The following is a 133,690-nucleotide window of genomic DNA, read 5'->3' as shown; positions in this document are numbered from 1 at the left end:
TGACATTCTGAAGAGGGAGAGGAAGACAACAGATAAGTTAACATATAATTGAACAAGGTGATTTCAGGCAGTGATATCTATTGTGAAGAATATAAAACAAGGCTATGGACAATGAGAAGGTGAGGGAAGGAAAGCTACCTATCTTTGGATAGTTAGAACAGGTCTCTCTGAGAAGGTGACCACATTTGAACTGAGACCCGAAGGATATCAAGAAGCTATGTGCAAAGATGTGCGACAGACATTTAGAGTGAATAATAAGTGCAAATGCCCTGAGGTGGGAGCAAACTTGGCCTGCTCAAGGAATAAAAAGAAGGTCAGTGTGCCTATAGTGTAGTGAGCTAGGAGGGAAAAAATTGGATGCAATTATTTGCTTAGAATTTCAAAAAGTGATCATTGATATTAACATGTTTCTGGTGGGAAAGTTTTGGTGTTTCATTGGTTGTGGTTAATATCTTTCAAAGTTGTTTCCTGTTCAGGATAAAAAGCTGGAAGTACCATTTGGAAAGTCCCAAGGTTCACCCGGGTCCTTAGGATTAACTGTTTCCAAAACTCTGTCAGTAACAAGAAAATCGTTGATATTCTTGACTAGTTTAGACAATGGACAGATAATTCTCAAACAAGATTTGTTTTAAGAAGACATTTTCCATAGCAATCAGACAATAGTCCTCAGTGACTAATATGGTAAGACAAAGGGTGTTAGCTGTTTCCCCCAACCTCTTGGCTTGCTGTATCTTACTTTTCCACCCTTTGTTCCTGAAATTGTCAAATCCATAAACTTACCAAGGGTTGACTAGCCTCTGGGGAACTGCTGTACATTCAGCAAACTGACAATGGACAGATTTATACACCATGGATAACTAATAGGAAATAGCTTGAATGGAAAATAAAGAGTTTTTCATTTGCAAATGGGTTCCTTTTCTAAGAGCAACTACTGGAGAAACTGTCATGCAAGCAAAATTAATCTTTGGAGCCCCCTTTCCCTTTTTTTGTGTGTGTCTTCTCTTTCTATAGGCGTCAGAAGTATTGTGGTCACTGAACCTCACCTTTACAGAAAAAAAAGTGATTTGATAAAATAATTTACATGAAAGTATTATTGTTCTAATGTAATTGTATTTTCAAAGGGATCCCAAGGAGAGAGCCAATCTAAATGTCCATCAATAGATGAATGGATAAAGAAAATGTGGTACACACGTGCACGCATGTGCACGCGCGCGCGCACACACACACACTCTTACACTGGAATACTACACAGCCATGAAAAAGAAAGGAAATCCTGCCATTTGAGACAACATAGATAAACTAGGAAGGAATTTTACTAAGTAAAGTAAGTCAGGCAGAGAGAGAAAAATACTGTATGATCTCACTTATATGTGGAGTCTTAAAAAAAAATCTCATAGAAAAAGAGATCAGATTTGTGGTTGCCAGAGGCAGGGGTGGTGGGGCGGGTGGGAGAACTGGATGAAGGTGGTCAAAAGTTACGAACTTCCAGTTTATACCTACCTGGGAGATAAGATAAATAAGTACTGGGGATGTAATGTAGGACATGATGTTTATAGTTAACACCGCTCTATGGGATATTGAAAAGTTGCTAAGAGAGCAAATCCTAAAAGTTCTCACCACAAGGAAAAAAAATGCTTTTTTCTTTCTTTTTTTTCATATTTATATGAGATGATGGATGTTAACTAAACTTGTGGTAATCCTTTCCAAAAGTATGTAAGTCAAGTCATTATGCTGTACACCTTAAACTTATACTGTGCTGTACGTTAATTATATCTCAATGAAACTGAATGAAAACATAAAATTTTTATAAAAAGAGAGAGAAGGAAGCCCAGGTAGTCATAATGGGGTAAGTAACCTTTGATAATGAAAGATTGCTTTATGAGGAATAGTTATAGCAGTGTTCTAGAGACACGATGCAAATGGTAGTTTTGGCTAAATGAAGGAGAGTCTTGAATGTAGACTAAGAGATTTGAACTTCACCCTTGAGATAATAAAGAGTTACTGCAAGTTTTTGAGTAAAGGAGTGATGTAATAAAATACTGACCCATTTCTCAGGCACTTAGGCCTTTCTCCAGAAGTCTGGTAGGGGGAGGTTGCCCTTGGAATAATCAGGGCTACCAAAGTAAGTTCTCAAAATTTCCCCCAGAAAGTCTTCTATGGTGACCCCAATTTTACCACTTCTTTATGAAGACATCCTGAGTCCTCTTTTCCATACACTTGGTCCTTATGGTTCTGAGACAATGTAAACAAAGACAGAAACAGTTATGTTGACAGAGGATTACGAGATTATGGTGAACTCCTGGTGTGTTTTATGCCATAGGAGATAAATCAAGAATTAATTTCTTTCTTATGTTTTAGATTTTTAAAAAATGAATGCAAATGTATGGTCTAATATTTTCTTCCTGTCTCCTTACAATGAGGGGTCTTATGTACCCACTTTGGAGACCACAGTCTTTGAAAATGGGAACCTGTTAAAGATTTTAATGAGGGGAGAGACGAGAAGATTTTAATCAGGTGTGCTATGAAAACTATTATCTGGTGGTACGGGTTGAATGGATTAGGATTGGTCAAATTAGCATTGGGTGAATGGGGGAAATCCTTGATTAGAGAAAAACAAAGGAAACAATTAACTAAATAATGGCCGTGGCAGCTCTAGAAAGTTTGTTTTAGCCAAATATGGGTATGAAAATGAAACATGAATCAAGAACAGTGGTTTCAAATAAGACTAATGTCACATGTTTATAGGAAACTTTAGTGTACAATATTACATTTGAAACTCAGAGCTCAGTGGGGATAAACAGAACAAATACCCACCATTTTACTGAAGAGGAGATATTAGAGAGGTCTTGGTCATTTGCTGAAGGGCATGTTCACAGTTACTCAGGGCAAGGGTCAGGTCCAGGACTCAGGTCTGTCTGACTTCTATTCCAGTGGCCTTCCCACAACACCATGCTACCTGCTGCTTCCTTGGATGTGTGTCTTTGCTGTGTGCTCCTGGCTCCGAGATGTGCTTAGTGATTAAGAAACAACAGAAAGTCACAACGCTCTGGTATGAAGATGCCCCCAAGAAATATTCAGGCCTGTAAGGTTTCTATTGCTTTCCCTGAGAATTTTATGGATGTTTGAATGAAATAAACACATCTTCACAGATTGATCATTATGTGTGGTAAGAAGAATCCAAGGGCTTATGCTCAGAGGTCTATTACAGGCTTAACAGATAGGAAGGGCGACATTTTCCTTGAATCTTGGGTGTAGGATTTTTTAAAAAAACCCACTCTCTAAAATATTTTTTTCTCAACACAATTTAAAACTAAAGTACTAAACTGTATTAGCTTATTTTAAAAGAATGCCAATTTGTAATGTGCCCATAGAACATGTAATTTAGATTGGTAAAATGAAGTTTTGAAGAAATATAATTGATGGCAAATTTTAACAGGAAAAGCATTGAATTTAAAAGCTTTTACCTGGGGCTTCCCTGGTGGTGCAGTGGTTAAGAATCTGCTTGCCAGTGCAGGGAGCACCGGTTCGAGCCCTGGTCCAGGAAGATCCCACATGCCACGGAGCAACTAAGCCTGTGCGCCACAACTACTGAGCCTGTGATCTAGAGCCTGCGAGCCACAACTACTGAGCCCGTGTGCCACAAATACTGAAGCCTGTGTCCCTAGAGCCTGTGCTCCGCAACAAGAGAAGCCACCACAATGAGAAGCCCGCACACCGTAACGAAGAGTAGCCCCTGCTCGCCCCAACGAGAGAAAGCCCGTGCGCAGCAATGAAGACACGACGCAGCCAAAAATAAATTAATTAAAAACAAAACAAGAAGAAGCTTTTACCTGTTACCATGAGTCAGCTTCACATCTGACTGAGGTCATGTAGCGCCATGATTTGGAGCTTTGCTTCCTATGGTGCCAGCCATAGTCTAGCAGCAACAGCGCCTGAGCTTGTTAGAAATCCAGAATCTCCCCCCGCCCACCTCCCGCAGCACCTAGAAATGTGCTTGCCAGATAGTAGGTGCTCAGTAATTATTCAATGAGTCAAGGAATTAACATATTCTCAGCGTTCAGTGCTTTTTCATGGACCAGTCCTTCTGCCCTCCCAACCCCACTCCTCTAGCCATCTGATAAAAATCTACTTACATTTGAGTCTGAGATCAAGTGTTGTCTCTTCTGAGAAGTCTTCCCTCACAGGCCCAAAGGAATTTCTCCTGTGTGTTAGCCCTGGCTCAAGGGTGACTGCCAGTATTGCTTTCTCCTCTTGCATGTTAATTGTTTGTTTGCATGTCTATGTAAGGAAACTAGTAACCTCCTCTAATGAAGTAAAACCCCTATCCTTTAGGATTGGCAATGGGGAAACTCTTAATTAAGAAGCGAGGTAGTACTCACCCCACATTCCCCTTATGAGATCTAGCTTACTCGTCTTTAGCCTATGGTCCTCCTTTTCTTTTTCTTTTTCTTTTTCTTTTTTTTTTTTCCTGCGGTACGCGGGCCTCTCACTGTTGTGGCCCCTCCCGTTGCGGAGCACAGGCTCCGGACGCGCAGGCTCAGCGGCCATGGCCCACGGGCCCAGCCGCTCCGCGGCATGTGGGATCTTCCCGGACCGGGGCCCGAACCCGTGTCCCCTGCATCGGCAGGCGGACTCTCAACCACTGCGCCACCAGGGAAACCCCAAGGTCCCCCTTTTCTTGCCTCCACTTGGAAGAGGCTATCTGTCCCTGCAGGACTGTCTCAATTTTTGAAGGTAAGATTTAAAAAAAGAAAGGCAGAATTTCCTAGCTCTGTGACCAATCTTGCAACTTCTGCTTCTATCTGAAAATCTACTAAGTCACTATCAGATGATTGACACTAGGAAATATCCACCTGTCCTCTTCCCCATCCACTTTCTCCCTTATACACCCCATTACAGGCATATGGTCTTAATCTAGAGCTTGAAAGGACAACCCTGTCAGAAACCCACACAGTATGTGTGACATTCACACAAGAGGTTCCCTAATTGTGTCACTATTTCTACCACAGATTGGAAGCTCCCTAAAAACACAGAATGTATCATTTTATCTTTACATCCCGTTGTCAAGCTCAGTGTCTGACATATGATAGGAAGAGGGGCATTTTTCTTGATTCTTGGGTATAGGTTTTTTAAAAGACTGAACTTGGAAGTTAATACTGATTTATTGAGTGATTTTTTTTCGATTGTGACTTATTCCACAAAATTATAAGGTTAAGGATAGTGCTACCGAATTGGTATAAATGGCTAACCATACAATTATCATCCAAATCAGCAGACTTTTGAGAATGCTAGAATGTTAAACCAGATGGGACACTGGGACAACAGGTATGGACCTGGGACTGCCTCAGGTAAACTAGGACGTATGGTTATTCTAGGTTTGAAGCTTAGCAGTGTTGCCCCATAAACCAAATCTCTACCTGGGATGAAATGCTAGGGGTACAGCCAGGTCACTTGGGCTGCCATAAAATGCTTCTCCTTGTCCTCTTACCTTGGTCACGTGACCCTGTTCCTTCAGTGTCTTCTCCGCTGTGAGTCACCAGCAGTTCCACTTCTAGTCACTTGTTTAAAGGTTCAACTCTTGTGCAAATTCCAGGAAATCTCTTGACTCCCTGATTGGTCTTTTTCCTTGGGCTGCAACATCTTACCTTTCCCCAGACTCTTTCTAGTGCTCTAAATTTTAATTGATATAATTCCATATATGTCTCTCTATCATTCTTCATTGCTCTCCTTTCCCTCTTACCTTCCCAGCTTTGTTTGTTTTGCTTTCATACATCTCTCTTCTTCTGAGGCTTGAATCCTATCAATTATCTATGTTCTGTTTCCCATTAGTTAATCTCTGACCCTTCATAAATTAAATTTGACAAAGTCTCTTGATTAACAAAGGAAATGCACAAGTCACAGTAAAGGGGGCATGCAGAAGTCAAATATAACTGGGGACTTGTTTATTCATCACACCATTTCTATAAAGATCCAGGAGAAAAGGGGGGTAACTGGAAGTGTGTTTGGTTACCAGAGAACCCAAGAGTAAACTTTTCTTAGAAGTATTACGTGTCTTTGAGAGAAATTATTAAAGATGGAAATAGTCTTTTCGACATACAATAAGTACTTGATGAATTCTTGTTGGCAAGAGAATGCATTTGGGCTTTAGCATAGTACAGAATTCCGTTTGATTTGTTAAGTATTGGACAAGATTAAACATGAATGGACTGGCACCTAGAAGTGGCTCCTAGCAGGGGGCTCAATTCTTCCTCTTACTACAATACTCCTGAGAGGTAAAAACTTCCCATGCATGTTTATGTGTGACCAAACAGTGGGACCATACAAGATATCTTTATTTTTTAATTGAAATATAACTGACATACAACATTATATTAGTTCCAGATGTAAAACATAATGACTCAATATATGTATATATTTTGAAATGATCACCACAGTAAGTTTAGCTACTATCTGTCACCATACAAGGTTATAAAAAGTTTTGCTTGGGATGAGAACTTATAAGATTTATTTTCTTAGCAACTTTCAAATTTGAAATGCAATATTATTGACTATAGACACCATGCTGTATATTACCTCCCCATGACTTATTTATTTTATAACTGGAAGTTTGTACCTCTTAATCCCCTTCCCCCACTTCACCCCAACCCCCTTCCCCTCTGGCAATTTTGTTCTCTGTATCTATGAGTTTTGTTTTGTTTATTTGTTTGTCTTTTTTAGATTAACAGTGAACTATCAGAAAGAGAAATTAATAAAACAATCCCACTCACAATTGCATCAAAAAGAATAACATATCTAGGAATAAATTTAACTAAGATGCCTCTTTAGACCAATTATGGGTAGAGCAATTTACATTCAGCCTCTGACATCTGGTTTTGTCCTTTATTATTAAGGAATTGGATAAAATGTCAATATGATAGTAATAGAAGTTAGGAAACTAAAATTATCAGAGACATAAAAATATCTAATGATTTTGACTCTAAAGTTATTTCTCTTTATGCTGAATTATAGGATTATAGGAGACAGGACAGAAGAGTTTCTGAAGTGTTTTGGGAAGAGAATTAGATATTAATTACAGAATAAGATATTTTTCCTACTCTGAGAAAATGAAAAATATTTAAAATAAATTAAACATTTAATGTTTAAAATAAAGGCCGGAACACATTTCCTGTTAAAGGTACTAAAATGTCTCCACATTAGAAACATGTGGGCCACTCTTCCAAGAAAATGTTTCTCTGAGGTATTTTCCTTAGAAGAGAGAATCTTTTTGGTTCTTATTGTAAAAATCTTGGAGAAGCTTGAAAACAGCAAAGCAAACAGGAAACAGAATTCAATTTGTGGAAAGCTCAGAGAAGAAAAGCAAATCACTGAAAATGTAGCTCCCTCTGAAGATTCTTTAAACACAGAAGGTAGGAAAGCAATGATAATAAAAAAGCTGGCATAGAGATAAGTTAATGAGAATATGGTGTGCCAGTGACTGACTGGTGTTTTTCTAGGGCTTTATTCTACCCTTTTACACAAAGTCTCCTCTAAAAAATGCACCCCAAACACTCTTTTTCATGCTATCTAAAACAAGTTCAGAGTCAAGTTTATAAAAATTCACCAGAAATAATTTAGCCCAGAACAGCAAAGATCTAGAAGAATTTTGAGTTCTAGGACATTATAGACACACATAAAGAATGTGGTCAAGTCTTGACCTTTCCTACCTCAGATTTCCATTAATAGAATGAGGATGATAAATTTTTCTATCTACCTCTTTGACTAAATAATTTTCTTAGGGTGGGTGGGTTTGTTGTCGACAGGTTCTGAGGCACTGAGTTCTCTGTCGCCTCGGATCTGAAAGATGACTGGGCTGGTTGAATGATTGTTGTTCATTACATTGGGACCAGGAGTTGAACCTCACTGACCTGTTGAATTTCAGAATAAGCTGAGAAAATTGCTAGAGCTATCCTCGTGCTATGTGGCTAACTGGATATGTTAGGAGGCTTTCAGAACTGTGCAGCTGCTGCGGTGCAGCTAGGACAGCCAAAGGCCTCTGAGACTCCTGGATGGGGTGCTAGGGACAGGTCTCAGTAGCCATCTGCTTCCAGTTATCATGTTGATAACCTCCATGGCAGTGTCCAGTGTGCAGGGGGAGGTTACGTGGGAATTCTTGTCTCTGTAGCTCATACCGCAGTTCAAACATTCCTTCTGAGTTCACCTGCTGTAAAATAAGATCCCTAAGACCTTACTCCATAGAATTGTGCTGGTTGCTCCTGACAGAGAGACTGTAAATCACTGTGAGAAGAGAGAAGAAAAGCACCGTCTCTGACAGCCTCCACTTCCTGGATTTAGTGGATGTTACATGATCCTCTGGTGTTCATCAGTTTACTGCCCATTTTCCAATATTTTATCAGTCAGAAAGTTGTGGAAGGTTGTAAGGCTAAAGCACAGGGCTACTAAGAAGTGCTGAGGGAGCAAATGGAGCGGAAAACAGCCCTGTTCTGCCTGCCCCACCCTGTTCTCTAACCTGAAGCTGGGTCTGCCTGGAGGGCAGAGTGTCTTTTTCTTTGCACCAAGCCACCACAGTCCAGCAGCAGCATGGCCGAGGCACTGGGGGTTCTGTGACAATGAGTACATCTGATTCTACTGCAAAAGCTTATGGTACATACTGCCAAAAGCAAACCTTCACATCGACTTTTTCCATCCCATCAGTGTACACCACAAAAAAGAGATAGCAGCAGCATTCCCTTCATTGTATTTTTAAAGATCATAACCTCCTCGGCCACTTATCCTGTTGTGTAAGGGGTAAGAGTTGTCCTTTTTGGGTGTTTTGGCATTGCAGAGCGTTAAGGATCAAGAAGAATGCATCTTGTAAATTTGTTGCTAAAATTCAGTCACATGCAGGCTATGTTCTGCCTTTAAACTTTCCGTTTCTCAGATGTGCCTGTACACTTAGTTCCATTTCCCTTGCCCCACAGAGGCTCTCTGCCCATAGCTCATAAACTGGGGAGGGTGACGGTGGAGGATGTCTCCATGCAGAACAGCAGCTGACACACTTCCTTTACAATACTTTCTTTAGTAATATTTAGCTTACTAAGTTGTTTGTTATTATTGTAATTTTTACTGTTTCTTTCAAACAGAGTATTAATCCTTCTCCTGAAAACGCACTTTGACAACTTCCTGTATAGATGATGAAGCTATTTTTAAGGGTTATCTGAGTTCACTTTTAATTCCTTAAGAAAACAGCAATTGGAATTGTGAGATACTACCTAATGGTGATAAGGGTTCTGTAGCTTCCGCCAACCAACCTGGTTGACTAGAAGCTGCATCCCAGGGCTGCAAGAAAGTATTCTTTTATGGCACAGAGAGTTTCCTCTGCTGGGCTGCACCCAAGTTATGATGGTGATTTTGAATGTGTATTTTAACCCAAAGAAAAGACTTAATATCAGCAAGCTCAGTGCCACCATAACACAGTATGAGAAGTTAAGGAAATTCTAGCTGAGGTGTAGGCAAAGAATCAAGTTTACATTGTCACATAGTTTACTTGCTATTTCTTTTTTTCAAATAGCTATGTATTAAGCTATAATAAAACCTGAATAAAACACTATGGAGGGTACTGAAGAGTGAAGGCATATTTTCTCCTCTAGATGAGCAGCTGACCCCATCAGACCCCATCTCCCCTGAGGACAGTACAGCACATGTGTCATTGGCAACTGCATTTGACAAGGAAGTGTGTCAGCTCCTGGTCTGCATGGAGACATCCCCTGTTTCTGAGCTTCAGGCAGAGAGCCTCTGTGGGGCAGTGGAAATGGAACTAAGGGTACAGGCACATCTGACAAACGGGGAGTTTAAAGGCAGAACACAGGCTACATGTGAATGAGTTTTTAGAAAAAAATTTACAAGATGCATTCTTCTTCATCCTTAATGCTCTGCAATGCCAAAGCATCCAAAAAAGACAACTTGGAAACTGCAAGGTGAAGTTTGGGGAGGGTTGTGGAGGGAGAGAATGGGGTTGGTCTTGGGCAGTGAAAGTTCTGGAATCTATTTCTTTCTCCAAGTTCTGAACTGGGATTTGTAAACTGTAAAGTCACAAACCCAATTTTTAAGAAAAGTGAACAAGGCTTCCTATTTGATTGTGAAACAGGATGACAGGATGAAAAATATTATGAGAATTCATGAACATAATAATTTCCATTTATACATAGGAACCATGTGGAAGGAAGCATGGTAAGTGCTCAATACTACTTCTTTTTTTTTTTTTTTTTTTTTTTGTAGTGAAGGAAGGTGAAGCATTTATTGTAAGGCACCAGTGCAAGGAGAATGCGTGACTCATGCTCTAAAACTCCAAACTCCCTGAAAGGTTTCCAATATTAACTATTATTCCTTAAAAGAATTCTGTTAGGGAGATACTACTATAAACCCCATTTTGCAGTTGGGGAAACTGAATTTTAACCCAAGTATTGGACTCCAAAGCTCATTGTCTTAACATATATGCCTCTTTAAATAATTAAGCTATTTACATGAGAAAGTGCACTATGCATCCTTCTCCTGGATTTATATCCATAATTTTATCTCAAGTCTCTTTTGCTGCCAGCTATCTTGGGTAGATGTGTCCCTGTTCGGCTGTCATCTCCAGAATTATCTTTAATGCCCAGGATTATCTAGTTCCTAGGACTGGGCTTCTGCTTTGACTCCTGCTGTTTTCACTGGAGCCCCCTCCCGTTGAGGGCCGGTGTCTCTTCTACTCCTGGAGAGGCCTCCTAGATGACACCTCTTTGGGTATCTAATTTGTCATGGAGAACTGAGAGATACCTATTTGTCTCAAAATTATTGATGCTGACTATTGTTATTGGACTCTATCTAATGCTTTGTACCTCCTCAATTAGCTAAAACTGCTGTCAGGGCCTATTCTACCTTATCTAGTAGGTGGGTCTGGAATTGTAGCTGTGATACTTGCAGTAACAGTATCCTAGGTAAAAGCATCTGACTACTACATGTCCTCTCAGTAGCTACACCTGTGCATTTACCTGATGGAATACAAATTATTTGATTATAAATGACTTTCTTCATATTATAGTTTTATTTATATATATATATATATACATACATACATACACACATATATGATATATATGCATTAGGGATTTATGTATAATACATATAATTTTTAATGATGTGTGTAAATAAGTTTCTTTAACAATGACTTTCATTTTGGAATAATAAAAGGGTGCTAAGAAATATATGTGATGAAAAATAGGCATTTTAAGACTACTGGGGTGGTGAAGAGTGAAGCTTTTAAAAAGACTTCAGATTCTGATTCTGAATGTGAGGAATGTGATTGGGATCAAATTACTTACTTTCTTGAGTCTCAATTTTTTTGTTGTTGTTGTTCATTAATTTATTTTCGGCTGCATTGGGTCTTCGTTGTTGTATGTGGTCTAGTTGTGGCAAGCGGGGGCTTCTCTTGTTGCGGAGCATGGGCTCTAGGCATGTGGGCTTCAGTAGTTGTGGTGCACGGGCTCTGTAATTGTGGTTCGCGGGCTCTAGAGCACAGGCTCAGTAGTTGTGGTGCATGGGCTTAGTTGCTCCGCGGCATGTGGGATCTTCCTGGACCAGGGCTCAAACCCATGCCCCCTGCATTGGCAGCTGGATTTTTAAACACTGCACCACCAGGGAAGTCCCTCAATTTCTTTATAAAATCTAGATAGTAATTATAACCTAATTCAGGGCTGTTACAAATATTATATGTTAGTGTATGTAAATCTCTTCTACCCTGCATATAGTAAATGCTGAAAACTGTTAGCTATTATGATCATTATTAAAATGGGGATGATATATACTTTATGAGGTTATAAATATTAAGCAAGATATATACAAAGTGCCTAGTTAACAGATGTCCAGTAAATATCACATTTCATTGAATCCAAGTCGTACCATTATTTTAGGTACCTTCAAGAAGGAAAAAAATACTGCCAGTTGTACAATAATTATTAGACAGTAAGGTAGACCCCAATTTTAGATATGTTAAGTGTGAACATTTTTGCATTAGAATCAAAATACTTTTTCTCCCCTTCTTTGCCCTACTTAACTAGTGAAGAGTCTTTACTCCCCAGAATCTGGAATTCTGTTTCCTATTCTTTTTCCTCCTACCAAGACCCTAGGGTCTCCTTCTTCCTTGGCTAAAAAGGGCTACAAGCACTGTAAGTTTTCTGTACCATCTTTATATTCTCTATCATGATTCCCCTTATTTCTTCCATCTTAATGTTGAATTCAACTGCTCAGCATTCTAATTCTTATTATACAAGATAAATGAATATAAAAATAAAGCAAAACAAAAACTTCTTCCTAGTTACCCAAGGCCTTCAATCTAATATTTAGATTCAGAATCATTTAGTGATGCATATGTATGCCTTTAGAATTAACAGCATGGTGATCGATCAGGCACTTCATGTGAACAGAAACTGACAAAGACTGGGAAGAAATTCAAACTTGAGGTAAAAAATGGCAGATTTTCCTGGGAACAAATTTATATGCTAAAGGTGGTAGAAAGGTGAAATTGAATGAAAGTTGAGAACAGAAAACTTTCCCACAAAATGATTTCCTAGGAGCTCTTTTCAAATGCTGAGGAGCACTATTTTTTCAGTCTCACTTAGCAAGTACAATGTCGCTAATATAGTTGGTCTCTTATCTGGATAAACAAAACTAAATATCATAATTTCAGAAAAAAATAACAGCAAAGCAGAAATCGAACATTCAAGTTTTGGTTATTTTGTTTATTTCACTTAGGACACTCAGTGGGCATTAACTGGGGTACTTAAAATTCATCTCAATTAGGAATCTCTTTAGTCCTTCATCAATTATTTCGAGTGTTCTCATCTCAAATACATTCCTGTCTTCAACAAACTTCTGAAAGAGATGAGTACCTCCACCCACACCAAAATAATGTGCTTTGCTGGCCAAAAGCACCCGTCCATTTTTATCTAACAATCTAAGGAATGTTTGGTGCAGAGGACCATAATAACCTGGATTGTAAATGGTTTCTGAGGTAAGAATGAGATCATATTTTTCAAAACGTTCTTCACTGCTTAGTAAAAGCTTACAAAACTCAGACCACTCCCCAGAAAAGAACCGGAATTTACATAGTTCTTGTGCTACTTTTGATTTCCTGAACCTTTTCACATCTGCTTCGTTTACATCATTTTCTTCATCTTCCAAAGTGGAGTTAGCCACTACATTAGGTAAGGTTACTTCATCAATCACCACACTGTTATAATCTTGAAAATGAATTTCTTTGGCGCCTCCCTTGAATGCCATTATACCCAGCAACCCTGATCCACAACCAAGATCCAACACTTTTTTCCCAGCAAATTTCACTTTGGCCTTTGTAAAATATGCCAGGAGGTCAAAAGTACATTCCCAGATTTTTAAACCTCCTTCATAAACACCTGTAATCAGATCAGAGTGAGCAGAAAAGCTTTTTGAAATGATGTTTTCTCCAGGGAAGTTCTCTTTCAACAAGATGGTTTTCACTACTGATATGTTCGTATGCTGGAGACCTGGTAATGTTTCTATGACTTTATTTTCTAACACTTTCTTTAAATCTTTAGGCATAGCATGCTCTTTGGCAACTCTAAAGCAGGGCTGTTTTTCACGTGGCTCCAAGCTACTTGAACTGTTAGCTGCATTGAGTGAGCTGTCTGTGTCTTGAGAGGGACCTGCATTTCCTGCTGACTTATGCTCCCACAAATGATCCTGAAGCAGGTCAAACTGTTCTGTAGAACGTTTTTTGTCTCTATGTGTACCTTTTTGTCTTTCTGAGACTGAAGACTCTTCTGAGGAATCTAGGGCCAAAGCTCCATCTCCAAGGGATGTTAATTCATCTTCCAGATGGTCTTCTATAGTGAAATTAAATTGAAAAGTCATTCTCTCAGAAAATGCACGCAATCGTTAAACTCAAAGGAAGATTCTTCAACTTCTGGATAGAACTGATGACACACACGTAAACCTGCTTCAATTATTCTGTTAGTTTTGCTGGAGATCCATTTCTCTTTAGCTGCTTATAAACAGTTACAATATTCAGAGATATTTCCAAATGACTTTTAAGAGGTCTTTGCTCTTTTTTCAATGTAGCTCTGGAGAAAAAAAAAAAGAAAATTGTTATTAAAAAGCAAAATGACACATTTTACGTAAATGTAATATTAAACAGTCCCCTGCTCCACCCCCAGCAGCTGCCTTTTCTATGAAAGCGGTGGAGGGACAGGGAGATAAAGAGACTTGGAAACACACACAAACCCTTCAGGTTTCAAAAGCTGCAGAAGAGGGCTTCCCTGGTGGCACAGAGCTTGAGAATCTGCCTGCTAATGCAGGGGACACGGGTTTGAGCCCTGGTCTGGGGGGATCCCACGTGCCGCGGAGCAACTAGGCCCGTGAGCCACAAGTACTGAGCCTGCGCTCCGCAACAGGAGAAGCCACGATAGTGAGAGGCCCGCGTACCGCGATGAAGAGTGGCCCCCGCTTGCCACAACTAGAGAAAGCCCTCGCACAGAAACGAAGACCCAACACAGCAAAAATAAATTAATTAATTAATAAACTCCTACCCCCGACATCTTAAAAAAAAAAGCTGGAGAAGAGAATAAACCGTAAAAACAAACAAAATAACAGCAGCAGCAACAACTAGAAATAAGGTAAAGTCCAAAATTCTCAGGCAGGAAATGACAAGCCTAGCTATTTAGTGTGTTTCATCTGTCACGACCCTGCTCAAACATATTAACCTCCTAAACTGCCAGAATCTCTTCAATCTGTTACCGTTTCAAGTAACAGGACTTCAAGATTGTATTTTGATAAATGAACATCCCTTTAAAAACAGGAACAGGTATGCTCTGATGTGTGTAAATTCATTCAGATGACCTCACTGCAAACATTTCGTGGAGACCTGCAGCTCTAAGTGTACTGGGAGTGAGGTAACTGTGGAGTAATTAGTAAAGATTAGCTTGACACAGAATAAGGGCACTGAACTGTGCGGGGAGATCCGTAGAAAATGGAAGCAACTTAATAAAGAGACTCTTCTCTGTATCTACTGGCTAGACACTTAAAATATACCGTCTACTTCAATTTGCACAACAGTTCTGGCAGGTGGGTCTTTATCCCCATTACATAGGATGTACAGAGTAGGGTCAACACATTAAATGGGTAGGAAGGCGCCTGTTTCTATCCCACTTCACAGCGGGGCTTGGAGTCATTTCTGGCTGTAAGTCCCAGGTCAAACCCGACACCAGATGTGCAACCTCAAAGCCCCAAGGGACGGAGTGTAGCAAATCTGTGGACTCCCGGCCCTCACCTCCCCCAAAGCGTCTCAAAAGCAACGTTACAGCGATCCAGACCTGTGGACGCTAGCTCCCCGGCAGCTTCCCAGCTCCAGAGTAATCCGGCCAGAGCCTCCCGACTGAAAGCGCGCACCAGTGAGTCGAGGCCTCCGCGGGCCAGACAAGCCCGGCTTTATTCCCAGTGGTGTGGGGCCCAGGCTCACTAAGGAAAGCGGCGCCCTTCCTCTCTATGGTTTTGGCTCGCAAGGCCTGCCGGGACGGTGGGAGTTTCCGGTCTTGGCTCCGGCGGGAGTGTTTCGAAGCTTTGGTCTTGGGCGAAAGCATGTCTCAGGAACGCGCTGTTCCGGCGAGCGCGGTTCCCCTGGAAGAATTAAGTAGCTGGCCGGAGGAGCTGTGCCGCCGGGAACTGCCATCTGTCCTGCCTCGGCTCCTTATATCCTTCATTGTCACTTCCACCTAGAGAGGGGTGTGGGGCCTGTCTCCAACCTTCTCTCCTGTCTCATCACACCCGCTGCAGGGCCGTGTTGGGTTCCTGCGGCTTCAACCCTCTCCTTTCTCTGTTGATGAGCGAGATGAGTAAGCGAGGGAAGGAAGGGCGAGCGAGAGCCGTGGGTGCCGAGACCGAAGGCATGCCTGGCTTTGGCATCCGAAGGGCTTGCAGAGGTGTTCTGCCAGTGGTTTTGGCAGTGGATGTGGTGTTTTCTGCCATTTCTCTGGGCCTCTGAGTTGCTCTGTACGTGCAGTTAAGCGTGAGTACTTTTCCATGGGGCGGCGGGAGCGGGGAGAGGCAAGGACTCAGACTTGAGCTGTAAGGTGAGCTGACTGGATGAAGTAGAGAGAGCGAGGTACTCTGAGCTCTCATCTCTAAAATGGGTGGTGAAAATGAATACCTTCCTCACTATTTTGAGAATCTAAAGGACGTAGTTCTGACATGGTGCCAAGTCTGTAAAAGATGTTCAGTAAATACAAATGTTCTTCCCCTCCCCTTTTTGAACCTCTTTCGGTTTATTGCTGGTGAGAAGGAGTTGCTAATTGGCTTTCATCTGCTGGGTGTGAGGTACTTAACGTCTCCGTTGTCCAGATGCAGGTCATTTAGTAGTCGAATCTTTTTTTGGTTGTAAATGTACCTGGAGTCCTAGCCCTTCATGTTAAAGGGTAATTTTTTTTTTTAACAGCTTTGAGCACATAAAACTACACTCGAAAGAAAAAAAAGACCTTCACTTGAGAGAGTCTGAACACTGCAAAAATAATTTTTTACAGCTAAAGCCAAATATAAATATTATGGTCACATAGAAATCATTCACCTGGCCATTGGCAGGTGGTCCCACTTAGGTACCAAAGCGCTTTCTTAGTTATCGTGTAGACATGGAACTGCTGTCCTCAAGGATTTTTGTTTTTGGTAACAAAAAGCCATCCTCCTCCTCAAAAAATTTTACTAGGTACAGAATATTATATGTACCAGGCAGTGTTAGGCTTCGGGGGAACAAAGATAAGAAACACGGTTCCTCTTTTTCTTCTCAAGCTTATAGGGGGATTTCAATAATTGAAAGTCAAGCTTGTTTATTTATTTATTTTTATTATTATTATTATTTTTTGCGGTACGCGGGCCTCTCACTGTTGTGGTCTCTCCCGTTGCGGAGCACGGGCTCCGGACGCGCAGGCTCAGCGGCCATGGCTCACAGGCCCAGCCGCTCCGCGGCATGTGGGATCTTCCCGGACCAGGGCACGAACCCGTGTCCCCTGCATCATCAGGCGGACTCTCAACCACTGCGCCACCAGGGAAGCCCTATTTTTTTTATTTTTTATAAATTTATTTATGTTTGGCTGCGTTTGGTCTTCGTTGCACATGGGCTTTCTCTAGTTGCCGCGAGTGGGCGCTACTCTTTTTTTTTTTTATAAATTTATTTATTTTTGGCTGTGTTGGGTCTTTGTTGCTGCGCACGGGCTTTCTCTACTTGTGGCAAGTGGGGGCTGCTCTTCATTGCGGTGCACGGGCTTCTCATTGCGGTGGCTTCTCGTTGCGGAGCACGGGCTCTAGGCGCACGGGCTTCAGTAGTTGTGGCACGTGGGCTCAGCAGTTGTGGCTCGCGGGCTCTAGAGCGCAGACTCAGTAGTTGTGGCACACGGGCTTAGTTGCTCCGTGGCGTGTGGGATCTTCCCGGACCAGGGCTCGAACCTGTGTCCCCTGCATTGGCAGGTGGATTCTTAACCACTGCACCACCAGGGAATTCCCAAGCTTGTTTATTTACATTTAAAAAAAAATCAACATTCTCACCTGGTTTTGCATCTCAAACTTAAAATTCAAAAGAACCCAAACCTGTTCTTCCCGCCAGTCTTCTTCATCTAAATAAACGGTTTTACAAGCCAAAACCTTCAGTCCTCTCTCTCTCACATCCAATCAGCAAGTCCTTTTGTTTCTGACCTAGACTATATCTTGAATCCAAATGCTTATCTCCATCCTGGTTGCTACCACTCTTTCAAACCCCCATAACCTCTCACCTGAACTATATTGTTAATAGCTCCCTTGCTTCTACTCACGTCCTCTTATAATCCATTCTCCAAAAAAAGTTCACAAAAAAGTGAAAAACATGTTGTTTACTTTTTAAAGCACTCCCTCCACCCCAGTGGCTTCTTAACAAATTAGGAATAAAATCTAAACTTTTACCTTCAAGGCTCCTCATGTTCTAAGCCTTTTCCTCGCTTACCTAGCTCACTACACTCTGTCCACATATACATGAAGCTCACCTACCTCAGGATCTTCATTTTTGCTGATCCTTCAGCGTAGTTTGTTCTTCTCTCAGCCTTTTGTCTATCTCATTATTCAGATCTCAGCTCAGATGTCACGCCAGCAAGCCATTTTCAGTGTCCTCAGTCTTAGGTGGTTCTCCCAAACCCAGTCTGTAATACTTATCTCATTGCCCTGTTCAGTTTTCTAAAGAGCAGAAGCAACCTTAATGGAAATTATCTTGTTTACTTTGGTTTCTTTTTACTTTTCCTCACTGTACTGTAAAGTTCATAAAGGCAGGAATTTTGTTTTCTCCAGCACCTAGAATAGTACCTGGCACATAGTAAGCATTCAGTGAAGGGCTAAAAGATATTGTCATGTTTTAAAACTGCCTGAAAATCTCATTAGATAAATTTTTTTTCAGCTTTTGATTTTACTTCAGCACTTTTTCTACAAATGAGAGAAATTTTCAGTAACTCCATCACCCAAACATAATTATTTTCATGTTTTGCATTTCACACGTTATTTTCCAGTCTTTCTTTTTTTCGGGGGGGGGGGGGGGCGTGCCGCTCGGCCTGCGGGATCTTAGTCCCCCGACCAGGGATCAAACTTGTGCCCCCTGCAGTGGAAGCGCGGAGTCTTAACCACTGGACCGCCAGGGAAGTCCCTTATTTTCCAGTCTTTACCTGCATGTCTGCATAATTATAACTTATGTTTAATTTTGGAAGAGGCTAGAATTTTTTTGACCTTTACTGAAATTGATCCACGATGCAAATTCTACCCTACTGAACTAAAATGAGTTAATGACTATATTTCATTTTGATTGCTGCTGTAAGATGTATATGCAAAGTAAGATTTCAGAAAAAGAATCAATTCCTGTATTACTGTGACAGAGTTATGGCTTATTCATTTTTCTTATTGACACATACTTTAATAATTTGTATATTATTTTTACAGGAAAACATTTCTAACAATTATTCTGAATGGTAGAAAAGTGTATAGTTTATAATGTGATTACCATTAACGTTTGTAATGAACATAGCATAATTTATTATGACGTATTTGTAAGCTTCTATGTGCAGAAGAGTTTCTGTCTGATAAGGTGGTAAGATAGATATGCTAGTAACATGAAAAGATAAAAGTTGATCAGTGACTTAAGACAGGTGCAAATAAAGTACTATAGAAGTGCTGAGGAGGAAGAAATTTCTGTTTCAGAAACCAGAAACCCATGGATCATTATAGACTGTTTCTCATCTGTCAGAAATAAGTCATAACTACACATAATTTGAAAAGATAAGTTTATCCCTGAGCGATTTTGAAAACATTTCCTTAAAGTATTTTCATTATACCTAGTAAGCATTACATTTTTTACAGCAAAATTAAGCCAGTAATTTGAGTCTAATTTCAATCTCTTACTGATCATTGCTTAAACTTCAAGAAGGGTCCTTTTAAAATCTGTTCTCAGTAGTGAATATCTTACTACTGATACTAGTATCTTCCTTAATTTTTTTACTCTATGTATCAGCATTCTGACAGTTGGCTTGAGCATATTCGTAAGTAAAATTATCTTAATTGTACGATTACTTTGATGTCTTTAAGGCCTGAGTCCCACATATCCCAGTTTCGTATTCCCTTTAAATTTAAATATAGTTTTGTATACCCTTTAAGTTTATTCTTCCTATTGTAGCATTACAGCCTTTGTAATCTTCAGTTACTTAAAATGACCAAATTACTTCAAATTACAGTACTTAAAGTTTTAAATTCCATTTTGGATAGATACCAAAAGTGTTCTGTTTGATAATGTGTGTATAAGCACATTGTAAATTTTATTTTATTTTATTATTATTATTTTTTTGCGGTATGCGGGCCTCTCACTGTTGTGGCCTCTCCCATTGCAGAGTACAGGCTCGGGACGCGCAGGCTCAGCGGCCATGGCTCACGGGCCTAGCCGCTCCGCGGCATGTGGGATCTTCCCGGACCGGGGCACGAACCTGTGTCCCCTGCATCATCAGGCGGACTCTCAACCACTGTGCCACCAGGGAAGCCCCACATTGTAAATTTTAAATGTTAGTTGTTAAACTGGTTAGACCAATATAAAACATAATTTGCAGTCTACTTAATAACTTTCAGCCTCTTAACACGTTTAGTGTCAATTAGAAAATACTTTCTAAGTTACAAAAGGCTGATTGTTTAGGCATGACAAATTTGTCATTTGGAAAAGTTGACTTTCTTCATCTGTCTTCATTAATCTTACTTGACGTAATTTATTTATTTAGTTAGGAGGAGAGGCAGAGTTTACTCATATATTTTGAGTTTTCTATTTACATTTCACTTGATTGTGGAATATTTGTTTATAATCTTGGATCTGTGTGCTGCCTGTGGGGGTCTGATTTTTTTAAGGAACAGTTACTTTTTATCCTGTGTATGAGAGTTGTATATATTCATTATAGAAAATTTGTAACATGCAGAAAAACATAAAAGATAATAAAACAATCATTAATCTGAAATGTTTAAGATTTTGGCATAGGATATTCTCATCTTGATTCTATATATTCCTGCCAGCCTATCGGTTATTCTTTGTATATACATGTTTATATATATATTAAGATCGGAATTACACTATTTGGAAGTTTTTTCATTTTAGCTTAATGTATTGTGGACATTTTATCATGGTTTTAAACGATCTCTAACAATCATTTTAATGATAGCAGATCCTATTCAGTAGATGTACCCAAATCCATTAACTGATCTTCAGTTGCTGTACACATACATTGTTTTGTTTTGTTTTTTAAAATTTTTCTATTATTTCAGGTTGTTTAACTGTTAATAGTTTCTCTACGTAGAATATGGCATTTTGAAACTGTACAAAGCTTTTGATTGCTAGTACTTACATATTCTCAAATCTGGGAAAGGGTAGTGACCTTTGTTGGCTGACATGACTTAATATTGCTACAAAATATGTTACTATTTTCCTTTATAGAAATTCTGAAAATTATTGTAGAAATGTTTTTACCTCATATGAACCACCTGACATTGGAACAGACTTTATTTTCACAAGTGCTGCCAAAGGTATAGTACTATTATTATCTTAATCAATTTACTTGTTATAAAGGCTGTTAAGATCTGGCCTCAGTTTTAGACCATTTATTCTTAATTTCTTAATGTATCACTTTTTTTGTGTTTGGTTGTGCCGCGAGGCTTATGGGATCTTAGTTCCCTGACCAGAGATTGAACCCGGGCCCACAGCAGTGAAAGTGCCAAGTCCTAACGACTGGACTGCCAGGGAATTCCCAATGTATCACATATTTGAAATACAAATAAAATAGTTAAAAATAGATCTTATGTGAGAATATGATGGTGTCAGTATGATCATTAGGTGATTAAAAAACATATTTTCAGAGACTATGGATCCTTTACTAATTGAATTTACATTATTTGTAGTTGGTTTTAAATACTCTTGTATTTTAAAGCTATTCATTGAAAATTGGGATGGATGATGAAGTTAGTTAAGTCTCTTTCTTTATCTTCTCTGTAGAATTTATTAATAATTGTTAAATTTCATTTTCTGGAAAAATGGAGCCAAAATTTATTAAAGAAGCCTAAGAATAAAAATGGCTGGAATATTGGTAAAATCAAGTAACTTAAAAGAAAATATCAGATTCACCAGCTGCATTGTTACCTTTTAGATATATGTGGTATACCTTTTCTCTGAAAAGCAGAGTCATAACTTCTTTTTTTAATTGTGGGAACTAAACATACTTTGGTGACAAAATGAAACATTTTTTTATGATAACTTATCTCTTACTGGAATGGATTTCTAAGTTTAGCTTTGAAACAAATAATTATCAGAACTCCTTTTACTCATATTCACTCGATTGTTCTCTATCTAAAAAGTTTCTTAAAACTTGTTCTTGACTGCCAAAAAAAGGTCCAGCTAGTATATAGATGAAAACGAGATGTTGAGTGTTAACAGGCTTATGGGAAGCAGTACCCTCTTTAGTTACAGTGTGTTGCTGACTATGGTTATTCTTGTAGTGTAGTGTTTAGGCCATTTAACTTGTTGAGAGTATTAAGATCTTAGGTTGGCTAATGTTTCACAGACAAAAACGCTTCGTTCTGAGGTCACGTACTATGTCTCTAACTCAGGAACAGTATTTTGAGTTGGTCAGAAAGGGGAACTGGTTAGAAAACAAGTGAATAGGTAATTCAGCACAAATTCATTACCACTACCAGAAAATATCCTTGTAAATGTTCACATGGATGTTGATTGGTTAAGATATCATCTTTTATTTATTTAAGTGTAAGAGTAGCACTTTTGTTACATCACCAAAAAATGAACTTTGAGTGATATTTTTTTATGGATGTTATTAAGTAGATTCAAATCACAGAAATGGAAGACAAATCAATTTTTGTTGGAGGCTTTTTTTTTTAAGGAGATTCTATTGTAGAAAAATAGTATACAAAAAACAGAAATACTATAGAAACACTATACAAAATATATATTTTATTAACTTTATTAGGTGCAGTTGTTACACTAGACAATATCCCGTAGCTGTTAATAATGCAAAATCAAATCTAATTTATTTCTTTAAAGATATGCCTTTCCTTTTTTAATGACTTCTGTTACTACTGTTTATGACCTGCTTTGTTTTCACAGACTGTGAGATTATTTGATGACATGATGTATGAGTTAACCAGTCAAGCCAGAGGACTATCAAGCCAAAATTTAGAAATCCAGACCACTATAAGAAATATTTTACAGGTATGTCAAATATATTAGAAAGGGGGGTGGGAGAGCTTAAAGAGTGTGAAATATTAATTAACTTTATATTCTCTATATAATGCCCCAATGCTAGAATTAAATTTATAGACTTAAAGATATAAAGATATTGCAAAAAACATAAATTCTGAATTTCTTATACAATTTCATGCTTAGTAAATACCTAAACTCGTATAAGAAGCCAAGTAATCAAGATAGCATGCCCTGCCTGTAATTCTAAAGCGTACGTGTAGAACACCTGCCATATACTTTGAGGTTGTGGGTTAGGATTCCAACTTCTTCTTTTTTTCTTTTTTTTTTAACCAAATGGCTAGCCGGGTTTTTTGGGGGGTTTTTCCCTAAGATTTTTTTTGATGTGGACCATTTTTAAAGTTCTTATTGAATTTGTTACAATATTGCTTCTGTTTTTTCATTTTTGGTTTTTTGGCTACGAGGCATGTGAGATCTTAGCTCCCCGACCAGGGATCGAACCTGTACCCCCTGCGTTGGAAGGCGAAGTCTTAACCACTGGACTGCCAGGGAAGTCCCTAGCCACTTTTAACATTTGTAGTTCTGACAGACTGTAGTTATGTGTAAGGAGGAACAGAGAGAGGGTCCATTTTGCTCACTGCTGTATCCCTAGCACTCAGCATATTGTCTGACACCTTTTAGGTACACAGAAAACATATTCTGAATGAAACTTCTTTCCATATATCCAGACAATGGTACAGCTATTAGGAGCTCTTACAGGATGTGTTCAGCATGTCTGTGCCACTCAGGAATCCATCATTCTAGAAAATATTCACAGTCTTCCCTCCTCAGTCCTACATGTAATCAAAAGTACATTTGTACATTGTAAGGTAAGTGATGGGTCTAAGTACACTTTATTTTTTTTTAACATTTAAAAAAAAATTTTATTTTTTTCTGGCTGAGTTGGGTCTTTGTTGCTGTGCGCGGGCTTTCTCTAGTTGCGGTGAGCGGGGGCTACTCTTTGTTGTGGTGCGCAGGCTTCTCATTGCAGTGGCTTCTCTCATTGCAGAGCACAGGCTCTAGGCACCCGGGCTTCAGGAGTTGTGGCTTGCAGGCTCTGGAGCGCAGGCTTAGTAGTTGTGGTGCATGGGCTTAGTTGCTCCGTGGCATGTGGGATCTTCCTGGACCAGGGCTCAAACTCGAGTCCCCTGCATGGGCAGGTGGATTCTTAACCACTGCGCCACCAGGGAAGCCCTAAGTACACTTTAAATGGCCTAAAATCCATGGGCAAAGGGGCTGAGTTTGTGGTGCTTATAGTATTTGTTCATAAGTTTACATTTTAACCTATATTATTGCAGTGCATTTTTCCATAGAACAAAGACCATGTATGTAAATATTTGTTTCAAAATAAGTAGTTATAAAGAAATCTTAAAAAGGGGGCCCTTGCAGTTTTGTTGTTCTTATTCTATTTCCTCTTGATAAGGAAAGAAGTGATACAGATTTGTGTCAAGTCGCAGGGATCCTCAAATATTTCTGTCATGGCATTGGTGGCTCAGATGAATTGCTTAACAATTAGGTGCCTGTAAAGGGCCACTGACCCTTATTTAGTCCTGAGACAGCTTTAAAGCACAAAAGCTGGCCTAGGATTTGTGGGTCACAGGAAGTTTTGATAATGCTGTTTGTTGGATGAATGAAAATTGCTAGTTAACTAATGCTTCTCTTTGGTGACAGGGTACTGAAATGTCATGCACTGGACCTAATGTTATTTAGCTCCCTTTTAGTTCTATATTTGTAAGATCTTGGAAGTCAGAAATCATATTTTATACATACCTGCATCTCTCAAAGTACACTATGTATAATGGAGGTTCACTAAACGTTTGTTTAATGAATGAATATGTCATTCACTAAGAATCATTAAATTTTTTTTTTTTTTGCTGGTGAGAATTCTTTTCTTTAATTGAAGTACAGTTGATTTACAGTGTTGTGTTAATTACTGCTGTACAGCAAAGTGATTCAGTTATATACATATGTACCTTACTCTTTTTTACTATTCTTTTTCATTATGATTTATCATAGGATACTGAATATAGTTCTCTGTGCTATACAGTAGGACCTTGTTGTTTATCCATTCTATATATGAAAGCTTGCATCTGCTAACCCCAACCTCCCACTCCGTCCTTCCCACAACCCCCTCCCCCTTGGCAACCACCAGTCTGTTCTCTGTGATTCTGTTTCTGTCATAGACAGGTTCATTTGTGTCATATATATATATTTTTTATTTTATAAATTTATTTATTTATTTTTAGCTGCATTGGGTCTTTGTTGCTGTGCGTGGGCTCTATCTAGCTGCTGCGAGTGGGAGCCACTCTTCATTGCGGTGTGTGAGCTTCTCATTGCAGTGGCTTCTCCTGTTTCAGAGCACGGGCTCTAGGTGCGCGGGGCTTCAGTAGTTGTGGCTCGCGGGCTCTAGAGCACAGGCTCAGTAGTTGTGGCGCACGGGCTTAGTTGCTCTGCGGCATGTGGGAGCTTCCCAGACCAGGGATCAAACCCACATCCCCTGCATTGGCAGGCGGACTCTTAACCACTGCGCCACCAGGGAAGTCCCTGTGTCATATTTTAGATTCCACATATAAGTGATATCATATTGTATTTGTCTTTCTCTTTCTGACTTCACTTAGTCTGATAATTTCTAGTTGCATCCATGTTGCTGCAAATGGCATTACTTTGTTCTTTTTTTATGCCTGAGTAGTATTCCATTGTATATATGTACCACATCTTCTTTATCCATTCATCTGTCGATGGACATTTAGGTTGTTTCCATGTATTGGCTATTATGAATAGTGCTGCTATGAACATAGGCATGCATGTATCTTTTTGAATTATAGTTTTGTCCGGATATATGCCCGGGAGTGGGATTGCTAAATCATGGTAATTCTATTTTTAGTTTCCTGAGGAACCTCTGTACTGATCTCCGCAGTGGCTGCACCAACTTACATTCTGATGCTATTCTGCACCCCATGTTTTGCATATGCTCCCCACCCACCGACTCTCTAAAAGCATTACATTTATGAGCTCTGATAGAATGAATTAAAATAAATTTGGCTCTTGAGTTTTTTATGATTTGCTTTTTCTCTCGGTTTTATTCCTTTGTGATCAGAATAGCGAATCTGTTTATTCTGGGCGTTTACACCTAGTCTCAGACCTTCTGCAGGCTCTTTTCAAGGAGGCCTATTCTCTTCAAAAGCAGCTAATGGAACTGCTGGATATGGTTTGCACGGATACTTTAATAGATGAGAATGATGACATTTTGAATATGGTAGTAGGTGAGTGAAAAAAACTTACTACTTAGTATATGCTGTATATTGACTATAAACTGTACATCAGTTAAATTATTGAACCCAATGTTTCTAATGATTCATGATATTATGTGTAAAAAAATTTAAATCCTACCCAATAAACTTTTAATCTCTTAAATTTTAGATTTTGTAAAATTGATATTTGATGCATTAACATAGATTTATATATTTAGTCAATGTTCAAAGTAGGTTGTTACTCCACAGTGATTAACAAAGAAAGTTATGCAATTTTATACCCTCTAAAGTAGTCCACGTTCTGAAGCAGTAGCTTTCAGTGTTTTTAAACCATAACTTCATAGTAAGAAATGAAGTTTGCATTTCTTCCCGGAACACATATAATTACATACTTGTATGTATGTTTGTGAATGTGTATGTATATACTACATTTATTTATTGTACTTGAAATAACATACTCTATTATAGTCTATTTCATTTTTAAAGAATTGCTGATTGCTACTTTATTAATTTCATCACTTACCAATGGATCATGGCCCAGAGTTTGAAAAGCAGTACTCTAATAAAAAGATTGCATTCATAGCTTCAGCATAAAGAGAGTAAGGTGGTTTTGTGCAGTATTATCAGGTATCTTTTGCTCTGTAACAAACCAACCCAAAAATCTATTACATTAAAGTAACTACTAGGGAGTTCCCAGGCTGCCCAGTGGTTAAGACTCGGTGCTTTCACTGCTGGGGCCTGGGTTCAATCCCTGGTCAGGGAACTAAGATCCTGCAAGCCGCGTGGCATGGCAAGAAGGAAAGAAAGAAAGGAAAAAAGAAAGGAGGGAGGGAGGGAGGAAGCAGAGATGGAGGGAAAGAGAGGGAGGGGGGGAGAGAGGAAGGAAGAAAGAAATCAAGCAACTACTGTTTCATTTATTCATGATTCTGACTTAGTGTTTTAGGCTGGGCTCAGGTAGAACAGCTTTCTCTGCTTCACATGGCGTAACTGGCTCACTCAGTTTGTGGTCACTGACCTCACTCATGGTCGTTTGTCGGCAGAGGGAGAGATAATGTCCTGAGCCAGTCCCATGTAGCTCATCATGCAGCAGGTTAGCCCAGGCTCAGCTACCTGCTGATGGCCTCAAGGGTCCTAAGAGCAGCAAGAGAGGGCAGGCCCCAGCGTGCAGGCACGTTTAAAGTCTCTGCTTGGTTTATGTTTATTTTTGTCCTGTTGACCAAGTTATGTCGCGAAGCCCAGGGTCTGTGGAAGCAAACTGACTAAGAGCAGTTCTGGACACAGAAAGGGGGTTTATTGTGCCCATTTTAACAAATAATCTACCTCAGGCAAAGTACAAGCCTTAATGAGTACTGTGCAAATTCATTTGATTCTTCCTTGTTAGGTTTTCTTTCCTTAGCAGTATGTTTTGTCATTTTTGATTTGAATATCTGTAGAATGTTTCAGTTACAATAGGGCATAATTTTTAGTCCACTGAACATTTTTAGTTTTATTTAGGTCATAGAGTAGGTGTAAACATCAAACTTAATTTTCTATAATTTATAAAAACCCTAAATCAAAAGCGTGACACTTACTTTCACTAATTATTTTGAGATAATTTTTTTCAAATTGTATTGCCTATTTTAGCAAATGTCAAAATTGTTCAGTAGGTATTTTTAAATATAGAAGAAACTCACCCCATATGACCTTTGAATGTCCTAAGAGTTCTGTTATCTTTCTTTGTAGTTATTCATTCATTGCTGGATATCTGCTCTGTTATTTCCAGTATGGACCATGCATTTCATGCCAATACTTGGAAATTTATAATTAAGTAAGTTTCTGTTTTGTTTTGTTTTTACTTTTTGTAATATATTTTCCGTATCCAAAAGTCTTAATTATTTGTAAGTTTTCTTAGATTGCATTTAAAACATTTTGTATGGGTGTGTACAATGTTTACTGACACTGCTCTCTTATAATCCAAATGTTGTACATGTAGCTCCCAAACTAAATCATACTTCTTTATCCTGCTCTCTCTAAAATTAAAAAAAGTTCTACTCAGTTAGCTAGTACATCTGAAATAATGGGCCATGGGTCTTAACCATGTGCCTACTGCTACTGTTGTTTAACTGACTATCAAGTATCCTACTTCCAGGCTTAGATAAATTAATAATCATAATTAGAGTTGAATATAATCCCCTCATTATATACTTTTGAGTTGTTCAATTTTAATTCCATATATAATTTTAACTAGAGCGTTATGAAGGATTGCTAGGGAGAGTGTCCACAGCATTCATCAGATTCTTGGGGGTGGGAGGAAATATAGTTGAGATGTAAAAATGGTTAAGAACCTCTACTTTATACATATGCATAAAACATTAAAGGTAGTGTAATACTTTCAGGTCTTAGGTGTTTTTCTTGCACCACCAGGTCATTACGTTGCCAACAAGTAATAATGCAGTGATTCAAAGTGTCAACTCAGAGCCATACCGCATATGCTTGAGTCCATTCTGAAATCACTTACCCCTCTGGAACTCTTAGGCAATTTGGTTAATTTCTCTGAGTCTTAGTTTGCTCATCTGAAAGTGGGAGTTATAACAATAGCACCTTCTTTGTGGGGTTATAGTGAGAATTGAGTTTATCAGTGTGAAATGCTTGCAACTCTGCAAGTCACACAGTGAGTGCCCAGTGAATTAGCCACACCACACCACACCACGCCATCGCCATCGCCATCGCCATCGCCATCACCATCACCATTGAATATCTTCCAGTCTTGCCCCGCTCTGATTCATTTTCTATCCAGCATTCATACTGATCTTCTAAAAATGTAAATCAGATCATGTCACTCTACTGCTTAAAATCCATCCCAGTTTACTAAGAGTAACAACCTAATCCTCTCTGGCTCCCGCCTTCTTCACCAGCCCATCTCCATTGCGCTCTCCCTGTTCTCAGCTCCTCAAACATAACAAACTCTCCTGTCCCAGAGCCTTTTCACAGCTTTTCCCTCTGCCTGGGATGCTTCTCTCTTGTACTCTACACCTTGCTAATTCCTGCTTATCTTTCAGTTCTCAGTTTAAGTGTTACGTCTTGATGGTAGCATTCTTTTCATCCTCACCCTGAGAATCAGTTAGATTAGATCTCTCTATTGTAGCATCCTGGACTCTTCCATCTTAACATTCATCACAGCTGTAATCAATTAACTATTCTTACACTATTTAATGTTCTCTTTTGTGCTAGACCACAAATTCCATGCAGACAGGGCAGAGATTGTGTCTTTTCATTCACCCCTCTATCTCCAGGGCTTCACAGTGTCTGGCATATAGGTAAGAGTTCAATTAATATTTTATAAGGAGAAATAAAAAATTATCAACTTACTCAAACTAACATGACAGCTTCAGAGGCAACGTCAGTACATCTTAATTATGCCGTGTCTGTTATATATGATGCATTTTGATTTTTTACATGTTCTTTCAAGTCATATTTTTATGGTCCTAAGTTACTTGATATGTTACTTGTGGTGATTATATTCTTTTCTTTTTATTCATTTAGGCAGAGCCTTAAGCACCAGTCGGTTATAAAGAGTCAGCTGAAACACAAAGATATAATTACTAGCTTGTGCGAAGACATTCTTTTCTCCTTCCGTTCTTGTTTACAGTTAGCTGAGCAGATGACACAATCAGATGCCCAGGTAAAAATATGGTCTAACAACACTGTGAACTGCGGCTCTTTTTCTTTTGGCAGTTACTAAATCTCATTTAGATCTATGGATCAGTTTACCTAAAAGGGTTTTAATTTGTTTTGTTTTTGTTTTCAATCTGTGGGATTATTTACAGCCCATAATTACTTTTCACTCAGAGCATTGCATTAGACCCCTATCTGCTTTCGTTCCATCTATAGTCTATCTGTCCCTGCCTTTTTATATACTCACTGGTTGGTCAAGGCATTCTCCTCAGAATCTTTTCTACCCTTGGACAAAAATCTAATTCCTTAGTCCTGTATTTATTTAAGGTTGTCTTGATGATATAGCCACAGTCAACCTTTTCTTCACCAATCCATTACAACCTGTAGAGATGCAGTATACAGCTGTGTGTATACTTGGTGTATACTTACATTTGTATTGATTTCAAAAAGTTATAGTGTTGAATTGGCACCCCTTTTATAAAACAGATTGTATTCTAAAAATTTTTAATATGCTTATTGGGAATTGCAGTATATTTTCCTATAAGAGTGTTTATACATAGTGCCTTCTGTTCTCACACTAGCTCTTTTAAGTTTGTTTAACTCGTAATAGTCCTAAATTATAGGATTAATAGTAGTCAGGACCTCACAGTTATAAGCAATAATTTCAGTGGGAAAATGAGTTAAATATTTCTCCGTAGAATAACAGTAACATCCCTTCCTGTTGTAGACCTGCAAACTGATACAGGGTATTCCTCTGTACCTGTGCTCTTCCCTGCCCAGCAGCTATGGGGGTGGACATGTAAGGATTCATCCAGTTCCTAAACACTGATCACAACTCATGGGGCGGGGATGATCTGGAAAGACAAACCCGAGAGGAGGGTGGAAGTTTGAAAAGGGGCCCTGAAGTTGGTAAGAGGGAGTGAGGAGTAACTTTAGGAAGGGGCACACCCTTTCCTTCTTGCTTCTCTTCTTTTTCTCTTTATCTATCCTTCCCTTACATCCTTTTTTCCTTTTCTTTTCTGTCCCCGCTTCCTTCATATACCCTTTCTGATTCCCCTCACCTTCCCGAAAGGAGAAGGCATTTTGTTGGGTATCCTGTGTCAATGGCAGGAAGGATGTTCCCTTATCCACCTTTATCCTATACCTCTGTATCCTCAACCTCAACCTTCTCTTTTTCCAATTTCCATCTTGCTTATCTTGACACCACAGATCCCCCAGTTAGAGTTACTTGGAGAGTGAGATTAGACAGAGATTCCTGGACAGGAGTGAGATGGGGAAAGCCCAAGCCACAGTATAGTCTATAATGGAAGAAGAAAGAGAGATCCCAAGGGTACCTGACCAGGATGGCTATTTGTACATGAAGTACTGAATACACAAGTTCAGTGTATATAAACTGCTTGTATATGAAAATCAGAGAATTTAAATAGTAAACTTTCCAAGCAAATTTTCATGTTTTGCCTTACTTGTTTTTCTTTACTTATTTGGTACTGATAAATGTAACTAGCACTACTTACTGTCCATTGCCTGAAATGGAGCTTTGAGAAGGTCTGTGTAGTTTCTCCATTCTTAACTCTAAATTTTGATTAGCATCGCCCTCTGCTGTTCACTGTTGATATTTATTGAAGAATCAAACTATTTCATTAAATTCTTCCAAGCAGTTTTTTCACCTTGTTTTTAAAAACGTCAGAATAAAACCTCTAGATTTCATAGGTAATATGCTATTTATGGAAGCATGTAGATGTATCAGTCCCTAAATTAGGTTCCTGAGGCTGCTATAACAAATTACCACAAATCAGGTGGCAAATTTGTTTGCTCACACTTCTAGAGGATAGAAGTCTGAAATGTGTCAGCAGGGCCCTGTTCTCTTGAAGGCTCTAGGGGAGAGTCTGCTCCATGCCTTTCTTAGTTTCTGCTATCACTGGCATTCCTTGGCTTGCAGCTGTATAACTTCAGTCTCCGCCACCATCATCACGTGGTGTCCTCTCCCTGTCTCTTCTTATCATCTTCCTAATAGGGACACCAGTCATGTTAGATTAAGGGCACATCCTACTCCAGTATGACCTCATCTGAACTAATTGCGCCTACAATGTCCCTACTTCCAAATAAAGGTACTGGGGGTTAGGGCTTCACTCTGTCTTTTTAGGGGACACAGTTCAACCTGTGACAGCCTCTAAAATTGATATTTATTCTCTCTTAAGTCTTGAACATGGTTTCAAAATGAGATTGTTATATTAGACTTTGTAACAAGCTTTTTAGCCACAAATAATTTAGTTTTTCTATAAAGATAGGGAAATTTATTTGTAACACTCTTAGATATAAATTTAATTTGCACTGTAATTCCTACTTTTGTTCGTAGAATGCTTACTGAAAGTTATATTCAGAAAATAAACTCATATTTTTATATGTATTGCCTACACTTAGATTCATTGCTCACTACATTCAGATTTTATCGGTATTTTTCTTGTTTTATTTAAAAAAAGGAAGACTGAATACTCAGTATTTTGAAACATTAAAAATGGTTTTCCTTGTTTATATCCCCACCCCCCCTTTTTTACTGGCATTGAGATGCAAACTTTCTGACTTAAACAGTTGAGTAAATCAAGGTGGGATAGTATTTGTGTTGTACACTTGCTTTTTGAAAATGTGAAAATCAGCTCTAGATTTAATTGGTATGCTATTTAGTGATGAAGTAAAACCAGAGTCTTCAACCAAATCTTATACAATTTCCTCTTGAATGAGAAAGAAAAATTTAAAGTAGGCGAACATGATAAGTTGTGTGTCACCATTTATTCATTTAATTCATTTACCAGCTGTCTCTAGAGTCCTTACTGTGTGCCAGAAAATGTGCTGGGTACTAAATCAGCCATATCTTTCTGCCTCCAATAACTTATAGTCTAGGTTGGGAGATAGTAAAAGCAGGTAATTAGACTAGTGTGATCTTCGGAGAATTGCGGGTTTGCCTATGTGAGTAAAGGTAGAAACCCAATCATGAAGTCAATAACAGTTTCTTGTAATGTGACATCTAAGCTGAATAAAATTTCTTATTGAGTATCTTATAAGTATCTTAAATTCATTTTTAATCTCTGTCCTTTTAAACTTCCATAGCAGTGTATGAGAGAGTTCATAATTATCAAAGAAGTGAATTTTCACCTAACTTACTCTTGCTGAGGAAAATTGACTATTTCCAAATATTTTTATAAAAGGTAAAAATGAAGGGTCATACTCAATTAGTGGATCATTCAATTCCACTTTGATTGGTTTAATTAAGGTTTTGATATATTTTTGTAAAGAGATTGAACATACACAGTTAATAAAGTTATTTCATTTGAAATTATTCTCCAAATTAAAGATAATAATGTATCTGTTTGACTTAATTTTAAGGTACTAATTTAAAGCTCTTTGGCGTATAGTGTGTATTACACATTTGGATGACATGACAACCAATATTTATTAAGCTAAGTTGCCTAAGTGTCAGACACTATTTAAACCTCACAGTAACCTTAGTGTAAGCCACATTGCACCCTCATAGAGAGGCTTGGTAACTTTCCCACGATCATGCAGATGTAGTGGTAAGGCCAGGATTTCAATCCAGTTAGGGTGACTCCACTGTCCTCTACATCCCCTGTATACACATAGATATCTTGGCATTACCCAGTGTTTTATCAACTTACAAATGTAATACATGCTCAGAAAACGCTCACACATTACACAAATACCTAACATGGACAGTGAAATCCTACTTTAATCTGCTACAGAGAACCACAGGTAAGATTTCGATTTATTTTGGGAGGGTTAGGGAGGAAATATTAACACATAACACACATTTAAAAATAATAATAGGGGGCTTCCCTGGTGGCGCAGTGGTTGAGAGTCCGCCTGCCGATGCAGGGGACACGGGTTCGTGCCCCGGTCCGGGAAGATCCCACATGCCGCGGAGCGGCTGGGCTCGTGAGCCATGGCCGCTGAGCCTGCGCGTCCGGAGCCTGTGCTCCGCAACGGGAGAGGCCACAACAGTGAGAGGCCCACGTACCACCAAAAAAAAAAAAAAAAAAATAATAATAATAATAATAATAGGATGATATTATACATATTGTTTTGCAGCATGATTTTTTACTTAATCTGTCTTAGGGCTTTCTGTATTCCTGAAGGTATATCTACCCAATTCCTTTTAATAGCTCTATGCTACTACATTTTGTGAATATACCTTGAATTTTTTTTTTTTTAATAATGAATCTCTATGTATTCATCATCCAATTTCATACCTTGAATTTATTTAACCATTCTCCAGCTGATGGATACTGGATTTATTTCCATTTTCATTATATAAGAAAGACTGCATTGCATACCTGTGCTGGTATTTCTATAGGATATATTTCCCAAAGTGGGATTGCTACTGGGTCAAGGAATTTATAACACTCTAGCTTTTAATAATAATGCAAAGAGTGTATTATTTTATGCTCCCATGACTGTTAAAATAAAGTGCTTGCTACTCCACTTCCTCAACTCTGGGATATTATCAGTCTTAAATCTTTGCTAATCAAATAGTTTTCTCCCCTCCCCCTTCAAAAGATATGTAATTAGGTTGTAATTTAGAATTTTTCAATTTTAGTTTATTGGAAATTTATATTTTCTGTGAACTGCCTTCTCATGTCTTACCTGTTTTCTTTTATATCTCATTCTTTTATTTATTTGTAAGACCTTTTTCTTTTGACCATCTACTGATCCCCATATAGCAAAGAACAATAAGGTATTAAAAGTTTCTTTCACTTTCAGATCAATCAAAAATGATCACCTCTTTTGCTGTTATAGATTAAGATTTCTTTTCAGTGATGTAGAGTTTAATTTTTTGACATATTTTATCATTTGGTGTGTGTTTGTATTGCTTATAACAACTCAGAGAAGAATTACTTTTTTATGGAAAATGTTTACACTCTGTTTATTAAGAGATCTTTTTAGAAAATATTGTCTCATTTACAAGTTTAGCTAATTTCATATTCTTTTCCCATTCATTATGCTTTCTTATTTCCTTTTTTTGGAACAGGATAATACTGACTGCAAATTATTTCAGAAAACACTCAAATTGTGTCGTTTCTTTGCCAACTCCCTTTTGCACTATACTAAGGTAAGGCTTATTTTTTTTAATAGTGCGTGAATGTGAAATCTACAATACATTGTAAGTTATCCTGTTTTTATCATTCCTGCCCAAAACAATCTTTTGAAGTTATTTAGTCAAGAGTATATTTTGTAGGGTTTTTGGTTTTATATTGTTAATTGTTAAATATTGAGCATCTGTTATTTAAGTTGCTACCATCATATTGTTACTGATTTGTTTTTTTTTAATTTTTTTGAGGATTTATTTATTATTTTTGGCTGCATTGGGTCTTTATTGCTGCGCGTGGGCTTCCTCTAGTTGCGGCGAGCAGGGGCTACTCTTTGTTGCAGTGCATGGGCTTCTCGTTGCGGTGGCTTCTCTTGTTGTGGAGCACAGGCTCTAGGCACATTGGCTTCAGCAGTTGCAGCACACAGGCTCAGTAGTTGCGTCACACAGGCCCTAGAGCGCACGGGCTTCAGTAGTTGCGGTGCATGGGCTCAGTGGTTGTGATACGTGGGCTCTAGGGTGCACAAGCTTCAGTAGTTGTGGCACATGGGCTCAGTAGTTGTGGCTTGTGGGCTGTAGAGCACAGGCGCACAGGCGCACAGGCTTAGTTGCTCTGCGGCATGTGGGATCGTTCTGGACCAGGGCTTGAACCTGTGTCCCCTGCATTGGCAGGCAGATTCTTAACCACTGCGCCATCAGGGAAGTCCATATTGTTACTAGTTTTATTCAGTTTTCTGAAAAATTTATTTCTGTAAGCATAAACAAAATTATTTCTATAAGCCCAGATCAGTTTTCGGAAGATAATTCAATTTGCCTTTAAATACTGTTTATAAATTATTTCTACCATATTTCTAAATTAGGTTGTTAAAGTTTAAATGTTCAAACTTATGACAATTTTAAGAAGACCTGTCTATTTGGGACTCATCAGGATAGCATAGTGATTGTTGAAGATATATGAATAGAATAGATAAGCTGTCAAGGGAGATTATTTGGAAAGAAGAGGAGAGAATACTTAACAGCAGCCAGTGAAAGAAATACCAATAGTAATAAATATTTGTAACTAAAAGAAGAAAACTATTGTCCATGTCGAATTTGTTTTTGACCTTGTCTTCCTCCTTTCTGAGGAAAAGATAAGGATCTCTGATGACTGTTTATTAGTCAGAATTCCATGGCAGGCTCACTGACTACTGACACATTGCCATCCTTGTTGGTGTGCTGTCGGAGTTCATCCTTCGGGGCCACTACCACTTACCGTAGCTGGCTGCTCTAACACCGGGTTCCCTACAGCTCGCAGGGTGTGTATTTCAGTGGCAGAGGTACAGTGGCACTTGTTGAGCAGTTACCCATCTGATATTTGCCGGAGTTGTTAGGAGGCAAAATTGTGCCTAATTATTCCATTTTTAAATCAATTCTTTTCTTTCAGGGGAATTTAAATTTTTTAAATAATTAGCTATCAGCTTGTTTTCTATATCATATAATACAATTAAAACTATTTCTTTGACATTCTAAGAGATAGCATAACCATAGTGGATAGAGCAGTCACAACTGTACTTGAATCCCAGCCCTACTGGTTTTTAGCTATGTGTCTCAGGTTGCTTGATACCTTAGCTTCAGCTTTCTAGCCTATAAAATGGGGGCAGTAATATGTCATAATATTTTTGAGAGGACTAAAATAATGTACGTAAAGTCACTACACGTCTACTGAGCATTTGGAGATATTCAGTAAATGATAGTTCCTAATTGTGGTTGCATTGATAGTTTTAACAGTAAAGAATTTTAGGTGCTTTTAGCCTCATCCCCTTTTTTATTCTCATCCAAGAAAATTTTTTTCCCTATGTAGCACATCTGGGATTTTATTTTATTTTGCATGCCTTTGGTGAGAGGATCTATTTTAGCAAAGCACATTGTGTATAAAGCGTGAATAGAGTTCCTTTATTTTTAGGAATTTCTTCCTTTCCTGTCTGATTCTTGCTGTACATTGCACCAGCTTTATCTTCAGGTACACAGGTAAGAAGACTGCTCTATGACCATTAAAATGTAATAGAGCCATATGAGCCATGCAAACATTAATGTATATCATTTAAAAATAAAATATCACAGTAATTTTTTCTTAATGTTTTAGTGAATTTTTGTCTGCTTGCTTAAAATTAATGGAGATGGAAGCTTTTAAGGAATAGGTTCCGTATGAGTTTTACTTATCTTTATATTCTTTTTTTTTTTTTTTTTAGTTGTTTTTTTATTTTGTTTTTTGTTTTTCGTGGTACGCGGGCCTCTCACTGTCGTGGCCTCTCCCGTTGCGGAGCACAGGCTCCGGATGCGCAGGCTCAGCGGCCATGGCTCACGGGCCCAGCCGCTCCGCGGCATGTGGGATCTTCCCGGAACGGGTCACGAACCTGTGTCCCCTGCATCGGCAGGCGGACTCTCAACCACTGCGCCACCAGGGAAGCCCTTATCTTTATATTCTTAACTAGTACTTTATATCCAGGTGATGAATATTGGCATGATGATAAATACCAAAGGAAAAAAAAAGAGGTTATATATACGTGCATACCTTTTGTATCAGCATAGCGTTTTTTATCTTTCTTAATTTTTATTTTACTTCTATGAGATTTAATTCAAGTAGTAGTTGAATCCATCCCAGAAAAAAAGTTACAGAAAGGGTGTCATAATTTAGATGAGGGCTAAGTGACATCTAAAATTGATAGTAGCCTCAGAAGAGCCCTTGATTTGACACTAAAAGACTCTGTCAGCTCATTCATCAGCAACCCTCTTATACTTCCTTAATCCGTTTAGTCTCCCAGACAACTTTTCATACCTCTCCCTCTTCAAACATCCTAAATCTCCAGCACCACCTCCCCATTTCTCATTGTCAATGAATGTCCTCACTGTGTGTGTCCCTGAGAAAAGTGGAAGCAATTGAAAGAGAGCTTCCATATTCTCCTTCTGACACATCAACTATTCTATCTGTATCTAGGCCCATATATTTGCTTGTCCCATGAGTGAAATGTCTGTGTGCCTGTCTAAGGCCAGCGTCTATTCATTCATTGAATTTCACCCTCTCTCACATGCTCAGGGACCTTACTTTAGAAGTTGTTCCTTTTCCCACTTGCATCATCAGTCTTCCCTGCTTTCTCATTCTCATGAGTATACCAACATGCTGTTATTTTTCCCATCTTAAGAACAATATAAAACAAAATCTCTCGACTCTACATCCTCCTCCAAATAAACACCTTCCCATTTTTCTGCATGTGTTTAGAAAGAGTTGTCTTTACCACTGTCTCTACTTTCTTTTTCAAAGCTACTCCCGTCAGGCTTTCTATTCCACTACTTCATCAAAACAGCTCTTGTTAAGGTCATCAGTGACTCCATGTTGCTACATCTAGTGGGCAGTTTTAGGCTTCATCTTATGTAACCTGTCAGCAGCACTTAACCATTTCATTTGGACTCTTTCTTCTGTTGGCTTCCAAGACACCTCTCCTCAGCAGGTTCCTCCTCATCTCTCCAGCTACTTTAAGTTGGGTGTGCCCAGCACTCCGTCTTCAGGCCTCTCCTCTCCTCTATGTTCATTTAGTCTCAAGACTTTAAATTTATGTCTCTCCCCTTTAATGTCTAACTGCCAATCAGGACATGTGTACTTAAATTGACGCAAACCAAAATCCTGATTCCAACCCATTTCATCTGTCCGCCACTCCCCAACCCCCAAAATCTGCTCCTCTTGTCGCTTCCTCATTTCAGTTTAAGTGGTAATTTGGTTCTTCATATTGATCAGGTCAAAAAACCTTCCTGTCATCTTTGATGTTTGTCTTGCTCTCATACCCCTCATCTAGTCCATCAGCAAAATCTGTCAGTATCACCTTCAGTATAAATATGTATATGCCCTGCATATAAAGAGAATCCAGCCACTTCTCACCACTTAAACGGCTACCATTCAATCTCATCCACTGTTATTTTCTTGCCTGCATTTTTGCGAAAGAACATCGTATCTACTGTCTCTGTTTCCACCCTTGCCTTGCTCTGGTCTGTTCTCCATATGGTAGCCGAAGTGAGTGATAAAACATAAATTAGATCATGTGACTTCTCTGCACAAACTCTCAAATGACCCACATTCAAACAGAATTCAATAGAATTTCAAATAGAAATTCAATGGAATTTCCTGTCCACCTTAGCACTTATTAACATCTACTATATTGTGTATTTACTTACTCACTTACTTGTTAACTTCTCCCCTTCATTAGAGTATACACTAGGTAAAGGCATTAACTTTGTATATTCTGTTTACTACTATATCACACGCTCCTAGAAAGGTACATGACATATACATAGGCACTTTATAAACATTTGTCAAATAAATTAATTTAAAAATGTATCATTTGATTGAAAAACACACACTTGCTTTGATGTTCAGTAGCTGTAGTTCAAATCTGTGGAGTTTCCTTACTTTTGTTGTATTTTATATGTCTTTCACCTTATAATTTCACTTAGAATTTAGTCCTCACAACTCTGAATCAGTGTTACAAGTGAAGAAAGTGAGGCTCAGAGAGGTCGAATGAATGAACCAAAGTCACATAACTAGTAATTGACAGACTGGTGCTTCTTCCATCACACTACAAAGGCCTCAAGTGTTTATATTAATTGCTTCCTTTTAAATGCTGTCATCCCCTGCTAGACAGGGTTTTCTCATGTACTGTCAAGTGTGCCACAGTTAAAATAACATGGCAAAAAATACTGAATACATATCTTATTTCACATAGGTTTTTTTTTTTTTTTTTTTTGCGGTACGCGGGCATCTCACTGTTGCGGCCTCTCCCGTCGCGGAGCACAGGCTCCGGACGCGCAGGCTCAGCGGCCACGGCTCACGGGCCCAGCCGCTCCGCAGCATGTGGAATATTCCCGGACCGGGGCACGAACCCACGTCCCCAGCATCGGCAGGCAGACTCTCAGCCACTGCGCCACCAGGGAAGCCCTCACGTAGGTTTTGATCGAAGTTTAGTTTAAATCTCAGTTACTGAGACATTTTCCATGAAATTCTTTGCATCTCCCTTCAGTGTTAGTATACAGTTTGTTCTTACAAAACTCTTGCTTCTGAGAAACTGAGCATTAAATTCATAGTAAATTCAGCATTTTACCTATTTTAAAATAACTTTCAATAGAAGTAATTACCCCAGAATTTATCAGAAATATGTTTTTTACATCTGTTTTTACTAGTTATTTGATTCATATTTTTACAGTATTTTTTAAGAATATCATTGTGAACAATGTATTAAAATGCATCAAAACCATACCAGCATTTTCTTTAAGATTATAAACTTTTAATTTTATAGAATTATAGCCATGTTATTTAGTTTGGAGGTTCTTCATAGAATTATGATATCAGTTCAGTACTTTGAATTTTGTTTTATAAAACACATGCTACTTAATTTTTAAATATATTTTCACTGCTGGAAGAACATCAGTACTTACCTCTGCCTAAAATTCGAAAATAATTATTAATGAATGAGTTTTTCCCTCCCTTCCCAGTAAGTTTCCTCCAAGCCTGTATGCTGCTGGGATTTCTAAAGCACAACAGGAGGAAATAGCAGGTGCTTTCCTGGTCACACTGGATCCACTTGTCAGTCAGCTTCTCAAATTCCAGCCTTTCGTGGAAGTGGTTTTGGACAGTGAATTGGGTAAATTTCAAAACAGATTTAGTGTTAAATCACCTCTTATTAATTATTACATGTTAGAGACAGGGTAATCTTCTCTTATGCAGTTATCCTGTTTATTTATTTATTTAACTTTTGGCTGCATTGGGTCTTCATTGCTGTGCACAGGCTTTCTCTAGTCACGTTGAGCGGGGTCTACTCTTCATTGCGGTGTGCAGGTTTCTCACGGGTTCTAGGATGCACAGGCTTCAGTAGTTGTGGCACATGGGCTCAGTAGTTGTGGCTCACGAGCTCTAGAGCACAGGCTCAGTAGTTGTGGTGCACAGGCTTAGTTGCTCCACGGCCTGTGGGGTCTTCCCGGACCAGGGCTCGAGCCCGTGTCCCCTGCATTGGCAGGAGGATTCTTAACCACTGCACCACCAGGGAAGTCCCAGTCATCCTTTTTTTAAGTTTTAAAAATTTTATTTAAAATTACTTCTACTTTTTTTTCTTGGAACATAGTTCTGCTTTTTAAAAATTATGCCTCTAATTTTTTTTATATATTACAATCAGATTTCTGCTGAAAGTATGTAGAGTATGTGTTTACTAATTTGTTGTAACTTAATTTTACCACCTTAAGAGCTGCCATGTGAACTACAGTTTCCACAGTGTCTACTGCTGGTTGTCATCATGGATGAGCTGCCCTCTCAGCCTGAGGACGTGCAGACCCTGTGGTGCACAGAGACCCAGGTCTCAGAAGCTACAACCAGGTAGTAAACGTGTTGTTGATATCCAATCACATTACGATGGTTTAGAATGCCCTATTTGTTTGCAGTGACCTTGAAATTAAGTTCTTTGTTATGTCACATATTCTAATTAATAGTTACTGCGTAGACCTCATGCATATTGCTACTTAATAAAAATATAAAATACATAAATCTATGATAGGCACGGAAAATAATTTAATTTTGTTCACTCTTTTAGAAGGTATTGCTAATAGTGTTATAAACATTGAGTGTAGCAGACTAGATGTAGTTAGTAACATTTAAAAATGAGCTCTGTTAGAGTGCTTAGATACTATAAGTTATTTCCTGGGAAATTTCACTTGTATTCCTCTTCCTTGCCAACACCAGGCTCTAGTTTCTTACGTCCTGGGTTATTGTTTTACTCTAGTTTTTTATCCTATCCTTTAGTGGCATCCTGTGTACCACTACCAGGTAGTCTCCTCACACCCCAGCTCTGAGCTTCCTATTCTCCTGCTCAGTAACTAAAGCATAATATCCCAGCTCCCCAGCTTTGCATTTAAAACCCACCTATTCTGTTTTCATCATCTACTTTTGCTCCTTATCATGTCACTCATTTTCTATACATATACCTTGCTCCTGTCAGACCGGTGATTCCTGTCTACCTTATACTCAGGCTTTGTCTTCTTTACCTATTATAGTTGGCCTATTTTTAATTTGTTATCTAAATCCTCTATGAAGAATTCTTAAATCATTTAAATCTTAAAATAACCCCTCCCTATCTGAATGATAATACCTAGTTTCTATTTTATATATGATACCTAGCTTAGCTATTTAAGTTTCAAGTTCCTTGATGAATTTTGTCTTAGACTTTGTATAGTTCTGTATTATGATAAACACTTGGTAAATGATAAAAGATATATATGAAAATTCTTCTCCTTTAAGGGATTTCTCTAACTGTATTTTATTTTTACGGATACATATTCACACATATTGGAAACTGTTGTTGATATATACATCTTGAGACATTTGGCTTTGCTAACTAAGATAAACCTCTGTATGTCATATTATTACACCTGCTAATTGTTAAATGTTAATAATCTTGGGTTCAATGTTCTCAATTTCCCTGCAGGGTGTCTCTACTCAAAGCCATTTTCTCCAGTTTTGAGCAGTGTTCTGGTGAACTGTCTCTACCTGTTCATTTACAGGAAGTAAAGAGTAAAGGGCAAACTGAGGTTGCTGTCACCTTATATCAGCATGTTTGTGTTCATCTGTGTACATTTATTGCTTCCCTTCATCCCTCACTGTTCCCTGAACTGGTAAGTTTGTTACTTGCTGGGCTAAGCTGAGATTACACTTTTGCTTTCTTTTCATTGAAATTGTGATTCAGATATAGAGGAAAGTGTGGGGTAGTAAATGTGTATTTATTTTTGAATGTCATTCCCTCAGCTTGCACATTTTGCCCTTTAATTCAGCTGGCTCCTAGGAAATGGTAATCCTAGAGTCCTATAGTATTCAGATGTAATATTTAGCTAAAATATTTGAGGAAACATTTTGGGTGGGAAGGTATGGAAAGACAGTGTGAGAAGAGGAGAAATGGGTAGGATTTCACCTAATTCAGTTTCATAAAAAGAAAAGGAGAAGTAAATGGTATGTAGTACCAAGTGTCCTACAGATAGATCCTAGGCTTAATGTGGATTTTTTTTTTTTAGTGTAATTGGATTAGAAAAGATGTTGATAAAATTTTAGGAAAAACATTCTTAGAATTTACTTAAGGATCAGTATCATTTAAGATATTATACAATCGATAATATTCAGCACATATTAAATATCGTATTTGAATGGTTTAAGGCAGAAACAAAAGTATAGGCATGTGTATTGTATATATTGTTTTAAAAATTTCAGCCTACATAGAGAATTTCTGTGGAGCCTTGTGATTGAGTACCACACTGAAAACCACTTTTGAATCTCTGTAGCCTAGGACAATGCTTAACGTGTAGTAAGTGCTCAATAAGTGTTGAGGGAATGGCAATATAGGTTCTTTCAGATACTAGAAAGTAGAGCTTTCCTACTGAGGATCTGTTGTTTTTTGGATTGTGATAGTATTTTGTTGTTTTATTTTGAGAAATGTAATATTAATGATAATTTATCATAGCTTTTTGTTTTTCATTAGGACACTGCTCTGTTGAATGCTGTGCTTAGTGCTAATATGATCACCTCTTTGCTAGCTATGGACGCATGGTGCTTCCTTGCTCGGTACAACGTACTTACTTTTTTTAGAGTTTGGATTGATTTATAGTAGTGATTGACAGTAAATGACTTTATACTTGTAAGTTTATAGAAAAATTCTGTCTTGATAATCCTTTAACAGCCCCCCAAAATGGTTTGATTTCATATCATAGCACTAAATTAGAGACTGAATTCCCTCTTTCCTTTCTTTGGTTCAAGTCAGTAGAACCTATTGCTTAGGTAGTTTTGTATATTATGATATTCCTTGGCCATGGAATAACTGCAGTTTAGAATATTTAGTGCTTTATGGAAGTCATCTCCTTGCTTTTCTGAATAATTGTATAAATAATTGTATGAAGATTGCTTTCTCTTTAAATCGCAGATATGGGACTGCTGAACTCTGTGCCCACCATGTCACCATAGTGGCTCATCTGGTGAGTAGAATTATAAGGCCTAAAACACTCACTTTCCTTGCACTTCCTTTGGGGATATGATATCTTAAAGTGAATATCAAAAGGAGAAATAGCATGGTAGCTAAATTGTTTCGACAGTTTCTTTGCTCTTCATTAATGCTGATGCTTTGAGAAAGATATACTAGAAAGAGTGTAACACGGGGGAAATTGTCTCATATTTTCAAAATTTTATGGAGTTTCATTGATTGTTCTGGGAAAGAAAGACTAGGTTGATTGAGGATAAATTTTAAATTGAATGTAAAGTAGAAAATAGGAGTTAGCTTTAATGTTGATGACCAAGAGTTCTTCTTACTGTCTCCTCCCCCCGTTTCTCTCTCTCTCTCTCTCTCTCCCCCCCAACCCCCCTCTCTGAAATAACTTAGACAATCTGACTCTTGATTTTGTTGTATCTCTTTCTGAGAGGGACTAAATGTGATAGTGATCGATGCCTTTTGGGAAAAGAAGTAATGCTTTGTGCAGAAGTAAAAGCACAGACGTAGAGAACAAACATATGGATACCAAGCGGGGGGGGGAAGGGGGGAGTGGGATGAATTAGGAGATGGGGATTGACATATATACACTTGATACTATGTTTAAAATAGATAACTAATGAGAACCTACTGTATAGCACAGGGAACCCTACTCAGTGCTTTGCGGTGACCTAAATGGGAAGGAAATCCAAAAAAGACAGGATATACGTATACGTATAGCTGAATCACTTTGCTGTACAGTAGAAACTAACACAACAATGTAAAGCAACTATACTCCAGTAAAAATTAAAAAAAAAAAAGAAATGATGCTTTGTGAACGGATACAAAGAGAAAATTACTTAATGACAACTTATGTTAATCTTTTCAATGTTGGTCTTTTTTTGCTTTTAAATTCCAAGATGTTTATGTTCCGTATAAGATGGTCATGACCTGTTTGTTTTTTTTTGTCCCTGGCCTTTGATAAAGATCTTACGTGGGTCCATGTGTGTTTTGTCTTTTAGTAGAGTCATTGTGTCATATATTTCTTGGTTTACCTTATAAGGATATTGTAGACTAAATCCAGTGAGGTGTATGATAACCGGACAGCCTGACATCTGTATCTCCGTGGCTAACGGTCTGGAGCACTTACCTACTTTACTAAATCCTCAACACATCTTGCACAAAACAAAGAGTGATTTTTATGTTTTGTGTATTGTATCTACTTTAAATAAAAGCTCTCCTAGTACATTATGATAGGAATTTATAAAATCTTTTAATGAAGCTTCCATCTTATAGAGATTTACCTTTGCACTTCTGTGCTTAGATCTAAAACAATTCCATAAATTATCTTTGAGCAGGGGAATTAACATATCAAGTTATAATCAAAATGGTAATTAGAAATAGAAATTCCAAAGTATTGTTTTTAAGTAATATCAAAATTGTTTTCTCATTATAAAAGTAATCTAGGTTCATGGAAGGGAAAAAATTAAATAAAGAAAAGCTCCAAGTTAAAAATTAAAATTACCCAGGTTATTTCCCAGAAAGAGCTGCTGTTAATATTTTGGCATATAAAAGCTTGTAAAAGCTATGATTTTAAGTCAGTCAATCTCTCCTCTCTCTCCTGCCTTTCCCAGATAAAATCTTGCCCTGGAGAATGTCATCAGCTCACCAGCCTATCAGTACTATTGAGGCGCCTCTTCTTCTTCATGACCCCACCCCAGCAGGCAAGGATACCATCTGCGTCACTGTCTTTGAGCACCTGAGGAGAATTGGATCCAGATACTTTGGAAGGCTTTTTGACCCGCATTTGTTCTACATTTAAATGCTGACATGATCTGAACATAAATTTTTAATGTCTTCATTGCTTTGGTTATTGGTTTTAGGTGTGTTTAGATTTTGATGTTAAAGAAAAGCCAGAGCTATACAGTAGTTAAAGTGATAAAAACAGATTTTATTCGGAGCTGTTGCAATAGGAGCAAAGAGACTTCAGTGTAGAACTGGGCTTATTTCTGAATACAGCATAAACTAGTGCGGATCTATAGTCAAGGAGCAGGGTGGGGGTCAGTGGATAAAAATTACTAAGAAGAAGCATCAGGAGTCAGGGGTGATTCTGGCTTGACAGGATTCTTGCTGAACACAGACCAGGATGATCAGATACCAAGGGTGAGGGATTTTTTTCTAAATTGACTTAGCAGGATTCTTGCTAAACTTGGATGATGCAGGCCCAAAAAAGATGGACACAAGCTGGAGGTCAAAGGCTACTTGAGAGGAGGGCTAAGAAAAGCCTGACTTAAGTTTGGTCAAGGAGAGAGTCCTTATTAATGTCTTTGCTGTAAGTTACAGATAATCATTCTATTGGTAATTCTGTCTTCTTTCTCCTTGTTTCTCATAAATTTAAGATACTTGAAGTGGTTCTATATCCTCTGCCCCTTTTAACTTATTTTGAAGAACTAGAATATTAATTATGCTCTTAATGATACCTTTTTTTTAAGTTAAATAAGTTGAACTTTTTGGGGAAAACAAAGTATGATGAGCCTTAGTTGTTTGCTACTGTGAGGAAAACAAACTCTGCTGGACAGAGGAGATTGTACAGTTTCAGGAACCTGTAGCCTTGCATAGTCCCTTGGACTAGTCAGTTTGGAGCTCCTATGGGAGCTTTTTAAATAAGACAGGTTCCGGAACCTAAGCCTGTGAATGGAGTGGGTATAGAGTTGTGGCTGTGAGGTGAGGCTCATTAACTTGTTGTTGTTATTATTAAATTTCTACATGATTCTGACATGGATACAAGCTGGGGAAACACTGGGTTAGTGAAGGGGGTTACAGGCCTTGGTGCCTTGGCAAGTCATCCTATCTGAAACTGTTTCCCTGTCTACAAAGTGACAGATATGTGTAACCATTTTGAAAAGTTTTGTAAGGACTTAGTGATGATATATACAAAACACTTAGAATAGTACCAGGCTTAGAGGATGCTCAATAAATGCTGGGAGTTATTTCTGACTAGAGTGTTTACCCCAAGCCCATGCCTGCTTTCCTGCCTGAGAGAGGTTGGCCAGGCACCAGATGAACCACACTGACCTCCTAGCTTTCTTCCTTACCGGTGTCTCCAAGGCAAAAAGCATACCAGGCCCACCTCACAGCCCTCTAGAAAACATGTTAGGGTTGCTGTTCTTCCCTCCAAAACTCCTCAAGAGTTGTCTGCTCCAGATTTCTTAGAATTTTAATACCTTTCTCTCCTCTATCAAATGTCTTACTCCTGGTTTCCAGTACACTGTTCTTCCTAGAAGCCCTGTTAACTGGGAGGCCCTTCCTGAAGAAGTGGGGTCTGGAAGAGATCCTCAATTTTCTCACTTACAAGATGGGAATAAGATCCTTTTCCCAGGGTTGTGAAATTTTAATTTTTAGGATAATACAACTCAGAATGAATTAGCCCTGAGTTCTAGAAGCTTTGTTATAGATAAACTCCATGTTTAGAGATCTCTTACATACTTCTCAGTTTTCTAAATTTTTCCAAATAATTGCAGCTATCAGCTATGTAAGTTATAGATAAATGAGGGGTTACTTTTAATTTTTTCCTTCAGTTATCAAATACTGATTTTTCCTGCTGTGGTCAAGTTACTGTACTAAAAATTAAGGGACAAACCTGAATTTGAATCCCTGTTCTGAGAGTCCTTGGGAGAGTTAGTTAATCCTAAAATTGAAATACTATTACTCAGATGGCAGTTGTGAGACCGGAGGAGATAGAGAATGTATATATATTATACATCAAGTGAGCAGTTAACAAGTGTTAGTTCTTCTGTCATGCTCAGCTCTTTTTCCTTTTCTCTTAAGACTTGATCCCTCTTCTTCAAGTAGGCAGGGAGGAAACCTGTATTTTTTGAGACTGAAATATGGACCAGGCTTTGTACTAGGCACTTCAATTCTTTTAGTCCTTACATCAGCCTTGTGGGATAGATGATGATATTATGTCCATTTTACAGATGAAGAAATAATAACTCAAGGAAATTAAAGAACTACCCCAAACTCAAACATAATAAATGACTGAGCTGGGATTCCGATCAGATCTGTCTTGCTCGCAGATCTGTGCTCTTTCCACAGCTCCAGTATTCTTTTCAGTCTTCATGCAGCTACTTCAGGGGCCTCCTCTGTTTGTGGGCTGTTGACTCTGCCTCCTTACTCCCTTTTACCCTAGGAAATCTGCTTTTATTTAGACATACAAAGCTTGCTCACAAATTTTTAATAGTGTTTTGTTGCTTAAAATAAAAAACTTGGACTCCACTACACTATATCATGACATCTCAAGGAACATATAACCTAGTAGAAATTATAAATTTATAAAAACACTCATAATAAAAGGTAGTACGTGATGAGTGTCAAGACTGAGGTGCAAATCAGGTTTTGTTGGGTGTTTACTGGGGACGTGTGGTGTGGGAACAGGTAGGAATGGTGAAGCTGTTGGAGATGGTGGCATTTGAGATTCATGCTAAAGGAAGGGTGAACTGGGAGGGAGTGGGCAGGAATAGAGAGCAAAGGTGAGAGAGCACATGCTAGGGGAAAAGGAGAGGCAGGCAGTATAGCTGGAAATAATTATTCTTTTGCATACAAGATGGTGTCTTTTTAGATAGTGAAATAAAAACCCAGATTTTGGATCTATGATGCAGCATTAACATAAATGAAAATAGTTAATCTCAGTATAGCGGTGTTTTACTTTAAAAAGTATGGTGTCTGTGATAGATAATAATTTGGGGGGGGAATGCAAGTATATAAGGTGATTAAGATGTATCCACTGTTTCAATATGGGGAGTAATTACTGCATATCCTATTGTTCTTTTAGTGTGTGAAATTAACAATATTCCTGTTTTAGAGGAACAAGGAAAAGTACCAGGAGGTTACCTGAGGGGAAAGGATATAATATGCCTGATTTAAGCACATTAGTTGTTCTACCATATTTATGTAAAGGAAAGATTACTTCATATATTTGCATTTTAAGCCCACTGGTGTATTTTTTCTCTTAGTGTTAAGGAGGGAAGTCATAATGCTCTGCGCATCATCCCCTTATGCTTCATTCCTTGTGAACTGTCAGCACTCGCAGTTTTAAATCTTGGAAATTGTGTTGAGGCCAAGGTTTTCAAACTCAGAATAGTAAATCAATCAATCAGTCTTTGTATGTAACAAATCTTGGCAACACCTACCCTTTAATATTGTCCAGGATGTTATTATTTATAGTTCTATTTTGGGAAGGGAACTCAGTCACTCACTGGACTTCATTATTATAAAGAAAGGTCTTGTTTGAACAGGTGTTTATTAATTGGCACAATTCTCTTGGCTTTCCTGGTGCAGTTTGGTTTCATGAATAAAGCTGCTTATTATAATAGACACATAGCTCATGAAGGGATCCATTTTTCTGGCTTTATCAGCTATCCCAAAAGATAGCCACATGAGTTTTCCCTTGTTTTGACAGCTAAATATTTTCTCTAAACAAAATAACATTCAAATATATAACGTAGAAGAGTTTCTCAGTCAAATTTAATATAGTAGGTTTTTTTTTCATTTTTGATGTAGGAAAAATTTCATTCAACGAGTAGATTTTGGATTGTAAATTGAATTATTCTTCTAAAAAAATTACATTAATATGCCTAGTTAGAGTATACCTAAATTAGTAAGTGTACCAGTTTTTGCTGTTTTTCCACCAGAAACTAATTTAATATTTTAACTCTTTTTTTTTAGAACTTTTGTTTTCCATTTTTATCTAGTCTGTTGACAACACGTTTTAAAACAGTTCTGTTTTCCTATTAACCTGGCAAGCACTTTGAATTATTTCAGTGGTAGAATGGATTTGCCAACCATACTATCCTGAACACTTGTGAATGAGTTTCATATGCTGTCTAAAGTAGAACAGAGCTGGCGGCTAGCCCATTGGAAAACTGAACCTATGACCTTTGCTTCTTTAAGTTCTCTATGATAATCAGCTGAGTAGTAAGCCACAAAAGTTGGCTAAATCAATCTCATTGGCATATTTGGGAATATTACTTTTGATTGAACTGTGCAAGGTGATGAGTATACAAATTCTTAGGAAAAAATAGAATTATTGGGTAGGAGCATGTAAAATAGCTGATGTGACTAATAATGAAATACATTATTTAACATTTCTTAATGCATTTATACTGTGCTCCACTTAACCTGTGTTTTTCATTTTGGAAACAAATTCAGCAACAACAAGAATAACGGCTAAAATATGTGTTCATTTAAGCTACCTTGGTCTGGTACCTTGTGATACTGCTATTCAGTTAAGAACTTTTAAAAAATATTAAATATGGAAGCTAATACGTAGCTTTGGTGTACCCATTCACTAGACTGTTTTATGTTACTTTTGTTTCTTTAACAATTTGTTTCAGGTGGAGTTTATCCAGAAATTTTCCCCAAAAGAAGCAGAAAATCTGCTTCTGTGGCAATATATTTCCTTTCAGGCATTACCTGCTGAGCTTAGGAAACAAACTGCACTTGAGGTCAGCAGATCAGGCACTGCACAGTGCAGGAAGTGGCTAAGCAGCAGTCGAACGTTGGGAGAACTTGAGTCTCTGGTAAGATAATTTTGATGGCCTTGATTCATTCAGTAGCTGTTTATTAAGCTCGGTTACTGGGGATGTACTGTTAAAAAGACAGACAGTTTGTGGCCTCAGGTTAGAATCTAGCAAGAGGTTCAGATTTCTACATTGTACAAGTCTTTGAGAAACTACTATTATCTTGATTGATGTAAATGTTAGCGGGGGGAGAGTGTCTGTAGCTCAAGACACATTGGAACAACATGAAACACATTATGAAATACTTTATTTGTAGTATTTTTGCTGACATATCTCTGGATTAGGCAGACATGATTCTTCTGTTTGATGTACAACCCTCATTTTATGCAAACCTCTTCAGAGCTTTTATGTACCTTTCTATTTAGAATGCTCCCTCTTAAAATAATGGAATAAAAAAGAAATTCATCTGTAAGTAAAGAAAAATACAATTAAAAAAACTGAATATGTTAAGTGTTTATTTGCTAATTCTTTGATTCATTCATTCATATTTTGAATGCTCATATGTGTCAAGCTCTGTTTTAGGCATTGGAAATATATCAGGGAACAAAACAAACAAAAATTCCTGCTCTCATGGACTTACATTCTAGCTTAGCTGTGGACAGAGAAGTAATAAATATATATATTCATAATATATATTATATATCAGTTTGTGATGAGAAGAATCAAGCAAGGATGAAGACAGGGCATTCAAGGGGATGAGGACCTATTTGCAGTTTTAAATTATGCGGTCAGGGTTTTCTCAGGACTTATATTTCTATAATGAGTGTAAATGTTCTGATACTCTGTTACATAATGGCACTTGACCATAATCATCAAGATAATTTAAAACATTTACATACATTGAAAGGGAATATAAATTTTTATGTGCCTTTATTTTGGGAAAAGTATTAATTACCTAGTTAGGAGTAGGTGAACTTGTTCAGATGTTGCAGTTATTGTGCACAGATTTCTATAGTAAAGACAAAAAGTCTTTTGTATTAGATAAAATAAAAGCACGTATTTTCTAAAATTCAGCAGATTTTTGCTCTATGACCAAAACTTTAGTTCAGCAGGTCACTTAACATGCTTATTTGTAAAAGGAAATAAGTAAATCATAAATTAAAAGCTGTATGGTAATTACATAAAATTAAGTGTGGTTGTTGACGTATAATGGATGAAAGGCAAGGTTACTGATTGTTACCACGCCCAAACCAACCCCATTCCTGGCCAGTCAGAGAGAGATGTGATATATAGATAAGAGCGAATCCAGGGAAAATTGTCTTTAGTTTCAAATTCTAGATAGTGTACTTAGGTACTATATTTGTTTATTGAATGCAGTGTTGCTGAAAAATTTTAAAGTTTATAAAACAGCAGCAACAATAATCTGGTAACTTTAAAAGACTGCTAAGTACATAATGTAAAAATATAAAATTTTTAGTTGATGAAGATTATAAATTAGCTTGACCGTACTGGCCATTTGTAGCAAACCTATTTATTAAAATATGATGGTGTTTACATTTTGTTAAATTTTCAACCTAAAAGGAAAAAAAGTTTCTTTATTTAGAAAAATGAAGCAAATGTTTCTGTGTATAAGGAAAATTAGTTTTAGCAAAATATACATGTATTAAAGAAATCGCAGAAGAGATGGTTTTGGGTCTTAGAAATATAATTCTACATGGGTTTTTATGAAGAGTTGTAAGTAACTGAAAACCTCCAGGTAATTGGGTTCCAGCTCCTTTAGACTGGTATCTAAACTCAGGTCCTTTCCCTGTCTCTCCCCTTTAGAACACAGTGCTCTCTGCTTTGCTTGCTGTATGTAATTCTGCTAGTGAAGCTCTGGATATGGGACAGCAAACTGCAGTTAAGGAAGTTGGGAGTCAGCTTTGGGCTCTTTTAAACATTAAACTGGTAAGGAAAGCAACTAATCATTTCCCTGAAAAACAAATAAAATATTGAAAAAAGAATAATACTGAAATTTCCCTGTAGAGTAAAATGTATGTAATTTATTTATTTTTATTGTTTTTTTTTTTTTTGCGGTACGCAGGCCTCTCACTGTTGTGGCGTCTCCCGTTGCGGAGCACAGGCTCCGGACTTGCAGGCTCAGCGGCCATGACTCACGGGCCCATGTGGGATCCTCCCGTACCGGGGCACGAACCGGTGTCCCCTGCATCGGTAGGCGGACTCCCAACCACTGCACCGCCAGGGAAGCCCTGTATGTAATTTCTTTAGGTTCTTGGTAGAACTTGTGATTAGAACTTAAAATACCTACTGGTACTCTTTCAGCCAGTTGTATTTAAGAGTGTGATAGGGCTTTCCTGGTGGCGCAGTGGTTGAGAGTCCGCCTGCCGATGCAGGGGACATGGGTTCGTGCCCCGATCCGGGAAGATCCCACATGCCGCGAAGCGCCTGGGCCCGTGAGCCATGGCCGCTGAGCCTGCGCGTCCGGAGCCTGTGCTACACAACGGGAGAGGTCACGAAAGTGAGAGGCCCGCGCACCGCGATGAGGAGCGGCCCCCGCTTGCCGCAACTGGAGAAAAAACCCTCGCACAGAAACGAAGACCCAACACAGACAAAAATAAATAAATAATTTTTAAAAAAAAAAAAAAAAGAAGTGTGATAGAATTATATTAGTAAAACTAGAACCTACTGAAGTGAAAATGATGTTCTAACTATTTTCAAGACCAGTTTGATCCTATTTTTTAAAAAAATCTCTTCTATTGTTTTCTTCTGCCTTTGGTTGGTATAGCTTGTTTGTTATTCCAGGGTCTTTTTATAAAATCTTTTGGGCAATGGAGAGTGATGTGGCTTAAAGGTGGAAGGGGCAAGTAAATGGATGTGGCTAATTGGTATTACTCTTTTCCAGAAAAGCCAGAAAGCCAAGTGATGATCAGGCTAGAATTAGAATGATGTGTGTTCCACAGATCATTGTAGTTTAGAAATCATATTTAGTTAAATATCTAAATATGACATTTAAGTTGAAATAAATGTGTGACCTCTGGTTGTCCCGGTCAATGGAAGCTGAAGGCAACATTCACACTTGGGAAATAATAGAAATGGTTTTGCAGATGATGTTTTATCATTAAAGTTTATGTCTAAGGTCAGATTTCACTACTGCAGCATTTTGACTTCAATGAGTACTTTCCTCTGATCCTTAAAAATCATTCAATAAATACTCACTGAGGACCTCTCTTGGTGATACAGCTTACAATATCATGATAGAAACAATTATGGAGAGGAGAAATGGAATTTTAAGGAGACTAAGGAATAAGCAAGCTTTTTCAGTGACAGATAAAAGTAATTAGATCCCCATCTGAGTTAAATCTTGGTTTGAAACATGGCTCTGCTTTTTCCTAGCTCTGTGATCTAGAGCAAATTATTTAACCTTTCTGCCCCTTTTTCTTATTAAAGTGATAATACCTATCTCACAGTTATAAGGAATAAGTGAGGTAATAAAGTGCTTAGCATATATAATAAATGCAAATGTTGCTATTCTCATGTAATTGAAAATTTTCACCAAAATTATTTTGTGCTTATTTAAGGTAACAGGTCAACCTTATGTTCAACAGACACTCTGCCTTTTACTTCCACTGCTGGGATTTTTCATTCAAACTCTAGATCCTCAGCTGATAAGTCAGGTAAGAATAGTGAGCAAGTTATCTGTTCTTCTCTTATCTCCTTGATGCTGAGTAGTCAGACCTTTTTCATTGTTGCTGCTAACCGCTCAGGAAAAATCCCTGAGGTTAGGAGTCATAGTTTACGTGTGAACCCTGCATTCATAGCATTTTCAAAGTCATGCCAGCAGCTGTGGGAGTGTGGAATATAACCACCATGGACTTAAGGATAATCCTCATTGTTTCTTTGAAGAAATAAAATGACTAAGGAGGAGCACTACTGAATTTTCTCTCTGGCCCCCAGCTTGCGTGGCAGAACAGGGGTCACTGGGGGATCCGTGTGGTGTTGCCTCAGGTATGCCTCGCTTTTGGAGGTTCTAAGCAATGGAGAGAGGGAAAAACGGAGAAGGCCTTCATCTTACCTGAAGTGATTTGAGGCTTTGGAATGAGTCCATACTAGACAGACTTGATCCCCAAATTCAGGAGTGGCTTAAGCTTACAGTCACTTAAGAAACAAAAACTGTCCCGAGGTAAAGCTAACCTTTCCTATTCAGGAGGATGACAGAAGAAGTAATACCCTGTCACAGCACATTGCAGAGTGAGACTAGCAACACTTCGTTTTTAGTAACTCTGGTTTCTGGTTGTGCACATGAAGAACTTAGCATTAACAAATATTTACTAATTAGGTATATTTTAAATTACCATTATATGTAATTACAGAGAATGAGAATATAATAAAATAATTGACTCAAATTATGTTGATTCTGAAGATTCTAGTTGTTTTTGAAAAATTAAATAGTGATCGTTTTAATGTAAATAATTTTGCCTATCTTCAAAAACTCCAAATAACATTTTAAAATTTCAACACAATTTTTCATTTAGATATTGCCTCCTTTATAGACTAGCTCAGTGCTCCTTTAAACCAAGGGCTGGCAAACTATGGCCTCCTTGCTAGATTCTGCCCTCCTGTTTTCAGCACAAGTGCTAAGGATGATTTTTACATTTTTAAAGGTTAAAAAAAATGTGTGTGTGTGTATGTGTATGTATATATATGTAACAGGGAACACGTTGCCTGCAAAGCCTAAAATATTTACCATCTGGCCCTTTACAGAAAGTTGGCCAACCCATGTTTTAAATAATGAACTTCTCTCTCTAGAATTTAAAATACAAAATAAGTTTGAAGATTTAAAAGAAGAGCACTGGTATATCATTTTTCAGAAACACATGGATTTTTCATTTTTTTTACAGTGGTTGGTAGGACTGATGTTGTAATGATTGACTCAGTCATTTTGTTTTATTAAAATTCCACCTGTGAAGTGTAGGCTTTGTGGAATGTTCGACTGTCCTGGGTTTGGTTTTGTTTCCCCTCCTACATACCCATCAAAATCTTAGTCATGTCTCTACAAAGCATTTGTTTTCATTTATAACTGTTCTTTGGTCTTTGTGCCCTTAGGTAATAACTTTGCAGACCTCACTACTCAAATCAGAGCCTCCTGACCATGTTCGTTTGGCAGTTCTTGATTTTCTGTCTTCCCTGGGAAAACTTTTTATGCCTCAAGCCATCCAGGTAATAATACTCTCTTAATTCTTTTGTTCCCATGTTAACAAAATCTCTAAGAATTACTGATGGATTTTCAGGCTTTAATTTCTGAAATTCTGTGGATTGTTGACAAAGAAAATTGGGGGAAAAATATATTTTGTGAAGAGAGGGTGACTGTCAAAATAGAACTCATTTTATTTACTTTTAGAAAAATATATGTTGACATACAAGTAATTTATAGGTTGGCTATGGTGTGAGATTTATTCTAGTCGGGCTCTAGCACACAAAGTTCCTGAGGAAGGAAAACATATTTATGTCTTCTAGAGAGTGGTGTATAATGAGGAAATGGGGTGATTTATAAAAGTTATTCTCTTGGTTTTATATCCATGAAAGGCAGCCTGTTTGTTTAAGATGATATTTTTGAAAATGTTGCAAAGTATATATAGAGTTGACAAATGGATATTTATTTATAAAACTGTAAAGGCCTGGCAATACACTTCTACTGAACTTTAAGACATGCTTCACAGCAAAAGGAGGTCTTCCTCCTAAATTGAGTTTTTTCTTCCTTATTACTGTCTGTGGTCAAAACAACAATTCTAGACAGTTGACCTTTTTTTCCCACCTCCATGGGAGATATTACACTATAAAGAGTTCAGTGATGAGAACTTTTTACGTTAACTTGAGCAAAAACATGATGGACGGACATTATCTCAGTACGTGTTGATTAAAACCTTTGAAACCAAAAATTGAACTGGTTAGTTTCTAAAGGGCTCTCGTTCACAGGTAAACAATACCATACCGTTTGTTTTCATCACGTAAGGTGTCTCATGAGATAAGTGTGTACTCGCCAGCTTCTTTTCAACTCTCTGGACAAAACTATTCAAAGATACTTGGATTTGAGCTATCTTCTTTTTAGCATAAAATGAATGTATTCTAAAATGCTGCTTCATTAGTGCATAACTACTGACCCTAATGGGCCCAGAACCTATGGAACAAATGTTTTATTAGCAGACATTACCTTACATATTCCCAGGAGTGAAATTAAGGTGTGAAGAAATTTTGGGGATTCATCAGCATATGAGAGGCATTTGAAGCCACATGATGAAATTGATTCATTTATTCATTCAAGAAAAAACTTGAGTTCTTGCTATGTGTCAGGCACTATTTTAATCACTGGGGGTTCAGTAATGAATGAAACTAATAAATACTGACTCAACTGTTGTGAGGCAACAGACTAATAAAGTGGGGATATATGTAGTGTACTAAATGGTGGTGAGTGCTACGGAGAGAAATAAAGCAGGGAAGGGGAAGAAAGAATGTGTATGTTACGGGGGCAGAGTCTTAAATCGAACTTTGTCACTGGAGTCCTCACCACGGTGACATGTGGGTAAAACCTGAAGCTGAGAGAGCAAGCCAAGCAGGTATCTGGGGAAAGCATTTCCAGAGCAGGGGAAATAGTAAATGGAAGTCCCTGAGATGGGAGCACGCCTGATAGGAGAGCTAACGCACAGGCAGTGGGGCTTTGCAGGCTGTGGTGAGGACTTTGGTTTTTACTCTGAGGGAAACGGGAAGCTACTGGAAGGATTTGAGCGAAAGAGTGACATGATTTAACATGTTTTAACACGTGTTCACCGGGACAGAATTACGGAAATTTGACAACGTTAGAATAATCAGTGTACTCTGCTGAGGTTTTCCTCTATTTAATAAGGTTTGGTTTTCTTTTTAGGACAAAATTCTGCCCCACCTATCTTCTGTTTTTGCCTTACTGCTAGCTGACAGGAATTGGCTACTAGAACAACATTCCTTGGAGGCGTTTACTCAGTTTGCTGAGGTAATTAGAAGGCCAGTCTATCACAGTGACCTCTAAAATAATTTAGTATCTCAGACATTCCAAAACATTCCAAAAACATTTATTGAGCTGCTTTTGTATCTCAGTCATAGTATTTTCTGCTGGAGGATATATTACTAGTCATCTATTTTACAGGACCTAAAAATGAGGCCCAGAGAAGTGAGGTGACTTTCCTAAGGTCCTATGAGTAGTAACAATCAGAACAGGCATTCAGACCAGGTGTACTAACTCAGACACTATTTTGGGGTCGATTGAGAGTACATTTCATCTCCACCTATCACAGGGGCTAGAGTTTGATGAACACAGACCTGTTAGCTTGGTTCTGTAGAGAAGGCGACCCTGCCGTTGGGTTACTTTTACCCACTGTAGTGCAGCGTGCCTGTGGTCATAAGGGGGCCCAGAGATGTTGGGATGACTGGGCAGAAGTCCTTACAGCTTACAGCTCCACACTTGTGCAGAATATTGTATTAATTATCCTAAGGCATCCTGAAATAACTATGAGCTTATTATCTTTTGAGTATCCTCTGGCACTGAGTATTTTCTTTTAAAATGCATTTTTAATTAAGGTAGCTCTTAAAACTCATGTACTTGTCTTTGCAAGCTGTTGAAATATATTGAAATTAGTTTTGTCAAATCTTTTAATAGGGAACAAATCATGAAGAGATAGTTCCACAGTGTCTCAGTTCTGAAGAAACAAAGAAGAAAGTTGTATCTTTTCTGGAGAAGGTATTTTATTTATGTAGAATCAAAATAGTAGTGGCACATATTTTGTTCTTTATCATGTTACTTTTTTTTTCAAATTATAACCAAGTTGAATATCTTTGTTAGCTCCAATTTTTCACAGTGCTTATTAACACAGTGGTGACCCACATTATTATTAAGCAGTTGGGACCTCATTACAAGTCAGAAGTAAAACACTTTGGAGTTGCTCTGCCTGTAGTTTGGGATACTATTGCATTGATCATTCAGGCAGTGAGATGAAGAATGAGGATCCCTCACCTGTTACTCATCATAATTAGATTCACATGTAGAATCGTTTGCCTGCGAGGATCATGTTCACTCCTGTAATTCAGTCATGGCTTTTCCAAATAGTGACTTTCCAAACTGTTGAATCGTATTGCTCCCATATTTGTGCATGCTTTGAAACTTATATGGAGATAGTGGTAGGATGTAAGTTAAAGGTTAATTGAAGCACTCATAGAACAGTTACACCACAAATTTAGAATGCTAGGAGAAAGTGAATTATGCTTAAGTACTTAATTTTTTAATATAATCTCATTATTGAACTGGACTGTGTCTCTTATTATTTTTATATATGCATATATTACATATCAGCTGGATGATAAGTAAGTGTGTGCACATGTTGCTTTTAACAATTTCTCACCCTATTCAGTAAAGGCTATCAGACTATCATTTTTCTGTAGGGAAGGAGAACACTGTGGAATAATTTTACCCAAATTACACTGAGGATACATTTACAGATGACTCCAACTTACTTCCAAAATTTGCTTAGTTCACAGGCTAAACCAGAGCAGTTTAACATCCGGCACTTAAACACGCAGGCCTTTTCACCTTCTGAATATCACACCATTTTAATATTGAGTAGAGAATGCTAATGTTGATGTTTGCTTGGTTTTTCATGGTCTCTGGCAGACGGGGTTTGTAGAGGAAACTGCAGCTGCCAGAGTGGAACGTGTCAAACAGGAAAAAGGTACTTTCTGGGAGCCCTTTGCTAAAGTTACTGTAGAAGAAGCAAAGAAGTCATCTTTACAGGTATGGACTGCTTTTCAGTGTGGATCAAGCTTTAATAAGAAATTCTGCCTTATTACTTACTGATAAAACAGAAACTAGCATGGTTCTTGGCCTCATACTGAATATCAAAATAAATAGATCTAGACATGTAAAATTGTTTTATGGTAGCTACTCTTAAAAATCACATTTCTTCTTCTGAAAGGTTATCAACACACAGAACAGAGGAGGGACTACAAAAAAAGTTTTAAAAATCATACAAAATACACTCTTAACATAACTGTCAATTATTTGTAGTAACCTTTGGGAAAGTTATGTCTTTGTACCAGTGATGCTACAAATGCAGTAGTTTCTGAACCACAGAAGAAAACCAATTAACTTACCTTCCAAAATGTTTACTTTGATCCTTTGCCTCATTCATCAAATCAGCCTAAGAGTTTCTGGCACTGTCTAGAAATCACATCTACCTATTAAAAGGCAGAAATCTGATACCTCTAAGGATATTTAAACTTGTTTTGAGCAGTAATAGTATATTTGGAACGGTAATCCATAATGGTAAATTTAAGTTACAGTTCTCATTAAAAAAAAAAAAATTGTTTTTAAGACATGTTAACTTTTATGCCTTACAGCTGTAAAGTTAAATACATCAGTAGTATAAATAAGCCCTCAAGAATTTATATGTTATGACCTTCCTTAGGAAGACAGGGATTATAAAACTGTCTTGGCCCCAATCCTTCCTCCCCTTCCTGGTGCGGTGATGTTAGAAACCCTGGCAATTTACTGAACTGGCTCCGAAAGCATCATTATAAACTCAGCATTAAAAAAAAAAACAGCAGGCATTTAGAAAATTCATATTTGGAGCTTTTTTGTAAGGACAGATTATATGGCTAAAGAATACTCACTGGAAGTTACTGGACAAGGCAGCACTTCTTAGTTTCCTTCAACCTTGAGCATTAATGGTAGTAGCAGCCTGAATCCCTGTGACAAACCAAAAATGCCTTCACATCTCTCTCCAGACGCTTGCAGGGGGCGGGTGCCCTCCTGCGCTTGTGAACCAATAACCGGAATAAAATTTTCATATAAAACTTTACAGCTTTAGAATTTGTCCTTATAAGCTTTACTCTAGTCCAAAGGAAAGTTCTTTATTTTTACAATTTTGGAATGGGTATCATGGCACTACTTGTTTTTCTCATTTGCCAGCCTTCTGCGAAAAGAGCCCGTCACGAGCTCCCCTTGGAAGAAGAGTACAGGTCAGCACTGCAAGCAGCAACAGCGGCCTTGGAGGCAATCGAGTTATTACTCCAAAAGTCTCCTCCTCCAGACTGGCTTCTGACAAAAATGGAGACACTCCAAGAAAGGATTGATAAGCTAAAACATCATGTATTCTAGGGTGAAAACTGAATGGACTGGACCATATTATCGCTAGGTAAGAGTTGGATGATTTTTTTTGTCATCCTACAGTGCATTTCACCTATAGATGAAAATATTGATGTAATTATATGTCTGTACATTTTCTAACACATAAAACTTTTCTAAAGTTGATTCTAGTTAAAATAGTCTTTATTGGACATTTAGAGAACAGGATGGTGGGGATATATCTCATGAAGAGCTTTGGTACAAGGTAATAATACAGGAACAGTTGGTAACTCACTCAGATAGTACATCTGTAAACAAATAAACTGCCTAAGGAAACCTTAGCAATTTAAAATCATTTATATACTTTATAGCTAAAATTTTTTCAATAAGTTGATTTCATAATAGAGCTTACTCTTCTGACAAAGAAATAGCACAAAATTAAGCTAATCAGCTTGAGTTTTTGTATTTATTTTCTTTACTTCCAGAATTGTTCTGGAAGAAAGCAGTAAGGTCAACCTTTCCACAGCCACTTGCTCTTCACAGAAACTGGCCTCAGTCAGACACACAGCCTCTTCCCCTGAGAAGGGCTGTGAACCTCTGCACCGCCCAGGGCTCCCCGCCAGCACGCCAGGTCTCACACTTCTGTTGGCACTGACTGGAAAAAGAGCTCCTGGTATGAGAAAAACAGGATGCTTTTGGGTTTTCTTGTCTGCAGAGCCTGCTTTTGAGGTATTTGATTTTTTAAAAAAGGAATCCATTTTCCTAAAGATTAACTCACACCCGTTGTCACCAGTTATTGTCTTCCCAGTTCAGATCGCCATCTTCTCCCCAGCCTGCAGCCTCTCCCTGCAACAAAAGAAAGCAAGCCAAGGGCAACCTGCTGAAACAAATCATGTTCAGATTTGAAAGATCAGGAATTTAAAGGGGGCGCAACGCGTGTCTTTTGATGCCAGAATACATTTCCTTGTACTAAGTAAAATAATTTACTGGACTAGGAAGCTGAAAAGTAGAATTACTTTGGTTCCAGAATTACAAAACCACAGTATTGGGAAATAACGTTCCAAGGACCATATAAGCCAGTAAAATCAGCTTGATGACACCACATTCTTGGTTTAATCCCTTTTCCAGACAAAAAAGATTATTATTGTAAAAAGTGGCCCATTTATTAGCCCAAGCACTGCTACATTTTTCCAGGGAACGAAAGATGCCATTTATAGGAACTGATCTTATTCATTTTATGCTTGATCATGTTACCCAATTGTGGACATCAGTCTTTTCTCTCACTGGGAAAACAGCATGTTTGTTATCAATGGGACAGTGCAGCTGCTACCTGTGAGGGAAGCATAAACTAGTAGCACAATTTAATAATCCTCACCTCAGTAATTTCTGCTGCAGCAAATTTTGAGGAAAAGTGCATCACTGATGAGACGTTATCCTTGTTGGGAGCTACTGTTTCTGTCCTCAGTTCAGGTAAAATAAGAATAGCAGCTGAAGGCTTAATTTCTGGGATCATATCAGCAAACCAATCCAACTCTGGGTCTTTTACTGGCTTCTTTTTCACCTGTATGGTAAACTCCTCTCCTAAACCAAGTTCTGATGGAGCTTTAAGGCGCCTTTCTTGTGACGACACTTTTGGTGGCTTGGTTTGGTCTGGGTCATCCCTGCTTCGTGCAAGACTGGTCTTTTGGGGTAGGCTTGATTTCAAAGGCTTGGCCTCTTCAGTGAGTGGACGCAAAGTAGGAGTGGCCTTTTGCTCCCCTGAGGTGACAGGTCTTGCAGCCGTGATTCCACCTCCTGGGTTTATTTCAGTATCTACGCTGCTGGGCTCAAAGTCATCCCAAGCCGCCGCCTCTGCATTCAAGTCGGTGAATGGCGACCTGGCAGCAGCATGGGGGTCTGCAGGGCAAATCTCTGTGTCGACAGGTTTGTCCTCAGGCTCCTCAGGCTCGCTCCAGTCAGGCCACTCCTCAGACTTTTTAGAACTCGACGGGAACTTTTCACTGTCTCCTGAGGTGATTTTCACATCTGAGATTCCGTTGATGGGAAATTTAATAGGCTGAGGAAACTGATCGCCTGTGGGAGATAAGTACAAGAATTATTCTCATAAAACGTTGGTTTTAAGAACAAGCAATATATTTAGGAGAAAGTTAACAGAGCTATACAGAAACGTATAGATCCAATTCCTTGGAAATATCCATGTACACTGAAGTATGAGATATCCCAGCAGAACATAAATCAACAAAGATGTGATGTAAGTTAAACAAATACTTAAATCGTAATTTGATGGAAGCATCGCAAGCAACCACTAACTGGAGCATCTAATCCTTTACTAAATATTCAGACATACTGTTTATTGGCATAACTGTCTACAAACAAAGATAAAAATGTTCTAAGCCAGGCGATGTTACCCTTGAGATATTAATTACGTACACCCTGAAAAAGTGTTGTGTGCTCAAATAAGTTTGCCTCGCCCAACATATCCTCATTTTAAACAGATTTTCTTAAGTGCAGTCAAGTCACTGAAGTCTTGTGCAGTGTGGTCTGATTCTGTGCTCAATTCCCCAAACTTATTTAACCACAGAACTCCTCTTTCACAGCACACCTATTAACATCTTCCAGAACTATCATTCTTTGATGATACAATTTGGAAGAAGTCCCAAAGTAAAGTATCTGGTGCAAAAAAGAATTCAAGCAACGTCTTCACCAGTTATGAAGAAAAGACAGGTATATACCCTATAGTCCAGGGAAAAAAGACAGACCCAAGCTGACTACATAATTACAAATAATAAGAAAAATCAGTCTCAACATTCCCAAAGTGCCCTTAAGGGTCAGAATTTAAACTTATTACTCAGGAAAACATTCACCCAAGCAGTGGAACAGCTATATAAGTTTAATGAATCTACCTGTCTGTAAAAGAGTACTGTAGTAATCTCGCTGTATGTGCTTCTTGCTGGTGATGGGCATGTTGCCAGAAAAACATTTAGGGAATATGCTAGAGGAGGGGTTCTTCAAGACAGGTGAGATCTGACTGCGCTGGCTGCAGACGACGTGCGTGGGAGAATCTGAAGATAAATAAAAACCCCCCAAAATGAAAGGGGTAGTAAATTGCTTCTTTTCCCATCACATGTTAGGTGAGCAATGGTTGGGAAAAGGGTATATTTAACACAGATAAAAGATAAGTTGCAGAAAGAGGGCACCTCCAAATATTTGAAGAAACATAGTGACTAAGGAAGGGACTGCCTGTCCTAGAGGCATTTAAGAACAGGCTGTGTCCACATGGTGGTAATGGCACAGAAAGGTTTCAAGCATAGGTGAGCAGTTGAAGTAGACAGAAAACAAAACCTTTAGGATACCTAGTTATAAAAGTTAACAGCCTTTAAAAACATCTTAGTGGTTATTTAAAATCATACTTGATTCTACTTACTTTCCTTTTAAGAATAAAGAGTACAAACACACCAATGTGAATGTACTTAACGCCCCAAGACTGTACACTTAAAATGTTTAAAATGGTAAAACTTTGTTACAGACATTTAATGCCCAACTGGGAAAAGGAAAGTGTTTTAAGAAAATGTTGTCTTTAACAGCTTATCAGAAAGTTCATACTCAAGAGTGGGTATTGCGCAAAAGGATCCTAGCAAAATTTCTGGCCGAATACTTCCTCTGCCTTGGAAAAGTGAGGGTGAGGGGGATGGCCTGGGCTAACTCATCACAGGCCGCAGCTCCCCTCCTCAGCGCAGCCTGACCTCTACAAGCCCTCCACCCTCTTGCTTATTTCTGCCACTCTCCTCCCTGCTGAAGTCCTACTCATTTTTCTTACAAAATGTCCCCTTCTCTAAATTGTCCTCCCTAACTCTTGTTCATGCAGACTTATTTCTCTTAGGTACACTTTTCACTAACCTCCATATTAGCCCTTATGTCTGACCATGCAGGTAAACTGTAAAAGAACAGAAGGAAAAAGATAAAAGTCTAAGAGTACCTCTTTTACATACGCCCCTTCCCCAGCAGTCCCCCATGTCCTGTAGAAGAAGGGCCTCTCTTTTCTATAAACTTGGAATGTAGGCTGCCACCAGGGCTCCCAGCCATCTTGGATGAAAAGCCTAACATGGCAAGTCAGTGGGATTAGTTTCAAAGTTTTCAGGAAAATCTATTTTAGTAAAAACTTACCTGCTGTAACGTCTAGAACCAGAAAACTCCATCCAATAAGTAAAAAAGATGTTCGGAGTGGGGACTTTTACTAATTGAACATGTAAATCTGCCCCCAGAGACTGACCCCTAAGCCTTATCTCAAAATTACACATACCCTCTCCTCCTGCCAGAAATTCCTCTGGGATGAAATATAAATCTTTCATCTGCTCTTTGTGCACTCTGCTAAAAGAAAAACTGGTAACAACAGACCTCACTCAGTTTGGTATGGACATTTCATGGCTGAAGAGGAGGCGACAGCTTCTCCATCGCCCTCTTTAAGCTCCCTGGAGCCACACTGACACTGATTCATTAGCACCAAGGAAGAACTGAACTCTCTTCAAAACGTCAGGAAGTCAGTGTCGCTTTAAAAATTCTCTTGGCATCAAAATTAGAGAGCAGTCTATCTGACAGTTCCTTTCTACTAATAACTTTCCATGCTATCTACTATGACTGAGAACCAGATTAGAGATCCAGAGCTTCATAACACGTCATCATCCTTCAGGGTTATACAAAGGAGCAAAGAAGCAATGACACTGTTGATAAAAAATTCTTATCCTTGACTTTTATAGCCTGCAAAGATCAGAAACTACTGCTACTTCCACGTAACATCCAATGGGAACATACCAGAAATAAGGATATTTTTTTCTCTTGATTTCTTGAAGTACCTAAAAATCAAGATCTTGTCACCTAACAGGCCATCAAAATCAAAAGAACTTAAACATCTGGTGTTGTTAAGAGCTGCTACAACCTTTTTGGAAACTGACACTATCTATTAAAATTTTAAATATTCAATATATTCTCTGACTCAGAAGTCCAAAAATGAGTGCAATAGCCATCAATAGGGAAATCACTGAATGAATTATATTCAATGAAATATTAGGCAGCTGTCAAAAAACAAAATAAAACAAAACTATTAGGCAGTTATGTACTGACCTGGAGACAGGTCCCTGATAAGCTGCTATGTGAAAAAAAATCAAGTTGTAGAATTGTGCATAATATTTTTTTTTTTTAAATCCTATGTGTGTGTGTAAACATACATTTGTGTGTCTTTGTGGGCTTAGAAAAAAGGATGAAAGAATTCCCACTAAGCCATTAAAACTGGTTACCTTAGACGCCCCAGAAGGAGCTGGGGGAGGGAAATCATTAACTTTTTCCTTATGCATCATTTGAATACAATCTATCTGCATTATCTGTATAATGTTTAAAATCTAATACATTAAAACAACAACACACTAGGCCTTTTAATCATTCTTACCTTGTGGGGAAAGGTCCATAGTTTTAGTAAAACTTGGTGCAGTGCATTTGAAGACCTTGGTTCTTTCTCCTCCCACAACCACCTCTGGTCCAAGTAGAGAGACCAACACTGCCAGGCTGTGAAGAGTAATTGCCACAATGGAATCGCTGGTATCACGCAGGCCCAGTAATACCTAGGAGTGAATTGGGTAATAAGTGTATGCAGCCATATTGCCTGTCTCTTTCTCCCCTGGTAAACAAGTAGTTGGGCTGCAATCAGTTTGTGCTTGCTCAAGTGAACTTCATTTCTTAGATACGCGTTCTAGGTCAGTAGCTCACAACCTATCTGGTCAAGGACCAATATTTTCTCCCAATCCATCACAGCCTGATACTCTTCCAAAAATAAAACAAAAATGAAATTAAGTAGATAAATACATTAGAAATATATTAGGAATAAGATGACTCTGTTAAATTACTATAAAAGGTTTTAGATTTGTCCACGATGCCTGTTGACTCTTGCCTCCAAACCAAGGCCACAGAGTCCTCCCAAGAGCTAGCTCAGCACTTTTAAGCCTACAGCACCGAGTATTCCCGGGTGGTCTTCCATCCAAGTACTAACCAGGCCTGACCCTGCTTAGCATCTGAGATCAGATGAGACGGATGCATTCAGGGTGGGAAGGCTGTAGACAATTCCCCAACCAAATTCTTGGTGAATCTGAATACTCCAACTGAAAGACAGAGTTGCTGAATGGATTAAAAAACCAAGACTCATCTATATGATGTCATAGGAGACTCACTTCAGGTGTAAGTACATACATAGACTGACGGTGAAGGAATGGAAAAAGATGTTCCATGCAAATGAAAACCAAAAGAAGGGTGAGGTAAGTTATACTTGTATCAGACAAAACTGACTTTAAAACAAAGACTGTAATAAGAAACAAAGCAGGCATCACATAATGATAAAGGGATCAAATCCAACATTTATAACATTTATAAATATTTATGCACAAAACATAGGAGTGCCTAAATATACAAAGCAAATATTAACAGACCCTAAAGGGAGAAACTGAGCAATACAGTAATAGTAGGGGACTTTAATATCCCATTTACATCAATGGATAGATCATCCAGACAGAAAGTCAGTAAGAAAACACTGGCCTTGAATGACACATTAGATTAGATGGACTTAACAGATATACAAAGAACATTTCATGCCAAAGCAACAGAACACACATTCTTCTCAAGTGCACACGGAACATTCTCCAGGACAGATCATATGTTAGGTGACAAAACAAGACTTGATAAATTTAAGAAGACTGAAATCATATCAAGCATCTTTTCTGACAGTAAAAAAACTAGAAATCAATTACAAGAAGAAAACTGGAAAATTCAAATATGTGGAGGTTAAACAGTATGCCACAGAACAACCAATGATTCAAAGGAGAAATCAAAAAATACCTTGCAACAAATGAAAATGGAAGTAAAACATACCAAAATCTATAGGACACAGCCAAAAGCAGTTCTAAGAAGGAAGTTCATAGTGATAAGTGCCTGCCTGAAGAAACAAGAAAAATCCCAAATAAACGACTAATTCTATACCTCAAGAAACTAGAAAAAGACGAACAAAGGAAGCTCACAGAAGGAAGAAAGTATCACAGCAGAAATAAATGAAATAGAGACTAAAAAGACAATAGAAAAAAAATTCAATGAAACTAAGAGCTAATTTATTCAAAAGGTAAAATTGACAAATCTTTAGCGAGATTCACCAAGAGAGGACTCAAATAAAATCAGAAATGAAAGAGGAGATGCTACAACTGATACCACACAAAGGACCACAAGAGATTACTATGAAAAATTACATGCCAACAAATTTGACAAACCAGAAGAAACGGATAAACTCCTAGAAACATACAACCTATCAAGACTGAATCATAAAGAAATAGAAAATCTGAACAGACAGGTCAAGTAAGGAGATTGACTCAGTAACCAAAAACCTACCAACAAACAAAAGTCCAGACACAGATGGCTTCACTGGTGAAGTCTACCAAACATTCAAAGAATTAATACCAATCCTTCTCAAATCCTTCCAAAAAATAGAAGAAGAGGGAACTCATTTTTAAAAGGCCAGCATTACCCTGACACCAAAACCAGAGGACACCACAAGAAAAGAAAATTACAGGCCAATATCCCTGATGAATATAGATGCCAAAATACTCAACAGAATTGAAAACAAATTCAACAATACATTAAAAGGATCACATACCACGATCAAGTGGGATTTATTCCAGTGATGCCAGGATGGTTGAACATATGCAAAAAATCAATGTAATACACCACATTAACAAAATGAAGGATAAAAATCATATGATCATCTCAATAAATGCAGAAAAAGCATCTGACAAAATTCAACATCCATTTATGATAACTCTCAACAAACTGGGTATAGAGGAAACATACTTCAACATAGTAAAGGCCATATATGACAAGTCCACAGCTAACATTATACTGAAAAGCTGAAAGCCTTCTCTCTGAGATTAGGAACAAGCCAAGGATGCCTGCTCTTGCCAACACGGTATTAGAAGTCCTAGCCACAGCAATTAGGCAAGAAAAAAAAAGATATTTAAATCAGAAAGAAGTAAAATGGTCACTTTTTGCAGATGACATAATACTATATGTAGAAAACCTTAAAGACTCCAACAAAAAACTTTTAGAACTAATAATGATTTCAGTAAAGTCACAGAATACACAATCAATATACAGAAATCTGTACTATTTCTATACACTAATAATGGACTGTCAGAAACAGAAAGAAAACAATCTCATTTACAGTTGCATCAAAGAATAAAATACCTAGAAATAAATTTAACCAAGGAAGTGAAAGACCTGTACACTAAAAACTATAGGACACTGATGAAAGAAACTGAAGAAGACATAAATAAATGGAAAGATATTCTGTGCTCATGGACTGGAAGAATTAGTACTGTTAATAAACTGCCCATACTACCCTAGGCAATCTACAGATCCAATGCAGGCCCTATCAAAATTCCAATGGCATTTTTCACAGAAATAGAACAATCCTAAAATTTGTATGAAACCACAAAAGACTCTGAAGAGCCAAAGCAATCTTCAGAAAGAAAAACAAAGCTGGAAGCATCACACGCCCTGATTTCAAACCATATTACAAAGCTATAGTAATCAAAACAGTATAGTACTGGCATAAAACAGTCACACAGGTCAATGGAACAAAATAGAGAGCCCAGAAATAAACGTATACATATATGGTCAACTAATTTATGACAAAAAGAGCCAAGAACATACAATGCAGAAAGGATAGTCTATTCAATAAAGTGTTGGGAAAACTGGACAGTTACATGCAAAAGAATGAAACTGGACCACTATCTTATACCACATACAAAAATTAACTCAAAATGGGTTAATGACTTAAATGTAAGACCTGAAACCATAAAGCCCCTAGAAAAAAACATGGGCAGCAAGTTCTGTGACACCAGTCTTGGTGATGAGTTTTTGGATCTGACACCAAAAGCAAAGGTTACAAAAGCAAAAAACAAAGAAGTGGGACTACATCAAACTAAAAACCTTCTGCATAGCAAAGGAAACCATCAACAAAGTAAAAAGGTAATCTACTGAATGGGAGAAAATATTTGCAAATTGTACATCTGATAAGAGGTTAATATCCAAAATATACCAAAAAACTCATACAACTCAAAAGCAAAAACAGTTTGATTAAAAAGTAGGTTGAAGATATGAATAGACATTTTTCCAAAGACGACAGAAAGATGGTCACCAGGTATGTGAAAAGATGCTCAACATCATTAAACAACAGGAAAATGCAAATCAAAACCACGGTGAGATATCACCACACACCTGTCAGAATGGCTATTATCAAAAAGACAAGAAACAACAGGTGATGGCGAGGATGTGGCAAAAAGGAACCTTTGTGTCTGTTGGTGGGAATTTATATTGGTGTAGCCACTATGGAAAACAGTACAGAGGTTCCTCAAAAAATTAAAAATAGAACTACCATACCATCCAGTGATTCTACTTCTGGGTATTTCTTTGAAGAAAAAACTACTAACTCAAAAAGATATATGCACGCCCATGTTCACTGCAACATTATTTACAATAGCCATGATATGGAAATAATTTAAGTGTCTGCTGATGGATAAAGAAAATGTAGTACACACACAGTAAAACTATTCAGCCATAAAAAAAGAATAAAATCTTGCCATTTGCAACAACATGGATCGACCTGGAGGACATTATGCTATGCTAAGGAAGTAAGTCACACAGAGAAAGACAAATACTCGTGGTGGTGGGGCAGAGGACAAACAGAAAAACGAGCTCACAGATACAGAGAACAGATTAGTGGTTGCCAGAGGTGGAAGTGAGGAGGTAGGGAGGAAATGAAATGGGTGAAGAGGGTCAAAAGGTACATACTTCCTGTTACAAAATAAAAAAGTCACAGAGATATAATGTACAGCATGGTGACTATAGTTAATAATACTGTATTGCATATTTCAAAGTTGCTAACAGAGTAATTCTTAAAAGTCATCACAAGAAAAAGATTTTGTAACTCTGTGTGGTGACACGAGGTAACTGGGCTTATTGTGGTGATCAGTTGCAATATATATACATATACACACATCAAGTCATTCTCCTGTATACCTGAAACGAATATATCAATAATGTACCTCAATTTAAAAAAAAAAGGTTTTAAATGTTAATTTTCCGTATCTGTACTCACCTCATTGCAGAACCATAACAAACAGTACATGGACTGGCAATATTCTGCAGAGCTCACTTAGAAACACTCATCTAGGTCACTAAGAGCTATGTTACCAGTCCTTGGCCTCTTCTCAGTTTTATACACCCATAAGGATAGGACCTTGAAACCTTCTTTATATCTGATGCATATAACACCTGCCCCAAACTGAGCCAATTATGATCTCTTTCCCGGTAACAAAAACTGGAATTTAGAGAAACTGGTTATCTCTGAGGTTTGCTTAAAATGAGGAGAGTGAACTTAGAAGCTATGGGTCAACCATGTTTGTCCATGTGTACACCAAATAATTAAAGCTGGTGTTCAAAAGTCAAGAGAGAAAGGAACGCAATGAAGACCATATGGCTGAGTCCCAGCTGCACTTGATTTCCATGTAAGGCAGAATGACATCCTTTGATTAAAGTCTCTCTCTTTTTTTTTTTTTTTTTTTTGCTTTAGCTTGTTTAAGTGGGTTTCAGTTACCTGCAGCCAGAAGAATCTTGACTAAGACATTCACATGGAGCTATGAGGAGAGATTTTGCTCTGAATTGGCAAACACGTATATAAGGAAGATAGCAGGCAAAGCATGTGCACCAGCCAGACACAAGGCTATCAGGAGTCCTGGGCTCTGGTCCTTGCTCTGCCAGGGGTTCTCAGTATGACTCGGCCAATTAATCGCTTCATTATTCTGGTCTAGTTTCCTCATATATCCAAGATGAAGGTTTCCAACAGGACTCAATAAAATAACTAACAGGTCCAATGCTAACAAACCAGGCACTTTCTCAAAACAAAGCTGTACAAGTAAACTAAATCATGGTTAGAATTCTATCAACTGAATACGGTAATCATAAAATAAGAAACCACCAAAGCCAAAAAAACCCAAGAGTCATCCTCAAAACTCTCCCATCTAGTGAGAAACTGAGTCCTACCCCTTCTACCCTTAATCACTGCCGCCATGTTTTCCCCAGTCCTTGTCATCTCTTAGCAGGACTATTCTAATAACTTCCTAGTTGAACTCCCTTAGTCTATCTTCCACTGCTCCCAAAGTGAACACTGAAATCAGTCAAGTTATTCCCCTACAGGGGGAGTAGCTCCACTGAGAGTTTTCACTGCCTTTCATATGCTGAGTATCTACTTATTATTTGACCTCAGCTCAGTGCCAATTCTGAGACCTGTGATGGTATCTCTATTTCAGAGTTAGAGTGCTTCATTCCTCTTCTAAATTTTCAGACACAAACAACTACAAGTAGGGTGACAACTACTGCTGCAGATGTAAACACAAAATGCTATGTTGTGGTAGCTAGGCTCTAAAGCCAGCCCCCAGTGAACCACACCCCCAGTATCCACACCCTTGTATAAAACCACCCCATGGTGAACCTGGCCTGACTTCTGTGACTCACTTCAACCAAGATAATGTGACAGAAGCAATGTTGTCAATTTCCAATCTCTGCCTTAAGAAGGCTGCTTGGGCACTTCTAGTAGCCTTCGGCAGCCATAGAAGAAGTCCACACACCTTGCTAAGGAAATCATGTGGAGATGTCACATGGGGGAATAGGGGCCCTGAAATGTCCTGAGGCTTTATGGAGAGGGAGCCCCAGCTGTCCTGATGCCCCAGGTAAGCCCACCTTTCAACCTTCCCCTCCAAGGTGCCAAGGGGCTATTCTGGATGTTATGGGGCCCCAGATGACTGCTGCCTCAGCTGACATCATGTGGAACAACAGAACCCCCAAGCTGAGCCCAATCAATCCAAAGAATCGTGAGAATTAATAAAATGATTGTCATTTTAAGGCACTAAGTTTTGGGGTGATTTGCTACGCAGACAACAAACATCTATTATTTCCGATCTACTCTCTCCTTGAAAGCAGGAAGTGTGTTACATACCTCTAGGGCCCCAGTACCTAAGCACAAGAACTGGCATAAAACCAGGCCTTATAATTTGTAAATAACTTAATCTGATAGAAAAACAAGTTATTTGAAAAATACCATGTGACCGATAAAATCTTTTAAAACCTTGTACTGAGTTGAATAGCGTCTTCCAAAAATTCATGTCCACCCAGAATGTGACCTTGAAATGCGTCATACTGGGTTAAATCCAATGACTGGTGTCCTTATAAAAAGGCCGTGTGACAACAGAAGCAGAAATTGGAGTGACACGGCTACAAGCCAAGAAACGCTAAAGGGCTACCAGAAGCTGGGAAGAAGGCAAGGAAGAATTCTCCCCTAGAGCCTTCAGAGGAAGCCCTGCTGACATCCTCATTTTGGATTTCTGGCCTCCAGAACCATAAGAGAAGAGATTTCTCTTGTTTTAAGCCACGCAGTTTGTGGTAATTTTGTTACCTCAGTTACAGAAAACCGATACAAACCTGGAGCCCTGGAGTGGGCAAATCTAACAGGCTCCCTGGTGGCTGACTGATAGGCTGAAAACCACTGACAGGAATCATCTCCTGTTCCTCTCAGTTATAATTTCATTATTTTATAGTAATTTAATTATGACACTTGCACTTTATGTTCACAAAGCATCCCACAAACGAATCTTGTTAGTTTTCCCCCAAAGAATTAGCAAACAGAATTACAGTTTTTCAGGTTATAAACAGGTGAAAACCAAATATGTTAGTTTAACTGATTTGCCTGTGTGACTGGCCTGGAAATGCAACTTTAATTCCCGCCCTTTGGATCCCAGGAGGCGTTTAAACTGAAGTTCTGCCTCAGGCCTTCTCAGCTGTTCCCCAGACGCTCCAAAGACCCCCTCCCTCCCAGCTCCCCTGCCCCCAGCACCCGCAGCGGGCCCTGGCTCCGCCTCCTCCCCTGGAGAGCGCTGTGGGCGCCCGCCCCGCCCCTACCTGGGGCAGGATGACTTTCTTCAGCTGCTCCTGGGTGAAGTGCCCCACGTAGGCCTCCAGGTGAGACAGCAGCACCGTCCGCACGTGCTCCTCGTGCACCTCAAACAGCCGCAGCAGCACGGGGATCACCCGCGCCTGGAACAGGGCTGGTGAGAGCAGGCGGGGGGCTCCTCCCCTCGCACCGTCTTCTCCCCAGGTCAGACGAAACAACAACGCGTCACTTCGGTGAAAGGAGCACGAAGCCCAGCGCAGAAACTGAGCCCAGAACTTCACACACGTTCTAAATGCTCTTCTAAATTCCCAAACCAAAGGGAAGTGCTTCTTTTGACCCCAAATTACTCAAGGCTTAACTGTCTTAATCACACTCCACCTTGTAGAAGTGTTTCTGAAATACTCTATCATACTTAATGTACTATTTACAAAGAAACCTTATGTTCTAACAGAATCCTGAGTCGACAGCTCTTTATATACTTACATCTAATCAATGAGGAATTTCATATACTAGATTCAACGGATATGACTGTTGCAATTTCATCCGCAAAGCCAGGAAGTGTGTTAAATGCTACAAGAGTTGGCGCTGACGGTCCTCTCCTTCCTAGTAGTTACGGTAGGTTATTCAACAGAGACATGCATCAGAATCATTTGGGGACCTTTCAAAATACATATTTACCCATCCTTGCTCTGTCCCAGAACCAGTGGATCAGGCACAGGCAAATTTTTAAAAAGCTCCCCAGGTGATTCAGATTACCATGAAATAATCTTGCACTGCTCAAATATGGACTAATAACTCCCAAACTCCATAATTACCAATAATACTTGGAAAAAAATTCACCTTTTTTGGGGCCAAGGAGGTAGGGAAGAAAACTCTTAACAGCTACTGGCTCTGCAAACACCAACTGATTAAGCAGAAGAGGCACCAGCCGTGAAGCTATTAATTCCTCTGACAGGCAGCTGACTCTGTCCAGGAGGAACCTGAGGGCAAAGAAGGAAAGCCTGGGAAACTGGCTGTGACACTGTATCAACTCACTTGTACAGTTTAGACGCATGCAGCTTTATTCCACTTCCATCAAAGTGATGAATCTGAAATGTAGCTAGAGAAACTGTAGCTAGGTCAGTCCCCAGGTATTTAAGAAAAACACAGAAGGTGTGAGGCAAGGCCAAACAGTCAGTACATACACAACCTCCAATCCAAGCTAGGAAAATTTTTTCAAAAAATGGCCCCTCATTAATAGCAAGAGTGTCTTCTCTCCCCGCTAATAAGCCAGAGGCTTTCTGGTCAATAAAAGGTACTTTCTCAAGTTTAAAAGACGTAGGATATTACATTATCTAAAGTTTCCACGGTAAACAAAATACTAACTTTTGTTACTCAACTTATTAAAACAAGCTATGTACAAGCACTTAGTTAGGAAATACACAGATATCAGGTGTTGGCAGTAGTAAAACGCCACTATACAATCACCCTGAGCAGGTAATCCTGCCTCCTTAATTGGGAAACAGGCCCCACCATGCTTTATCTCCTGCAAGCCCCTCGGCCACTATCACTATCGACAAACCAGTCCACACCCAAACTCACTCCCAGCTCCTTTTCAGGTTCCATGGATGCGAGGGCTTCCTCTTATTGAAGGTCACCCCCACTGAGCCATTGCCCCAACTCCCCCTTCTCCCCCAGGGCCATGCACCGACAGCCCCCCAACACAACTGCATCTTCAACTCCTCCCTCACTCCCCCACCAGCTCCGTCCCATCAGCCTACAAACATGCTCCCGTCTCTTCCAGCCTTAAAAACATCCTTCCTAAAAAGAAAAAAAAATCCTTCCTTGACTCCATTAGCAATTCTTTAGCAATTCTATGTTCCTCTTCTCCGAGCTTTTCAGGAGATTTTACCCAAAGTCCACTTTCTCACCTTCCACCCATTTCTCAATTCACTGCAGTTTGATTCGCTCTGCTGAAACAGCTCTAAGACAAGGTCATCAGTGCTCTCCTGACTGCTAAGTGAACAGGTATCTGTTGACTGCTCCTATCTTTCTGAAATTTTCTACTCCTTTGGAATACCAGCCTCCTGGCTGTCTCTCAATCTCCTCCAACCACTGCTTCTGTCTCATTCATCAGCCACTCCCTCCCCACTGGCCCCCTTACAAGGTTGTGTGCCCCAGGGTTACATTTGGGCCACTGTACTTTTCATGCTACCCACTTTCTATGGGGCAATGTCACCAACTACAGGCTGATGAAGCCTCACATTCGCCTCTAGCTCATCAGCTTAAGACCTCTCTCCTGAGCTTCTGACCCATCTGCCCAAATGCCCACGTACATCTCTACCTGAAGTCCCACAGACACTTCAAACCAACACACTGAATGCCAAATTCTTCATTTTCTCTGCATGTAGGTTCTCTCCTCCAGTATTCTCTAATTCTTTTGGTGATAATCACTAAGGCTTGTCAGTCTGTTTTAATATTTCTTATCTGTGTCTTCTTCACTGTACCATCACTGCCCTTACATGAGGCCTCACATTTACTACCTGGCCTACTGCAGTCTACCAACCGATCCAAGTCTTATGTGAAATAAACCTGTGCCCTCCATAGAAAACAGAGCGATCCACCCAAGGGGAAACAGCCATCTCACAGCCCGTTTTCACTCCTTTGACGGTTTCAAGGCCTGAAGTCCACTGCTTACCAATAGTGTCAATACTCCTAAGTGCCACGTCCAAGGGTGCCCACCCCTTACCCTCCAGCAGGACCCAAGCGCTCATCATTCCTCGCACAAGACATACTGTGTCTTGCCTCTGTGCACCGGTTCATGTTGCTCCTCTGCCTAGAATACCTCTTCTCTAACCTCCTTCTCCCCCGTCCTCTGTTGTTTTCAGGACGACCCCCTCAAGCTCCATCACTGTTTAAGGGTTATCAGTCTGTATCTGTTTCCCTCACCAGAACTGTCCATGCCAGGGCCTAGAAAAGAGCCTGACGTATAGGAAATGTCACTAAACTTTAAGAAAACAAATGTCTGACTCATCCTCTCTAGGACACCTGAAGTGATTACATGGACTTAACCCAAGTTACTGAATTTTAAGGCCTGAATTTTCTAAACTTACTTGAAAAATTCAGCTTTTTCCTCTTCACTCTTCAATGTTAAACTTTTCAAGAAATTCACAACTTCTAGAAAATCATTCCTAAATGCCAAAAAAAAAAAAGGTGCAGGACAACAGATTAAAGATGGCGTTGTCAAATATTGAAGCAATAACCGCAGACCACACCACAATAATATTCAACAAAGAAACATTCCCCTGTGTCACTTGGAAGATTCTATTATAACTAAGTAGCTTATAAGACAAATACTATGGAACAAGTCCACAAGGAATTTAATATTTTAAGAATATCAAAGAGATCTGTCAAGAGGATACACGCTTAACCACACACACATGTGCATACACAAACGCTAACAAACACTGTGGTTTTAATCATCATAATCATCCAAATGTTTTGTTGTAATAGGATGTGGTTACATGAACTATCCTGGGAGAAATGGTATTACCATTACAAAATAGTTGCTAATTCTCAAGTCTCCTTTGGTGAAAACTATTAAAGAGGGTTGGGGAAAGAGGAATTTCTGGTATAAGTCATAGCAATCTTCTCGGTTCTCCCGTTGTAGTTGTCTGGTCACTTTTGCAGCCAGGCAGGGAAGAGGGTGAGAGGAGTGGTCAGTTTCCTGCAGGGTCTCCAGAGAGCCCCGCGGCCACTCAGCTCCAAGCCAACGTCGCCCCTGGAAAGGAGGCTTCAGCAGCAGCCTGCAGCCCCCGCCAGGACAGCTGACCTCCTGGGTCTCCACTCCCCACATTGACACCTGTTTCCCTCTGGCTCAGCGGCAGAGAAAAAGCACAAAGCCTTAATCGAAGTGCAATGAGGTTGGCTTGGCTGCCTCAGCGGGAAATGCTGGCCCTCCTCCTCCTGCTGCCACCTCTGGCCGGGCTTTCCCCTCTCGTGTAACAATCAGATTTGGGGGACAGGGCGCCGGTGTGTGGTTTTGGCTTCCCTCTCCCATCTCTGTTTAACACATAATTCTTACTAAAGAACTCTTATCACACACAGTAGTGAGAGCATCTATTTACTATAAAGGATTCTGCTTTGTAGAGATTCTATACCAAGATAAAGTATCACTATGAATCACCCAAAAAGACATGGAAATACCTTGGTTAAAAGACTCATACTGGGAAAGGTCTGAACAGTTTCCCTGGAGCATAAGTGACAAAACCTTTGTAACTACAAGGAAAATACCCCCTCTGCCTTGTTTAATAATATACACCCCCATCCTTAGAGGTAACTGTCCCCCTCCAGGGATAATATTAGCTTTCCCTTCACTCTGGTTTCTCTCAGGCTTTCTGACTGCAAACACATAGGATTTTTAGTTTCACAACTGACAAAAAACTGATTTTGCTAATAAAAGTCATGAATGTGGAGTTAACCTGTGCAGAAGTTCTGCAGTCATGGAAATTAAAAAATAAAGGACACATAATTAAAACTAACCTGGAAGAGAGGTTCAAAAACATCTGAATCCAGCGACAGTATTAACAGCTACACTGTGCCCTCCCACTAAATTGACTTCTTTGCTCTTCCATCACGTATCACTAAACAAAGAAAACAATCTTCTGCCTGAAGAAAAATAAGCTCATTCCCACACCCCCACCCAAGTAAAATTCAACAATAACAGACTCGTATCACAATGGCAGCAAAAAGGAAAGGCCATGTTTATTAAGTTCCTCAATTAACTTCCAACTGTAAATCACTGGACATAGCCTAGCTTCTTCACATTCAGAAGCCCTAAGTAATCCAGCTATAATTTCTAGACCCAGGCCTCCATGACAATTACGGAGTTCGAAAACTTCCTATCTGTGATAGGAAGCTGAAAGGCAACCCAATTTCTCCCTCTATTTTCCCATGTGGACATGATTCACTCTCTTCTAATAATGAAGGACAACAGCAGCAAAAGGACCGCAGCATTTGGTCCTCCAACACCCACCACTGGAGCATAACCCACAAGAGAGCAGGCGGGCATCAGTGGGGAGCAGCCAGCGTGTCACACCAGGCGCCCTCACCTGAAGAAGTCATGGGACAGGAGGGTGCAGAGCGCTGGCCGACAGTTTGGAATGGGATTCAGCAAAGTTGAGTGCAAGGTCTGCTGAAAGCTGGAGAGAACATCCGCTGAAACTGAAATCCAGAGCGACAGTTAGTTTCCAATGCCGTCTCCCTCTTTTCAGGACCTCTATAGCTGGAGACTGACGAGAGCAAAAACCAACCTGTAAAAGCCCAAACAAACAAAGCCCTGGCTGTTGCTGAACGGCGTCCTGCTTTCCTGAAGCCAAGCTCCTTGACAGGTGTAGAAAATTGTCCTGACAACACAGCCAAGCCCCTGCTCACGTACCTCCCCTTGGAAGCCCTCTCATTTCCTGACTGTCAGTTTAACTCAGCTCAGGCCCAGAGGAGGAGGTTTAATAAGCGGCAGGTTTGAGGGCCTTTTCAACCAGGTCTCCTCACCCACAGAACACAGGAAGTTATCTGAATGACTATATTTTCAATTCTCTCAGGGGTGGTACATAATTGCCACCATTCTAGACACAGTGAAGAACAGTGAGTCCATCATCCACCAAGAATGCCTCAGGGTTTAATTCTCAAGTGTTTAGGCTGGGACAACTCAGAGCTGACAGCTGAATGGTGCTTGTGACTGCAGAGCACTGCGTGAACCGGGAAGAAGAAACTGCGTTAGAGCTGCAGCAATGTGAGATATAGGCCAGTAAGGGGCCTAAAGAGACATGGACCCCAGTACACTTAAAGGGTGGACAACTGAAGGCCTGGAGTGGCTGGAGGAGAGTGTAGCAGGCTGCCAGAGAGCTCAGAAGAGACCTATGTGTTCAGTGGCCTGGGCTTTGACGGCCAACAAAAGAAAAAAGTAATGAGTAAATGAAATCACAATGAAAAAAATCAAAAGGACTTTGAAAAAAAGATAAAGAAACGTTAATCTTGATTTAGAAATTAAGAAAAAACTTTGAATCTTACTCTATTCTTCAGATCATTACATATACATCAATAACAGCATTCACTTACTTATTGGCTGGCTTGATAAAGAATCGTCTTTAGACCATAAATACCAATACCAATTAATAAGATAATAACATGATATTCATAGCCATAGTTCAAAGTGCTTCCTACTTAAAACTCTTTTTTTTTTTTTTTTCCTGCGGTACACGGGCCTCTCACTGTTGTGGCCTCTCCCGTTGCAGAGCGCAGGCTCCGGACGCGCAGGCTCAGCGGCCATGGCTCACGGGCCTAGCCGCTCCGTGGCACGTGGGATCTTCCCGGACCGGGGCACGAACCCGTGTCCCCCGCATCGGCAGGCGGACCGTCAACCACTGCGCCACCAGGGAAGCCCTAAAATTCTTTTAACTATGCAAAGTAAAGAAACCCGAAGCTTCTTCCCTCCCTGCTATTAGGATCTGCCCTAAACAACTTTCTTGGTAAGCAACAGCTCCTTACTATGATCAAAGACTGCAGTTCTCTGAATACACACAGAACAAGCCATGGATGATTTTCCTACTTATTCTGTGGATGCAGCAGCATAACTCCAACTCACCCTGTTCACTTAAGATTGTGAGCAAACTTTCCACCAATGTCCCAAAAGAATAGGCATCCCGAGCATGTCCGTGTGACTCTGGCAGAGTTGTGAATTCTGGAAGCTAAAAGCAGTAAAGACCATTAAAACCAGAGGATCTGCTTTACAAACCATTTCTACTTTTCTCTGAAGCACTTTCTCCCATTTTTGCATTCATTATACTCAAAGTTAACTACATATTACCACACACTAATTTATAGGCTCTTAAAACTACTAGTGAATAGAATTTATCAATGATACTAATAATATCAAACAAGGGCAAAAAGAAAAAAGGTCAGAATATATGTCTGTGGCTTTCAAAAATATTTTTGACTGCAAACCAGAGAAAAAAAATTATCATAATTATCATTATCAACATATGCACATACATGTATAAATACATATCAGAAACAAAAGTTTCATAAGACAGTACTTAGCTTTACTACCCAAGATGTCCAATGATATTTTCTATTTTATTCCTTTCTTTTTCTCCCTTAAAATGCTGGTCAGGACCCCTAAATTGATTCAAAACCCACAAATCATCAGTTTGAAAAACACTACTATATATACATAGTACTGATTTGAATAAACCTGAGTTATTTCAAGTCTTAGGTTTATACTTAAGTTTATAGTTGGGTTTGTATTTCCCGTAAAGCACACTAAATATGTCTTTAGGGGTCAATGTCTATAGTGGTTAAGAACAAATTTAGAGAAAGCAGCTGCTTTTGAATTTACTGGTAAATATACTCTTTCTTTACCACCACCATAATATTAATAATTGCCCTTCCTTACATCTTGGAATCCCAACTAATGGCCAGACAGGCAGATGACTGGTTGGGTGAAGCACAGAAAAGGGCCAGGGTCTTGCTTCCTCAGCTCTCATGGCTTCCAATAATGTACAAAGACTTACCATGAAATAGCTATGAAGCGCCAACCCTGCTCACACTGAGGTACCTCTTATCTTTAAGCACTATCACGGGTGTCTATATGACCAAAAAATGTAAGCTGAGTGTCAAGAAAAAGGCTTTCTGCTGTGATGATACAGTAAGTCTTAGAAGCCTTCAAGGCCAGAGGAATTATGAGGCGTCTATAACTTAGCAAAGAAAGAGGTGGGCAGAGGAAAGGTTTTTTTAAAGTTTCATACTCAGTTACACAAAGAAGCCTTCATTACATCTGAAGCGTATCCTCTTACCATCTCTTCAGGAGGGATAGATGCTGGGTCTCTTACTGACTGAATACTCCTCAGAAACTAGACAGAGAAATAAATTAAGGAAAGTAATTCAAGCATATGTTTGGTGAACTGATCTCTTACATTAAGTTACAAAAGCAAAGAGCAATGGAAACAGCAGCAATGAAACCTTCAAACCAATGCCACACATTAAATGCATAAATTTAAAATCTTGATAACTAAAAAATGCAGATATGGTACCTGGCATGGCGCAAGGCTTAGTGGAAAATAAATTACGAGTTCCCTTTCCTTTCCCCTTCAGCTGGTTTAACAGAAACCCTCTGGTGTTCAGAGGCATCTCTGTAACTGATTTCCTTATAAGGAAATTAGAAATACTTCTTCTTCATCCTGCATAGATATTAACAAATAAAAGGCTTCTCCAGCAGAGAACAAATCTATCATTAATCTGCTCACTGAGTCAAGTCAATCAAAAGGTTTGCTGTCACATGAGATATATGAGGATCTTATAAACTACAGAGACAAAGCCAACATCCACAGAACAAGTACATTCATTCACTGATTCAAAGACTATTTTTCAAGAGCTTATGTGTCCCAAGCACCATTTAGGGCACCAGGAATACAAAATGAATGCAATAAATCCCCGTCCCCAGCCAGGTGCTCACAACCTAGAACTAAACTAAGAACTTCGATAACGTGTGCTGGCTGAGTGCCACGGAAGCCTAGGAGGGAACTACTCTTGTTGGGTAGGGAACGCCTGGGGGAGGGCTTCACAACGAGGAGACTTAGCCAGATCTAGACTTCAGCTAGGCGTCAGCCGGATCTTACATCCTGCAGAGAACCCAGGGGAAGAAAGGCATCCCAGCAACAGAATGGCACACAAAGAAAGAAGAGGGTGAAAGAGGACCACCCATGAGAACACAGCTGAGATGCGTGCAACAGGATGCAACTGGAGTGTAGCTCAATAACTGAGAGGTATACGGAGCTAAAGGTAGGCTGGGAAGGAGACTGTGAAGGGCCTTGTATGCCACGGTAAAGAATCTGGGATGAACCCCACAGGAAGAATTACGTCCTGGTATACTAACTAGATGTAAGCTGACTTCTGAGAAGAAAGCGATCAACAGGGGCAGAAATAAAAAAGGAATGTCTTCGTGGTGGAAGGAGCATTTGAATTGAGCCAGAGCCCCTGAAGGTGCACATGCAACAAGGCCCCCATGTGGAAGCTGCACACAAGGGAACACGGGAAATCAGGCCGAGCCAGGAAGTCGGAGAGCCACCTCATCAGTAAGTCAGGGAGCCACCCTGTCAATAGGGAAATTATGACGGGAGTGGTATTTCTGTTTTAAAAAGAGTTAACTCTAGTGGCAACATGCAAAATGGTGAAACCAGGAAACAAAACAGAGAAGAGCAAGGTTGCTCAACCCAGGAGGGAAATCTGTAGATCTCTGTCAGACAAAGTTACTGTTCAAGAAGTACCACAGGCAGCAACAACACAGCGCGGCACTAGGAGCAGCTGCGATGCACAGCTCTTAAGACGTGGTGTATGACTCTGGACAACTTGAACGACTGTTCAGTGAACATTTCTAATGTACCTAATATGTGCCAGGCACCATTCTAGGTGGATATATAAAGGTAAGTATATGAGACTATCACCCTCAAGAAGCTCAGCCACTGGTGAAGAAGACAGACACATGAAGGTAATTTCAATATTAAACATTCAGTGGGAAAATTAAGTACAGGCTACTACAGGAGCACAGAGGATGGGCATTTAATTAAAAATCTGACCAAGCCACTCGACCTCTTTCAGTCTGATTCCTCAAGTATAGAATGAGGAGAAAAGAATAAATGACTCCTAGTCTCCCCCTGGAGAGTAAAATCCCACAATTCTATGGATATGAGTATTGACAAAAAAGTCAAGTCTCCGAATCTGAGACCACACTAACATTGAAGGAAAGTCCCTAGGGGAGAACCACACACCAAAATGCTACCAAATTCTGAATAACAAAGAGGGCCTGTCACCTGGCTTACCTCTGGTGTGGCCTGAGGAACTTTACAGACTGTTTCCATTCCTCCCAGCTTCCAGTGCCCATCTTCACTCACAAACACAGATGATAAACAGACATTGTTGTGTGTGAGATGTCCCTGGGAAAAAAGAACAGGAAGAAGATTGCCACTCCAATTTTCTGAGTAGAAGTTTTAAAAAACTAAGTACTCATTACCAAAAAAAAAAAAAAAAAAATTATGGCAAGTCTTCCTACTTGTGGCATAATAAACAGAACTACAACTTTAAGGAATGACAAATTGAATGAGGCTGCTTAGACATTATGAGGTTAGAAAAAAGGGAAAAAACACAATAGAAAGGCTTATCTCCCCCTGCCTGGTGAGGCAGGTTAATAAAGACGTAAAAGCCACCGCACAGATATTACACAACCCCATCTCCATTGGAGTCAGGAGATACAAGTGTCCTTAAACATAAATTTGCAAGTCTTTTTAACCTACATTGTATGCTTCAAATGCCTTTAAAGGTACAATTTATCTTTGCTCCCACAGGTTACTGTATTAATTTTCTCCTCTAAATTCTTTCTCACCTACATTCTATCACGAACCCAGATCCACTTCACCTGAAATCTTGTCAGTAGGCATTAAAAAAATTCTGCCTGAAGAAGAGGAAAATGGAATAAGGACCACCAGAAATATCCCACAGACCACAAAAGAGCCAAATTTAAAACTATAAAAAATAGTAGAGTCAAATAAATGAGAGGGAAGAAGAAAAAGAGAACAGGGTTGAAGTATGTTTTTCTCCAAACCAGAAATTATTCCAGTAGATAAGTGCATTTTAAATATTCTACCCACCAGATCAAATATGTACGCATTTTTATATAAAACACTCCAAGTTATATATTTTTTAAAGGAAAGCTTAAAATAGTATGCATGTGTCTTTCCGCTTGGGAAAAAGCAAAGGAGAATAAGCACAGAGATGTCTGCTTTATACACACAAGAAATATCTCTGGACTAACACACTGATCATGGCTGTCGATGGAGAGAAGTAGGGCGCTGGATTCAAGGATGGGGCAGGGACTTGTTTTTCCCTATCTGCACTCTCATACTATTCAAACTTTTTACCACGTTCATGCATTTCTCCAACAAGGAAAATATTCTTCCACAGTGGGGCATTAATAATTCTACTTATGTGAATCTTAGACATACTTTAAGAGATGATAAATCCAAAGTGATATTTGGAGACTCTGTCTCCCAATAACAGAAAATGTTTTAAAAACACATTAAGATGAGTCAAATTCAAGTGCTTCTAACTTGTAACTGGTGTTTTTAAATCTCGGGTGGGGAGGGGGGCTGCCAAAGGCCTTAATACTTCAGAATGTAAATTCCATTAACAAATAGTAGCTCAATAATACTGTTAAGAAATAGACAAGAAGTAAACAAAATACTCTATCCCCTTCATAGCAAACACTGCCACAGTGTTAGGGGCTATCTCTCTTTGGTACCACCTACTTGAATGGAAAGGGGTGTGTAAAACTCTGCCTCTTTCTAAGAAATGCTAATTTCTTTCTTTAAAATCTAAAAAAAAAAAAAACAAAACTCCTGAAAACAAATAGGAAGGTTGGTCCATCAGCAGCACTGATGTTACTAAACTTTTATCTTGACTTAATAACAAATACCAGCTGTAGCTATTTTTATATAAAGACTTATCCAAAACTAGAGAGAGACTATAGTAAACTGAAATAAAGTTCTACAAATAACTGCCCAGGGACAAAGAACTTGTTGCCTGTTCCACAAACCACTTGTCTGTCTGTAGCATCTTGTATGCTGTTTTCCCTCAGGAAGCCTTCTGATAAGAATAGTAACTTATGATTTCTACAGATACCGTAATTCACCAGCACTACCCCATACATCAGCCTCCTCCCACCACCCCACCCCTGGTCTACATGAAAGCCTGTGAGGCAGACTGTGTCCAGGTTACTTACTCTGTCATGAAGGAAGATAAGAGCCAGCAATATATCATAGATCCCAGCACAGACCTCTGCAGAAGACAATGTTTCCAAAGCCACTTCCAGAGGCTGCACTCGCTCAGTGACAAGATGAATACCATCTGCTTCCACAGTGCAAGATAAAAATCTTAGCAAGCAAGGGTGACGAAGTGTCTTCAAGTGCTTTAAAAATATAAACAGAAGAGTTGGTGAAGTTAATGACTCAAAACAAGATTAACTATAGTTTCATTAACATTGTAGTCAAGTCAGAAAATGTATACTTACATTCAAGGTCTTTTCCAGCTCCTTACCTCTCTCACCTACCCCCCCAAGTTTCAAAAAAGGCAGAGAAGAATACGTGACTTGTTCTGACAGTAGTCACTTTACCAACATTTACATTACTCTACAGAGAATTCCAGTTGCATTATGGGAGGGTAAGCCCCCCAAGAGCCTAGATCTCCAATGATTATTGCTATAAACTCCTAACGAAGTGCCAAAAACAACTACCTAAGAACTCTGAAAAGTAAACAAAAACACGTAGATTACGGAGGGGAGTCACCCATTCGGGGGAGTTTCCTGGTTCAGGGAATGTCCCTTCTCACAGCTGTGCACTGAAGGCAGTCCCCAGGTGCAGAGCAGTGCAACAAACGTGGCTAAAACTCTGAGAGAAACCTTGCCATCTTTCTGGCCAGGAGAACCAAAGCAGGGCTGAGTATGAGGAAGCTGTCCCAGAGGAGAGAGAGCTAAGGGAGGGAAAAGGAAATGCCCTAGTTATATGTATACCTACGCAGGTCTCAGACTAACCCCTGAACCAAACACACATAGGACAGACCCAAACTAGCATGGCAAAGTTTTGAGAAATGAACTAAGGTTTGAACTACCATGCACAGGAAGGCTGGAAGGAGAGTAGTTAAAAAAAACGGAGAAGAAGCTTGAACCCAAGGGGATTAACTGCCTGCAAACAAAAAACATCAATATTCTCCAGAGGACTACAGCAGAACCAAGGTCTATGCAACAGGACATTCAAAATGCCCAGAATGCAATCCAAAGTCACTCAACTGACAAAGAACCATGAAAATGTGAAAAGACAACCAACAAATATCAACCCCAAGATTGACCACCAGAAAAACCAGAGAGAGAATTATCAGAAAGAATTTGAAGCAGCTACTGTAACAATTCCCCCTAGAGGTAAAGGAAAGAGTTATGAGATAAGTGGTAAGATAGACGTTCTCAGAAGAGATATGAACGTTACATAAAAGAACTAAATGGAAATTTTGGAAATTAAAAATAAAATATTACAAATAAAAACTTCAATGGATGGACTGAAAAACAGAATGATGATGACAGAGGCAAGAGTCAGTAAACCTGAAGATGTTAACCAATCTAAAGAAGAGGAAAAAGTATTACAAAAAAAAAAAGATCAGAGCTTCAGAAACCTGGGTGACAATAACAAAAAATTTAATGCATATAACTGGAGTTCCAAAAAAGAAAGAAGAGAGAATTGGGGCTAAAAAATATAATGGCTGAAAACTTACCAAATTTGGCCAAATACTTAAGTTTACAGATTTAAAAACTTCAATGAACACCAAATAGGATAAATAGAACTACATTATGATCAAACTGCTGAAAATCAAAGATATATTTAAAAATGTTGGAAGCAGCTAGAGAAAAACACCACTGGTGGAGAGAAATAACGAACTGAATGATACTAATTTCTAAACAGAGTCCAAAAGACAAAGGGGAACTATCTTTAAAGCAATGAAATAAAAAATAAAAGATCAACCCTGAATTCTGTATCTGGCAAAAATATCCTTTAGGAAAGAAGGCAAAATAAAGGCATTTTTGATCATGGAAAATAGAAAAGTTGTTGCTACAAGATTTGCTCTACAAAAATGTTAAAGTTCTTCAAGCTGAAGAGGAAATGATATCAAAGGGAAACTTAGATCTTCAGGATTGAAGGAAGAGCATCAGAAATCAGAAATAATAAACCTCAGGATAAATTTGAAGGCTACTTTTTACTTCTTATTTAAAATATAGACACCTACATAAAGTAAATATTGTAACACTGCCTGGTGAGGTTTTCAGTGTGTGTGATGTATATGTATGCCTGTGTGCTAGTGTGCACATACAGTTGATATATATGTAACCAAAGAACGGCAGGGTTGGGGGCTGGAGACACCTATATGATTCCAAGGCTTCTACATTTTATTTGACTGTGGTACAATACTAACCTAAAGTAGACTATTAAAAGTTAATTATGTATACTGAAGTCCTTAGTGCAACCATTTAAAAAAAATAAAGAAATACAGACCCCAAGTCAAGATAAATTAAAATGGAATACTAAAAAATACTAAAATATTTAACCATCTTTAAAACTTCTTTTTACCATCTAGAAAAGTGATCATCAAAGGTTTTTGTTCACACACTTCACACCAGTAAAAAGGTTAAATTTGTAGCTTATGCATAATATATATGAATGTGTAATATATATTTTGTATATATATGTTTATATATAAAATACATATACTACTATAAAACACCCACAAAATAGAAAGTACCAGGACTTTCTTGGTGGCGCAGTGGTTGTGAATCCACCTGCCAATGCAGGGGACACAGGTTCAAGCCGTGGTCTGGGAAGATCCCACGTGCCACAGAGCAACTAAGCCCGTGCACCACAACTACTGAGCCCACGAGCCACAACTACTGAGCCCTCATGCCACAACTACTGAAGCCTGCACACCTAGAGCCTGTGCTCCTCAACAAAGAGAAGCCACCGCAATGAGAAGCCCGCGCACCCCAACGAAGAGCAGCCCCTGCTCGCTGCAACTAGAGAAAGCCCGTGCGCAGCAATGAAGATCAGACGTAGCCAAAAATAAATAAATGGAAAAAAAGATAAAGTACCAAAATAAAAGATTAAAGGTAAACTTAAATAGACATTCTTGATATATTTTCCCCAAATGGCAATGAATCATACTGCACAATCCCTAGGGTATGGATAACCCACTTTAGAACCTCCTAATATGGAGTATTCTCCCGCAAAACACACACCGTTTTCCTTTGTCCTATTTTCTTAGCAAAGAGTATACACAGATGGATGACAAATATAAAACAATTTTGTGTCTGAACCCGAGGTTAATTCTGTTGAGTTGCTTTCCTTCCCTGGTTGGTTTTATAACAGACTTAACAGATCGATTTTTCCAATCTCCACCCATGCTGTTTATCCCCTAAAATTTGACATGAGTAACTTAGGAGATCCATAAGCCAAAATTCCCAACCCAGGTAATAATCTTATCATGTATTTACAGCAAAACTTAAATGCTGGATTGGTGGTTTTCTTTACAAATCACCCAGTTTTTCTAAAAGAAATTACATGACTTTAAATCTCTGAGCTGTACCCTGTACAATCCACTGGACATTGGGGAAGCCTTGTAAACCAATCATCGAATTGGGAGGAGACTGATGGAAAATTTCACTTGGAGAACAGCCCCCAATATAATATCAGGTTTCATTTTCACAAATAAGCACTTAGCTTGGAATGTTCCAAAACATCTCAGAAGAACGTGGGATAGTTTAAGAGCCCATAACCCAGCACTGGTGCAAGTTTTATATCAGTCACCTCACACTTGTCTATTAAACTTCTCCCAGGTAAGATCATAGGAGAATCTTCTGAGTGGATTCATTTGCCCAATTTATTTTCTTATCTCAAATTTTGCCAACCCTGGGGATAGCCCCGATAGGATTTTTTGTTTATTCTTAAGAAGGAAGCATTACCCTCCCCTGATTTACTCTAATAAACAACAAAGAGTTAAGAAAATTTTTTAAACTAGCAATTATAAACTATTAATTTGTATATCAGCTTTTCAAACAATCCATACATACCCATATAAATACAGCAAAGGTCCCGATAAGCCAAGAATTGTGCTAGCAGGTTGGTTGAATGCGTGTGTGTTAAATGAAGAGAACTTCCTACAGGTATCTTTGGAGCTGTGGTTTCTAAGTAAAATTATGCAGCCTCTTTCATATTTTCATTATAAGAAACATTTCAAATAATTTGCAAGCCAAACATGAAATACTTCATTTTCGCCTGTTCAGGAAAAAGTCTTCATTCAGCTTTTGTGTCCTAGGGCTCTAATTATTCTCCTTTGGTTTTAAATCTTCTTTTATTCTCCTTCTAATACTCAGGGCATACTAGTAAGTCAGAAGGAATGCTACCTGGTTCAGTGCTGGCATGAAAATACACAGTCAATAAATGTTCACCTGATTAATAAATAATATGTTCCATTTTGCTTCTGTTTATCCTTCTAACCTTACATGACCAGCAAAATTCTTTATCCGAAGTGACTTCTTGTTTGTTGAATGAAGAACGGGATAACTCTTGCATGATTCTGAACAAAGCTCTTAACTTAGCAAAAATCTTACTTGTCACTCCCCTTTGGCACACACAATGTTATGCAAAAATTATGCACAGGGCTTCCCTGGTGGCACAGTGGTTGAGAGTCCGCCTGCCAATGCAGGGGACACGGGTTCGTGTCCCGGTCCGGGAAGATCCCACATGCAGCGGAGCGGCTGGGCCCGTGAGCCATGGCCGCTGAGCCTGCGCGTCCAGAGCCTGTGTTCCGCAACGGGAGAGGCCACAACAGTGAGAGGCCCACGTACCGCAAAAAAAAAAAAAAAAAAAAAAAAAAATGCACAGATTCACAGGAAAGGTTAGCAGTTACTAATCAAATAGATCCAAGCTTCTGCTGCTCCAAAGAACAGAGGGAACAACAAGAGGTATCTGCCAAGTGTAACTAGGATATTTTCTCAATGAACATCAATTAAAGACATAAATCGCTCTTGTTCCGGTGAAGAAAGGTGACTGTTGTCAGATGAGAGTGACTTGAAAGCATTTGTCCCAAAGTTACTGAATGCCTATCACATCTCATTCACTGTACTAGGTGCTGGTCTTTGAAAAAGGATTCTGAGTAAGGACCTTTATTATTAAATATGAGTAGTACTACATAATGTGCCAATATGTATACTTATCTATGCCCACACAGAGATGTTAAGTGTGTGACTCTAGTCTTGAATATGAACTATCCCTACTTTGCAGGAATCAGTTATGACTCAGCTACCCAGAGAATTAATTCAAGCCTTAGGGGCTTAACTTTTCATTGCCATTCTACCTCTAATTTGCTACTTCACTTTGAAAACAACACAAAGTAGTAGTTCTTAACTATAGCTCAAATTCACTTGCAAGTTTTAAGACAGGGAGAAAGCCTTAATTTTACTCTGTTAAAGAAGTAATGACAAAATAACAAGATGCCTATACTAGAGGGCAAGAATCTTCAGGGAGAAAGATTCTTCCTTGTACCCCTAAGATGCAAATCTGAGATAAAGATGGTAAGTATGCTCTGTCTTTAAATGCCCACTGCCTGTAGGTTAGATCATAAACTAGGAATAAAATGCAGAAAGGGAAAGGAATAAAGAATTCTACGTTGTTCCTTAAAAAACTAAACACAGAGCTACCATATGACCCTGCAATCCCACTCTTGGACATGTATCTGGAGAAAAACATGGTCCGAAAGGATACATGCACCCCAATGTTCATTGCAGCACTGTTTACAACAGCCAAGACATGGAAGCAACCTAAATGTCCATCGACAGAGGAATGGATAAAGAAGATGTGGTACATATATACAATGGAATATTACTCAGCCATTAAAAAGAATGAAATAATGCCATTTGCAGCAACATGGATGGACCTAGAAATTGTCATACTGAGTGAAGTCACATGGAGAAAGAGAAATATAGTATGATATCCCTTATATGCGGACTCGGAAAAGAAATGATACAAATGAACTTATTTACAAAACAGAAACAGACTCACAGACTTAAGAGAACTTATGATTACTGGGGGGGAAGGGATAGTTAGGGAGTTTGGGATGACATGTACACACTGCTATATTTAAAATAAATAACCAACAAGGACCTACTGTATAGCACAGGGAACTCTGCTCAATGTTATGTGGCAGCCTGGATGGGAGGAGAGTTTGGGGAAGAATGGATACATGGATATGTATGGCTGAGTCCCTTTGCTGTGCACCTGAAATTATTGCAACATTGTTAATCGGCTATACTTAGATATAAAATAAAAAGTTGAAAAAAAAAAAGATTTCTATGTGGGAAAGCCTGCATTTGGGTGCTGCTGGAATACCCAGGTGGAGATATTCAATAGGCAGGTGGAAATATAGATCTGGAGTTCAGACAAGAGGCTCTGACAGATATTTAGAGAAGAAAGGATGAGACTGTGAAGTCTGAAAACTGTGGTGGGAGCTGGCAAAGGGCCAGTTCCACCTGGTGACCCTATCATACCTGAGGGAGGGGGGGAATACTTCCCAAGTTCTTCTGAGCAGCTGACGCTTAGAAGTCTTGTAAGAGAACCAGATTTTGATCATGAGGGGAAGGAAATCATTTTTTTAAAAGCTGACGATGTAGGGAAGTTGATTTACTGGAATGAGGGTTGTAAATAGCATAGAAAAGGACTGGAGAGGGAGAGGAACAGAAAGAAAATGTCAACTTAAGGAAAAGCAGTAAAGCATTTTCCAAACAGAATGCAAGCACAGCATTCATCCCTTCTATTTCTTTCTCGTGCCCACACAATGTGGTTCTCAAATATGTTGACCAACCTTTCCACAAAGCAGCCTGAACCCATCATGGAGAAGAGCATAATGTCTCCTAAGGCACTAAACAGAGCACTGACATAGCATCTATATACCTACTGCGATGTGGCTGCTTGGTATAAAGACACTCAGGAATCATTCTTTGAGCCTGTACTCACCATGAAGCCCTAACTAAGCACTTAGATTATATTATAGCAAACCACAGTAACCAAGTTCTGACTCAGGATTTATCATTCCTTATAGGCTATTGGTTAGAAATGAGTCATAATCACCAGTGAGAAAGTTATATACTATTGTAGCTAATGAATTCAAGATAAGATGAGAAGATATGATGGACTTGAAGTATTTCTGATGTTGTTTTGTGGCCAAAGGTTATACTTGCATTTCGTCCTTTTTCAGAGGTTGAACAGTGTGCTGTGATTGTTAGTTTTTATTTACAACAGTGGAGGAAGAGTATAATCGCTACCTAACAATATTTGGTAAGGAAAACACTGCTATACCTGCTTGAAACGGTCATTACAACTATCAGTGGTAGAACTAGGAGCCTGAACTCTAGAGAAAGTGAGGCAAGCTACCTATGGTGTTTTAATACTTCAGGTATCTCAGAAATCAAGTTCCTAAAACCTGACGCAATGCCATACATTTCTCAAGTACTGTAACCTACATCTAAACTCCTTATCGTTTTGTTGCCATTTCAAATTTCTCAGATTCATGGCTCAGGTATTCAAAGCCACATAATGGCCTGAAGAACATAAGAGACAAGTGTGAACTACTTGAAAAGGCTCAGTCATGGCTCAGAAGAGTGTGCAGATACCAAGGGGGTAAAAATCCTCCCTCTCAAGCTCTGCAATTCCTACAGCACGGAAGTCCTCAAACATTGAGCGCAGGTCTTTGTTCTTTTCCTGTAGAAACTTTCTGACCTGTGTTGTTCTACTTTCTTGGTACATACACCATAAAGGTTAATGTAATTTTCAAAAATCTTATGGTCTTATGAAAAAAACCCTAAGAATTGTAAATCGCTAGTACTTAACTAGTAACAGTCGCTCTAAATTATTACTAAAAAAAGTGCAACCTTATCAAATAACAGGAAGTATGTCAGATATTAACTGTACATACAGTTAATAAAACAGGGAGGCAAGGCATTTTATCTTTTGCAAAATCACAAAAAAAATTATTAACAATTCCTAGTTGGGATGGAAAAGAGACAAACATGTAGTCTTACCAAAAAGCACAATTACTTAGCAATACAACAGCCAGCTATACTTTTTACCACAGTCCATTAATGGAAAATGCATCCTGAGAGGAACGTTTTCCTCAGGAACCACCTTACAACCGTTAACTTCATGCCTGATCAGAGACATCAAATAATGAACCAGCGTGACAAACAAAATGCCAAAATTATATTACTAATATTACATATTATAACATAGCCCTTTATAATCATAAAAAAAGGTACAAACCATTTAAACAGACCTATGAAATAGATATCAATGTTTCATTCTTGTTGATAGTACAAAGTGACTCAAGGTACAGATCATAACTCTAACAAAATAAAGATACCAAATCAATCTGAAAAGTATGCCTGCCATAGTAAACAAAGAAGAGTTAATTAATGCATGCCTTTTTAGAACCTTCCTGAAGATAATCTGAATGCCTGAATACCCAAAGAAGCAGATAGCTATCCAAGGAAATATCACCTAATACCTTTGTTTTCACTAAATTTGAAAAGACACCTAGGGCTGTTTTCTGGAATTATATTCCAAAGAGGAATCACTTTTTCTAGTAAGAGGCCAGGGTCCCCTGACAGCAGGTCAGCCAGCATGGCACTGGCACCCTCTACCCGGAGGAGCACTTAGGAGGTGTGAGGCAGGAGGAAACTGAAGCCACCAGAAGTTAACGCTCTAAGCTCCCTCAGCAAGAGGGAGCCAAGGTCACATTCTTTCCGGGGCATCCAGTCCCACATTCCAGTTTCACATTCTTTCTGGGAGCATCAAAATGCCTCAGGAAAAGAAAAAAACAGTAGCTACAGTTCCTAAAATATTTCATTTCCAGGTCCATCCTCAATACACCAATTAATATGTTGCCCATACTTAACAGCATTTTTCCTAAGCTAGATTAAGTCCCTTTATCTTCTATGAGCCATGTAAAATCACCTCCCAAACTTTCTCACTAAAAAAATAGGATGATAAGAGCTATCACGCTGAGTTGCATAAAGCTTTTGGCTTACCTATGGTACTTGACCTTGTTGTGCACGTTGGAGACATTCCCGTGAAGTAAAGGCAACTATATTTTGAAAGGACATGAATAAAAATACTATTCCTTATGACCTACCCCCTTTGAAGTTTATTAATTTCATATTTTAATAGAAAACAAGATGACAGTAAAAAGTACTAACTATTAGGTAGTCACCTATTACAGTACCTTGGCAGCTTTATTAACCTTGTCTTCGTTTTCTCTCTTATACACAAAAACCGAAGCGAATTTGCCATCCTGCAATACAGCGGGGTAAACAGCAAGTCCAGAGGGTAAGGTGAACGGTGGTTCCTTCAGGGCATAGCTCTTCAAAGCGCTGTTCTCTGAGCCCATCCCTTAGGCTGTGAGGCAGGGGTGCTGCAGCTCCTCCTCAAAGCCAAGCAAACCTGAAAGAAAACAGAAAACATTTCCTAACATTGAGTCTCTATCTGATACATGAGCCAGAGATAGCCAAGTACCCAGACCCAGGCACTCAAACCTACTAGTTCCTACAACCCTCATAAAGTAGGCTGTTTGACAACAGAAATAGTAAATGTTCAGCAAATTACCTGCAATGCTTGTCAATTAACAACTTTCAGCTCTAGAGAAAATACACTTAACCAAACAGACACGCGCGGTTGCTGCTGCTCCCAACCCCCTAATGCGCACACACAGAACCGTCGCAGTGGAAACGTGATCGAATACAGAGTAAGAGCTCTCCTGCTCCCTAAAACCACTCATGTCCTGCCTCGCAGAGGAAAGCGTCACAAAACTCGATCACTCAAAGATGATGAACTTCTGCATGTCTAAAATAACCTACAATTCTAAAGAAAACAATACGAACTGGAGAATATTTCTAAAATGATGAAAAACATGTTAACAAATAGAGAGTGTATATAAACCAAGAAAACACTAAAACACCTGTGGATTAATGGGAAAGGAAACAGACTACTCACTGAACGCAAATGACAATAAACATCAGAAAAAGTACAATCCCGTAACTGTCTTCAGAGTTAGGCTAAAAAGGGGAAAATGCAAAATTGTATAATCTCAAATGTTAAAAAGACAACCCACATGTACATGAGATTCCAGAAAATGCAAACTACTATATAATGACAGAAAATAGATCAGTGGTTGCCTGGGCTGAGGGCAGTTAGAGGGGCAACAGGAGAGGAAAGGATTACAAAGGGGTATAAGGAAACTTTGGGGAGAATGGATATATTCAGTATTTGGATTATGATTATAGTGATGAGTGATCTATAGCTATAGGTATCTATATATATACATACACATGCATACACACACACAAGAAAAAAATATGTAAAGTATCAACAGAGGTTTGTTGTGGGCATCAGATCATGGATGATTCACATATATATACAAACATAGACATACATTTGCCTGCACCTCCCAAATCTTCCATAAAAGAGCACATCTTTCTTTACAACAGGGATACAAACTCACATGGTTACAAAAGACAATGCACAGCAATGCAGCAGTATTGGTGGAATAGCAAAAGGCCTACTGTGCGCACAGGCACCTACTGACTGGGCTTGCACTCTGACGGGAGCCACCATCACAAGGTTCCAACCAGGACTGCCATTTCAGAGTTGGCAGGTCACACCATTTACCATAAAGAGCCATGAGCCTGAATAGTTATGTGGAAATTTCCTATTTTCCAACATTGGCTCAAATGTTTTTAAACCTGTATAGTCCAAACAACACATGTCTGAAAAGTTTGTGGCAGTCAGTTTTCAGTTCTGGCTTTACCATTATTTAAAAAATAAAAGATAAAAAGAGTTCTTACTAACTCTGGCAGTGTGGGAAACAAGTTGCTAGTTCTAAAAAACAGCCCCAAATTCTATGTGGATCTTTAAAAAAATTCAGTTTAAAATCTGTATCCTTTGGGTAAATATAAACCTAAGAATCATTATATACTGACCTTCTATTTGGATTTTTTTTCCACTTTGGTGAAGTTCCATACAACGCTTACTAAGTTATCAGAGTATATAATGCTGCTCAAAACAGATACCCCAAACAGAGAATTTCAAGGGCCTACAGACCCACATACGTCACTGAATAAGGAACACAACACGTATAAGGGCTAAAGCTACCTAAAATTGATGGTTTTTTTTTAAACCCAAGAATGTTTCTGAGGATAAGAACTAAGCTGGATTTGTAACAAATTCTCTGATTTCCTACCTGCCAAGCAATTTCTCTTTCTTAAGAATGATAAAGTAAAAAAAAAAACCAAACAAACGAAAAACAGTATTAAAAAGTATCTCAACTACAGTTGACCCTTAAAAAACGCAGGGGTTAAGGGCACCAACACCCTCTCAGTCAAAAATGTGAGTATAACTTTACAGTTGATCCTCCACACCTGCAGTTCCACATCTGTGGATTCAAACAACGCAGGGGATTCAACTAACTGCAGATCATGAAGTACTGCAGTGCATATTTATTGAAAAATATCTGCGTATAAATGGACATGTGCTGTTCAAACCCATGTTGTTCAAGGGTCACCTGTGTATGTAACACTCACCTTTCTACTGGGACTACAAATAAAATTAGCATTTATGTAGGATCTTGGAGAAAAGCAATTACCGTTAATTCCCCTATTCTGGAGATGGTGTGGTACCTGCAGCAACCTCCCACTCCCACCCCAGTCGGGAGGGTCATGTTTAGCACCTGCCTTCTTCTTGGGCACACTTTATGGGTCAGGTGCCTACCCTGGGCCAAAGGGCAGTCAAATCACACGTTAGCCATCTCTAGGACCCATGACCTGGATGAAGAGCTAAGCTGGACAATCACTGTCTGCCCCAGGAATCTGAATGAACGTGAGATATTTTTGTGTTAGCAGCACAGCTGAAGGTAAAAGGATGCCATAAGGTAGAGTCAGGGCTATGGCAAGCCAAAGCCATGTAAAAGCAGAAACCTGGCAAGTAAGAGGAAGCCAGCTGGCAGCAGGAGAAGGAAAAGCAAACACTGGGAGAGTAACTTAGATTTAGAGAGTCACATTACTACTCCAACTCGAGGCTACAAGAAGCCCAGCTTCAAATCCACTGCCTCACTGCCACCCTTACAATCATGCGTAGCCTGAGGCACACCTGAGGTAGCCTGAATGGGTCCATGTTCTTCGAAACCAACTGCCATTTCATAAGCAGGAGTTCTTTTTAACTCCTCTTGTCTGAAAAACCAGTCAGACTAAAGGAAGGCACTAGAGAAATGCTACTTCGAAAAGTGTGTATCTGAAGCTAGTCTAACTTCCTTCTCTCTCTTAGCCACAAAATACAGCTTTCCAAAATCCACACATAAGGAATTGCTGCAAGAAAATAATCTTCTTGGCAGAAAATCATGCCATTCACTTAGCTTTAATATTACTCTCCAAAGGAGATAAAATGGTCCCAAGAGTCAGGGACACGCTCTGGCTGAATGAATGGCAGTCAGCAGAGGTACAGCAATGGACAATCAATGAACTTAGTCATTTCTAAATAGCAAAATACCTTCTTGTGGGAATACTGGGCCTTACAACACCTATTAACCTTTCATTTAATATTCTGAATTCCACTATAAGATCATTAACAATTTAGGGTTATAAAAAATTTAGGAAGAGGTTAAAACTGGCAGTTTTTCTTAGCAGTATGTATTTGGGTCTAAGACCCCAAGAAATGCCACTTAAAAATTTAAAGGAATGAACTCCTTCCTTGTGAGAACTCAAAAGGCTGACATTTTATTGGTTTGAAAGCATGATTAATGTTGACAGAAGTCTACTGATACCATCCTGCAATGCTTACAGAGTAGCTGGGTTATAGCCTATGTCCAGTGAAAACTTCATTAGGGGGGAAATAAAAAGATGTGCTGTTGGGCTTCCCTGGTGGCGCAGTGGTTAAGAGTCCGCCGGCCGATGCAGGGGACACGGGTTTGTGCCCCGGTCCGGGAAGATCCCACATGCCGCGGAGCAGCTAGGCCCGTGAGCCATGGCCGCTGAGCCTGCGCGTCCGGAGCCTGTGCTCCGCAACGGAAGAGGCCACAACAGTGAGAGGCCCGCATACCGCAAAAAAAAAACGATGTGCTGTTGACTGCAATCTGATGGTCTTAAAGCAGTAATTCTTAACTTCACAAAACTGTACCCTAAGAGGCACAAAAACGGTTGCTATCAACAGCGCTTTAAAAATGATAATTCATCTAAATGGCCTTACTGAAATGCAATACTGATAAACAATAACACCTGGACTTCCAAAATACTATCTTTTTTGTTTTAAGGAGTAAAGGGGAAAACACCAAATCGTTTAACTTTGAAATTAAAAAGTCACAAAAAGGCAGAAAAGGATATTTTAATATTAGCATGGGTATTTTACAGAATTTACCATCTCCACTCTCTATAATAAAATGTGGGGTACACAGTTTCTGACTTGAATACGCATCATGATCTTCTCTTTAAAATGTTGTTCACCTATCTTCCTCCACCCTTTTGCTTCCTTGGGCAGCAAATAAGTTTCTGGGCCACCTGTGGGATTAAAAGCTCTTGTCTAGGTCACTGGGCAACTCATACACTAAACTAAGAAATCAGTGTCCTCTGGGGAACTCGCTCTACCTCTGTTCTTTTCACAGCAAGTAACTGAGATGATCGTTATCCTAGCTCCCTCAGCTTGGAAGTTTCAACGATAAGGGCTTGCACTGTGAGTTCAAAGCACACCCGGTATTGATTGGTATTTCGTTATCTAGTGATAACATGACTTCGGGCCCTTTGCTTTGATCTGTTTCACGTATATATTCCCTATATTGAACTCAGTCCGGCGATACATTATGAAGCCTTTGCGTACCGAAAGAACTACGTATGATTTCTGCTAAGACATGGGATGTTATGTGGGTATGCACACAGGGATTCCAAAATTCAGGACCCAACTCTGAGTATTCACACGGTTTCCTACATACGATTTTCCCAAAACTGTTTCATCTTCATTCTAAACAAAATACACTACCCAAAGACAGGAACCAGCTGGGCCTCTGGGGGCCTGGCACTGGTCTCGGATCGAGAATGAAGGCAGCAACCCAGCGCGGGCGCAACCCCAGGCTCCCCGCGGCTCGGCCCCGCCGCGCACACTAGCCCTCCCCGCGGCGAGGAAGACGGCCCGGGCGCGGGGGTTGGGGGCCAGTGGGGTCTGACCGCGACTCCCCGGGGTCTCTGAGGGGCGGTGGCGGCGCTCCCGCTTAGCTGGCCCCTCACCTTCCACACCTGCCCGCGAGGCCGGGCTCCGCGGCTTCCTTCGACAGCTCCGGCCGCCAGCGCCGCCCCGGGAGGGGGTCGCCCGCGAAGCCCAGGTTAGCAGGGCGCCCCGCAAAAAGCAGGGGGAGACTGCACTGAGGTGGGGAGCAGAGCTCAACCGGCAGCGACACCACGCCGAGCTCGCCCACGAGCGGGCCCCAAGCGCGGACCCGCGAGCGGGGCGCGCGTTCCCTACCCCTCACCCCCGCGCCTCGCTCCCGGCCCGGCCCCCTCCCCAGCGGCCCAGGCCCGCACTGACGGAGGACGCAGCGCAGGACTCCCTGTTACCTGTGGGAGGGCGGCGGGGGAGGCGGCCGAGGATCTTAGCTTCGGTCCCCTCTTCGCCCCCTGTTGACACCAACCACCCTCGCCTCCCCCGTGATACTCTGGCCACTACCCCCACAATCTTCTGAGGTCCGGTCTCTCCGGCACCATAGAGACGGGTCCGGAAGCCGGACAGGATGCCAGCCTTCAGCCCTACAACGCCACCACTGGGGCGAAAGAACCCGGAACCGAGATGAGGCGGCCTCGCCGGTGATTCTCAGGCCGATGCCATCTTGAGTATGGGCGGCGGTGCCGGCCCAGCGGTTCACTCTCTGTCCCCAGCCGCCTAGTTGGTCAGTGAAGATGTCTCTTTTCTTGGGCTCTGAGTTGAACGTGCAAGTTTGCCTTGATTTTGATTTTCAGGCTTTTAACCGCACGGTCTTAACCGGATTTCCGCCCGAACCTAAAATGGCCGCCGGTCGCCTCTGACAAATAGAAAAGGGGCAGGACGGAGAATAGGAGTACTCTGGGAATTGGCGAGGACTTTTGGGAGAGTGACGTCGCTCACCCCGCAGCCCTGATTGGCTGCGCTGCGTGGGCGGAAGTCGTACGGATCCGCTACTGAAGCTGGCAGAGGCAGAAGTGATTCCAGCTGAAGCCCTTTCAAATGGGAATTCTGAAGTTAATGCTTAAACCAGCGGAGAGTCAAATTGGGACTATTAATATTAATAGTTCTTATTATTAATATTGATGGTTTCTACTTAATAGGGTGTTGTGCGAATAGAATGAATATACGTGATAATTTTAAAACTACGTGGCTCAAACCCAGTATATTTTCTCTGTTATCTTGTATGTGAGCCTAGTAGTAGTCATCGCTACTATTTAATGCTTTTACAACCTCACAGTTCACAGCTGACCTAAATCATTTGATCACCTAAAAGTTTTAAATTCTTTCTGGTCTGTTACAGTACGGATAAGGATCCCACAATTTCTTCACTAGATTAAGTGAAAGCAAATATCAAACCCAATTTTGTCCCTTATTCAGAAATGAATATTTATTAGAAAGCAGGCACAAATAGTATTTAATCTGTCCTATTAACTTGTTGAAAGTCGAGCTCTCCGTCCTAGGTCAGCACTGTCCTATAGAAATAGAATTTGAGCCACATATGTAATTTAAAATTTTCTGGTAGCCATATTTAAAACAGTGAAAAGAGGGGCTTCCCTGGTGGTCCCGTGGTTAAGGCTCTGAGCTCACACTGCAAGGGGGCATGGCTTCCATCCCTGGTGGGGGAACTAAGATCCTGCATGCCACCTGGCACAGCCAAAAAACCAAAAACGACAACAACAACAACAAAAAAAAAACAGTAAAAAGAATGAGGTGGGGTCAATTTTAGTATTATATTTTAACACATAGCCACAAGGTTGTCATTTAAACACGTACCCAAAATAAAAAATAATTAATGAAATATTTTACATTTTTTGTACTGCCTTCAAAATCTGATATGTATGTTTTACAATTTAAACTGACCATATGTCAATGCTCAAAATTCACATGTAGATAAAGATTACAGTATTGGAGGGTGCAGTTGTAAATGGTTTGACCACCATCTTGCACTAGAAAGTTGAGAAACAGAAGTACAGGGCTGCAGAGGCAGGATTCTGTTATCATCATAGTTACTGCCAGCATCTGGCAACCAGAAATCTTCCAGACCCGTGGCAGAGCCAGGACCAATAGCGATGAAGCCTCGGGTGGCATCTCCAAAGTCTGAGGACTCGAATTTTTAGTGCTCACCCTGTTTAGTCAGGAGTGGAGAGCATTCTTTTGAGAGCTCATCTCTAGTATTCATCATGATAATTAATAAGCTGTTATTTTTGCCAATCAAAAGCCATTTCTGGCACTCACTCTGATAATTAGCAAAACATCTGGTGTCATCAGAGATCAAGGTGACTAAAATATTTGTAGCTCCATCCCTGGAATGTGACCTTTCTGGTATGATGCTAGCTAACTACTCCTGGAGTGTGGATTCCTAATACTAGAATACCAGCAACTTCTAGGGCATAGCTTCAACCAAATGACCCACACAGAATATTACACTGTCCTGAAGAAATTTAAAGTCGATCACAGACATCATGATACCCATGTTGTAAGGAATATTGGCCTGCTTTGTAAACTGTAAACACTATGCAAATGTTATAGAACTTACAACCTTATGTTACAGACTATGTTTATTCCACGGATATTTGACACACCTTTTCTGAGCCATGCCCAGTGCTGACCACTAAGAAAAGAAGGAGGAAAAAGATAACAATCATTGCAGAAAAGTGGGTTCTTTGAGGGGCCCAAATAAAACTTTTCTTTTTAAGTGATTGAGGAGGTGCTAGTAGCCTAGTGCTAGGAATGTTACTTTCGTTTTTTGAAGTGCCCTGTGGCACCACCAGCAAATAAGTTTCAATCTACTGTGTGTGAAGCTGAGTATGAGCTAAATGACTCTACACTTCCCTGGTTACTCTGAGGCTTTTCTGACAATTGTATATACTTTAGAAGTGCTCAGTATATGCCAGCCTCTGCTCTAGAGACTGGGGAAATATCACAGCAAACAAAACAAGATAAATTTCCTGCCCTCACAGACCTCACGTCTTGGAGGGGCGGTGGCGGGTGGGGGCGGCCATAAGGGGAGAGATAGACGATATATAAACGAATAAAGATAAATTCAGATAATGGTAAATTCCATGAAAAAAATAAAACAAGGTAATAATAGCAGCTAACACGTGTTGAGTATTTACTGTGCGTTAATTCATTTAAGCTGTACGTAAATCCCACTTTACCCATGAGAAAACTTATGCACAGAAAGGTTAGGTAAGCTGACCAAAGTCACACAGCTGGTAATGGCATAGAGTAGTTTGCGTACAGATTTCATTTTCTTAACCATTATGCAGTACTGCTACCCCAATGTGATAGAGAGTAATAGGGTAAGGGGTAAGACAGGAGAGGAAAGGGAGTTATTTTAGACGGATCTCCAAAGATGGCCTCTTTGAAAAGGTGATGTTTGATCTAACACTGAATGATGATTATGTGAAGATCTATGGCACAGAGACAGCAACGGAAAACATCCCAAGGCAGGAACTAGCTTGATGTGTTTAAGGAACAGGAAGAGGGCCAGTGGGGCTGGAGTGTAGTAAGTAAAGGGGAGAGTGTTCACGAAGAGGCCACTAAGACAGGCTGGGGCTTGAGGGTCATGGGAAAGCGTTTTTGGAAACCACTGAGGATTCTAAGCAAGAGAGTAACAATCTAGTCTACAGTTTTAAAAACTCACACTGGCCATTATATGGAGAATGGATCATAAGAAGAGAGAAGGGCAGCAAGGAGACAGGTTAGGAGACTTTAGCAATAGTCTATGTGGGGAATAATAGTGACTTGGGCTACAGGACAAGGAACAGAGATGGACTTAAGTAGTCAGAAATATATTTTGGAATAGAGGGCTATGGACTGAACTGTGTACCCCCAACTCCACCCCGCAACTACCATCACCAAATCTAGATATTAAGGTCCTAAACCCTAATTCATGTATTGAAGCCCTAACCCCATTTTGGGATGGGCCTTTGGTAAATAGTTAGGGTTAGGTGAGGTTATGAGGGTGTTATCCTCATAATGGGATGAGTGCCCTTATAAGAAGAGACACTGGAGAGCGTGCTCTCTATCTCTGCCACATGAGGACAGGGTGAGAAGGTAGTCATCTGCAAGCCAGAAGAGAGCTCTCACTAGAAATGTGAAGATACAAATGTCTGGTGTTTAAGCCCCTGAGTCTATGGTATTTTGTTTGGGCAGTGCAAGCCCACTAAGACATAGAATGAATGGTATTAGCTGGTAAGAGGAAGTGAAGTAAGGAATCAAGATTGCTGCCTTGGGTTTGGCTCTAGCAATTGGATGCATGGTGAAACAATAACAAGTTTGCAGGACCTGTTAAACATCCAAGTGGAGCTATCAAGTCGGCTGATGGCTATAAAGGTTTGAAGAATCACTGCAGAGGCCCAGACAGGAGATAAAAATTGGGGCATCATGGTCTCATCAAGTTGTAAATATCCTGATATACTGTATGATTCAGCTATACTCAACACAGAGAAAAACAACTATAACACAACACAGTATCTGAACAAATGAATTTAGAGACTACTGCCTCTCTGTGTAAGATTCTTTGTCCATATATAATATTCTTTACTGTAGATTCCATAAAACCAGTTGATTCTCACAGTATGATTTCATTGATTTTTGCTATACTCTTGTGTTCATGATCAATCTATGGTTGCAACTGGTGAATGAGTGTAGTTTTGATGTGAAAGGTGGTTACTATTTTCATTTATATTAACAGTTAAGATGAAAATGAAACAAGAAAGACATATATTGGTTGTGAATTATCTTCTATGCTGAAACCAGTAATATTTTTGAATACCAGAAGAATATTTCCTCAATTTCTAATGTAGGTCAAGAAAGACTTTTAAGTTTAATTTGCATTGTTATTAACATTCTTCATCACTTTATTAACTCTAGACAATCAACAAAACATTAGACAAAGCCCTGATTTGTAGCATTTGCTGATTTCTATAGTGTAAATATTCCCACCACGGCCAACTTCACAGTACCAATATGATATAACTGAATGCAGAGTTGGGAAGAAATGTGCTCCAACATTATATAGTATTTCCATCATAGAGCTATAAAAGATGTAAATAACCTCTGATCATAGATAATAATATAATATAGTAAAATAAGTTTTAAGTGATGAGTTCTTAGTCTTTCTTACCTTTAAAAATATAATCTATTTAATGATGAGTTTATGTAATTTAATTTTTAACAAGGGCTATGTTTAACAACTGGCTTCCAAATTTTCTGAACATTTAACAGTCAGCTCTCATGAGCCTATATGAGCCACTCTCATGAGTGCACGCTAACTAGGTATTCATACTTTCTGGTTCTACTTCTCTTTGTAAATTAATAAATTACTTCTTGCTTTTTTTAATTAATTAATTTATTTTTTGCTGTGTTGGGTCTTCACTGTTGCACGCGGACTTTCTCTAGTTGCCATGAGCGGGGGCTACTCTTCATTGAGGTGCACAGGCTTCTCATTGCAGTGGCTTCTCGTTGTGGAGCTCGGGCTCTAGGCACTCAGGCTTCAGTAGTTGTGGCACACAGGCTCAGTAGTTGTGGCTTGTGGACTTTAGAGCACAGGCTCAGTAGTTGTGGTGCATGGGCTTAGTGTCTCTGCAGCATATGGGATCTTCCAGGACCAGGGACTGAACTTGTGTCCCCTGCTTTGGAAGGTGGATTCTTAACCACTGCGCCACCAGGGAAGTCCCTTGCTTCTTGCTTTTATATGCATCAATCTTTTTTGAGTTTATTATTTTTTTTCTCCTAGAACTTGATCATAGCTGGTGTCCAAACTCTCAATTCCAATCCAGCAAAGCTGAGGACCAGACACTAGAATCTAGTATGCACGACCATCTGTGGCCACCCTTCAGAGATGTGTCTGGGAGAAACACAAGCCTTTCTCAGGTCATACCCTACAGTCTCAACTGTGCATCATTTTCAAAATCACAGCACCACTTTCTGACCAGATCCCATCTAGCTTGTTCCCTGTTTTGGTCTCACTAAGACTATTTTCAACCTCATTGCGTACTTTCTTCCAATATGGCAGGTTCCAATGTTAGCAGATCTTGGTTTGAGCCCACTTTTGCTGCTCACTGTCTGGAGTATTCTTAGGCAAATTCATTTTACTCAACCTCCATGTTCTCAGCTGCAAAATAAGGATTAAAGTAGTACCTACTTGTGTTTGTGAGGGTTAGATTAGGTAAAGCATGTAAAGGGCTACCACATGTCAAACATTCAAACACTATTACATCCTGTTATTGCTGTTCTGTGACTGGTCCAGACCCCAGGGGGCCTGGCTTTTTTCATCAGAGTTCTCATTCCTTTCATTCTTGAACCTTTGCCTTTCCATGGCCTTAGGGCTTCAAAGCCTGAACGTGTGACTCATATTTACCTGAGAGACCCCATTCAATCTTTTTAAACAATTATATTTAAATGGCTTCTTTCTCCTCTGCTGTAATATAAGTTCCACAAGGGAAATAATCTTTGTTTTGTTCATTGATCTAACCTTCATTGTAGGTTGTCAACAAGCATTTATTGATGAATGGTGAATGGAAGTGTGGAAAGATAGATACTAGTCTGTTTTGATAGTCACTGTGTGGGGTAGGGAGATGGAATTACTTTTTTTCATGATATATCTGCATGTTTTGTGTTTTTTGTGATATAGTGAGCATAGATTACTTTTGTAATTTTAAAGATAATTTAATAAAGGAATAAGGAACTGAAATGTAAACTTAGATTGGAAGCTCTTGTAGTCTTACATCAGTACAGTATTCAATAAATTACATGAGATACTCAACACTTTATTATAAAATAGGCTTTGTGTTAGATGATTTTGCCCAATTGTAGGCTAATGTAAGTGTTCTGAGCATGTTTAAGGCAGGCTAGGCTAAGCTGTGATCGTCAGTAGGTTAAGTGCATCGAATATATTTTCCACTTATGATATTTTCAAATTATGATGGGTTTATCTGGATGTAACCCCATGGTAAGTCGAGGAAGATCTGTGCTGACACATACTAGAACATACAGGACTGTGAATACTTTATTCTATGTAAAAGAAGCCAAACACAGAAGCCCATATATTATGATTCCATTTATATGAAATATCCAGGACAGGTAAATCCACAGAGACAGAAAGTAGATTAGTGGTTGCCATGGGTTGCAGGTAGAGGGGAAGGGGGAGTGAATGCTAATTGGTACAGGGTTTCTTTTCAGGTTGATGAAAATGTTCTGGAATTAGATAGTGGTGATGGTTGCACAACTGATGACTATATTAATAACCACTGAATTGTACATTTTAAAATGATGCCTTTTATGGTGTGTGAATTTTTTTCTCAATTAAAAATGCCCATATAATATGTGTGAGCATGCACAAACCTGCACATGAAGGAGGATGGATATCACACTCATCAAGTTGTTGTCAGCAGTTGTAACAAAAGGGAACTCTGTATCGGTAGGTGCCTTATGTCATATTCTATGTTACTAAAAGTCAAGTGTGACAAAAATAGAAAATTAATTGGGGATAGTCATAAAGACAACATTAGGAATGTTAAAAAACAAAGCAAGTGGTTAGACTTAACTGATTTCAATGAGATATGATTGATAGGCTGGGCTTCCATTTTCAAAGTATTTCACTGCATTTCTGGGGTTTGCAGATCCCTTTGAGCTCCTTTCCAAAATTAGGGGTCTCCTTTCTGAAATCACTGAATTAAAATGGATTCCTTCAGCCCAGGATTGGAAATAAATGAGCCCTGAAAGTTAAGCTAAACTGAGAAGTTTCAATGCCTCTTTAACTTGCCCTCCTGGACTCTAGGCCTTAATGTGCAGCTCCACGTTCCACCTGGTGCAAACAATAATATTCATGCTCTCTGGGGTTCAATTTCACAATCACGCCCTAGCCCAGTGCTGATGACACAGCAGCAGACTTGAGACACTGGTAACTTGCAGGTAAGGAGGAAAAAGAACTGACCTCATAAGAGGTATTTATTTTGCTTTTAAGTAGCAGTTACCAACTTCCAGATTCCAGATTCACTTACTTCAGTTCCCCAAACTACCAGCCAAACAAGATGAAGAGGCCTGGAGGAGAAAAGAGTAGAGGAAGTTAAGTGCGTGCTAAACATTTCTTCTCACAAGTTAATCAACTGCAGGGTTTCTATATTGAGCGGTCATGAGGATCACACACAAGTATTTTATACTGCAAAGCCCCGTATGTTGGACCTCTGGTAATCAAAATATTTCTAAATGGCCTTGAGAGATCATGATTTATAGGAATTGATAACTTTGCTGGGAAATGAATTAAAATAGTCACTCTACAGGGTGGTATGTTGTTGTTCTTGATTGTGCTTCATTTAGGTAACAACTCTCATGGACTCACAGTCTTCCTATCTGTGGAAAATACTAGTGCTGGTAGTAGATGTGGAGAGAAAGTGAAAGGTTTAAGGAAGTCTTAGTACTTGTGATTTGAAGCATTTTTATAGGCCTTTATATATATCACTCTCTGATATAATTTATATCAGTTATCAATTGCTGCATAACAAACCATCACAAATTTAAGAGCTTCAAACAGCAACACTATTTTTCTTTTTGCTCACAGATCTGTAGGGTTTGAGCAGGGCTTGGCAGGGCAGCTCATCTTGGCTCATGTGGTGTCCTCTGCGGGGGTTTGAGGGCAGGGGGTGTGGGGGAGGCTGGACTCCTCTGAAGGCTTATTCACCTCTAGCTGTTGAACCTACCTGTCTGCAGGGACCTCAGATGGGACCATCTCCTGCAACCCCTATACCTGGCCTCTCCATGTGGCTGGACCCTCTCACGGCATGGCAGCTGGTTCCAAGAGAACAAGGCAGAAGTGAAAGTACTTTTATGACGGCCTAGGAAGTCATGTAGCAACACTTTAGCTTAACGCAGTTGGTTGAAACCCAGGCTCAAGGGGAGGGGACATAGACTCCATTACTAGATGGGGGGGGAGTGTCAATATCACTTTGTTAGATGAGCATGTGGGATGGGATATATCAGAGGGGCCATCATTGGAAAACACAATCGGCCACATCAGCCCAAAACTCACAGGCTTAAAACAACATCAATTTATCATTTTTCAGTTTTTCGGTTGATTGGGAGGTCCTTCTTCTGGACTTACTTGGGCTCCTTCACATAACTGAGTTTTGGTGATATGTCAGCAGGGTTGGGGTGGGCAGCTCAGCTGAGACAGCTGGGATGTTTGGGCTCCAAGTATTTTCACAGCATGTGAGTCTCAGGGAGCATTCTACAAGGGCAAAGGCAGGAGCTGCAAGCCTTCTTGAGGTGCAGGCCCTAGAACTCGCATATCATTTCTGCCACATTGTATTGGTCAGAGCAAGATACAAGGTGAGCCCAAATTCAAGAAGTGAAGAAACAGAGTCCGTCTCACGTTGAGAGGAGCAGAAAAATACCATGGCCATCTTTTTCAATCAATACACATAGCTGTATGACCACATTATTTATACTCTGTCCACATAAAAAATATACTTAATTTGCCCCCCAAAAGTCACCTACCATTATGGCATTAGGCTCCGGCTTGAAGTACAGGAGCTTCTCGTCAAAATCATATTCAGGTGAGGATGAGGCTCCTTGGGTGTGATTTTCAGGTTCTCCTCTATTACGACTTCTCTTGATTCAGAGACTTGTGAACTGAAATAAGTTATCTGCCACATCACCCCTCTACTCCCACCCAATATGCAGTGGTGAGACAAGGACAGGATAACCACAAAGGACACTCCTACTCAAAAAGGGGAGCAATGGGAATTGTTGGTTCATGGCAAATCTGAAATCCTGCCAGGCGCATTTGCTAATTCTTTTTACTTTGGGGTCAGGGAGTGTTCCTTAGTTAAGGCCTAGATTTGCTCCCTGGGAGTGTTCTCTATTCCATTCCCAACTGCTAGTTCAGCTGACCTATAGCAACTTCAAACCCTGCACAACTAAGAAGAAGCAGTTTTTCATAGACTTCTCTATTGGCTCCCACAATTATACAAAGTCTAATTCCTGTAATAAATTCCATATGCTATATCACTCAGAGTGGTTCTGTTTTTCTGATCAAACTCTGAATGATATAAGACCAATTAAAAATAGCTGACTCTATCTGTCCCAGAATTTCCTTTAGTGGTATTACTCACTGTGGGCTTTGGATCTTAGATCTCAGGATGATCCCTGTAGGGTCAGGAAAAGAGCAGCAGCCACCAGTGGGATTTTGATGTAAGGAATTTCAGGGGACATAGACAAATTCATATCCTTAGAAAAACAACCACTTTCTATCTAGTTGGACCTATGCGAATTGAAAGCCCTCATGGGTCTGGTTCCTACAGCCATAGCAGCAAAGCTTCTAATTATACTTTGGATCAGTTAAAACTCTGAACAGTCCAGAATGATGGCCTAGATCCTGGTCTGATTAAAATGACAATGGTGCTTTAAGGAAAGGGCCGAACTATTACGTTCACAAGCAGGTGGCAAGACAAACACTGGTCCTCTCCTATTCTGAGGGATGGCTAGGTCAATTGAGATCAGAGGGGAGCCTCTGCTAAAAATAAACAACACTGGCAGGATGAACAGAGGAAACACAAAGACTACTTGTGGGTCAAGGATAGCAATGCCACCATAACCTGGAATTAGGTTAAACACTAGGCTTCTTGCTTCCCTCTGATGATTCCCTTGTAGAAGGACTAAGCTAATTGGCACAATATGCTTAGCTCCACGCAATCTCAATAGAGACAGCACAGGAAGCCACGTGGCTGGTGGGCTATAAATAATGGACTAACCTACAAAGAGATGAAAACAAAATGGCTAGGTAATTAAAGAAAAACCGTGTAGGAAAACAATCACAAGCACTGGTGTTATATGTAGATACTCAGTTGATGAGGAAGAAGTTTCTAAATATAGCAACTCTTTGAAATAGATGCTGCAACCTGAACCCTGAGCCTGTAAAAAAGGAAAACTGAGGCAACAGGAGCTCTATCCATCACTGATTCTTTTCATGGAAGTATTAGGAAGGTGGGTTCAGACAACATCCTGAGAGTTGGGCACCAACCTTATAAGTAACTGACATGTAAAAATTGGGATCTAAACTAGTGAAAGCCAACCAAATATATTCTAATTTGGTGTCCCAGCTTGACAGATACTACAAATAGGTCCTAGGATTGTGTTCCTAGGGTACTATTTCCGAGGGAACATGGTAGATGGATTCTAAGGACTTCTGATGTAGGTGGCAAGAAGCAGTATTGACTTACTGCCCTACACTTGTATTCAGGGACAATGACAATATTTATGACCAGTTGTGCAACTCAACCCCCATTTGTGATGACCATTAGGGCAGTTGGTTTTGTGTGTACTGCATTGTGTGTTTGTAGGTTTTCAGGCTGGTGCTTTTTGCTGTGGCTGCTTTATGTGGAAGCAGAATCCCTGTGTCTTGGTGCCTGAATTACATATAATAACTATAGGAGCATCAAAACATCAGCATCTGCCACATGTGCTGCAATAAGTGTTACAGATATAGTTATCTACCAGCACAGGAATTTCATGCTCACAACAGCCCTACTCATCCACAACCTATAACTTAGGTGGATGGATGTGCACACAGCCATTTAAAATATGCTCCATGTGGGAGTCCCTGCATATTTACTGGTTTCCTGTAAATCAGTGATTATCAATGCTAGCTGTACATTAAAATCACCCAGAGGAACTTTTAAACCATGATTCTTGGGCTCCTGTCCCAGAGATTATTATTTAATTGGTTTGAGCTGGAGTTCGGGTACCTGAATTTTTTAAAAACTCCTCAGGTGATTCTATTGAATGCATACTGGTATAAAAAATAGTACCCACCCTATGAACTAATGCAATGGTTCTCAAAGGTGTGGTCCTTGGATCAGAAGCAGCAGCATCACCTAGGGGACTTATTAGAAATGCAAAATTTGGGGCCCCATCCCAGACCTACTGAATCAGAAATACTGGGATATGGCCCAGAAATGTGGTCTGGGAAGCCCTCCACTTGATTCTCATGTAAGCTAATGTTTGAGAGCCACTGAACTAGCGAAATTATTCGATGGAGTTTGAGCAAGCATCATTTTACTCCTACTAATGGGTGAGAAAGAGAATCATCTCAAACATGAGCTGGGGCAGAACTCTGTAGTCTGATGTGATTATTTGCTTTGTGAGAAGAAATTAATTTTCCTGAGAAAATACCTGATAGGAAAATTAAGATTCTTCTGGAGAGCCAAAGTCAGTCACATAGCCTTTCACTAGCCTAATACTAAGCAGACATTCTTCTCTTTTACCTCCTCCTCCTGTTGTTTCCTCCTCTGTTCCTTTCTTCCTCCTTTCCCTTCCTTTACCTACCCTCCTCCCCCACACCCCATGCCATAAGTGATTTATGGCAGGAGCTTCTAAGTCCAACACCAGGAAGATAGGAAATATTTGCCACTTAGCTACCTTTTTCAGTGCTCTTAGTTTTTTTGTGGAGATCCATATTTCATCTGGTATCATTTTTTCTTCTGCCTGAAAGACTTCCTTTAATATTTGTAGTGTGGCTCTGCTGGTGATAACTTCTTTCAGCTTTTGTATGCCTGAACATGTCTTTTCTCACCTTCATTCTTGGAAAGCATTTTCACTGGGTATAGAATTCTAGGTTGACAATTTTTCCTCTCATTACTGTTAAAGATAGTGCTCCACTGTCTCCCTGTTTACATTGTTTCTGATGAGAAATTTGCTGCCATCTTCATCTTTGTTCCACTCTACGTGTCTATTTTTTTTGAACCTCTGCCTGCTTTTAAGATATTCTGTTTATCACTGGTTTCGAGCAATTTGGCGAGCAGAGATTATAAAACATCAGTGGGACAAAGGAAACTTATTCCTACACTGTTTGGCATATGCATATTGTTATGGGTTGAATTGCCTCCCCTCCAAAATATATGTTGAAGTCCTAACTCCCAGTACCTCAAAGTGGCCTTATTTGGAAATAGGGTCTTTAGAGAGGTAATCAAGTTCAAATAAGATCTTTGGGTGGACCCTAATCCAATATGACTGGTATTCTTATAGGAAGGGGAAATTTGGACACAGAGACAGACATGCAGAGGGAAGATGATGTGAAGACACAGAAGGAAGATAGTGATGGTACTAGAGTGCTGCATTTACCAGCCAAGGAACGCCAAGGATTGCTGGCAAAACCAGAAGCTTGCTTATGTTTACTCAATCTCCTTTTATACTGGAATGAGTTTAACTGAATATACAATTATAGGTGACCAGTTATTTTCTATCAACTCATTGAAGATATTCTTCTACTGGCTATTTGCTTCCATCATTGTCAGCCCAATTATAGTATCTTTGTAAATTTTCTTTCTTTCTGGATTTTTTCTTCTTTTTCTTTGATATGCTTCAGTTTCATGCTGGTACATCTATATGTGTGTGTGTGTTTCCTGTCTTCAGATTTGGTGTTCTTCCTCATTGCTGTGACCTGAATGTTTGTGCCCCTGCACAACTCATATGTTGAAACCTAACCCTCAAGGTGGGTTGATATTAGGAAATAGAGTTGTTGGAAGGTGCTCAGGTCATGAGGGTGGAGCCCTCATAAATGGGATTAGTGCTCTTATAAAAGAGGCTCCAAAGAGATCCCTTATCCTCTTTCATCATGTGAAGACACAGAAGGTGTCATCTATGAAACAGAAAGTGGGTCCTTACCAGCCACCACACCAAATTTGCCAACACCATGATCTTGGACTTCCTGTGAGAAAGAAATGCTTGTTGATTATAACCCATACAGTCTGTGGTATTGTTTTAGTGGTTTAAACGGACTAAGACATTCATTTTGAGGATATATTCATCTTTTGTTATTTTAGAAAATTATTTCTTCACGTATTGCCTCATCTCTTTATTCTCTTCTTCTAGAACTTTCCACCTATATTTGATGTCCCATAATTGCTTATATTCCTATATCTTTATAACTAATACATTCTGGCTTTTTCAAAAATCTAACTTTATTATCTTACTCAACTGTGTCTAATTTAACTCACCCATTGAACTTGAAATATCAATATATTTCTAGTTTCCCATTTGTCTTTTATTTCTTGACCATGTTTAACATCCTCTCTTTCTTTAAATATTTTAAACACATTTAAACATATTCTCTGTATGAAAATTCCAATATCTGCTGGGGGAAGGTGCCTCATTTTGTTTGTTGTCTCTGCTTTCTCTCTCATTGTGGCTTCTTTCCTCATGTGCTTTGTAATCTTTCCATGTGAGCGCATGTTCAGTTGATCTCCATCTGTGAGAATCCTGTGAAACCTGGGTTGAAGGTATATTTCTCTGGAGATTTGTGTTTGTTTCTGCCAGGTGCTCCAGGGTTTCCAATACTATACAGATAGTATAAGTTTGAACTCCACGTTCAAAGATGTTCAAACATGTTTGAATTTTCAGGGGAGATTTCTCTTTACAAAAGGCTCAGACCATATAGGCCATTTTGTTTTCCTATGAGATTTTTCTCACTTAAGAATATCCATCTCCTTCACAAAACAAAAAACTAAAATAAACAAACAAAAAAACCCCAAAACAAACAAAACAGAAAAAAGAAGAAAGAAATTGATCAAGTATGGTATTTTTGAGTTCTAAATCTCACTGAAACCACCTTATGGATCAGACTCCACTATCTTCTGCCACTTAATGTCAAAAGTCTAAGGGCAGTCAATTTCTCTGAAGGTATTTTGTCTTTCTTTTCAGGATTCTTATGGAGATTTTAATTCATTTTTATCAAGAACTTCTCTATGTCAAAATAGATGTCAGTATCCATTTTAAAAAATGGTTCACATATTGCAGGGATAAAAATCCTTTTTAGCTCAGTAATATTTTCTTCTATTATCTTTGGCTGTTATTCCTGTACCTTAAAAAAACAAAAACTCTTTTCTTGGAAAACCAACCAGCCAAATATTGGTGCTCTGATTTTTATCTTCTATATTATTTTTTATATATTATTTAATCTATGTTATTTTCTTCTGCCTTCTCAGAGAGCTTATCAAATTTTTCTTTATCACTGAGTTTTCTCAGTGTTATTAATTCTATTCTTTAATGCCTCTCTATTTCATGCAAGTCTTTATCCCAAATAGTCGGGAGGTTCTGCTATACTCCATAGAAAACATATATTGAAGCTTAATGTTATCCCTTCAATCTAGTAGACTGTCAGGTACCTGGCTAGAATGTGTATGTGGGATTTTAGATATCTGAGGAGACACCATATTTTCCAAATTCTCATTAAACAGCAACAAAGACACAAAAGGACAAACTCACCTCACTAAAAACGTTGTTGTATCCTCAATGATAGAATTTGGGAAGATTTGCCAATAACCAGGACAAATTGGCTAGATTTGGAAAAAACCCTCCAGGTACCACTTGGCAAAAAGTAGGAAGATCAATTTATATTTCTCTCTTTTTCTCTGTTTCATGACTTAAAATATGCAAGGTCTTTAAAATCCTGAAGATCAGGAAGCTAATAAAAAATCTTGTAACAAGAAATAAAGACTCTGAAAAATAGGCCTTCAATTGGGTTGAAGAAAAAGCATTCTCTTTTCTCTGAGACCTTCTGACAATTTGGCTTAGTCTTTGAGTCCTAAAGATTCTTGGCATATTTCTGGTGGCACGGAGTAAGCCCTGCAACATAACACCAAGTGAGAGCCTAGTGACTGTAACCTCTGATCGTAGCTACAACTAGTAATAGTAGCAAGTTATTTTGTGTGATGTACCTCATCTACCATTTCTGAGGTTTCTGTAAAGTCATGACAGGATATATGGCTTCAGTTCTATTGTGCTGTGCAGAATTAAGCAATAGGTGTGTCACACATATGGAAGGGGCTAGGAAAGGGTGGAGCAGTGTTCTCTTCCCCAAGTCCTGAGTGAATGTAGTGGTGGCTCTCCCAAGAAGAGGGCAGCTGTGATCTCATGAAGATGAACAACCTAGACGAAGCAGTGTAGGGACAAGGGGAGGAAACAGAACATGAGGAACCTATTCTTGGCCCCATGTGAGAAAGCGCCTTAGGGAACTCTCAGAAAGGGCAGAAAACTTGAGAAGAAATAATTTCCAGCTATAAACTATGGCTTGAGGCCATGGCAATTTAGCTCTTAAAGTAAACATGACTTTAATTTGTAGACAAAATCTGGTTAAGTCCAGGATATCTGACTTACATATAAATAGTATTTCTAAAAGTGCCCAAGGCCAAAACCTTTTGTTCTCTGAAGTATGTAAGAATTTTAGATATTCTTCCTTATTCCTTTAGTAAAATTTTCCTTCATAAATAATGCAAAGGTAAATCAGTCCATGCTTGAGTGGAAAGATCACAATTTCTAATTCTGTGAAGTCCTAAAATAATGAAAAAAATATACAGGGAGAATGCGTATGTGCATGTAAACCCTGGAGACCAGCCCTGGAAATGTTATGAATTGTTGTGGATGTTCTTCCTAAATCAGTTTATAATGGTATGAGGGAAGTTAAGTTATAGAATGTTTGCTTTATCTTTCTAATAATGTCACTTCTTATTTGTATTTATACTTTGTACATATGACAAGTAATAAGGCACGATACTTACTAATTGAGGTTACTGGATTGGAAGCATGAAGACAGGTTATGTCAAAGACTAAATACATAAGCTTGGGGAAGTCATTTAATTTCTCCTGGCATGGTTTTTCCAACTGAAAGAGTGTGATAGAGTTGTTTCTAAGGCCCTTTCCAGCTTTAATATTCTATAGTTAAAATAGAAACCAAGACAAATAAATACATGTTTTCAGAAAGATCAATTGGGTTGTGAGTTCAAAGACACAGATCATATCTTAGATTCACTTATTCCCTAAGGAGCATGATATACTTCCTTATACATAGCAGGTAGTTAATATCTGTTGACTATATTTTAAATCTCTATGGGATTGGTTTCCCAAATAAATAGATGGACTGAATTATTTCAAAGGTCCTTTCCAGCTCTACTATTCTATGCTTAAAATATAAATGAAGCCCAATAACTAGTATAGTAGACCAATGAGATTTTAAATTCTTCTCTTTGATCTATGTATTTACTTCAAAGCCTCATATAATTTCTTCCACAGCAGGCGCTCAAGGAAATATCTGTAGATTGTAATTATTTAATTTGCTCTGTTTTTCAAGTAAATATTTCCATACTATAACATGCATGAGTTATTTTCACAACTCATTATTATGTCTTTCCATTTCTTACTACCTAAATCTTGTAAAAACAAGTGAACAAATGGGAAACGGGTATCTAAGTGAGCAAAATATTTTGTTCCTTAGTTTTCTTCAGTGAAACATAATTAGCTTTTCCATATTTTAGACTTCATGAATAATAAAATTTAAAAACCCAATGCCAATCTAGTTTCATGTATACTAATAGATGTCCTAGGTTTTCTGTATTAAAATCAGAAAGACAAAATTAATTTGAATTAATTGCTGAAGAAACTCTACTCACATATAACATAATTATGGCATATGTTCCACTGTTAATCAAAAAATCATAGTTAATAACTTTGGGAAGCAACCTTTCAGGCACATGGCATGAAATAAAAAAGGTGATACTCTTTTTATAAATTTTAAAGGTAGCACATATCACGTGAAATACTTAAGAGTTTATAAGGGGAAAAAAAGGACAGGAAAAAAAATTATATGCACTCTACATAGGCACGTAACTCCTAATAAAACACATTAAATAGAAACACATGACTTTTGCTAATTCATTTGTACTTTATGCTTCTTTTTAATAGAAATTAAATTAGTCAATTAATGTACATAATGTAGTGTTTGTTTTCCAGTCTAGTTGTTTTTCAGCATTCACTTTTCAGTCTCATGGTAAATATTATTCGGCATCAGGATGTGGTTTGATGAGTGAACAGTGTCAAGCATCAACTGTACTTAACACAGGACGGAAGGGGTCGAAGTTAACCTGCAGCTAACAGTATGGAAAAGTAAAAAGAAACACAGACCCGCAATAGTATCAACATGCATTATTAGGCCAAGATTCAAAGTTAACCCAACCCACACAGATCTCTTCTAAGCTGAGAGCACAGATGGAGAGGGATGACTTTATCGAGATCCATAGCCATAGTAGTAAGGTTCATCAGGGCGGAATCCATAAGCTGTGGCAGGGCGTCCAAGAATGCCAACCGACTGGCCAAAGCCATCCATTCCAAGGCTAAAAAGAGAAAAAAGGAATCATCTATTATATTTTTCATTCCAATGCAGGTCAAAGAAGAGGCCTGGAACTTTATACCTCCAAAATTCTCTTCCTAGCAGCAAAGTGACTTATGTGGCTGGCTATCATTAACTTTTTTCTTCTTTAAATTACTGTAGTCATAAAAATGTGTTTAATAAATATTTAATTCTAATAACTTCTGTTAAAAATATTGAAAACCTCTGTCATCAGGTACCATTCAAGACAAAGAGAAAGAGAGATCAGAAATGTTTTAATGAATTACACTCATACATGGCGTTTATGCCAGAATGTGAAAATATTTTACATGTTAGCAACTATCAGTAATACACTGCTAGGGAATGATAAAATTAAAACTGTAGTAAAGTGAGTTTTGTTATTTATAATAAGATCTCTATTTCATAGGACTAATCCACTATTAGTAAGGACATGCAATTGAGTTTTAGCAGTAAACTCTCACTTGAGCCAAATCATACCATAAGCCTATGACTAAAAGAAGACAAAGAATTTTACAAAATTTGAAAGTTAGCCAGATTTGATATGCAAATTCTTCTTCTGACTCCTCAATGCAAAAAAATTACTAAATAGTACATGTTTTGAGTTACAGCAAGCAAATTATAAATTTTGGATTACAAATTTATAATTATAAATTTATAAATGATAAATTTATTCTATGGAAATAACAGAAGCCCAAAGATAACCTTCAGAGTTAAAAAGGTGGATTGAAACACGGATAAACTGATGTTACTTTAAAAATTCTTCTTTCATCTATTAATACATTTAGAAGAAAAAGTACTTTTAAAGAGTCAGAGAATTATTAAACACTTAGCAAAATGACAAGATATTATTTTGCCAGGCAAATATGGCAGCTATAACATGCTCATGCATAGCGCATGCAGTGAATGCTAGTGAGCTTATTTCCAATCAAAAGAAATTATTTATAACCCAGAAATGTAAGCTTTGAAAAAATAAATATATTTAAATGATTTAAGATTATTCCAGATAATGCTAGATGGAAAGATACTTTTCCCTTTATCAGCAAAATCTCAATATGATTAAAAAATATATTCATACGGGCACTGATTTCTTCTCACAACTCAAAGTGAGATTAAGTTAAAACGCTTTAGAAGTAATGATTAAAATGTTAAGGTTTTAAATAATTTGTGTGCGTGCGTGCGTGCGTGCGTGTGTGTGTGTGTGTGTGTGTGTGTGTGTGTGTTGGAATAGGATTAAATACTAAAAGTAAAGGGCATATAATTCATGTGAATCTACCTCTTAGGGGAATGGAATTTCTGAAATATAAGGTTTAGGTTAGCATTTGTAGTGAACGATCCTGGACAAATCAAACTTTTGGGTTCCTTCTATATCAAAAACTGTGTCTGTAATTTCTAAAAGTTGTTTGAAAGTTTTAAGTCTGAATTTTATTTTGAAATGGCAAAATACAAGTATGCTTTTCCTACTTTGGTCCCATGGAAAGAAAGATTAAATTTTCTGATGAAGGGAAATATTACTCTAGAGGTAGCTTTAAAGATGTTTTAGAAATTAATGGAGCCCACGACTAAGACACACCTGTACCAGTTTAAAATTAGAGGAAAAGTTGGCCATTGAAAAATTTTCTGTTGAAGCACTAAGGCTAACAAATACTCATGTATCTAAACAACTCTCAGTTATATAAAGGATGACGGTAGAGCTTGTGGATTTCAGCTCCTTCCTTTTTCAGCTTTCTACTTATTACCTGCCTTCAGCCACTCTTTACATGTTTTAGCATCTCTTCTGAGGCTGAAGAGCAGCAGACTTCGGTAAAACTCAAGTTAATTTTGTCTTTGTTTATTAATCTAGGGGCTGTGGTGAGATCTCTTTTAAGAACTTGGAAACAACAGGCATATGGTTGATCACTGAAGAAATATGCAAAAGTACCTTCAAAACAGAACATCTCACAGAGGAACAATATGACTGTAATTCTATCTAAAAGAAGATGATGGTACTGAGAAGGGTGTCTGTCAGCCATGTTGGCACAGAACAAGGAGCTCCTCAGAGGCAATGCTGTAGTGGAACCAACCCAAGCAATCCCTTGGGGTGACCTATAACACCATCAGGAATATATGACCTTTTTGGCAGGCTTGTTCTCATTGAGGAAGGGCCATTAACAAAGGTTCTGAGTCTAAAGTTATTACACATTCAAACTGCAAAACTTTTTAATTTCTATGACCAATAAACAAATTTCTGATTACTGTTTTCTCATATGGCTTGCCAACAGGGTAAAGAATAAACTTAAGACATATCTGATCTGCCTGCTGGTTATACTTTCATTGTAAATTGACAAATGGATTTTTTAAAAATATGTTAGTCACAATTTTTGGTAAGAATATGCATCCCCAAGTCAGTGAAAGTAAGACCAAATCTTGAACACTGTTGAGTTTGAGTTTTCTGAGCCTGCAGGTTTACTGCAATAAACTTCTATTTATGCACTCAATAGTTAACCCAGAGACTTCTGTATTACAATGTAAAAACCAAATTTTTGTGAACTTCCATAAATATCATATGGGGAAATTTTTCAAATAGGAGAATTTGAGACCAACTCTTAAAATGAGCTTTTCTGGAATTATCCATCGTGTATCATAGATCAAATCGCTGTTTAAAGAATATGTGAAACATTATGACCAGTGTGGGTACTCTGGTGGTACTCTAAGTTCTATATCCTTTTGTATCATGAAAGATCAAGCATGTCCCTACAATTAATATCTTTTAAATAAAATTCACTCTGATACAGAACAGTTTGATTCTTTAGTCTCTCATTTGGTTCTAATATAGTGAGGAAATTGGACTTTTCAGGATGTTAAAACCTGGAGATAGATATTCTTCTGGGACATGTGAACTCTTACTCTACTTTCTCCCTTGGGATAAGGATGTAGCCTTGTTAATGCTGAATCTGGTTCAAACCAGGAGAGCCTAATGTAAGTTTTCCCAACAGAAGCAGATGGATTATATAAATTCTTCTGGAAGGGGACAGAAACGTGAATATAAAAGGAAGTATCACAGCAAAAATTGTCCTTTCCTGATCCACTAAGACTTGACTTAGAGTACACAGTATTAAAGCCACTTGCATGCCCTCAACAGGGACCCTCAGAACCAACAGAAACTAAGTTGTGATATGCTGTACCTGCTCGTGCCCTGTGTGACCATCCTGCTTCAGAGAAGAGTTTGTATATTTGGCTATTTATATTGGAATTTAATCCAACACTGCATGTGTGTCTCCATACATACATATTCTCTTCCTGGTACTCCTAAACTATATAAAAAAGCTGTGTGTCCCTTTTGAGTAGAATATGCCACTACTAGACCACTTTTTCTTTACAAGACTAATTATGTAGCGTCATTTAACCTTTATCTGAGCTCAATGTCTAGATATATTTTGGACCTTTAAATTAGAAAAATACCAAAATGCAATACTGCTTCTTGAAAATATATAATTCTAGTCTAAAGAAAATGGTTACTGTTTGTTGTGAAAAGACAACTAGGAAAGGTAAGGCCCCCAAATCCATCTGCCATTAAGTTTTATGTCCTAAGAACAATGATTTTGGGGTACCTAGAAAAAATGACAAATTCTTTATAAGTAAAAAATATATATTTAAAATTCAACAACAAATATAAAACCACACCTAGGTTTTATTTTTAAACAAACATTTAGAAACCTAATTAGCATTCAGCAAGCAGAAGACTAAATTTTCTGTAATATTTACAAGGCTTCAAACAAATTTTCAACATCATTCATTAGAATTCTAAACTTGAGATGATTCAGAGAAGGGTGAAAAAAAGAAATCCAGACATGACAAGTGATGCTTCACATGCAGCATATTACAAAGGGAATGGCAGCCAGTAAGGAATCCTAGGCACTCCGAGGCTCTGATTAAACTTCTGTGTCAGAATTGACATTCCTGTAGAAAGGAAAGAAAATCACCTACCTCTGGCTGTTTGTGAGGCTTAATTAGTGCATATTTGTAAAGCCCTTTGAAATCCTTGGGTGAAAAGTGCTGCATAAGTGAAAAGTATTATCATTATTTTATTAAAGTTAGATAAAAGCAATACAAGTCTTTTTCTTCTTTGAAATTTCCAGGTCAGCAAAATGAATGCAAAGCACATAATGAATATATTAGTGAATAACACAGGAAAAAAAAAAGGATACATTCAAGCCAAGTTCTCTTTTCATAGGCTCATAGAATCTTTGACTTGGAAACATTTTTAGAAATACTCTAGTGTACCCTTTCATTCACAACATCCTTGACAGGGTCTATACAGCTCTTGTCATAACACCTCCATAACTCTACATTGTCAAGGCAGTTCGTTCCTTCTACAGACTTACCAAACTATGAGAAAGTTCTTCATTAACACCCATCTGAAATCTGGTTCTATGAGTCCTAGAATTACCTTCTCAAACCATACAAGAAGTCTAATTATTCCTTAATATGACTATTTCACAACTCTCATTTAATCAATCCTCATGACATGGTCTCTAAAATCATTTGTTTTCTAAAGTATTTCAATTTTTTCAGTATTAACCTTAAAATAAAGAAGCTGAAAACAATGTGGTACTTATGATATGGTCTGAAACCAGTACAGAAGATAAAAACGAGATCCCATTTCTGACTCTCTGCTAATGTAGGCCAAAACTGTGTTGATCCTGAACAAAATTTTTAAGGAGTCATTATCACAAAATGGCTTACATTGACTGTATATGTGTGTGTATAGTTGTGTGTGTATATACATACAGGCACACATGAAATTTATAACTTACAACTACCATGTTGAATTTCATCTTTTTAGCTTGGGTCTTTCTTTGGGGATTCTATTCTCCCTATGACAAAATCCTTTATGACAATATACTTACAAGTAGGGAACAATGACACTTACTAACTACCTATCTTTGTGATCCATAAGATAATACTGAAGGCTGGAATTCTTTTGGGATCGTTAAGTCAAAGGACTTAACATTTTTTGGAGGATACAGATCCAGGACATTATATCACTGCATGAAATAATTTAGTAACAGTCTCCTAGAACAGTTCATTCTTTTTATTAATTACTCCAATATACTGATCATAGAACCAAAATCAGTATGTTTATCTTCCTTTCCAACTAGGTTATAAATTTATCATCAGAGTAATTTCAGCTTAAGTATGATTTGTCATGGGAAATTTAGGTCTACGTAATAGTGATCTTTTGTACATCCATCCACCCATCCATTCAAATAGTACACGACTTTCTATAATGTGTTAAGTATAGTGTTGGAAATCAATGTCAAAAAAAAAGATGTGTTGCTTGGAAGGCGATAATAAACAAGACATGGTCCCTGACCATGGATTGGAGGCAACTAATATGGAACGAAATTCTGATAATAATGTGTTGTTACCCTAGTACATTTATAAATTACTACAGAGTAGAATAGGACCAAATAAAATAATGTGAGAGTATATTAGAGATATGTACAAATTGTTACAGAAGGATCTCAAGAACTAGAAAGCCTTTATAGAAAATACTTTGATTTTAATGTATCTGTCACTTCCTGACATTATATTTTATTTTTTGTCTTCATTTCCTATTAGATTGTAAGCACCATGAATGGTAAGGACTATCTTATTCATTGCTATATCACTAGCAGCTAGTATTGTATCTGACATGGCATGGGATTTCAAAAAGTGTTTGATTGCATGAATGGATGAATCTTAAAGGACAAGTAGGATTTCACATGTGGAGAGAGAGAGAGAATTCCTGATGGTGTGGCAGCCTGAGCAAGAGAAAGGGCTGAAGAAGAGCAAATGATTTGTTATGGTCAAAGTCTTAGGTTTGCAATGTAAGCAGTAGCAGAAGATAAAGCTAGAAAGGGAGGTTAGGATTAGATTTTAAAAGCTCTTCATATGCCATACTAAGAACCACATACTTTTGGAGAGCTGTCAGTGTTTTTAAGAAGGGGACCAAGAACAACTTACTTCTGTGTTTCAAAAAGATAATTGGGGAACAAGGGGTTGAGAGGCAAAAGCATGGGGAACATTTAAGAATATTATGGCTGTCCATATGTGAAGTAATGTGAGTCTGTAGAGGCACTGGCAGAACTAACAATGATCAAATATGCTACATTTCATGACAAAAAATGGTATCTTTTCTCTTTTGAAATGGAGTTTTAAGTTATACATTTACTATTTGGGAACTGAGAATGAAGAGAAAGAACTTCAAAACTGGCCAAAAATGTGAGGTTATAGTTAACTGGAATGAAACAATTTTTGCCCCTTTAATATGGGGATATGTTTCATCAAATAAATAAGAGGCTGTAGTATTCCATGTAGATGAAATCAAACTGTAGAAGTAGTTTGTCCCTGTACTGAACAGGAAGAGATGGGCTATTCTGGCAGAAGAGACCATTTTTTCTTGAAATTCATATATAGCAATAAAAGAAGTCTGGATTGACTGACATAATGCCTATAAAATTATACCTAACATTTGTATAGTGACGTATTACTAAATCAAGATCTAAATGTTTGCAATTTAGAGATCCACCACTAGATGGAGAGCTTGTTTTATCACGGAGTATCGTACTTTTACAAAGTTTTAAAGCAAGCTTTGTCAAATTTAAACTTCTCAGCATATTTAACATTGACAGAATGTGGTTTCCATTGCTTTTTCATATAATCGATGTCTTTATATATGTGAAACAATTTAGAGTTAAATAGGAATCACTATCATTCATATGCAAAAAAGTTTTGTGAATGTGGAGGCCTATAAAAATGAGAGAAGATGCTGATTGTCTTGGACACTGAAAAATGTAATGAACTTGCATGTTAAAGTACTACTATTATAGGAAAACTTCTAAAATTTTCATTGAACCTGTCAATAGCATCTTGTTTCTATAAATTTAAATGTAATAATATATATTTTAGGTTGCTCAAAAGTGTTACTGATTGCTTTTGACTTGAGCCTTTGTATTATAGAGAAAATGAGCAGAGTGAAGCAGTCTTTTAATGAGTTTCACCAATATGTATTAAGTTTAGCTGTCATTTTCCATTTAGTTTTCTTTTACTCTTAATCTTTTATATGCATGGTTATCAATTTTAAAGAATCATATTTTTAGTGAAAACAAACTAAGTAATATTTTCTTCAAAATTATAAATGATAGGAGTAGTGGGAGGTTGTATTTAATGTACTCATCTGGAACTTATTAAAAAATTTTTTTTGAAAAAGACATCTGTCAGTTCTAAGGGGAAAATACCATGTTGGGGACAAATCCTTTCAATTTAGTTACTATACTGAGATGCTTCAGATAAAAACTAATTTGTACTAATGATGGAGGAAGCATGTGTAAAATAGTCACTGATTTATTCCAAATGGAAAGAAATTCCATTTCACTGACGCTCTTCTAATACCATTCAATTTACACTTATTATACATCTTAATCTGTTATTTAACCCATCTCCAGAGCCTATTTTAATGATTATATTTTTTTTATACGGAGATGTTACAGTTGGTACTTTTTCATATTATATCATCTTTGGATTAAGTCTTCTATCCCTTTTTATTATTTTTTTTAATTTATAGTCTCACTGAGATTCTTCTATTAACTCTAGTTCTTGGGCATCCTTACTCTTTTACTGTTGCCTCTGACAATTCTTCTTCATGACGGTCCCTTTCTTCATGAGCTTAGTCATTTTTTTCTTTTTTGCCTGTCTGCTGGCCCTTGAGCTTCGAGATACTTCTACAGAGAGGTTCTGTATTTGTTTATAATATATCAAGGTCCTGGAATTTCACTGCCCTGAAGCCATTTTAATGATAATTTCTTGACTTGGGGTTTCCTGAATTAAATGTATAGTATAAATTCTGACCCCATGCGTGTTCATGAAGCAAGCGTATGATTCCTATTCCTCATGGGTGACTATCCTCCTCTTCCAGGGTCTTAGGGCAGAAGACAAGTTTTAGCCACTTCTCTGGGCTGGTGAATTAAAATCATCTAGTCCTCTTTTCAACTGATGAGAAAAAGGCAGCCCCTTGAAGTTCCAGGCTCTATATAGGGAATTCAGCTCTATCTTCCTATACCATATAACCTATACCTAGTTCAATATTCTTGTGGTGGTTCTTTTGTGTTTGTGTGTCACGTGGGGTTATATTTTGTTCACCTTTTCTATACCTATACAGGAGGGGGCCCTTCCAAGTCAGGTCAGTCTACCATCTTGCTGGAGTCCCTTCTATTCTACTCTTATTAATCAGCTTTGCACATCTAAGGAAAGAATTTATAAACCTTGTATTCCTGTGACTCAAAATTGGCTTTCTTGAACAGAACAATGACTTGAAAGAAATAACTGGAGCCATTAGAAGATTTTTTTCCCTTATTTGTAGCAATTAACAGAAAAAATACTCTAATAGGTGCCTAATAGAAGCCATCAGATGTGATGATGCTGAAGTGAGTATTTACTGAAAATTATAATGGTCTCAAAAGTTTTATAGCAATCTTTTAATGAAAGTATACCATCTTGTCATCTTTAGCTTGCATTTCTTCAATTAAGTACAAGGACTTCTTGAAATTAGCAGTTCTATAATATCAAGGAGTGCCTCAGTTCACACCACCAAATGTTAAGGGAACTTGCTGAGCTGCTTAACTAACCCCTAGGTCAATAAACTTAGTCATTAGCACCTCTTTTAAATAATTGTTTGTCTGTTACTGGTTCAACATTTATATAACCTGTCATAATACTTTGGTTTTTTAAGGTACAAAAATTACTGCTGTAGGTTTAAAGTAGAGAGTTTAAGTAGCGATGTTTTCACAGTGATAGTTTAACCATACTGTCTGGTACTGAGTGAGTTAAAGTCTGAACACCACAGCTAATTACTATGTAATGCTAACCTTAGTTGCTGGTTCATTTTGAGACTCTTTAAAATATGAACTGTGTATTTTACCCCTATGCACTCTCTTAATGATTTGTTTTTTTAGACTGAAATCACTTCCAGCCATCAGTTAGACTCTTGGTCTCTACATATGCACTTCTCCAAGCACAAATATTTCTTTTTCCTATTGGTCTGCCAGCTCTGTCAGAGCAAATTTCACTTTAAACTAAATGCTATGATACTTAAAACCTCTTGGATTACTCAGGCTGCTAGTGTGATCTATGACCTTCCAAGAATGACAGCTGAACTTTCCAATTTGCTTATACTGCTTGGGGAACTAAAAGCACATGCCAAAGAGGAAAATGTTTCTGATGTTGAACAGAGAGGAGAGTTCTTGCTGGAGGTGGGAGCAGGAGACTATTAAATACTGAAAAATACTAATAAGAAATGAAAAGAAACTAAACATGCTGTAAAGTCTAAGAGCTCGAGCATAATTCAAAAGTTAATGCTAGCATTAAAAACTTTTTAGTCCAGTTAAAATATGAATAATGACCTTCAGTTACTGAAATTTAAACACCAACCAGAATCTTAGAATGATAATGCACTATCAAAATGAACAAGTTCAAGAGATGGAATAGAACCTAAAATTATCACAAGTACTATACATAATGGGCTATATCAACTCCCCATCATTCTTTATAAAGCAGACAGAAATCTGACATATGGATATAATCAAAGAGGTAATACCACTATCTAACATGCATGCTACCCCTACTGACATATCAGTCTCTTGTAAATTAAAAATTAATGTTAAGCTTCTGTTAAAACCTTGTCCGACGTCCTTAAATAAATAATACAGTTTGGAATATTTTTATATCGCTTTGAAACTTTTTCTTTTACTACATTTCATAAGAGGTATATAAATGTTAGTTGTAAAAAAAAACTCAAAAATCTTATCACATATAAGCTTAATGTAAAGTTTCCAATTTATGCCCTAGTCTACTTATTCATTTATTTGTCTCAATAATTTTTAGGCTAAATAGCCTGCAAATTACCTTTGGCTGATAAAAATCAAGTGGTGATTGATAAGGACCTTTTATGTAGCTAAATCAGACTAAGTAATATTTTTCTAAAATTGAGGGCACAAGTATGGATAATAGAAACTATATTTAAACAAATTAAAAGTGCATGTTTTTAAGTAGCTAAGCATCAAAGTTTGAAAGTTCGATTCTAAAATAAGTTTATAATATCAAATATACAACAGGCATTTCCTTGTATTATTATGATACTTTATTTTTTTAATAAAAAATTTAAATTGAATGATTCTTTAAATTCTATAGCGCTTTACAATTTTCAAGTTTTACACACATGATTTCATATAATCCAATAAAACCACTTTTTCCCCCCTTTACCCCTATCTTGTCACTCCCCTTTCCCTCTCCTCACTGGTAACCACTAGTTTGTTGTCTATATCTGTGAGTCTGCTTTTTTGTTTTATTCACTAATTTGCTGTATTTTTTAGATTCCATGATATGTGATATCATATAGTATTTGCTTTCTGTGTCTGACTTATTTCACTTAGCATAATTAAAACATCTATGTTGGGCAGTGTTATATAGACACTTTCAGCCTTCAGTAATTTCAGTAATCAATACAGGTCAGATAAATATTTAATAGTTATTTAGTATCCTCTAGAGCACTTAGGATCTCCATATACTACATAATACACCAGCAATGCATTTAGCACTAGAAGAACAGTTACTAAAGTAAATCTCTACTCTTAAATTTCATAAACTCTCTTGGCCCTTGATAATGTATTTATTACATTATAGGTCTGTACAAAAAAAGGTAAATTCATTTTCTACTTAGGTCTAAGGCTAATTTTAGATTGCCAAGACACAAACTGATTGAAGTCATCCTGATCAACCAGATTGCAGTCTTCTGATGATGAAACAAGGTATTTCTAACGGTTTCTTCATAGAATGGGGCTAAGCACCTTTTGCACACACTGCATTGACACCAAGCAAATTCCGTGTAGACTTCAATGCAGAAGTATATGATTCTAACAATTACTTTTCTGACTTCGCCCTATTACCATATTTTAAAATTATTATTTTTAAAGCAACATAAGGAAACATACTTTTTTTTTCTTTATCACTGATGTACAAGGGCATTTTTCTCCCTTAATTTAAGGACTAGTAATTATGTTTACAAATTCAGCTACACTAACTTAAGTATGAACTTATCAACAACTCCTGCATTTTATTAAAGTTAGTGGGGTGCAACGACCTCAAAACCAGAATATCTGGATATAATTTATGTCTCTACTGATATAACTCGTCTCCGTCTAAATCTGTAACTTTCTTTGTCATGATTTCTTTTTTTTTTTTTTTTTTGGTAAAGTAAGAATAATGGCTATCCCTTTTAACATCTCTCTGCCTTGAGATTATTATATTTCCAGGTCTTTTACAAGAACAGTACAAAGACTCTTGTAGTATGTACTTGGTGTTATTGTTATGACATATGAAAATGATAGAGGCTTCCCTAGAAAATACTTAAGAAATGCTGGCTCCTGCCATATAATCTAGACTGTTAAGAGATACTCTATCATACTTGGCATGCTTCTTACACATGCTTTCTGTTTGCCTTTACAGGGCTCTTACATAATTCATAGAGATTTATGCCTACACATAGGCAACTAACTGTTGTTGCACTAAAATAATGCCATGGCCAATCATATCTTCCTTTACCATAGTGAGACTGGACTGCTTGTATAAATAAAATTATTCAATCAAAACCCTTCAGATTCTATGTCAAGATAGATGCAAACGATACAACACCTTTAGGGATGAATAATACTGGGAAAGTCTCTTTACATGCTTTTTCATCTTATTTTATATTCAGGGACTTTATTTTGAAAGTAGTAAATCAAGGGTAAGGTTTTTAGTTATTTCACACAAATCATCACTTCCCACACTGCATACATTCCTGCACTTAGGTTTAATGCTGTAGTGTTGGCTTTACTTTGAAAAGGGCACAGGGTCACAGAAGTGTTTAGGGTGGGGTATCTTCATTCTGTGATGTTCACTGTCTTGGGGTGGTGCCAACCTGACAATACGGGACACATAAGCAGAGCTGGGTAACCATGAGGAGAATTCTTCAGGGAGACAGGAATGCACTATACATTTTTAAAATTAAAGGCAGTGTAGGGTTTTAAGCAGTATTTCCAACTAGCACATAGGTATATCCATATTAATTACTTCAAGTATGCAGGACAAGGAAAGATTACAAATTGATTTAAAATGACTAGGGTGCACACTTGCTGATGGCAAATAGTACTTCTCTCCCTCAGATTTTAGAAGAAAAAGGCAAAATTCAACTGTAGGATATTGACATAGTTTCTGTTTTCCCCTTAGTATATACAGAGAATGAGCTGAACTATAATAGCCCAATATTTATAAAGTCCTTAAAACCCAGAAACCTTTTTAAAAAACTTTTTGAGACTTTTAAGAATTCCTGCTTATTTGCCACCTCAAAAGAGATCTCCACATGAAGTTTAAGTACCCATGTAAATATAGCTTTGTGGGGTTTCTTGTATCAATTTAAGTTACAGTTGCAATTTAAAAATTTACTTGCCTAACTATGTTCATAGGAGGCTCCTCGTATCCTTTCACATTTGAGGGGCGCTAAATTAGCCACTGAAAAAGGAATCTGGATTCCTTTTCAAGATTGTTTTGCCTTTTAATTTCTGACAGGCCAATATGAAGGTGCTTTATTTTTGGCTGGAAAAACCTGAAATGGAAAGAATTTCTGAAAAAGTGGGATGTATCAACTTAAGATAAAGCTAAACAAAGAAAATAGGCTTAAAAATATATTAAAGTATGGTATATTATTTGAGATAGAATGCTGACTTATGTCCACAAAAGAGATGATATTCAGAAAATCATTAATTATGCTCCTCTCTATAAGTCTATTCAAAAGACTAATTATTTAAAATGTTTAACTTTGATTACAGGCACAAGAAACCATTTGTTGATCGTGCCTCTCTAGTCTGAAATGTGTAGCTTTTATGTAAAAAGCAACATAGCCATACATAGATTTTACACTCACCAATAATTAACTTTAATGATAAAAGTATAAAGTTTAGAAAAATACTAACCCTTCTTCTCAAATACAGAAACAAGGCCACATTTGAAAACAGATTCTATTACAGAATGCCGCATTTGCCTCTCTGAAGTAGGTCTGAGTTATATTTAGTTGGCAGAGGCGCTGAGTACTTACAAGATTACCAAGTGATTTGGGCTACTGCTGAAAGACTGCACATTGGCCTAAAATCCCTACAGGTAAAATCCACAGGATTATAGGTCATAATTAATCCCTTTAACTCCAGACTTCCTTTCCATTTCCATAACCCTCAATGGAGGTTTACTGCCTTTTTTTAAAAAAATGAGAAAACCTAATGATTTTAACAAATCTAAAACCCTTTCAATTAAAAGTTTTGAGAATTCATCAACAGCTATGACATCAGCATTAAAAAACATTCAAGGACTAAAATGTTCTGTAACTTATTTCCTTGGGAATATCTATCTGCCTATCTACCTACCTACCTACCTACGTAAACCTTTGCTCATGAGATGGGATGCATCAGAACCCAACATTTAAATCAAACTCTTCGATACAATGTCTCTTCAAATCTCACAATTATTCAAATTATGTTTTGTAGGGCATTGATGTGTTTCTAAAGAGACATTCTATTACAAAGCTATGAAAAGCTACTGTCTGAACTAATCCCTCCAAAGTGCTTACTGTTATAATGAAGTAACTAAATTCTAGTGAATTACCAGACCATTAAAGATCAGTGTCAAAAAACAAAAAACAGTGTCTTATTAAACAGCCTATATAACTCAGGAGGTTGTATTTTAATAATAATGTGATTCTTTGTCAAATATTGCACTGCTTAGGTTAAAATGCAAAAATATGAATCTATAAATCTGTTTACTTTTTAATCTAAGAAAATTCATCACAGTGTCTTTTAAAATTATTTTTATTTTTTTTCTGGCTTTGAGATATAATTGACAAATACTATTGTCTTTAGATTATCTGATTTTTTCTTCTGTAAGAAAATGTTAAAGGTAGAATCTTTTGTAACAGAAGTTAACAAATGACAACACTCAAAATAGCATGCTCTTAAAAAAAAAGTGTCTATTTAAGACATTACGGCATTCTTCTCTAATGATTAATTTGTGTCCTCTAAAGATTAAGGACAAATCAAAAATGTTTAAGATGTTTATTTCATTGGGACACACATACACACACCCTTATTTAATCAAGGTGTGAGAATATCATAAAAGTTAGCAGGAACATGTTGAAGACCACTGATGTATAAAAACTGACACTGTACTTAGTATTAATTCCTTAATTATTTTTCTAAGCACGATAATACTATTACCTTTAAAGATGTTTTTAAAAAGTGATATAAAGAATAATAAATAGGATACTTTAAGTCATCTCAAAAAATTATATTTTGGGCTTCCCTGGTGGCGCAGTGGTTGAGAGTCCGCCTGCCGATGCAGGGGACACGGGTTCGTGCCCCGGTCAGGGAAGATCCCACATGCCGCAGAGCGGCTAGGCCTGTGAGCCACGGCCGCTGAGCCTGCGTGTCCGGAGCTTGTGCTCCGCAACGGGAGAGGCCACAACTGTGAGAGGCCCGCGTACCGCAAAAAAAAAAAAAAAAAAAAAAAGTATATATAGTATTATGTGCTTGTATTATAAAATTGTTGGTAGGAGCCTATGCTGTATAGGTAATTTTTTAGTAACCTACATAACATAAAAAACTGCCTTTTGAAGGTCCTAGCCGCTCCGCGGCATGTGGAATCTTCCCGGACCAGGGCACGAACCCGTGTCCCCTGCGTTGGCAGGTGGACTCTCAACCACTGCGCCACCAGAGAAGCCCTATATATACATCTTGATTATATAGTTAATAAATACTACACATTATACATTTGAAATGATCTGATTTACACTTTAAAAAGATCACAATGGTTACTATGGGGGAAAATGGATTACAAGGGAAGGTAAATGCAGAAGCAGGGAAATTAATTAGGAGGCTATTTTGAATGGTTCAGGTGACAGATGACGGTGGCTTGGACTAGAGTACTAACAGTGAAAATGGAAAGAAAAGGCCAAATTTCAGACAGTCTAGAAATGAAAACAACAGGACTTGCCGATGGTTTGCACTGGGGAGAGTGGTAATGGTGAAGAAAAGGGAGGAACCAGGGAAGACTCCAAAGTTTATGGCTTGAACTACTGGATGGTGGTGACATTTACTGAGATGGAAGATTAGAGGAGGCACCTATTTGCATGTAGGAAATCAAAAGTTAAGTCTGATGATTTTATTAAACATTCAATTGGGTATGTTAAATAGTGAGAGGAATAAAGCTGGTGCTCAGAGGAGAGGCATCCGATAAAAATACAAGCCTTCAGATAGTATTTAATGCCATGGGATCTGGATGAAATCCTCTAGGTAGTGGGTGAAATTAGAAAAGAGGGCTCCCCAAAATGATATGGATAGAGAACAGGGTTGAAGTCCTGAAGTAACCAGCATTTAAAGGTGAAAAGGAGGAGGAATATCCAGCAGAGAACAACATTGGAAAGGAATGGAGAAGATCTTAGGAGGAAAATTAAAAAAACAGGGTATCTTGAGAGCTGAAAGAAGGGAGTTTCAAAAAGCAGGGCCTGGATATCTGTGTCCAACACTGCTGAGAGTTAAAGATGAGAAAGGTCCATGGATTTGGCAATATGAAGATTACTAGCGATTGTGACAAAACTGGAGAAATAGAAGAGTGAATGGGAGTCTTTTGAGATGCACTGTATGAAGAGAAATGAGAAATGGGTAGTAGCTGGAATGTGATTTTGGGGCAAAGAGAGTTTAACGTTGGAGATTCCACACTGTGTTTATATTCTGACAGGAACGATCTAGTAGAAGGGAAAAGAGTGGTGACATGAAAGAAGTCCTTAGGAAGGTAAGAAGGAATGGGGTTCCGAGCAAAATGAACCAACTGGACTTTGAAAAAAAGGGCACTTCCTTGCCTGTAACAGAGGGAAGAGAGTGAGGTGGGGTAAAAATAAGAGTAGAACACTGAGAGGTGGGGAGATAACTTGGGCAAGTTGCTTAACTCAATAAGCTTGGGTTTTCTTAATGTCTCCTTCCC

The 133,690-nt window shown here is 38.6% G+C and overlaps 4 protein-coding genes across 7 annotated transcripts in view; 1 reads left to right on the top strand and 3 right to left on the bottom strand.

The window, feature by feature from the left end:
- Positions 1-12,174: 12,174 nt before the first annotated feature.
- Positions 12,175-15,443, bottom strand: METTL18 (methyltransferase 18, RPL3 N3(tau)-histidine). The gene is made up of 2 exons (XM_082860938.1): positions 15,360-15,443; positions 12,175-14,111 (listed from the first exon to the last, which is right to left on the bottom strand). The coding sequence occupies exon 2, from the start codon at positions 13,900-13,902 to the stop codon at positions 12,781-12,783; it is 1,122 nt and encodes a 373-aa protein (XP_082717064.1). The 5' UTR covers positions 13,903-14,111; positions 15,360-15,443; the 3' UTR covers positions 12,175-12,780.
- Positions 15,444-15,571: 128 nt separating this feature from the next.
- Positions 15,572-60,530, top strand: FIRRM (FIGNL1 interacting regulator of recombination and mitosis). The gene is made up of 24 exons (XM_082857369.1): positions 15,572-15,735; positions 19,541-19,580; positions 21,008-21,096; positions 22,685-22,789; positions 23,506-23,646; positions 25,914-26,079; positions 27,790-27,874; positions 29,590-29,728; positions 34,763-34,843; positions 36,762-36,826; positions 40,337-40,485; positions 41,081-41,210; positions 42,316-42,502; positions 43,357-43,439; positions 43,795-43,846; positions 45,468-45,557; positions 50,226-50,411; positions 52,176-52,298; positions 53,930-54,025; positions 55,455-55,568; positions 57,268-57,372; positions 58,036-58,116; positions 59,044-59,163; positions 60,340-60,530. The coding sequence occupies exons 1-24, from the start codon at positions 15,625-15,627 to the stop codon at positions 60,526-60,528; spliced, it is 2,727 nt and encodes a 908-aa protein (XP_082713495.1). The 5' UTR covers positions 15,572-15,624; the 3' UTR covers positions 60,529-60,530.
- Positions 60,531-60,552: 22 nt separating this feature from the next.
- On the bottom strand, positions 60,553-100,195 carry SCYL3 (SCY1 like pseudokinase 3). Of its 2 annotated transcripts, XM_082857345.1 has the most exons (14): positions 99,786-100,195; positions 94,421-94,638; positions 85,335-85,520; positions 83,380-83,493; positions 81,358-81,414; positions 80,148-80,250; positions 78,616-78,727; positions 76,618-76,695; positions 74,366-74,505; positions 73,534-73,718; positions 65,936-66,107; positions 63,399-63,557; positions 61,871-62,568; positions 60,553-61,341 (listed from the first exon to the last, which is right to left on the bottom strand). In XM_082857345.1, the coding sequence occupies exons 2-14, from the start codon at positions 94,583-94,585 to the stop codon at positions 61,282-61,284; spliced, it is 2,229 nt and encodes a 742-aa protein (XP_082713471.1). In that variant the 5' UTR covers positions 94,586-94,638; positions 99,786-100,195; the 3' UTR covers positions 60,553-61,281. The 2 variants fall into 2 exon arrangements, with proteins under 2 accessions (XP_082713471.1, XP_082713472.1); XM_082857346.1 differs by lacking the exon at positions 63,399-63,557 and having other exon boundaries at positions 99,786-100,193.
- Positions 100,196-116,859: 16,664 nt separating this feature from the next.
- The window catches only part of KIFAP3 (kinesin associated protein 3), a gene marked incomplete at its 3' end in the record, with an annotated part of 158,551 nt that continues 141,720 nt past the window's right edge, over positions 116,860-133,690 (bottom strand). For 2 of the 3 annotated variants that reach the window (XM_082862992.1, XM_082862994.1), the window contains one exon: positions 116,860-117,596. In XM_082862992.1, the coding sequence (XP_082719118.1) occupies positions 117,488-117,596 (109 nt within the window). Of the gene's footprint in view, positions 117,597-121,599; positions 121,646-133,690 lie in introns of those variants that run through there. The other variant, XM_082862993.1, reaches the window with a different exon arrangement.

This window comes from Leucopleurus acutus, assembly GCF_964270905.1.
Source record: "Leucopleurus acutus genome assembly, chromosome: 2".
In the NCBI taxonomy this organism is placed as follows: Eukaryota; Metazoa; Chordata; class Mammalia; order Artiodactyla; family Delphinidae; genus Leucopleurus; species Leucopleurus acutus.
Note: the sequence above shows the minus strand (reverse complement) of the source record. Positions and strands in the feature narration are given on the sequence as shown.

Coding starts and splice junctions, on each gene's coding strand:
- METTL18 (XM_082860938.1), bottom strand. CDS start 13,902: ATGACTTTTCAATTTAATTTCACTATAGAAGACCATCTGGAAGATGAA.
- FIRRM (XM_082857369.1), top strand. CDS start 15,625: ATGTCTCAGGAACGCGCTGTTCCGGCGAGCGCGGTTCCCCTGGAAGAA. Junction 23,647..25,913: donor GTACATTTGTACATTGTAAG/GTAAGTGATGGG, acceptor CTTTGTGATCAG/AATAGCGAATCTGTTTATTC. Junction 57,373..58,035: donor CGTTTACTCAGTTTGCTGAG/GTAATTAGAAGG, acceptor ATCTTTTAATAG/GGAACAAATCATGAAGAGAT.
- SCYL3 (XM_082857345.1), bottom strand. CDS start 94,585: ATGGGCTCAGAGAACAGCGCTTTGAAGAGCTATGCCCTGAAGGAACCA. Junction 78,728..80,147: donor CACAATCTTAAGTGAACAGG/GTGAGTTGGAGT, acceptor TCTGGATTTCAG/TTTCAGCGGATGTTCTCTCC. Junction 63,558..65,935: donor TATGGACCTTTCCCCACAAG/GTAAGAATGATT, acceptor ATTTATCTTCAG/ATTCTCCCACGCACGTCGTC.